Raw genomic sequence first — 144,179 nt, 5'->3', positions numbered from 1 at the left:
TTGCCAGTAGATTTTAAAGCTTTATCTAGTAACTTTCACCACAATGAACCTTTCGCATCTTGTCAACTTCTCTGATTTTCCTGGAACCTCAATCTGTGCTGAGAATCCCACCCCCATATTCCTCTCTTACTCCTTCCCACATTCATGGAATGGCTTAAATATCATCACCCTACCCTGTGTTGGGATTTTACAGTTGCAAAGAAATTAAAAAGTGGCATAATAATGAGAAAACATTCTGGAGTGATGATAATATCCTATATATTGATAAGAGTGTAGGTCATACAAGCATATGTATTTGTCAGCTCTTTGGAATGGTACATTAAACATTTGCAAAAAACCCAAAACACTCTTAAAAATATATTGAACTCTAATAAATGATAGACATGCTGAAGTATTTAGAGATGAAATATATTGATGTCCACAAATGTATCAAAAATATCAGACGGATTGATGGATGCACAAAAGGATAGATAGACAGGACAGAGGTCCCCATCCAGACCCCAAGAGAGGGCTGTGGGATCTTGTGCAAGAAAGAATTCAGAGCGAGTCCACAGTGCAAAGTAAAAGCAAGTTTATTAAAAAAGTAAAATGGTGAAAGGACAGCTACTCCATAGACAGAGTAGGATGTTCCCAAAAGTAAGAGGAGGAACGCACCCACCCTAGGTACAATGCTTGTATATACGGGGAGATGTGATAGAAAATTAATTTTCTCAATTTTCTTAATTACTATATTTTGTAATTAATTTCTTAATTACTATATTTTGCAAGAATCGATATTATTATCTTTAAAGCAAAATTAGGAATGCCTTTATTCTCCAGACTCGGGATATCTGGACACTCCCAAGTCAGGGTCTGTTTTAGTAAACATTATTAATTTGTTCCCTTAACCATAAACATCTAGAGGCTAGGAATGCCTAACTTTCTGGGAATGCAACCCAGCAAGTCCCAGCCTCATTTTCCTAGCCTCACTCAAAATGGAGTCGTTCTGGTTTGACTGCCTCTGACAGATAGATCATTATGTGAGAAGGCAAATACGGTAAATGTTCATTGCAGAATCTAGGTGGTTACATGGATGTTTACTGGATAGTTCTTTTAATTTAATTTTTCTGAAAAATTTTCATAATAAATTTAAATAATTTATAATTTAATAATACATAAAATGCTAGTAAAAATAACTAATTAATAAATACATTGTTTAAGTAGTAACCAATAAGACATTTAAAATTTTTTACAATAAAATGTTCGGTAGGGGAAAGTGGCAGAATGGTTCTTCCTAGGCCAACTCGTCATTTCACAGATGAGGAAACTAATGCTTAGAGAGCGTGTCTGATCCTTCTGATCCTATTATTCCACTGTTTAAGATCTCCAAAGGCTCCCTCATTCCCTTTACAATAAAACCCAAGCTCTTTGGCTTGGCACACAAAGCACTTCATAACCTGTCCCTGACTCTTTCTCTGACCACATCTTCCAGCCTACATGCAGAAGAGCACAGCCATGAGACACATGAGCAATGGAGCAGGATAATAATTTGTCACCCTTTTCATATGATAGCTCTTTTAAAACTAATTTTTACTTATCAAAGCAATGTACGTACATAGCTTAAAATGTCAAGTAGTTCAAAAGGCTTATAACAAAAATCAGCCGTATTTTCACGCAGCTCTATCCCACCCCCAACATTCTATTATCCAGAGACAATCACTTTCAGCTGTATTAGCTGTTTCTATTTGCCTTCAGTTCCTGGATTTGTGATTCTCTCTCTATTCATCAAGTTAGATATTATCTATTGATTTCCTTTTGTTGGTGGTGAGGCTATTAGTGCTTCTACTCTTCCTCTGCCCCTTCTCCCATTCTCCCAACGTAGTTGTATCACATCTCTTGGTAAAATCCATATTCAGTTCAATTAATATGACTGTAGATATTGTTTTCTGATGAATCAAGAAAGGTGTTGAGATTACACTTTTTCTTGCATATCTTTTAATTTATTTTGAAGTTGGCAATTGCTTACGTTTTTTCATTTGCTTAGATTTCATTGAACCAATTGTAAGTGTTCCCGCAATAAACCAACAGCTGTGTAAAATTCTTCTCAACACAAACTTTCACATGACCAACCTCTTAGATAATCTAATAGTAGTTCCATTTTCTTCCTCCTGGCACCATCCTTCTTGGAGCCCCCATCCCACCTAATTCACACAGGTTACTTTCTGGGCTTGCCACCTGGCCTAGTCTTATCTGTTGGTCTTCAGGGACTTCCTTTGGTCATCATTCTGAAGATGCCCTTCACCTGACTCCTGTGTGTAATCCCCTGTTCCTTGGATCTTTCTTGGTTTATTTCATCATTTGGTGGAACAAATCATCCAGTAGTTTCCTGAGAAAGGATATGTGAAAAGAACATCTTTTTGTGATGTTACATTTATAAAAATGTGTATATCCTATCCTCACCCATAATCAAAGGTTTGTTTTGGTGGGTGAGTATAGAATTCTAGGTTAAAAATCATTTTTACTCAGATTTTCAATGGCATTATTCCATTAGCTTCCAGCTCTCAATGTTGTCGAGAAGTCCAGTAGTATTCTTTTACTCCAATCCTTTGGAATGATTTTTTTCTCTTTGAAAGCCTTTTGTCTTCCTCTGAATTTTTGTTTTTATTCTGCTGGCTTCCACCTACGTTATTGGGGGATTTAATCACATCTCCAGTGATTTTTGTGTATCTTTTCTATTCATTTTGTGAAATGAAAATAAATCTCGGGAACCCTGAAATCACTAAGCCAAAGGGAAAGTCAAGCTGGAAACTGCATCAGACAAACCTGCCTCCTATTTTATTACTAAATAAGATAGCTACAAAGAGTTTTTTTTGTTTGTTTGTTTTTTAAGCTACATACCTCCTTCACAATTTGCTCACAAGGAAATTCCTTGTGGACAAAGGATAGACAGAACTCAAAGTCATCCCTCTGTTCACCTGAGACAACCATCTATCTGACTGCTTACTCTGCCCTATTGTTTCACTAAGGCGGACTAAGACATAAGTGTCTATTCCTCTACTCTATTCTCACATGTAAATTGTGTTTTCAGTGAAAGGCTAATCAGAAACTCAATCAAGAATGCAAACTTTTGTCTCTTATCTATCTAAGACCTGGAAGCTCCTTCTTCCCCTTTGAGTTGTTCTGCCTTTCTGGACCAAAACGATGTACACGTTACACATATTCATTGATGTCTCATGTCTTTCTAAAATGTATAAAACCAAGCTGTGCCCTGCCCACCTTGGGCACATGTCATCAGGACCTCCTAAGGCTGTGTCAGGGGCACGTCCTTAACCTTGGCAAAATAAACTTTTGAAATTGATTGAGATCTGTCTCAGATACTTTTGGGTTAACAAATTATATTAAATAAAACAAGGCATTTGAAAGATGTTTGGAAGCTATTTATATGTTGGTGGCCCTGTCTTCTGATGGCCTTTACTAGATTATAAACAGATGGCCAGAAAACTTTTTCATTTGGTAGCTCTACAATTAATGTAAGTATGTCTCTTCTCTGGTGTTATTCGATTTCTCCAGAGAAGGATCACCCCGCCTCTATGGGTGGAGGGGAAAGAGGGAGTGCCGCTAAACGTGGCAGAGAAGGGCATGGAGGCTCTTACTTTCCTCTTTTCAGACTCTAGCACCTCACTGCCAGCTCTCCTCTGTATGGTACCTGATTTCCTAAGACTTTCTAGCTTAGCTTTTCCATAAACCCATCTTCCTATTTTGTAGAGTGGGTGGGAACCTAGACATCTAGAGGCTTCTTACACACTCTTACTCCCTATTTTCACTCCTTCAGCTAGCCTCTGTCTTCCAGGTACCTGATGCCACCAATTCCTGAGTTTTTCTGTTGTTCGGTGGAGTGTACTATCTCCTTCAAATTAGCCTGGCCCTTGGCAGGTACGTTAGTTTGACCTTCCTCCTCTTTAGTTCAGCACTGCCCCTAAATGGACTTCTTCTTGGAGGAGACGGCTAGAAAATATAAAGTTCATTGATTGTATCTATAAGCACCTACTGAATACCACTGGGTACTGGGAATAAAAAGATAAATAAGATCCAGTCCCTGACCTCAAGGAGCTCATAGGCAAACTGTCAAGAGAATCACATAAACAAACAATTGCAGTACAGTGTTATGAGTGTAGCAGTCCAGATGCTTAGAAGACATAGAGAGAAAAGAGGCTGTAATTTCCTCTGCAGGAGCAGTGTTTCAGAGTGGTGACACAAGCTGAGTTTTGAAAAACATAAATATGAGTTTACCAGCCAAATAGGAATAGGGAAAATATTCCAAGAAGAGGGACAAAAATATGTGCAAAGGTTCATTTCTTCATCTGTTTAAACATATTTATTAAGAGCTTGCACTAGGTAGGCATTGGGGATACAATTCTTTTGTTGTTGTTGTAGAGACAGGGTCTCACTCTGTTGTCCAGGCTGGAGTACAGTGGTACAATCACAGCTCACTGCAGCCTCTACCTCCTGGGGTTAAGCAATCCTCTCACCTCAGCTTCCTGAGTAGCTGGGACTACAGGTGCACACTACCACACAAGGCTAATTTTTTCTAATTTTTAAATTTTTTTTGTAGAGACAAGGTCTCACTATGTTGCCCAGGCTGGTCTTAAGTTCCTGGTCTCAAGCAATCCACCTGCCTCGAACTCCCAAAGTGTTTGGATTACAGGCATGAGCCACCATGCCTGGCAGGGATACAATTCTGAACAGAATGAAGTCTCTGTTCTTGAAGTTTGCAGAATGACAAAATCAGACAATCGAATTATCAGACAAATATCTAATTACGAACTGCGATAATTGTCACAGATGGAAAGTAATAAGAATGGTAGGGTTGGGAGGGAGGGGTCCCAGCATGGTGTATTCAAGGAACCATAAGCAATTCTATAAGGCTGGATAGGAGCAGAATGCCCAGCTATCTTGGACGGGGCAACAAGTCCATCGTTCCCATTTTACCCTTGGGCTGATCCATACTTGTAAACAGTTCTTCAACCCCTGGACAGATAATTATGAATTCCAGAGTTCTTTCCTTCTTTCAACAAGTTTAGCTTTTCTGAGAATTTCACTTACTTTTAAAAATTATGAAGACTCAAGTCAGACTTAACCTGTCATATGGCTGCTCACTGCCTCTGTCAACATGTCCGAGTCCATCTGGAGTTTCTCAGAATCTTTCCGTGTTTTTTTTTTTGTTTTTTTTTTTTTAACAGCTCCAAACAATTTAGCAACATCAGCCACCTTCTCCAACTTAGAGTTCACCTTTTCTTGCCGAATGCATTAAGCACACTAACAGTTGGAAACTTTTTTTTTTTTTTTTTTGAGATGGAATCTTGCTCTGTCACCAGGCTGCAGTGCAGTGACATGATCTCGGCTCACTGCAACCTCCGACTCCCTGGTTCAAGTGATTCTCCTGCCTCAGCCTCCCGAGTAGCTGGGATTACAGGCACGCACCACCATGCTCAGCTAATTTTTGTATTTTTAGTAGAGACAGGGTTTCACTACATTGGCCAGTTTGGTCTCAATCTCCTGACATTATGATCCGCCCGCCTTGGCCTCCCAAAGTGCTGGGATTACAGGCGTGAGCCACCGCGCCCAGCCAGAGACATTTTTAAAAGCTGACTATGGATATACTCTCTCTTCTCCTATTAGAAATGACTAGTATGTTTTATTCTTATTTAGCAAACCAAGGCTGCCAAGATTTCTGCTTGTGTGATATTATCAAGTTGTGGTGTCACTGGCACTGGCTTCCAGGTTATACCAGGCTGGATTCCTCATTTGCACACTAACATCTACAGTGTCCAGATCTACATTTATAGAGAATACACACCTAGTGCAGCCTATTAAATGTTTCACCTAGAAATGATGTCCAGGGCACCCCACTCAGACTAACTACCAAAGGCCCTCAGCAAAATGGCCAAGTAGGTATAGTTTGCATTTGGTGCCTACTCATAGCCCCCATCTTTGCCTCATCCCCCTGTCCTTTTTCCCCAGCCACAGTTTTTTTGCTCTCAGCTCTACTGCAAAAAAAATTTAGAGGCGCAAGGGAGGCATTGAGAGAGATGAAGAGAATTGTTTTTTTTTAATGACTCTGACAGTAAATGATTCTTTCTGGGGGCACGCGGATGTTTATGTGTCCACCCCCAAACTGCTCTTATACATCTTCAAAGAGGCCCTCAGAGAAGGAGAAAGGGGTCTGTGGGAACAAGATAAAGGAGGGAAAAAGTTCACAAAGGAGAAGTTCTGATGACAGCCTTGCCCTTGACAGCAGAAGAGAAGCTATCTACATTTCTGGGTAACAGATAAGGATAAAGTTGAACACCATGTCAGGTTTTTTTGGAGACTTTGTACTTCCCCATGTTGTTATTTTTGTTATTACCTTCTGTTTTTCCATGATAATTAGTCCCAGACGAAGCCCTTAAAATGGAAAGGGCCAGTGTATTTATTTTGGTGCACAGCAAGAAGGGAGTATATCCCACCCTACATTCACTCTTGAAGAAAAATGAGAACCAAGAACTTGAAAGTTTAACTGGGAAGTCTGAGAGTTCCCCAACAATCCTTAGAGCAATGCGACCCTCTTCACCCCCAAATGCTCCATGTTTTAACATGACCTTTCCTTTCTTACCCTTAATCCAAACTTCTATGTGGGCAAAACAAGAAGAGAGAGTACCTGGATCACCATGGCAAAATCAGGGAAGGCTTCACAGAAGAGGAAGATACATATGCACGTCTTAATATGGCATCATCTCTAACAAAATACTTGTATAATGCACATACATCAGCCACAGTGCTTGGGTCAGCCTTCATGGTATCTTCAGGGCAAACAACACTTTCCATTTCCCAAAAGGAATAGCTACTTTCTATTTCGTTTTTGGAAAAGGAAGGTAGGGCAGAGCCAGCCCTAAGAGAAATATCCAGTGGAAACACGTTTTAGAGTCTGCTAGAGTCACTTCAGAGCCCATGATTCTTTTGCATGTATTCCTGAAAGTGATTATATTAACCAGACACAAATGGGAAACATTTTACATTAATGACTACAGCTGTGTTCCCTTTATCTTGCCAAAGAAAGCGTCTATATGTTTTCCTTTTATTCTGGTAATTATTCAGCATCAGTGAAAAGTACCCTTGCAACATTTTTTACCAAAACCAGGTTTCCTATGTCACTTTCACACATAATAGGAAATGAAGGCCCTGAATCAGCCCATCAGAAGTAGGAGATCCCTTTCGTCGACCTTCTCATTCCATCTCTATTCCTGAGCATTCTTGTGACCTAACCATATTGAAATTGCCTTTGCAAAATATGACTGAGACAGTGAAAGAGATATAACTTAACCAATTCCATCTTGGTTCTAACCTCCAAGTTGTCCTTGATCATTCCTGGGCGTAGGCTGAACTAACTTTGGGAGAAACTTAGTTTATGGTTTACAACTTAAAACAGAGATGATAACAGCCCTTTCCTAAAGCAGGCCTCCTTCTTGCCCGGGAATTAGATTGTCTCTGTAGGACTAACATTAGCCACAAGATTAGAAATTATGGTTTAGGAGTCATGCAACTGGAGGCTATAAGATTCTGACCCTCCCTAAACTGCTCCTAAGATCAGTGCTTGAGATATTTTGCAGACCCTGCACTTGATGGATCAGCTGGCACCACCCAGATCAATAAACTGGCTCATCTGAGCCTGGGTGGCCCACCCAGGAACTGACTCAGTTCAAGAAGACAGCTTCAACTCCCTGTGATTTCATCCCTAACCAATCAGCACTCCCGACTCTCCCCATCCACGAAGTTGTCCTTAAAAACTGCTCCAGAGTCTCAGGGAGACTGATTTGAGTAACAATAAAACACCAGTCTCCCACACAGCCAGCTCTGTGTCAATTACTCTTTCTCTATTGCAATTCCCGTCTTGAGAAATCAGCTCTGTCTAGGCAGCGGGCAAGGTAAACCCCTTGGGTGATTACAAATTGTTTACCTTCCAGTCTTCTAGGATGACCCACCATACACATCCTCAAGAGCCTCTTGAGTAGCACCCATTTCCTTCTCTAGCTTTCCTTCCCTTTGCTTCTTGGGTTTGGGGCTGGTGGCTGGAAGGAATTAGGAGGCTGTGGCCTGTATGAGGGTAGAGTGCAATAGAGTAGTGGTTATGAGGGTGGCCTCTGTAGTCTTACTGCCTGTATTACAATCCTTGTTTCCTCCGCTTAACAGCAGCGTTGTGTTGAGCAAATATCTAAATTCCCAAAGCCTATAAAATGAGGATCACAAACTCTCAACATAGCCAGGTTGACAGTGGCACGAACCTGACTTCTGCTAAAATAACAACTAATAATCCCAAATTGGGTACCCCACTTACACTTGTCAGTAAAGACAACTGACAGCCCTAATCCTGAGCATTTCACCTAGTGGGAAGACAATACTTCTAACCAGCCCAGCACTTGTATAATACCTAATCAATAAAGCCAGATATTGCCAGCCAATAAGAGGCACTCTAAGACTTGGTTTTTTAATATGGAAGAGAGCTAGTTTGTGGTTTTTAGCTTTAGAAGATGTGGTAGCCAACCCCAAGGTGGCCCCCCCAGTGATCCACACCTCCAGGTATTCATGCCCTTGGGTAGTTCTCTCCTACTTTGTGTCAGAGTTGGTCTATGTGATGGATAGAATATGGCAGACATGATGAAATGTCAATTACAAGGCTAAGTTACAAAAGACATTGTGGCTTCTGCCTTGCTTTCTCTTGTACTGCACTTTCTTGGGGACGCCCATTGCCATGGCTTGAGGCCTAGAGAAGAGGCCCATAAGGCAAGGAATTGAAGTCTTCTTCAGTCTTCCTACATCCAGCAAGGAACTCAGGTCTTTTCAATGAGTGGGGTCAGCTACCACTCTTGCCAAGAGCCATGAGTGTCTGTCATCTTAGAAGCCCATCCTTCATCCCAATCAAGACTTCAGATGACTGCAGCCTTGGCTGACGTCTTGTCTACAACTTCATGAGACACTCTAAGCCAGGAACATTCAGCTAAGTTGCTCCTAGATTTCTTACCCTTGGAAACTGTGAGATAATAAATGTTTGTTGTTTTAAGCTGCTAAACTTGAGATAACTTTTGGGAGTACCCAGCAATACACAACTAACATAAAATACTTTATCTCTCTCTCTCTATATATATATATATATTTTTTGAGACAGTGTCTCGCTCTGTCACCCAGGCTAGAGTGCAGTGGTGTGATCTTAGCTCACTGCAATCTGCACCTCCCGGTTTTTGGGAGGCTGCACCTGCCTCAGCCTCCTAAGTAGCTGGGATTACAGGCATGCGCCACCATGCCTGGTTAATTTTTGTATTTTTAGTAGAGATGGGGTTTCACCATGTTGGCCAGGCTGGTTTTGAACTCCTGACCTCAAGTGATCCACCTAACTTGGCCTCCCAAAGTGCTGGGATTACAGGCTTGAGCCACCACGCCCAGCCCACTTTCTCTATTGAACCCCAGCCCCTAGAGCCAAAACTCCACTGTATGCCTGGTCAACAGTAAAATAAATTTCCACTCAGATCTCACACTGTGGCAATAATATGCCTATTTCATCAGGTTGGGAGGATTAAGCAGATAGTGCATGTAAAGTGTTTAGTATGAGCCCAGTACATGGTAAGCACTCAACTAATGCTATTTACCACTATTATACAGAGACATAGGCCTGTGGGTGGTTGCTCTGGCTCTTGGTGTCCAAGAGGCTTAAGGCACAGCATAATTAATGAGGACTTAGAGCTCAGGGGACAGGGAAGGAAATCCGAATGGACCTTCCCCACTCTTAGTAGCTCAGAGGGAGCAAGCCTCTAGCTGCTACAGCCAGGGCTCCCTTCCATGGGGGCAGAAGGAACAGGTCAGAGAAGAAACATCCCCTTTTCTTGGTCTCTAAATTGACAAAGTAGTATGTAAAATGATAGAAAAAATGTACCAAGTGAGGAAAGGGAAAGAAACAGGAAGTTAAGGTATGAAAGTTATCTTCGTCTGCTTCTTGATTTTGCCCTGGAACTCCCTTGTTTATTTTCAGCTTTCCCTGGGCCAAGCAGAATCTGTGCACAACCACGCATTCTAGAGCTTAGGACAAAACACAAGTCTACTGTCTAGCATCTGCTTGTGGCCTAGGCCATCTCCGGTATGTATGAGCTGTAAGAAAAGTGGTAGGCTCTGGGGGTGCAAGTCAGGAGGTTTATTACTGGGTCATTTATTGTCAGCGGAACCATGCCAGAAGGGAAAGGTAGTTGCTTGGAATACAAAGAACAAAGTGCAGACTCTGATCTGAAAGTCTGTCAATCCATGTGCCAAACTAAAGTAATTAGGCAGGAAATAAACTGAAGAACAATTGAGAGCCAAGAGTGGTCAGAGACAGACTAAAGTAAAATGGGTCACTTGGAGCAATCATAGAATTAATTTGGTGAATGTTTTTTATATGCTGAAGCCATTATTGTTAAATACACTAAATGTAAGCCTCACAATTTTCATCTTTTTGATCACAATTATATTCCTAGTACCTAGATCAGAGCCTGGCCTATAGTAGGTGCTTCATAAATATTTGTTAAGTGAACGAATGAATGAATGAATGAATGCAAATGTGATTCAACACAGCTCGAGAAGTTGGGGTAAATTTAGAAAGACCTATTATTTAAGTATACCCACAGATTTATTTTAATTTATACAGTTATGATTCACACTTTTTTTAGGGACAATCTCCCATATAACTCTGTAGTCAATGTGCATTATGCATTCTGCTTGGAAACTTGGTCAGGTTTCAAGTTCTTCCTGACTAAAAACTTTGAGTTCCACTCACTAGTTAGACAAATTAGAAAGAGTGTTCTAGCTTTGTGGGCTATGGAAATAGAAGGGAGAAACAAGCTGGCTGTTACAAATATGTCACATGAGGAAATTATAGTTTGAATTCACTGGTCAGTACCAACATATTAACAGAATTAATTGTCCTTCAAGGGTTGTAAGCTGCCATATCATTAAGGGGTAGAAATACTCAACTAGCTGTCTAACATATGGGCCCCCAAATGATCTACTCTTAGAGAAACTCATTTGATGAGACCAACTGTTTCTCAGCCTAAGACTCTCCAGGATCACTGCATTTCTGTTGTTCCATTTGTATGACTAAACAAGAAACCTAAGAAATGTCTATATTTTCTCTGCTCTTCCTGGTCTGGAATAGAGATGTGAACTCTACTTGTTTGACAAGAATCCTTTACTCTCTACCTTTAGGACTTTGAATCATTTCAGAAATCTCTTGCTCAGTAAACAAATCTCTCTTCACAAGGAGATAATGCAGCATAAAATTCAGCTCAGAGTCTATGTAGGAAAGACTGCAGTTACCCATCGATTGCCCACAGTCGACTTGGTTTGAGCTTCCCCAGAGCTCAACTTGGGAGCAGTACTGTCATCTAGAGCCATTCTGTGCTGAATGACAGCCATCTGCTTTCCACGTGCCCTTTCTATTTGGACAAATAAAAATAATCACCCCACATGACAATCCATAAATTCATAGTTCTTCAAAGACACATAGCCCCACTTCTGATTAGTAAGACCTCTGACAGCAATTCTTTGTGTATCAAGAATGGATCACCTAGAGCAAACCTGGGAAATACTGAGAATGTGCATTTCTAACAAGAAAAATGCTCTTGATTCCTGTTTTGGAAACTTTTATTTTCCCATCTGTCTGTAATTGGATTACTCAGATGATGCACAGAGAGTGAGTGAACAATTATTTATATGAACCCTGACTTAAGACCTTAAATTCTGACCATACTTATACTAGTTTAATATATTATTTGTTATAATCCTATTATTATTGCTATTCATAACATGTGTCCTTATCTTCAAAGATAATCCACTATTGAAGTATTAGGGATTTGGGAGTTGTGGATAAAAGAAGTGAATTAAATTCATTCATTCAACAGGTATTATTTTACCTACTATCTTGGCCTGATACCCCTGCAGTGGGATGCAGGGGTGATTTTATATTTATTGAGGGCCATCCTTGTGACTTTCCCACTTTCATCTTCATTCAGAAGATACCTGTGTCTTTGTAGCTATCTATTAATTGATTTATAACATTATATGCAGCACTATACCAATGTGCACTATAATTACTTTTTTAAAGCTGGAGTTTTATGACTCCTATATTGTGTGCATCACGAAGTTTGGACAGTTAGCCTGGAACAAATATATTCACTTTTTTAGTTCTCCTTTCTGTCAAAGATTATCTTGTCAAAACAAATATAACAAGGAAAACACATATTTTGAGAATCAGTATTACTGTTGTTACAGTGCTATAAAATTTCCCACTCAACACTACTGATGACCTAAATAACAATAGTTGAGAAGCAGCCAGATTCCCAGGCTTCCCACATACCATTATTGCTTAGACAAATAAAAAGCAGGTGGTGAGAAAATTCCAGCATTAAAAAAGAGAATCAAAAGCAAAGGTTTACAGCTTTGATGCTGCCCTGCCTTTGAGAAATCCCTCCAGAGGACAAAGGGCACTGGGGTGATACTGTTTAAAATAAAAGTCTCCCTAGAACCACTACGAATGCAGGAAAGAGAAACAGACTTTAATACACACACATAGCTGGGCATGGTGGTGCATGCCTGTAGTCCCAGCTACTCAGGAGACTAAGAGTGGGAGGATTGCTTGAGCCCAGGAGTCCAAGGCTGCAGTGAGCTATGATGGTGCTACTACACTTCAGGCTGGACAACAGAGCAAGGCCCCAACTCTAAAATAAATAAATAATAAAAATACACACATACATATGTACATCATATACATATATGCATGTGTATATGTATACACATATACATACATATGCATACATATATATACATACAGATATGTATACACATATATACATACAGATATGTATACACATATATACATACATATAATATATGTATACATATATACATACATATGTATACACATATATACATACATATATGTATACACATATATACATACATATGTGTACACATATACACACACATATGTATACACATATATACGTATATAACTATATTATATAAAGTAGTATATGTCTGAGGGAAAGTAATGGGAAGAAGTAAGGGAACCAAAGGGAAACTGTGTGCGAACTCCTTCCACCTCAGGACTTTGAAAGGTAATACTTGGCTTTTTGAAGCCCCTCTCTGAAGGGGACAGTGATCAGAATGAATTCACACCTGGTGAACCTGTTTTGTTTTGTTAGCATAGCACTAAGCAGCAGAATGTGCTGGAAACTTTCTTTGTACAAAGTGCACCTTAACTTCTGCTACTGCTGTGAAGTTGGTCATTTTAGGATTCATAATTTGGAAAAGAAAATGAAAGTACCCTGGTGTTTTTACTTATTCCAACCACTAAAATGGAAGTTTCATGAGAGCACAGATGTGCTCACAGCTATAACCCTACATCTATAAATTGATGGTCCTTAATAAATATTTGTCAGTTGAAGGCCAGGCGCAGTGGCTCATGCCTGTAATCCCAGCACTTTGGGAGGCTGAGGCGGGCAGATCACTTGAGGTCAGGAGTTTGAGACCAGCCTGGCCAACATGGTGAAACCCCATCTCTACTAAAAATAGAAAAATTAGCTAGGCGTGGTGGCACGCGCCTGTAATCCTAGCTATTCAGGAGGCTGAGGCAGGAGAATCACTTGAACCCAGGAGGTGGAGGTTGCAGTGAGCCAAGATCACACCACTGCATTCCAGCCTGGGCAACAGAGCAAGACTCCGTCTGAAAAAAAAAAAATTGTCAGTTGAATAAATAGATGAAATGAAGGATCAATCAATGAGATCAATAAGTATTGAGTGCTTTCTATATGTAATGGAGAATACAGGAATAGAAGGCCTAATTGCTGCCTACAGGAAACTTTGCAACCAGATAGAGACACAGAGTTAACCATCATAAAGTGATTGGAAAATAATGTTCAATAGTAATAATGACAATAATGAAAGCTGGGTTATGAGCAGTTCCATTTGTAATGCTCTTAAGATACTTGGAAACAGAGAGATGATGCTGAACTAGGCCTTAAAAATTGATAGGATTTAAATAACACTGCATGCTTACTAACCCTACTCCTCCAAGTGGCACCGTGGGGATTCTGGGGCACATCCTCAGATCGTCTGGGTCTGGTTCTAATCATTTAAAAATTTTTAAAATGGGTTAAATTAATCTGTCAGATCTACCTGTAAGAGTGGCACTGCTTTCATTAGAGGAAGAAGGAAAGACAAAGAATGATTTTGTAATATAGCTATGGTGACCATATATTTAGAGCTCCAACTCCAGTCATACAATAGGACATCATATTTGGAATTGAGACTCTGTAGAAAAATCTATGGTCAATAAATACTTTCAAGTTGTCTGATTGATACAGATCCCATGGCCCTCGTCTCACTCATCACAGGTAATGAGTTATTGTGATATAAAGCAGATGCTGTTTCTTTGCCTTAATGATACTTCAGGAAAGTTACCTTTCAGAGAGAGCTTTGCTGAAGACTTAAAGACTGATAACGGTAACAAATTGATCTCCGGGTAGCCCCTTAACATCTTAAAGTCAAAAGATCAATAGATGGAATGAATCAAAGCTGTTTTGTTTGCCTAATCTGAATAGAGTTGAGGATGTAGACCTGAACAGATAGTGAGGGATCCTCTAGCTTCTCAGAAAGATTTTGTGATACCACTATACTAACACTGCCATACCTATACATATACATTCCCAGGAGTTCCACTTAATATTTTTTGCAAGAATATCTTGAATGGCAAGACTTTTTATTTCCTACTTTACTGGCCTCTTTCTTGTTTTCTTCCTACACTGTCCTTAAGTCAGGCTGCAGATAAAATGTGTGTTTGTCTGTTATTCCAGGAATAGTCCTTGTTGAATTTAACGGAGAAATGGGGTCACACTAGGACTTTTGGAAGACATTGACAAGTGTCCTAAAATGAAAGCAATGTGCAGCAAAAGTCTCTTCCAAAGCTCTCTGTGTTTTGTGTTATTCTTAAGGAAAATAAAAACAAAAAGAAGACAAACCTGTTGATTGAGAAACAAAAGACAGGTACAGAAAAATATACACAAAAAATGTACAGTATAGCTTTATGAGTCATTATGGCAAACACCTTTGTAACCACCATCCAAGCCAAAAAACAGAACTCTGCCAACCCAACCCCAGCCCAGAAGCTTCTCCAAATGCTCATTCAAATTATAACCTCCTCTTTCCCCAAAATTAACCACTATCTGGGTACTAAAGCAATTTACTTTCTTTACAGAATTACCACCCAAATGTAATAAAACATCCCATGTGTATCCCTAGACTATTGTTTTGTCTTGTCTGTTAACATTTTTTTTCTTTTAATTCTATTCCAAGTTATAGGTTCCTTTTCCAGTTCTCTTCTTTACACCCTATCTGTTGAGGAACCCAGACCATCTACTCCCCTACACTCTGAATGTTGCTGATTATGCACTTATGAAGCAGTTCAACCAGTTTCTCTGTCCTCTTTATTTCCCACAGATTGGCAGCTAGATCTGGGGATATGATCATACTCAACTTTGATTCCTTTGGGAAGACTAGGCGATGGTGTTTTCTTTCATATGGAGACATGTCTGCCTGTCTCTTTTTGTACCGTCAGCAGCTCTTGGTGCTCACTGCCTATATCCATTAAATCATTGGGGGTTAAAAAGTGGTGACACTTTAATTATATCATTTCTTTTTAATTTACTTGTTGAAATAGTTTTATGTAAAGATGGTTTCCCTCATTAACTATTTAGTAATATAATGGTACTGTTCATATAAGGTAGGACAAATGCTTAATTCTTTTCCATTATTAATTTTCAAGACAATGAATTAGTTGTCTATCATCTTCTAAAGAAGATGATACATACATATATGTGTATAAATATATATTTAATTATAATTGATGGGTTTTAATAAATTATTATCAACTTTGAAGCCCAAATTGTTATCATCCTGTCTTTGGCCAATGGAAATCTCTTTAGGCTGGCTCCTGGGTCTTTGGAAATGACCCTGGTAAGTCCTTGTTCTTTTTTTTTTTTTTTTTTGAGACAGTCTTGCTCTATCTCCCAGGCTGGGGTGCAGTGGCACAATCTTGGTGCACTGCAACCTCTGCCTCCTGAGTTCAAGCAATTCTCGTGCCTCAGCCTCCTGAGTAGCTGGGATTACAGGCACCTGCCACCATGCCCAGCTAATTTTTGTTTTAGTAGAGATGGGGTTTCACCGTGTTGGCCAAGCTGGCCTCCAACTCCTGACCTCAAGTGATCCATCCGTCTCGGCCTCCCAAAGAGCTGGGATTACAGGCATAAGTCACTGCATCCAGCCAGGCCCTGGTAAGTCTTGATAGGTTCCCCACTATCTAGTATGACAAGATAGTTGAGGCTCATCTTGTATATTGACTGCCAGTTATGAGTGTAATTATATTCTCCAAAATTCATATATTAAAATTCAAACCCCAAGTACCTCAAAGTATGACTTCATTGAGAGAATCTTTACAGATGTAATCAAATTGAAGTGAGGTCATTAGAGTGGGCTCTAATCTAGTATGACTGGTATCCTTATGAACAGGGGAAATTGGGGCACAGCAATACACATAGAGGAAAGACAGTGTGAAGAAACAGGGAGAAGATAGCCTGGAGCTGTGAGACAATAAATTTCTGTTGTTTAAGACACTCAGTTTGTGGTACTTTGTTACAACAGCCCTAGAAAACTAATACGTTTCCCAAGATTTGAAATTAGCCATTTCTCCAAGAAGCCCTGATTTCTTTAAATGAGAATGCTATTCAAAAATCACAATCTGGCTTTTATGGGTGCTGATCACTACAGGGTTGAACACTGTTTTTAGGCCTCTTCTGTGGACAGAGATATCAAGGTTAAAAAAGAAAATATCCTTAAACAAAACTGTTTTTAAAACAACACATACAGAAAAGCACCCATTTTAAATATAAAATACCTCTGAGTTAATAGTAACATTTCCAATTCAGATTCAGGACCACAGTCTTTTTGTTTGTTTTTTAATCCTCCTGTATTCACACAAGAAAGCCTGGTTCTCACCAGGCACGGTGGCTCATGCCTGTAATCCCAGCACTTTGGGAGGCCAGGGTGGGTGGATCACTTGAGGTAAACAGTTTGAGGCCAGCCTGGCCAACATGGTGAAATCCCGTCTCTACTAAAAGTACAAAAAATTAGCCAGGTGTGGTGGCAGGCACCTGTAATCCCAGCTACTCAGGAGGCTGAGGCAGGAGAATCGCTTGAACCCAGGAGGCAGAGGTTGCAGTGAGCCAAGATCACACCACTGCACTCTAAAAAAGACAGAGCAAGACCCCCTCTAAAAAAAAAAAAAAAAAAAGAAAAACCTAGTTCTCAAAGGCAGAGAATATCTGATAATTGCTGTTTACTTTATCCTGTATTACCCATATCACAGGCTCAGAAAAATATACATTTACTGAGAACAGCTAAAATTGTTTCCATATATTCTTTCCCCCTTCTCCCCTCAGTTTTAATAGACGTACTGTATTGACATTGTCAGATAGCCATTACGTACTACGCTTTCCCTATTACCACTTGTTTAGTCTTAGTCCTATAAGTAATTATTTGCTAATGCTCATGAGCATTCCTTATGTCAATGTCTCTAATCATTTTGGTGTCTAAAGTTCATTTTCTAGCAGATTCCTCAGGGAAAGAAAGTGAAAGCAATATTCCCTGAGTTTTTGCATGTTGATAAATGTTTGTCTTTTATATTTGAAGGTCGGCTTTGATGGATATAAAATCCTTGGCTTGCGTTTTCTTTGAGTGTCTCAAATATGGTACTCGCTTTTTATCTGGCATGAAGTATTATTTACAAATTTGCTAATCTGTGTTTGTCTCATAAAATCACATGGGTTTGAGGGTTTTTCTGTTTTTGTTTTTGCCTAAATGTCTAAAGATTTTTTTCCCATTTTTTTTTAAGTCCATGAATTTTGCTACATTATGTCTTGGTGTTGGTTATTCTGAATGACTATTCTCAGACTATGGTGTGCTCTTTCAAAATGTAACTTAAAATATTTTTTCTTGCTATATCAGGAAAGTTCTTGAATTATGGTTTTGAGTGTCTGTTCAGTTCTCTCAGTTTGATTTCTCATATGGGAGACTTCCTATTATCTATATGTTGGATCTTCTTTGTCTTCAATTTTTTCACATTCTATTGAATTGTTTCTCTTTTAACTTTTTTTATTTTTAAAATCCTTATTCCTTTCACTCTCTTTTCTCTTACGGCATTATCTGTAGTTTATTCTCTTGTATTTTTTCTAGTGAAGACTTTATTTCTTAAGTGATTTTTGTTTCTAATTCTCCAGGTTCTATCATCTCATTTCTGAGTTTTAAAAATCTGATTAATAGATTTTCCCATGTCTTACATTATTTTCTTAATGCTTTTTAGCTTATTTTGAAACTGAAAGTTACACTCTTGATGTGTTCTGTGGACACATGTCTCCAGTGTGCTTTTGTTGACTGAACTGATGTCATTCTGCTTTTTATTTTTGCATAGTAACTGATTTGTTGCTCATTTTATGTGAAAAAGGTTTTTCTGAACTTTTAGGAGACATAGTTGAAGGTAGTTTTGCTAACTTCGGAAAGTTCCTTGTTTTGTCTTCATAAAGTAATTTTTAAAAGTAACTATTTGCCTCCTGAGATTTTCTAGCTGTGAGTCTTCTTTCCTTTGTCTCTATTGTCTTTATCCTGATCCATTTTGATTCCAGTTTCAGAAGTCTGGGTCATGCTCCATTTTGGAAGGAAGCCCCGTCTGGTCAGTTTTATAAGTTCATTGTGGCCCAACTGTTCTAGCTCATTCCACCCTTAATGTGGGCCTCTTGTATTCATCTGCTTTTGGAGTGGGAGAAAATGCCTCCAAATTTCAGCTACTATTCTCAGATAGATCTGTTGCACTTTGCACTCACTAAATATCTGTTGGCTATTTTTCCTACTCTGTTCTTGGGTTTATCAGGGGCTCTATTGTTTTCCTCTGCTTTCTCCCACACAAATGGCAGATCTTGCAGATATTAATGATTTGTTCTAATCTGCTTGTATAGTAGTCCCCCTTTATTCATGGAGGATATGTTCCAAAACCCGCAGTGGGTGGCTGAAGCTGCCAATAGTTCCAAACCTTATATATACTATGCTTTTATTTTCCCATACATACATACCTATGATAAAGTTTAATTTGTAAATTAGGCACAGTAAGAGATTAACAACAATAAAATAGAGCCATTATAAAAATATACTATAATAAAAGTTATGTGAATGTGGTCTCTCTCTCTCTCTCTCAAAATATCTTATTGTACTGTGCCATGGGAAATCACAGAAAGCAAAACTGTGGGTAAGGGGGGGACTTCTGGTATTTGGGGTTTTCCAGGGATGCTTTATCACCTGATTTTATTGTAAATGTTTTTGGTTTTGCTATCTAGTGGATCCGTTTGTTGTTATGTTAGGATTTTAAGAGATTAAAAAACTGTCATTGCTGTTGTAGTCCCAGAATCTTCTCAATCCTAATACATTTTTTAGATGTATATTTAAAGAACAACAGAATTCTCCTGCACACCGCCCAAAACAACATGACCTCCTGACACAGCAGGTTGCATCATAGATCTTGGAGCTGGAAAAAGCCTCAAGAGATCATCCAGTTCAGCTCCCTATGGTTAGGCAGGAAAAGCACCATCCTAAATTCAGAATAGATAACAGAAGCACTCAGAAATTAAGTAAGAAGTAGAACCTAATATTCTTTAATGGTTTTAAATTTTGGGTTTTTTTATAGTGTTCATACAATTGAAAATCTAAATGTATAAATATATACCACAGAATGTTACTCAAATTAAAATAAACACACAAACAATTCCACAGTATAAACATCAAGTTTATGGTACATTTGGGTATGGATGAGTATTAAAATTTCTGTATTTATTATAGCCATGTATTGGAAATATTAATTTAAAATATATACTTTTCAAAATAAATCTGAAAATCAGCTAAATGCAACATCCAATTCAACTAGTTTGTGAATAGCTTTGTGAGTGAGCCAGAATATTTTAAGGCAAATTCTTGTGAATTAACTAGGGAATGAAATCTGATGATGGTAAAATACTGAACTCAAAAATGACAGCTTTTTTTTTTTTAAAGATGGTACTCCATAATAATGAAAAGAAATAACTGTAATACAAGATGAAAATAACCTAAAAGTAAACAGAACATGTCATTAATAGAGTCCTTCATTATCTAGCGTAGCCTGTAATGGAGGAAACGGCAAGTGTAATTCTCTTATCTTACCATAGGCAGTAAGCACACACTGTAAAATCCATCTCTTCATTTTCTGGTTGAAAAGATCATTGTAGAAAAGGCCTGCCAGGGAGTAGAGGTCATGCTGATTTATTGGCAGTTAAACCTGCAGGACTTCTGCACTGCCTTCAAAACAAAGTATCTGAGGCTATTCAGCCAGGATGATTACATAGTAGGCTATCTACTAAAACCCGGGAGTCTTTCGCTTAGTGCACAACGGATACAATTGACTTGGTTGTATTTAGAAAATTACTGCTATTTTCCGTGCAGACTCTTGTTGTATCTTCCTAAAATCGCCTCAGCCCAAAGAATTACCTTGTTAGTCAATTTAATAAAGCAGAATCTTACCAAGTGATATATGATTCAGCTTGGAGGCATAAGAACTTTGGTAAAAATACTAACAGGCACTCACTTGAAGCAAATGAATGTATTGCTGAATCTATGTAATCTGTCTGTGGTGACTCAGACCTAGCTTTCTGAATGTTGACTAGTTTGAGATGATGTTTTAGAGTTTGATACTCAAAATTAATTAGCTTTTATTCATTTCATGTCTAGACACAAACCAAGTTACTTAGGTTAGCTGTTTAAACCATGGACACTACTTATATACAGACATTTTACGTAGACGCATTTTACATATAGACATTTACACAGAGACAGGCAGGCTCAGGTGCTAGGAATGATGGAATCTCAGCAATACAGGTAAGGTAGGAAAGAGGAAGAAGGTAGAAATAGGATGGGTGAGAATGGAAAAAGTGACCAAATCAGCATTTCTGCCTCTGCCCAACCATATCTACCAGAATGAATGTTTATACCTGAGTTAGTTCTCCTTAGAAACAGGAAGATGGCTACTATACATTGTACCATACAGGACCACCTGCGTCAGGCGCTGGCCTGCCACCACCATTCCTAGCTTCCTCTTCCTTCCTGCCAGCCTGTGTGGCTATGGTCTCATTTATTCATCCATCCATTCATTTATTCAGTAAATATTTTTTGAGATTTTAATATGTGTCAATTACTGTTCTAGGCCCTTGAAATATACCATGTCTCTGTAATGCACTGTTTTTTTCTTTACTTTTTTACTTATAAAACTTTTTTTTTTCTGAGATGGAGTCTCATTCTGTCACCCAGGCTGGAGTGCAGTGGCACAATCACAGCTCACTGCAACCTCCAGCTCCCGGGTTCAAGCAATTCTCCTGCCTCAGCCTCCCAAGTAGCTGGGACTACAGGCGCCCGCCCCCACGCCTGCTAATTTTCATATTTTTAGTACAGATGGGGTTTTATCATATTGGCCAGGCTGGTCTCGAACTCCTGACTTTGTGATGTGCCTGCCTCAACCTCCCAAAGTGCTGGAATTACAGGCGTGAGCCACTGTGCCCGGCCTTTTACTTATAAAATATTAAATAAAAATGATACATTTGTTTTAGAAAATAAAAATGAATATAAAGATGATATTTTAATCCACATATAATCCCAACAAATACTGTTAAACATTTCACTGTATATCTTTCTGATCTTTTTACCTCTTCTGATGTTTTTAAGTTGAAATATCCAGGCATACAAAATATTAAAGATCAATAAAACAAACACTCATGTGTCCATTATACAGTTTAAAAATAAAATACTACACTTTTGAAGACCCCTTCCCAGTTGTATTCAACTGCCTCACTGTCAGGAGCTACCACAATGGTAAAACGTTTTTTTCTATTTTTGACCATATATGTTATGTAGCATATTTTTATTGTATATGTGTGATATATAGGACTGTTTTGCATATTTTTAAAACTTTATGTAAATATTATTCTGAATATATTGTCCTGCAATTTGCTTTTTATCTCTCATCATTTTTTAGATTTATTAACATCAATGTATATAGCTCTACTTTATTGATTTTAACTGTTGTATCACAGATATTCCAGGGATGAATATGCCATGATTCATTTATTCTTTCTCCTATGGATTGGCATGTAAGTTGTTGCCAATATCTTTCTGTTAAAAACATGGCAATGACTGTTCTATTCCTGTCTCCTTGAGCACATGAGGGAGACTGTCTCTAGGGTATATAGCTAGGAATAAAATTGTTGAGAAAAAGGGTGTAAATTACACGGATATTACCAAACGACCCTTTGAAGTGGTTGCATTAATTTACACTACCACAAGTAATGTTCACATAATGTACTTTTTATGTATAAATAAATACATACATGCCCACATTCACACATATGTCATATGTATATGATGTGAATAAGGTATACGTTTCAGAGCTCAGAAGATCCAAGGCCAGATGGTCCTACCAGCATTTCTTTTCTTTTCTTCTTTGTCCTGATCCATGTCCTCTCACCTTCCTGTCCTTCAAGATCCAGCTCCAGTACCTCAGGAGGCCTTGTTTGTCACCAGGGTTCCATACATCTCTCCTTTCCCTGACCTCCTGAGGCTGCCGCTCACATGCACTCACCATCCAGGAGGTGTATTTAGTGTTTCAGGACTTATGCTCCAGCTCTACATCATAAAATCAGCTCCTCAAGGGCAGTAGACTGGCCTCTCCCAGAATCCAGTGCCACATTCATGATGAACCCACCATGTTCTTGATGAGGTTAGTGAATTGTTGATGGAGTGAAGGCAGTTTCATTTCCCTCCCATAGAGAGGTCAGGTCATATTCTTGGAGCAACTTCTTAGGAACAGCTGTCCTCTCCTATATTGGTAATACTTGGAACCACCTAAGATGTTCATCTTCATACCCTTTGTCCCAGCAATTTCATTGCTGTTATATACCCTAGAGAAAACCCCTCACATCTGTTCCTGCCTTTCTCTCACACTCTCCGCTTGGTGAATTCCCAAGGCAGCAACATGTACTTAGGCTAATCTTCTTGAAGCTACTACAAGTGATAAGACTGTTCTTTCAAAACCACAGGCACAAATACAGACTCAGAGTTCATCTTTGTTCAACTTAGAAGAACTCTATTAGTGAGAGCCTTCAGTCTGTTCAGTTACCCAAGTATATTCTATTCTTAGTTCCGGGTCCCTGAGAAGTCTGGATTCTCCTGTTTCTATTTCTAGCTATCTTCTAGTCTTCTGCAATATCCTGAGCAATATACTCTTTCTGGCATGTCTAACCCCAACCTTGTTGTGTTTCCCTCAATAGGATATCAAATATTCAGATGTATTTTCTTATCAGATTTTTCTTTCTTTTGTTTTGACAGCAACATGGTGTAGTGAAAAGAAAGCAGGCTTTGGAATGGATAGAACTGTACTTGAATCTCTGCTCTATCACCTAACCTCCATCATTTGTCAGGTAGGGAAATCTGTCTTATGGTTGCTGAGAGAATTAAATGAGATAACATAGGTTAAGTGTGTTTATCATAGTGTCCTGCATATAGTAGATGCTTGATAATGATTCACGTCATTCATTTCATTTTCCTCCCTCCCTCTGAATTATCAACAGGTATTTCTTCTTGAATAGAGATAGAGTAGGAAGTCATCTTCCTACTTGAATAGAGATGGAGTAGGAAGTCATCTAAGTGACTGGAAAGGACTCCATTACAGCCCACCCAGAATAATCTCTACTCCTATTTGCATCACAAAAATTCTACCAGTACCAATTACCAATTAATTATTTTGTACTCATAATTGACGAGTATTTAAGTACCTTCATTACCTTAGGCAAGTTTATTAGGCACTTTGTCCCAGGACAGAGAAAACCAATGTGAACCTGTTGCCAAGAAATTTAGTGGGGCACTAAAAGGGACACTCATCTAACCAGTTGGGCTGAGAGACCTATTTAGTATTTGGTATCTCCTAAAGACATAAATGTTTCTCTTGGATAATTATGTATCTATCCTTATACTGGCACACATATAGAAACCAATGGTGTCATTACACCAGAGATATCTGCCTCTTTGTGAATGTGTTTTTTATCACAGGCTTTCTAAAAATATTTTTAGAATATTTCAAAATAACATATTACATAAAATATTTAATTACATTTTTATAATAAAAACCTCTATTATCAGTAAGATTGTATCAATAAGATCCAATATTAATTTCCTTCCTCTGTATATCCACAGCAAGGTAAATGCTTTGAACGGTAAAGCAGCTAGAAAAAGAGTTAGTTCTTTCTGAACTACTTACCCGAGAAAGCTATTGGAAGGCCCCAGACACAATTATCAAAGTAGAGCTATCCTAGATCACCGCAGGACTTGGGGAACTTGAGACTAAGAAAAAAGAAATCATTCATTAGGAAGTGTGAGAAATGTCTTAGGGTTGATTTTGTTTAAATGCCAATGTGAACTGATCATTAGCATTTGCGAGAGCTGTGCAAATAACACCACCTAAGGGTCTAAACCAATGCGGAATTGTTACAAAGCAATTAATTCACTTCCAAGCCTTTTGTATTACCTCCACTTTATTTCCCTAGTGTAGATAGACAATTTGTTTTTAAAAAAAAAAAAAAAATCAACCAAAAACTGTGATATTCTGCCAACAAGATTACAGGGGTGAAAGAACAACCCCCTAGTCAAATGCAAATTGTAGTCATATTAGCATGTTAATGAGCTAAGTGATAAACTGTGGGTCAAATTTCCCCTTCTCAGCTTAAATAGCACTCCAGAAGGGCTTATTTTAAAATGTTTGGGAAACCTAGGAACGGCAGCAATTAAGGATTACTATGTGAACATGATCTGTTCAGCAATATGAAAAATTAATAGATGGGACTTAATTAAAATGAGACATAATTCTTCCTAATGATTTACAAGTTATCAAGAAACACAGCTTAAAGGAGATATATTTAACTATTCTAAATTTGGAGTGAAGTCTTTCCAAAATTTCTTATATTGTGGTTTTTAAAATTTAGATCTGTTTTATCTAGTCGAAGGAAATTTAAGGAAGAGCCAAAAAGGAAAATAGAAAACAATGACATGTTTAGGGATATCAATTTCTCTTTCTTGACCACTTATCAAACAAGTCTTTCTTGATTGAACCTACTCCCATCACCTGATTTCACCCTTACAAAGCAGCTTTGTGCTTTCATAGAATTTTTCATATTCACTAGCTTTTACGTGCTCATGTTCATTTTATAAGCAGGTTTCATTGTATTTTACAGTGCCTAACTCAGCTTCTCGCCTGCTGGTCAGGCTCTGGAAAGCTGAGTGAAAACAGAAGGCAGCCAGAAGGTGCAGTGGGGACAACTTGCAATAGTGTCACATAGTCCCTCCTCCCTCTTTCTGTGTGCCCATGTCCACCTCTATCCTTGTTGCCACTTCCAGAAGCTTTGTAACCATGGGCAAGTTACTGAATCTCCCTGGACTTCAACTTTGACATTTGTAAAATAGAGATGATAAAGCTTTAGGTCCAAGGCAGTGGTCTCAACCTTGGCTGCGTAATGGAATCATCTGAAGAACTTTTAAAAATACTGATGACTATGTTGGATACAGTGAATTCTAGATTTCTCTTCAAATAATCAGTATGTCAGTATGTTCAGTTCTTTACCCTCCATTTTAAAGTTTAACTTCCTCGTAGTTTCAGTAAACAACCTTTTCCACCAGTTTTAATCAGTATTTCACATCTGTTCCCCTCGTCACCTGCTCTGTCCTGACTCATCCCAGTCACCTGCTTTGACCTGAGTCACCCCTGGTCACCAGCTCTGACCTAAGTCACCTTTAGTTACCTGTTCCTAACCATCCTTCCTGACAAACTACCCACCCTGCCACTCTGGCTGATACCCCTGCTCTCTTGAAAATAGCCAATCAGAATTAGCTTATACTGTGTGGTCCAACCCTCGCCAAGAAGGGAAGGACACAGCAGTAGGGGGCTACCTGCGTCAGGAATAAGAACCCCTTCCCCTCCCTTGTTCAGGTATGCTCTTGCCATTACTCCATTCGTGACTTGAACCCTTCTATAGAAGTAAAAATTGCATTGCTGAGAAAATCAAATTTATGTTTGAGTGCTATTTCTTTGCGGCTCCAAGGAACAAGCATTTTGTTTCTAACAATCGAGGAACAGGCATTTTGTTTCTAACAACTGGGTGCATCCCAGAGCTTCTAAATTCATCAGCGTGGTTGTTGCCAGGGAATGGGAAGCTTTAAAGCTCCCCAGGAGATTACAATGTCCAACTGAGGTTGAGAACCGATATTCTAAGGACTGTTATGATAATTAAATAAAACAGGGGAAAAAAGCAGCCTATAAGTAGTAGGAGGTAAAAAATAATGTGTTTCTTTCTTTGTCCAGTTAGTTTTACTATTTATGTTGGTAGCTGTATTTGATCCTAGCTAGAAGCTGAGGGACAGAGAAAGAATTTTGTTCAAAGATTTTTTTTAACTTTCTATTTTGAAATAATTTTAAACTTATAAAAAAGTTGCAAGAACAGTGTAAAGAATTCCCATATACCCTTCACCCAGGTTTATCAATTGTTAACAATCTACCACATTTGCTGTATCACTCCTCCATTCTCTGTATGCACATATTTTTTTTTCTGAACTAGTTGAGAGATAGTTATTGAAAATATGTTCCTTTACCCCTAAATAGCATATATTTACTAAAAACAAAGAAATATAACCACAGAGACAATTATTTGGAAAATTTAATATTGGTACAATGTTAATATCTAATCTGCTGTCCATATGTAATTAGTTCTAGTTTTCCTAATAATGTCCTACGGCATCCTCCCATTACCCTTCTCTACCCTCACCCCCTTCAGGATTCAACCCAGGTTCATACATAGTAGTTGGTTGTCATGCCTCTTTAGTTTCTTTTAATCTGGAATAATTCTTCTCCTTTTCACAACACAGAATTTTTTTTTTTTTTTTTTTAAGTACAGGCTAATTGTTTTGTATCCCATGCCATCTTTTTTGGTAAGTGTATAATTAAATGCTTTTTATTAAACTTAGAGGTGTGCAATCATCACTAAAACCCAGTCTTGAACATGTTTATCGCCCTCAAATGTTCCCTTTTCCCCCATTCCCACCCCCAGACCTAAGCCACCACTGATTTGTTTTCTATCTCTGTAGTTTTGCCTTTTTCAGAATGTCACATAAATGGAATCATACAATATATGGTCTTTATGTCTGGCTTCTTTTACTTAGCCTAGTGTGTTTGAGGTTCACCTACTTGTAGCATATCTCTGCAGGTTGTTCCTTTTTTATTGCTGAATAATATTCTAGTATATGGATATGCCACACTTGTGGGCAGCTTCTAAGATAGTCCCCAATGATTCCTAATTCCTAGTACTCATGCCCTTGCATAATTCCCTCCCATTGAGTATGGGCTGGACCTAGTGCCTTACTCCTAATGAACAGGATGTGGCAGAAGTGATGGGATGTCACTTCTGAGACCTGGTTATACAAAGACTATGACTTCCATCTTGGGAGCTCTCATTCTCTCTCACTTTCTCAAGCCCCTTGGACTGAGTAGCCATGTTGTGAGCAGCCCTATAGAGAGGTCCACATAGCAAGCAACTAATTTTTCTGGGCAACCACCAGTGAAAGCTGGAGGCCTGCTAGCACCATGTGAGTTGGCATGGAAGCAGATACCCTTTCTCTATAGTACAGTCTTCAGATGAGACTATAGCTCTGGCCAACACATTGCCTTCAACCTCAGGAGAGACTGAGTCAGAGACACCCAGCTAAGTAAGGTAGATTTCCCGTTGTTTTTAGCCATTACATTTTGGGGTGATTTGTTCACAGCAATAGACAATTAATATATCACATTTTAAAAAAATCTATTCTCTGGTAGATGGACATTTGGATTGTTTCTGGGTTTTGACTCTCATGAATAACTTTGCTATGAACATTTACACACATGTCTCAAAGGATTTTTTTTTTTAAATGGCACCAAGCTCACCTGGCTCGTACTACCCCCTACTGTTCCCAATACAATTTTGTTCTTTTTCAACTTGTTTCCTTGTTTTAAAGCACTCTCTTATTCTGTCAAGTAAAATTGTACAATCTACCACCTATGCACTTCGGTAATATCTGAAATCAGAACACATGCTGGAGAGTAAATTGACCAAATTTTAAAAGCCATTCAAGTCCAATCTATACAGAGCCCCTACTACTTCTTGATAGGGTATTAATGTTTCAGGATATTAAAATATTATTTGGGAATAGTGGTGACAAAACATACATCTCTTAGAAAAAAGACATGTTTAATCTACTACACTTGCACAGTAGTCCTTCATTCCTTTAACTCTTAACAGAGGATACAGTTACCATGACGTGTGTCTTTGTCTATTTTGTGCTGCTATAACAGAATAATACTGACCGGGTAATTTATAAAGAATAGAAATTTATTTCTCTCAGCTCTGGACGCTGGCATCTTGTCTGATAAGGAACTTGTTGCTGCATCCTTCCCGACAGAAGAGCAAGCTAACTGACCATTACGTGAAGCCTCTTTTATAAGGGCCTTAAAATCCCATTAATGAGGGAAGAACCCTCATGGCCTAATTACATCTTAAACACCCTACCTTTTAAGACTAGCACTTTAACAACACCTGAATTTTGGAGGAGACACATTCAAATCAAAGCAACATGCATTTAGGATTTTCTTTGCATAAGCAAGACATGAGCCATTGTATTAGTTTGTTTTCACGCTGCTGATAAAGACATACCCAAGACTGCGGAAAAAAAAAAGAGGTTTAATTGGACTTACAGTTCCACATGACTGGGGAGGCCTTAGAATCATGGTGGAGGTGAAAAGCACTTCCTACATGGTGGCCACAAGAGAAAATGAGGAAGCTGCAAAAGTGGAAACCCCTGATAAAACCCTTCAATGCATTACATTTTATTTAATCCTTACAAGAGTCTTAATCATCACAACTTCATGAGGTAGATCCTCATCACAGGAAGGCCTTTTTGCATAATTCCATGAGGTGCCATTCACATTGTGATCTTTGTGAATGGGATCCCTGAAATTGTGTACTGCTAGGCTGCCTATTGGTATTATCTATTGCAATCTCCACTTTACAAATGAAGAAGCACAGAAAGGTTAAGTATCTTGCCCAGGCTTCCCAAGCTTGTAAGTGGTAGAGCTAAGATTTGCATTTAGGGTATCAGGTGCCTTCCAGGGTGATATGGTTTAGCTGTGTCCCCACCCAAATCTCATCTTGAATTGTAGTTCCCATAATCCCCATGTGTCGTGGGAGGGACCTGGTGGGAGGTAATTGAATCACAAGGGCATTTACCCTTATCCTGTTATCATGATAGTGAATGAGTTTTCATGAGATCTGGTGGCTTTATAAGGGGACTTTCCCCCTTTGCTCAGCACTTCTCTCTCCTGCTGCCATGTGAAGAAAGGTGTGTTTGCTTCTGCTTCCACCATGATTGTAAGTTTCCTGAGGCCTCCCCAACCATGTGGAACTATGAGTCAATTAAACCTCTTTTCTTTATAAATTACCCAGTCTTGGGTATTTCTTCATAGCAGCATGAGAATGATCTAATACACAGTGTAAGAGCTCTTAACCACTTCGCTCTTGCATAGAATCTTACTGTTTGGCTAAAATGAAAAAGGTTATGTTAGATATACTTCTCAGATGATTATTTCTAGGGCATTGTTTCTCAAGCGGTGGTCCCTGGACTGGGAAGATTATCATCATGTGGGAGCTTGACAGAAATTTGAACTATCATGACCCAGCTCCATCCCAGATGTATTGAATCAGAAACTGGGGGTAGGACCCAGCAATCTGTGTTTAACAAGCCCTCTAGCTGATTTCAATGCATGTTAAAGTGTGAGAACTATTGTTTTAGGAAACAACTTAGTTTTTTAAATGAACAAATATTTTTAAAAACATGTTTTCATTTGTTTTAGAGCAATTTTCCTACTCAGATAAGTTTAAGTGTTGAATATACTCTTGATCTGTACTTTAAGAATTCTAAACTCATAGAATTCAAGGAAAAGGCAAGGGTGGGAACAGGGCAATCACCCTCTTGGGCTCCTCTTTAAAAATGATGTAGCTACTCACTCCCTAGGTTTCTGTGTCTCCTCTCTCAAATGTTGAAACAAGGAGAAATTAATTTGTTTAGCTATGCAGTGGGGTGCATCTCCTTGGGGCATCAAATTGTTCATCCATGACTGCCTTACCTAAGTCCAGGGGAGGGGGTAGGGTCACATAGTACTAATGGGCCAGTACAGTCTCTGTTGTGATGGAAACAGAACTCAAAATCTTTTGGAATAGAGGATGGATATAATTAATTCATCTCCAATACACACTTTATGTTTTATATTATATAATATCAAATAGACAAGAATGTATTTTATTCCGTCCCATTTTTCTTACTTAACATATTGCATTTGAGTTTCTAAAGTTGTTTGGGAAAGGAGGAAGACATAGGTGTGGCCAGAGATCAGAAGTCCAATGCAACACAGCAATTGGTGAGGTATTCAATGCATTTTTCTATTAAATGGCAACACAGACACCAAAGAAAGGCCCAGTAAATAAAAGGGATAAATTATTCCATTAGCCAGATTAACTGAATTAAGATTGGTAATTTTTCTTTTAGGGACCTGAAGATATATTTTAAAAGAATGTGAAATGCAGTATTTGCTTATAAGAAAAGAAAGTCGGCCAGTCGCAGTGGCTCACGCCTGTAATCCCAGCACTTTGGGAGGCCTAGGCCGGCGGATCACCTGAGATCGGGAGTTCGAGACCAGCCTGACCAACATGGAGAAACCCCATTTCAACTAAAAATACAAAATTAGCCAGGGGTGGTGGCGCATGCTTGTAATCCCAGCTGCTCAGGGGGCTGAGGCAGGAGAATTGCTTGAACCCCTGAGGCAGAGGTTGTGGTGAGCCGAGATCGTGCCATTGCACTCCAGCCTGGGCAACAAGAGTGAAACTCCATCTCAAAAATAAATAAATAAAAATAAGAAATAAATTCAATGGTAGTTTACACTTTCTCAAGGTGACATCATCAGTGGTGGAATTATATATTGTATCTAGCTATTTCCTGAATAATCTATCACCTTTGAATAAACCCTACCTGGGCCTTTTTGGTCCTGGTTGCCCTGTTTCTACTACACTGCATTCTCACCAGCCACAGTTGATTGGATCAGAGGTGGATACCTGACCAAGGAGAAGCAAGCTATTTCAGCCAATCAGACTCTCTGACTCAATATTTTAGTACCTGAACTGCATTATTGATGCAGCACTGGACTCCTTGTACTGACAGTCCAGAACTGTATTGATTCTTGTCTTTCCTGAGATTGTTCCATTTCCTTTTCCTTGTAGACCATGAGGTGATATTTTTATAATGCTCCTTTTAAAGTAATTTATTATTTAAGGACACATATACAGATGGTAAAATCTATAAAGAATAACGAGAATAATTATCTCAAAGAGCAGCATAATGGTTGCCTCTGAAGGAGAGGGAGGGAGATATTTTCAGACAGGGGCAAATAAGGGCTTTTTTTTTTTTTTTTTTCTGAGACAAGAGTCTCGCTGTGTCGCCCGGGCCGGAGTGCAGTGGTGCGATCTCAGCTCACTGCAAGCTTCGCCTCCCAGGTTCACGCCATTCTCCTGCCTCAGCCTCCCGAGTAGCTGGGACTACAGGCGCCCACCACCACACCAAATAAGGGCCTTTTAAGGTACAGCTCTGCTGTATTCTTTATCTGATGGTGGTTACTCTAGAGTTACTTTTAATATTCGTACATGTATATTTCATATACTCTTGTTCCATAAGACACAATTTCTCAAAGAAGATTTTTAACTTGAGCTAATTTAGTGGGTTTCTATTCCTTTCAAGCAAACATATTTCAAGACCCATTATTATTTCAAGACCTATCATTATTAAAGATAATTTAGTAGTAGTGGTATTCATTCAAATAAATAAAGTGTGTGTGTGTGTGTGTGTCTGTGTGTGTTTAAAGCATGCTATTCAAATCTCACTGAACTCTAGGATTAGAATAAACCTTAGGAATGTTCCAGCTTGTTCAAGGTCTAACAAAAGAAAAGAAAATTGAGAGCCAATTCAGAATCCTGAGATTTTTCTACCAAGCTGCATCACTTTCCTCATACAAGAGACAGCAATCATATCAGCAAGAAATGCATATTTCAAAGATTCAATTATTTTTAATGCTTATTTTATTCTTAGAAAACTTAACTGCTGGCCGGGCGCAGTGGCTCATGCCTATAATCCCAGCACTTTGGGAGGCCGAGGCGGGTGGATCACGAGGTCAAGATATCGAGACCATCCTGGCCAACCTGGTGAAACCCTGTCTCTACTAAAAATACAAAAAATATATATATATACATATATATATATATATGTATATATATTAGCCAGGCATGGTGGCAGGTGCCTGTAATCCCAGCTACTTGGGAGGCTGAGGCAGAAGAATCGCTTGAACCCAGGAGGCAGAGGTTGCAGTGAGCCGAGATCATGCCATTGCACTCCAGCCTGGGCAAAAAGAGTGAAACTCTGTCTCGAAAACACAAAAACAAAAAAAGAAAACTTAACTGTCTTGGTACTGAAAATAAATTATCTTATGTAATATAACATCTATACATAAGCAACATTTTATATCATGATTGCTGGATATCAAGAACATCCAGAAAAGAAATTACTGCAATTTAAAATGGAATTTTACTGACAACTACTAAATTTTCTTTCCTGCTTATTAATGTTAAATCATATAATAAAGTGAATTTAATGACATAGTGAGTCTTATGAGTATGAGAAAAATTGCTTCCCCTTTGCTAAACCCATCACATGTAATTGAAGATTAATAATACTATGTGTTGTAAAAATTGGCTTATTTTCATTAATGGAAGGCATATCACCATTTCTGATGTTATGTCCCGTTACCTAGAAAGAAAAAAGAAGCAGAATGTCTACAGACAGGACCTGCTACATAATTTGCAGGGCCCAGTGAAAAATGAAGATATGGGTGCCTTGTTCAAAAAGCAGAGGTGGGAGTGCCATTAAGGGTACTAAAATATAAAACTTTTCTTTCTTCGGATGTTTCTCTTTCTCTCAACTTGTCATGGTGTTTTTTATTTGCTACTTAATGTTGTGCTCCCTTGCAAGGGGAATGCTTAGAGGGCAAATGGAGACACTCACAGGTGCCCAGGGCCCCATTCCTGGATTTGCTATGTTTTCACTGTCTACCAGCTGCCAGGTTCACCCGCTTATCAGCTGCAGGACCAACGTACTGCACCCTGCAAAGAACAGGAAGTCAACCTCCCCTTCACATGGCCTGCCACTAACCCACAGGAGACAGGCACCCTCCTTCAAGACTATAACCTCCACACCAGGAGATATTCAGTACCCAGATCATGGGTGGGCGAGAGACTTGACCCTGCCAAGACACCCATCAAATGTACCATGGTGCTAACAGCCTACAGCAGGGATGCTACAGTCATGCCCTGGCCCAAGATGCTACTAGGTGCATGTACCCTACTCAGACCTTTCCCAAACATACCATGCTCCCTGCTGGAGGCAGAGGGTGCCAGCAGATCGCAACCCCACCTCCATGACCTGGTTGCTACCCTGGGTAGAAGTGGTCACTTGGCAGGGGCAAAAAGAGGGAGGCTGGGCAGGGTTTTGGCTGCTGGAACATGGTAGAGCTAGCAGCTGAGAACCCCTCCTGGGAGGCAAAGAGATGGCAAGGGGGGGGACATGTGTGAGCCAAGGTTCCGAGCCCCCATCATATGCTCCATTGTCTCATCAAACTTCACTTAAAAACACAAAATCAAAGATAAAGAGTACGAAGATTTTTAAGGAGACTGCAGACATTAAACCCCAAAAGCAGGGCCCTTCTGAGCACCAGGTCCTATGGAACTGTACTGGTTACATCTATGAAACCAGCCCTATCTACCGAACTATATAGTTACTTCCAGGGCATGACAAAAATGAGATCACAGATACCTGTGTATATTTACAGGTATGTATTTATATCTGCTCTGAAATGTCTTTTTAGATGAAAATAGTATTACGGGTAGGATTCAAGTCAAAGTATAGTGCCAACCAGTCAAAATGATGAAGGTAATTCTTTCATAAACATATAGCTTTGATAAAGAAACAGATGGGAAAACACTGTGTACAAAAAAACTTTAAAATTTCTAAGGATTTTTTGCTATTACATGAAATACAGATGATTATGTGTCTAATTTTTGGAGTCTCTCAGTCAGTCCTTCAGTTACAAGGAGTCATCATTTCTTTTTCTCTTCCACATTTCATTTAGTAGTAATCCTCATCAATCCTCAATGCCCAATCAAATTCCACCTTTTGTTTAAGGCCTTCTCCAGCTATCCCAATGTTATCCTTGGTTTGTTTGTCTCTTTTTTACTACTGGTAATTGTTGATTATCTTCCAACAATATGTGTGTTGTGTTTCCAAATGAGACCTTTACATTCTTTGAGGAGAAAATTCGGATTCTCTAGTATTCTCTGTGTTCTTTATTTCTTTATCTCCCTGTTCAGGGTTTAACAGTCTGTCTTGTATTGTGTATACCTAATCACATTCTTTTAAATTAGGGCTCCAAGTTGTCTACATTGTTAAGAACTTGCTTAAATGACAGCAAACTCTACATTGGAAATAAGAGGTCAGCGGGAGATGAGGCTGTATGTGAACATAAAACCTTAGGCCAAAAACCATATTAGGCAAAAATGTGATGCAATCTAAGAGAACATGATCCAGTCTCTCACACAAAGGGCCAGCACCTTCCACTCTGTCCCCTCCCCATGACCCTGAGCACATGCTGTGGTGCCAATGCCTGTTTAACCCTGTTGGCAATGTACTTGACCCCCAAGCACTTCCGAAACTCCACTTTCACCCTAACTATGAATGCTTTCCTTTTGCCTTCTTTTCTCAAGGCTTTGCTCACTGTTTTTTAAGGAAACTAACCTCAATAAGTGAGTTAATGAAAGATGGAATAAACCTTACCCATTTCTCCCTTCTTAGGTGATGTTATACATTTGTAAAAGATGTTTTGGGGAGTCAGATTCTTCACCCAAAAGGAGTACTCTCATTATGTGAATTTTTGTCACTTTTATGGTCCCTCTCCCAACACTTCCCTTGAATACTTGAACAGGTCCTTATTAATTCTGCTAATCCAACACCTAAAATTTTTCTTATGTAACCCTGCCATGGGAAGCCTCCATTTTTGCTCCATGCCAACCTTAAAGTAAAAATCAGAACATGTTCAAATCCCTTCAAAAGAAAACCCACCCTTTGGCCGGGTGCAGTGGCTCACACCTGTAATCCCAGCACTTTGGGAGGCCAAGGTGTGTGGATTGCGACGTCAGGAGTTCGAGACCAGCCTGACCAATATGGTGAAACCCCGTCTACTAAAAATACAAAATTAACTGGGTGTTGTGGCATACATCTGTAGTCCCAGCTACTCGGGAGGCTGAGGCAGGAGAATCGCTTGTACCTGGGAGGCAGAGGTTGCAGTGAGCCAAGATCATGCCACTGCACTCCAGCCTGGGTGATGGAGCAAGACTCCATCTCAAAAAAAAAAAAAAGAAAAGAAAAAGAAAGAAAGAAAAGAAAAGAAAACCCACCCTTCAAATATTTAAAGCAATGGAGATTTTACTGAAGATTTTGTAAAGGAGCCAAGGGAGGGCTTTATAAACCACACTCTATAGCACACAACTTTATTAATGCCCCCTTCATTTTTCTTCTTTCCCCTGTTCCTCCAGTGGGGTGGGGTGGGTAGAGTTTTCGATGTTTTCCCATAGAGGGCCAACTCACAGATCATCCCCTATGTGCTGCTATTCCCCTTCTCTCATTTCTTCACTGCAATAGTCCCTACACAGGCTACTGGCATGAGAATGAATGCCTCTCAGCCAATGTATCAGACTAGGCAGTCCTAAAAATAATGGATATTTGGAAATAAAGTTCTGTTCTGTTCACAAATTGGGGATTGCTAATGACTAGAAAGGGAGTGGAAGTGGTATAAGTACTATCATACAACATGAGGAAGATGAGCTCTTAGGTGAGGAAATGTGCACATCAGTTTAAAGTAAAGTTATATTTAGGACATATGGGAATTTTTATGTTAGTATCAAGAAGAAATTAAAAACAGAAGTAGAGAGAAAATGGAAAACCCCTCAATTCGTGTAATTACTTGCTTTCTTAAATGATTGTCAATTTGGCTTAGTCTTTGCTCAAATAAGACAGTACAACAAACACATGTAAAACTAGTAAACACAAAACTAATTAACTGATTCAACAAATATTTGTTGGGTGTGTCTAACAGTGTTCTAAATGCTTGGAACACACCAGTGAAGTAAACAAACACTGCAGCCCCTGTGAGGCCTATGTTTTAGTAGGGGAGACAGAATTAACCAAAATATAACAAATAAGCTACGTAATGTGTTGAAAGATGATTGCTGTGGGAAAAATAGAGTACAACAAGGAAAGGGGACTGAGATTCCTGGGTTGTGGTTGCAGGTATTAATAATTTGCAGTATTAAATAAGAAGGGCAAGGCAAGCCTCATTGAGTAAGTAAAATTTGAGCAGAGACTTAGAAGAGATAAGAGGGTTAGCTAAGCAAGTATCTGGGGGAAGAACATCCCTGGCAGAGAACACGGCTGATCTGGCAGGTTGTGCCTGGCACTGTCAAGAAACAGCAGGGAGGCCAATGGTGTGGGGAGGGGTAGTCAGATCATGTAAAACTTTATGGGCTATTACAAGGACTTTGGTATTATTATTCTGAGTGAAATGGGAGCCATCGAGGAGTTTTGAGCTGAGGAGTGACATGAAATGACAGCTTTTAAGAGGATCACTCTGACTGCTGTGTTAAGAAAATACTCCTGGGGGCAAAACTAGAAGTAGGGAGTTAAGAGGCTATTCAAGTGAGAGGCTATTCAGGTGAGAGATGACTGTGGCTTTGACAAGGGTGGTGGCAGTAGAGGTAGGAAGAAAGGATCAGGTTCTAGATATAATGTATTTTGAAGGTACAAAAAAAACCAAGATGGCTCCCAGGTTTGAGCCTTATACAACCAAAAAGACAGACTGAAGCAATTGACCGTCATTACTAAGAATGTCTTACTCTAAATAAAATGCAACACCACTGTGGAGCAAAAAGTTGCATTTGTTATAATTTGAAATCTCTTTAATACTCACTGCTTTTTCTGAACATTTAGCCAGGATTCAAACCCTACTCTGTCTAGGTCGAGGGCTTTTAAAAAACTGCACACACTGTCTCTCCATTTGACTGATAATTATGGAGGGACCAGAGAAGAGGTATGGAATTTCAGCATTTTGTTGTCCCTAAGATTTTAAATATATATACTTTAAGTTCTGGGATACATGTGCAGAATGTGCAGGTTTGTTACATAGGTATACATGTGCCATGGTGGTTTGCTGCATCCATCAACCCATCTTCTAGGTTTTAAGTCCCGCATGTATTAGGTATTTGTCCTAATGCTCTCCCTCCCCTTACCCCTCATCCCCCTGACAAGCCCCCGTGTGTGATGTTCCCCTCTCTGTGTCCATGTGTTCTCATTGTCCAACTCCCACTTAACAGTGAGAGCACGCAGTGTTTGGTTTTCTGTTCCTGTGTTAGTTTGCTGAGAATGATGGTTTCCAGTTTCATCCATGTCCCTGCAAAGGACATGAACTCATTCTTCTTTAGGGCTGCATAGTATTCCATGGTGTATATGTGCCACATTTTCTTTATCCATTCTATCATTGATGGGCATTTTGGTTGGTTCCACATCTTTGCTATTGTAAATAGTGCTGCAATAAACATACATGGCCATGTGCCTTTATAATACAATGATTTATAATCATTTGGGTATATACCCAGTAATGAGATTGCTGGGTCAAATGGTATTTCTGGTTCTAGATCCTTGAGGAATCACCACACTGTCTTCCACAATGGTTGAACTAATTTACACTCCCACCAACAGTGTAAAAGCATTCCTATTTCTTCACATCCTCTCCAGCATCTGTTGTTTCCTGACTTTTTAATGATTGCCATTCTAACTGGTGTGAGACAGTACCTCACTGTGGTTTTGATTTGCATGTCTCTAATGACCAGTGATGATGAACTTTTTTTCATATGTTGGTTGGCCACATAAATGTCTTCTTTTGCGAAGTGTCTGTTCATATCCTTTGCCTACTTTTTGATGGGGTTGCTTTTTTCTTGTAAATTTCTTTAAGTTCTTTGTAGATTCTGGATATTGGACCCTTGTCAGATGGATAGATTGAAAAAACTTTCTCCCACTCTGTAGGTTGCCTGTTTATTCTAACGATAGTTTCTTTTGCTATGCAGAAGCTCTTTAGTTTAATTAGATCCCTTTTGTCAATTTTGGCTTTTGTTGCCATTGCTTTTGGTGTTTTAGTCATGAAGTCTTTGCCCATGCCTATGTCCTAAATGGTATTGCCTAGGTTTTCTTCTAGGGTTTTTATGGTTTTGGGTTTTACACTTAATTCTTTAATCCATCTTGAGTTAATTTTTGTATAAGGTGTAAGGAAGGGGTCCAGTTTCAGTTTTCTGCATATGGCTTGCCAGTTTTCCCAGTACCATTTATTAAATAGGGAATCCTTTCCCCATTGCTTGTTTTTGTCAGGTTTGTCAAAGATCAGATGGTTGTAGATGTGTGGCGTTATTTCTGAGGCCTCTGTTCTGTTCCATTGGTCTATATATCTGTTTTGGTACCAGTACCATGCTGTTTTGGTTACTGTAAGCTTGTAGTATAGTTTGAAGTCAGGTAGCATGATGTCTCCAGCTTTGTTGTTTATGCTTAGGATTGTCTTGGCTATGTGGGCTCGTTTTTGGTTCCATATGAAATTTAAAGTAATTTTTTCTAATTCTCTGAAGAAGGTCAATGGTAGCTTGATGGGAATAGCACTGAATCTGTGGATTACTTTGGGCAGTGTGGACTTTTTCATGATATTGATTCTTCCTATCCATAAGCAAGGAATGTTTTTCTATTTGTTTGTGTCCTCTCTTACCTCCTTGAGCAGTGGTTTAGTTTTTGAAGAGGTCCTTCACGTCCGTTGTAAGTTGTATTCCTAGGTATTTTAATCTCTTTGTAGCAATTGTGAATGGGAGTTCACTCATAATTTGGCTCTGTTTGTCTATTATTGGTGTATAGGAATGCTTGTGATTTTTGCACATTGATTTTGTATCCTGAGACTTTGCTGAAGTTGCTTATAAGCTTAAGGAGTTTTGAGGCTGAGACGATGGGGTCATCTAAATATACAATCATGTCATCTGCAAACAGAGACAATTTGACTTCCTCTTTTACTATCTGAATATGCCTTCTTTCTCTTGCCTGATTGCCCTGGCCAGAATTTCCAATACTATGTTAAATAGGAGTGGTGAGAGAGGACATCCTTGTCTCTGCCGGTTTTCAAAGGGAATGCTTCCAGCTTTTGCCCATTCAGTATGACATTGGCTATGGGATTGTCATAAATAGCTGTTATTATTTTGAGATAAATTCCATCAATATCTAGTTTATTTAGAGTTTTTAACATGAAGGGATGTTGAATTTTATCGAAGGCTTTTTCTGCATCTATTGAGATAATCATGTGGTTTTTGTTATTGGTTCTGTTTATGTGATCAGTTACGTTTATTGATTTGCATATGTTGAACCAGCCTTGCATCCCAGGGATGAAGCCAACTTGATCATGGTGGATACGCTTTCTGATGTGCTGCTGGATTCGGTTTGCTAGTATTTTACTGAGGAGTTTTGCATTGATGTTCATCAGGGACATTGACCTGAAATTTTCTTTTTTTGTTGTCTCTCTGCCAGGTTTTGGTATCAGGATGATGCTGGCCTCATAAAATGAGTTAGGAAGGAGTCCCTCTTTTTGTATTGTTTGGAATAGTTTCAGAAGGAATGGTACCAGTTCCTCTTTGTACCTCTGGTGGAATTTGGCTGTGAATCCATCTGGTCCTGAGTTTTTTTCTGGTTGGTAGGCTTTAATTACTGCCTCAATTTCAGGACTTGTTATTGGTTCATTCAGGGATTCGACTTCTTCCTGGTTTAGTCTTGGGAGGGTGTATGTGTCCAGGAATTTATCCATTTCTTCTAGATTTTCTAGTTTATTTGCATAGAGGTGTTTATAGTATTCTCTGATGGTAGTTTGTATTTCTGTGGGGTTAGTGGTGATATCCCCTTTATCATTTTTTATTGTGTCTATTTGATTCTTCTTTATTAGTCTGACTAACAGTCTATTTTGTTAATCTTTTCAAAACACCAGTTCCTGGATTCATTGATTTTATGAAGGGTTTTTCGTATCTCTATCTCCTTCACTTATGCTCTGCTCTTAGTTATTTCTTGTCTTCTGCTAGCTTTTGAATTTGTTTGCTCTTGCTTCTCTAGTTCTTTTTTTTTTTTTTTTTTGAGATGGAGTTTCGCTCTTGTTCCTCAGCTGGAGTGCAGTGGTGCGATCTTGGCTCACTGCAACCTCCGCCTCCCAGGTTCAAGCAATTCTCCTGCCTCAGCCTCCCGAGCAGCTGGGATTGGAGGCATGCACCACCATGCCTGGCTAATTTTGTATTTTTAGTACAGACAGGGTTTCTCCATGTTGGTCAGGTTGGTCTTGAACTCCTGACCTCAGGTGATCCACCTGCCTCAGCCTCCCAAAGTGCTGGGATTATAAGCGTGAGCCACTGCGCCTGGCCTTCTCTAGTTCTTTTCATTGTGATGTAGGGTGTTGATTTTAGATCTTTCCTGCTTTCTGATGTGTGCATTTAGTGCTATAAATTTCCCTCTAAATACTGCTTTAAGCGTGTCCCAGAGATTCTGGTACGTTGTGTCTTTGTTCTCATTGGTTTCAAATAACTTATTTATTTCTGCCTTTATTTTGTTATTTACCCAGTAGTCATTCAGGAGTAGGATCTTCAGTTTCCATGTAGTTGTGTGGTTTTCAATGAGTTCCTTAATCCTGAGTTCCAATTTGATTGCACTGTGGTCTGAGAGACTGTTTGTTATGATTTCCGTTCTTTTGCATTTGCTGAGTGTTTTACTACCAATTATGTGGTCAATTTTAGAATAAGTGCTATGTGCTGCTGAGAAGAATGTATATTCTGTTGATTTGGGGTGGAGGGTTCTGTAGATGTCTCCTAGGTCCACTTGGTCCAGAGCTGAGTTCAAGTTCTGAATACCCTTGTCAATTTTTTGTCTCATTGATCTGCCTAATATTGACAGTGGGTTGTTAAGTCTCCCACTATTATTGTGTGGGAGTCTAAGTCTCTTTGTAGGTCTCTAAGAACTTGTTTTATGAATCTGGGTGCTCCTGTATTGGGTGCATATATATTCAGGATAGTTAGCTCTTCTTGTTGCATTGATCCCTTTACCATTATGTAATGCCCTTCTCTGTCTTTTTTAATCTTTGTTGGTTTTTTTTTTGTCTGTTTTATCAGAGATTAGGATTGCAAACCCTGCTTTTTTTTTTCTTTCCATTTTCTTGGTAAATTTTCCACCATCCCTTTATTTTGAGCCTATGCGTGTCTTTGCACACTGATGGAGTGTGCTGTATATTTTATCCAACTTGCCAGTCTGTGTTTTTTAATTAGGGCATTTAGCCCATTTACGTTTAAAGTTAATATTGTTATGTGTGAATTTGATCCTGTTATCATGATGCTAACTGGTTATTTTGCACATTAGTTGATGCGGTTTCTTCATACTGTCATTGGTCTTTATGTTTTGGTATGTTTTTGCTGTGGCTGGTACCGGTTTTTCTTTTCCATATTTAGTGCTTCCTTCAGGAGCTCTTGTAAGGCAGGCCTCGTGGTAACAAAATCCCTCAGCATTTCCTTGTCAGTAAAGGATTTTATTTTTCTTTCACTTGTGAAGCTTAATTTGGCTGGATATGAAATTCTGGGTTGAAAATTCTTTTCTTTAAGAATGTTGAATATTGGTCCCCACTCTCTTCTGGCTTGTAGGGTTTCTGCAAAGAGATCTGCTGTTAGTCTGATGGGCTTCCCTTTGTAGGTACTTGACCTTTGTCTCTGGCTGCCCTTAACATTTTATACTTCATTTCAGCCTTGGAGAATCTGACAATTATGTGTCTTGGGGTTGCTCTTCTCAAGGAATATCTTTGCGGTATTCTCTGTATTTCCTGAACTTGAATGTTGGCCTGCCCTGCTAGGTTGGGGAAGTTCTCCTGGATAATATTCTAAAGTGTGTTTTCCAACTTGATTCCATTCTCCCCATCACTTTCAGGTACATCAATCAATCGTAGGTTTGGTCTTTTCACATAGTCCCATATTTCTTGGAGGCTTTGTTCATTCCTTTTCATTCTTTTTTCTCTAATCTTGTCTTCATGCTTCATTTCATTAAGTTGATCTTCAATCTCTGATATCCTTTCTTCCGCTTGATCAATTCAGCTATTGATACTTGTATATGCTTCATGAAGTTCTCGTGCTGTGTTTTTCAGCTCCATCAGGTCATTTACATTCTTCTCTAAACTGGTTATTCTATTTAGCAGTTCTTGTAACCTTTTATCAAGGCTTTTAGCTTCCTTGCATTGGCTTAGAACATGCTCCTTTAGCTCAGAGGAGTTTGTTATTACCCACCTTCTGATGCCTACTTCTGTCAGTTCATCAAACTCTTTCTCCGTCCAGTTTTGTGCCTTTGCTGGATAGTAGCTGCAATCATTTGGAGGAGAAAAGGCATTCTGGTTTTTGGAATCTTCAGCATTTTTGTGCTGGTTTTTCCTCATCTTCGTGGATTTATCTACCTTTGATCTTTGATGCTGATGACCTTTGGATGGGGTTTTTTTTGTGGGCATCCTTTTTGTTGATATTGATATTGCTTTCTGTTTGTTAGTTTTCCTTCTAACAGGCAGGCCCCTCTTCTGCAGGTCTGCTGGAGTCTGCTGGAAGTCCACTCCAGACCCTGTTGCCTGGGTATCACCAGCAGAGGCTGTAGAACAGCAAAGATTGCTGCCTGCTCCTTCCTCTGGAAGCTTCATCCAAGAGGGGCACCCACCTGAGGCTAGCTGGAACTCTCTTGTATGAGGTGCCTGTCCACCCCTGCTGGGAAGTGTCTCCCAGTCAGGAGGCATGGGGGTCAGGGACCCACTTGAGGAGGCAGTCTGTCCCTTAGCAGAGCTCGAGCACTATGCTGGGAGATCTGCTGCTCTCTTCAGAGCCAGCAGGCAGGAACGTTTAAGTCTGCTGAAGCTGTGCTCACAGCTGCCCCTTCCCCCAGCTGCTGTGTCACACTGAGATGGGAGTTCTATCTATAAGCCCCTGACTCAGGCTGCTGCCTTTCTTTCAGAGATGCCCTGCCCAGTGAGGAGGAATCTAGAGAGGCAGTCTGGCCACGGCCGTTTTTCTGCGCTGCAGTGAGTTCTGCCTAGTCCAAACTTCTGGGTGGCTTCCTTAACACTGTGAGGGGAAAACCACCTACTCAAGCCTCAGTAATGGCGGATGCCTCTCCTCCCACCAAGCTTGATTGTCCCTGGTTGACTTCAGACTGCTGTTCTGGCAGCAAGAATTTTGAGCCAGAGGTTCTTAGTTTGCTGAGCTCCGTGGGAGTGGGACCCGCTGAGCAAGACCACTTGGCTCCCTGGCTTCAGGCCCCTTTCCAGAGGAGTGAATGGTTCTCTCGCTGGGGTTCCATGCACCACTGGGGTCCAAAAAAAAAAAGAAAAAACTCCTGCAGCTAGCTTGGTGTCTGCCCAAACAGCTGCCCAGTTTTGTGCTTGAAACACAGGGCCCCGGTGGTGCAGGCACACAAGGGAATCTCCTGGTCTGCAGGTTGCAAAAACCGTGGGAAAAGCATAGTATCCCGGCCAGATAGCACAGTCCTTCTTGGCTTTCCTTGGCTAGGGGACGGAGGTTCCAGCCCATGCACTTCTCACATGAGGCAATGCCCTACCCTGCTTCTGCTCACCCTCCATGGGTTGTACCCACTGTCTAACCAGTCCCAGTGAGACGAACAGGGTACTTTAGTTGGAAATGCAGAAATCATCCGCCTTCTGCATTGGTCTCGCTGGGAGCTGCAGACCAGAGCTCTTCCTATTTTGCCATCTTGGCAGGTCCCCGTCCCTAAGATTTATTGAATATTAGGTTTGTTTCTTTTGTTAGCAATTAGTATAGCTTTAAATGTAGCTGTGTTTTAATGAAGTTTCAATGGTCACCTTCTGAGCCCTAGATGCTTTATTTATTTATTTTGAGACGAAGTCTTGCTCTGCTGCCCAGGCTGGAGTGCAGTGTTGCAATCCCAGCTCACTGCAACCTCTGTCTCCCTGGCTAAAACAATTCTCCTGCCTCAGCCTCCCATGTAGCTGGGATTATAGGCATGAGCCACCATGCCCAGATAATTTTTTGTATTTTTAGTAGAGAGGGTGTTTCACCATGTTGGCCAGGCTGGTCTCAAACTCTTGACCTCAAGTGATCTGCCTGTCTTGGCCTCCCAAAGTGCTGGGATTACAGGTGTGAGCCACAGCACCTGGCTGCTTTATTTTTGAGTTGAAAAATGTGATCTATATCAGTGATTCCCAAGTTTTTAAAAATCTGTACTCTTTCAAAACAGGACATGTCTCATCCCTAACATGGATTCATTGTAGTAGTTCTCAATGAGGTGGAGCTGGAAAACAGCCTGGTAGTTTAACAGACCCTGGGCCTGAAGATTCTATTACTTCTGCTCATTCTGTTAGATCAGTGGTTTTCAAACTGTATTCTTGGAGGAACATTGAATAAACATGCCTGGGTTTTCCAGCCCTTCCCTGCCTTCCAGCATCCTCCCATCTTCAATCAGAACAGGTCTACTTTGATCTATTTTATGAATTGGGCTTTATGAAAGATTTCATTCAAAGAAAATGAAACAAAACAACTGTTCTATTTTAAACCATCTGAAAACTACTGTACTAATTCATTGCTTCTCTTACTTTAATGTAATTAGAATTGACAAAAATTCTCTGCTCGACCAAACCTTCCAGCATATTTGTACACTTTCTTGTAAAGTCCATTTTTAGCAAAGAACTCTGCTACGTCAGTTTAGTAAGAACCTCCCCCACCTTTAGTATCTGACTGGATTCTTCATCCTCTGCCATCCTCCAGAGGATGTCTGATTATCCTGGCCTGTCTATAGCAGAAGAAACCTTCTTAGGTTACTGTAGCCAGAATCCTCCTTACTGCTGATGTTTGCTCTTAGTAATTTTTCATCCACTGGCCTCTACCTGCTACTTGGCTATAAATTCCCACTTGTCCTTACTGTATTCTGAGTTGAGCCCAGTCTCTCATCCCCACTGTAAAATCTCATTGCAGTGGTCCCTATACCTATCATGATGGTTCTGAATAAAGTCTGCCTTACCATGCTTTAACAAGTGTCATTGAATAACTTTTTCTTAACAGAATCATCTATGGGATTTTTAAAAATGCAGGTTCTTATTCACTGGATCTAGAATGGGGCCAGGGATTTTGCATTTCTTTTTCTTTTTCTTTTTTTTTTTTTTTTTCCTTTGAGACAGGGTCTCACTCTGTTGCCCAGGCTAGAGTGCAGTGTCATGATCTCGGCTCACTGCAACCTCTGCCTCCCGAGTTCGAGTGATTCTCCTGCCTCAGCCCCTCTAGTAACTGGGATTACAGGAGCGTGCCACTACCATACTCAGATAATTTTTGTATTTTTAGTAGAGACAGGGTTTCATTATGTTGGCCAGGCTGATCTCGAACCCCTGACCTCAGATGATCCACCCGCCTTGGCCTCCCAAAGCATTGGGATTACAGGCATGAGTTACCACACCCAGACGGGATTTGGCATTTCTAATAAATTTCCTGGTGATGCCAATACTGCTGAGTGTGCTCGGGCCACACTTGGAGTAGTAAGGATCTGAAGCTTAGGGGTTTGTTTTGTTTTGTTTGAGACAGAGTATTGCTCTGTCACCCAGGCTGAAGTGCAGTGGTGCAGTCTGGGCTCACTGCAACCTCTGCCTCTCGGGTTCAAGCGATTCTCTTGCCTCAGCCTTCTGAGTAGCTGGGACTACAGGTGTTTGCCACCACACCTGGCTAATTTTTTGTATTTTTAGTAGAGACGGGGTTTCACCATGTTGGCCAGGCTGGTCTCGAACTCCTGCCCTCACGTGACCCACCTGCCTCGGCCTCCCAAAGTGTTGGGATTACAGGCATGAGCCACCGTGCCTGGCCATGAATCTTCGGGTTTTTAAAAATCTAATATTTTTTCTACTCACCCAGAAAAAGTGTTTCTTATCAAAGATTTCCCCACAATGATCTTAAATTTACCAAAATAGTAAATTCTAGATTTTATTGTCTCCTCCCTGACCAAGTCTCAGTCTATCTGCCTCTTTCTATTTATCCGTCTCTTTCTCTCAGTACCTTCTCTCTCTCTCTTTCTCTCTGGAAGGTAAACAATATTTAACCTTCTGGACATGCATTTAAAAATCTTTGTACATTCAGCAAATATTATGCCTCAGCCAGTTCATCTCAGCAAGAGCTATGCTTGGAGGGTCTGGGAAATTTGCCACAAGTGAGTTATTTAAAGGCAGTTACAGGTGACACGCGCTCCTAAATTTAGCATCTTAATGAATTTCTCCAGAGTAAGAAGTTACGGTCTTTTACCCTTTCACCCTTTGTGAAAAACATTTAGCATACACTTGAGACTGATTATTTTATTTCCTGTGTTAGTTTACAACCCGTTCCTTTCTCAAAATACTTCCACAGCCACTGTTTCTTTCCCCACCATTATCCTTTTTATTGAAGAGACACAAAGGGGTTATCCACTTTCAGAGCTTCCATTACGAGAGCTGACTCCCTGTAAATCTTTATACAGCTCTATACCTCCACATGACCTGTTTACTGCAAAGTCAGCCATTTTTTTTTTTTTTTTTTTTTTTTTGAGACCGAGTCTCACTCTTGCCCAGGCTGGATGGAGTGCAGCGTCACCATCTCGGCTCACTGCAATCTCTGCCTCCTGGGTTCAAGTGATTCTCCTGCCTCAGCCTCCCAAGTAGCTGGGATTTACAGGTTCACACCACCACGCCTGGGTAGTTCTTGTATTTTTAGTAGAGACGGGGTTTCACCATGTTGGCCATGCTGGTCTTGAACTGCTGACCTCAGGTGATCCACTCACCTAGGCCTCCCAAAGTACTGGGATTACAGGCGTGAGCCACCGTGCCTGGACAGCAAACTTTTTCTGTAAAGGTCGCCATAGTAAATGTTTTCAGCCTTACGGTCCATTGGTTTTCTGTCTCAGTTGCACAGCTCTGTCTTTGTAGTGCCAAAGCAGCCATAGATAGTATGTTCATGAATGTGTGTGGCTATGTTCCATTAAAACTTTATTTACAAAAGTGGAAGGCAGGCTAGATTTGGCCCCCAGGGCCATAGTTTGCTGACCCCTGATCTACAAGCATGTAGAAGCTGCATCACTCTGATTACAGCTCCTGGGAATTTGGAAGTGGGACCCTGAGGCTGTGTTAGGTAATAACTGTGGGTTGCTAAGCAGGAAAGTTAGACAAAGTGGGTTGGTGGCAGAGGTGGAGAGCCAAGGCCCATATCTGGGACAGCCATAATGGGCCACATGTAAGCATATAAGTGAGCAGAGAGTGAAAGACACACAAAGCCAAGACTAGATGGTGAGAGAGAGAAAGGGGAGAGTTCTTGTAATGTTGGCTGTGCTTCCCACAGTTGTGTCTCACATAATCCCTGCCTATTTTTATATTCATTTCTCCTACTTTAGCCAGCTGGCATGAGTTTCTGTTTCTTGCAACCAGATAATCCCTAACTTGAGCAACCTTTTATATTCCAGACATTCCAAATGACTGGCAGTTCTCTGACTTGAATAATCATGCTCTTTCCCCACTAGGCTTTGCTAGATATGGTTCCACCCCTCCTTCTACCACTCCCATTCCTACCTCTACTCTATATTCTTCTCTCTTCAATCTTTGTTCAGACATCTCCCAGGGCTGAGTTAGGACTTGATTCCCATTACTACTTATGTAAAGCTCTATCTCTGCACTTGTATACCACAATTACATTTTCTGATTTGCTTGTCTGTAGTTTTAACTACTGTTTTCATCTCTGTACTAAGTGCAGGGCCTGGAACATAGTCAGTAGTTAATATGTTTACTTAATGAATGAGGTAAAGGTACACAATCTATCTGTAAAATAGGGATAGATTCTAAGCAGCCTGAAGGCTCAGGATCCTCTGATATCCTTACCAGCTTCATGAGCCAAAGCAGAAATAACATAAACTAATGAATTTCTTTATGTGTAAAGGACTGTAGAAAAGTATTCCATATGTCCTTATACTTAACTTTGCTAATAGCGTTGTTCAGACCCATAGTCACTGAATTTTTTGTCTGCCTGTTTTATCAGTAACTGAATATGTTAACATCTCCTCCTAAAATTCTGGATTTTTTATTCCTCATAGTTCTGTAATTTTTGCTTTATATACTTTGAGGTTATGTTATTGGAGGAACATAAATTTAGAATATTTTTGTTTTCCTGGCAAATTAAGTCTTCATTATTATGAAGAGTCTCCCTTTCACTCCAGCAGTACTTTTCGTCTTTTTTTTTTTTTTTTTTTTGAGACGGAGTCTCACTCTGTTGCCCAGGCTGGAGTACAGTGGCCTGATCTCGGCTCACTGCAAGCTCCACCTCCTGGGTTCATGCCATTCTCCTGCCTCAGCCTCCCTAGCAGCTGGGATTACAGGCGCCCGCCACCACACCCGGCTAATTTTTTTGTATTTTTTAGTAGAGATGGGGTTTCACCGTGTTAGCCAGGATGGTCTCAATCTCCTGACCTCGCGATCCGCCATTCTCGGCCTCCCAAAGGGATTACAGGCTGGGATTACAGGCATGAGCCAACGCGCCCGGCCCCAGTACTTTTTGTCTTACTATCTACTTAATTTAGCTATTCCAGCTTCCTTTTGGTAATTTTCCATGGTTTACATTTTTTCTATTTTTTACTTTCAAACTTTCTGTATTTTTATGTTCTAGATTATGCCCCTTGTAAACAGCGTGTGGTTGGGTTTTTATTTTTGCCCAGTGACAATCTGTGGTAGTTGGTTACATCAATTGGTGGTCCCAGGTTCATCCTACTTCCTAGTATTTACACCCTTATGCAGTTTCCTCCTCTTGACTCTAGGCCTGTTATTTCCTTTATCTGATAGAATGTAACAGAAGTGACAGTGTGTTAGTTCTAAACCTAATCTTCTTGGGAACTCTGAGCTTGCATGTAAGAAGTCGGCTATCTTTCTGGAGAGGCTACATGGATTGGCCATGTGGAAAAGAAGTCCTAGAACTACTTGTAGAAAAACCAAAGAACCCAATCAATTGTGAGAACCAAGGCCCCACACATATGATATCAGTCAAGCTGTTCTAACCCCTGGCCATTGGAGCCATCCTAGCTAGGTGCCAGACATGTGAGAGAAGAAGCTATCTAGAACATTTCAGCCCCAGCGGACATCACCCAGAGAAGAGAGAGCCTTCTCCATTATGCCCTGTTGAAATTTCTGACCCATAGAATCTGAAAAATAATAAAATGGTTTTGATTTTAAGCTACTAAATTTTTTTTTTTTTGAAGACAGGGTCTTGGTATATTGCCCAGGCTGGAGTACAGTGGCACCATCTCGGCTCACTGCAACCTCCACCTCCTGGTTCAAGTGATTCTTGTGCTTCATCCCCCTGAGTAGCTGGGACTACAGGTGGGTACAACCACGTTTGGCTAATTTTTTTGCATTTTTATCAGAGATGGGGTTTCGCCATGTTAGCTAGGCTGGTCTCAAACTCCTGGCCTCAAGTGATCCACTTGCCTCAGCTTCCCAAAGTGCTGGGATTACAGGTGTGAGGCACCGTGCTGGGCCTAAACTACTAAATTTTGGGGTAGTTTGTTATATAACAATAGGCAACAAAAACAATCTTTGTCATTAAATTAGGATCTGTTTTCATTTAGTGTAATTAGTGATATATTTGGGTTTATGTCTACCATCTTATAACAACTTTCTATTTGCTCTATCATATGTTCTTATTTCTCTTCTATCTTGCATTCAGATTATTTTTTATTTCCTCACATGCTCAAATTAGATTGGAAATTGCATAGTGTCCTGGTTTATTTTATGAATCAACTTGCCAGTGCCACTGGTGTCCAAATGTTTGGTCAAACACTATTCTAAATGTTTCTGTGAAGGTGTCTTTTGGATGAGATTAACATTTAAATCTGTAGACTTTAATAAAGCAGATTACCTTCCATAAGGTGGGTAGATCTTATCCAATGCCTTAATAGAACAAAGATTTATCTCCCATGGGCAAGAAGGAATTCTGCTAGCTGACTGCTTTTGGACTCAAACTGCAACTCTTCTTTGAGTCTCTAGCCCATTGTTCTACCTTACAGCTTTCAGGCTACTAAGACTCCACTTCTGTTTCTCTGAAGAATCCTGACTAATACACAGTTTCTTACTATTTTCTCAATGATTATTCTAAAGCTCATAAGATGCATTCGTGACTTACCAGAGTCTAATATTAACTATCACTTTTTCCACACTTCTAGAAAATGCACTGATTTTAGAACACTTGATTCCATTTACCTTCTCCTGACATATACCATTATTTCGTGTGTGTGTGTGTGTGTGTGTGCGGGTGTGCGTGTGTGTGTGTGTGTCTTAAGAGGGTCTCTTTTGCTCAGGCTAGAGTGCAGTGCAGTGGTGCAATGATGGCTTACGGGGCTCAAGCAATCTTCCCACCTCAGCTTCCCAAGAAGCTTTCCACTACAGGAATGTGCCATCGTGCCTGGCTAATTTTTTAATTTTATGTACAGATGGGGTCTCACTATGTTGCCCAGGCTTGTCTCTAACTCCTGGGCTCAAGTCCTCCTGCCTCAGCCTCCCAAAGTGCTGGGATTACAGCCGTGAACCACCGCACCTAGCCTACTGTATATTTTTAAATACAGAAGACAAGACTATTATAGTCTTATATAGTCAGTATCAATATTCATTTAGCTTTACCTATGTATTTATCATTTTTCTTGATCTTTATTTCCTACCATATCTATGATACAACTGGGATCATTTACTTCCTGCCCATGGAATGCCACTGTGAATACTGTTTTGTTCCTTTGGAAATTCCTTAATTTTACTTTCATTCTTAAAAAATATTTGTTTCAGCCCTTTAAAGTTGTCATTCCATCATTTTCTGGCTTCAGCTATTTCTGTTAAAAAGTCAACTGCAAGTCTAATTTTCTTTCTTTTAAGTCCTCTCTTTTCTCTGGCTGCTCTTAAAGATTTTTCTTCTTGTCTTCAGATTTTAGCAATTTTTTCATGATGTGTCTATATATCAGCTGTGTGGATTAAAAAAAATCCTGATGGAGATTCATTGGTTCAAATATTATTTAGGCTGAATACCTTTTCCTTTCCTTTTGGAATGTCATTTATGTTCATATTAAACTTCCTTACTCGATTTTCTATGTGTTCTATATTTTCCATCTTTTTTCCTTTTTGTGCTTCATTCTGAATAGTTTCTTCTGACTTACCTTCTAGTTCACTAATTCTATCTTTATCTGTGCCTAATATGCTCTTATACCCATCATTGAGTCTTTATTTTCAGTTAGTAAATTTTTTTGTTCCAAAATTTTCATCTGGCTCTTTTTTCAAGTTTCTAGTTGTCTGCCCACATATTTAATCTCGTGTTTGATTTATTTGAACATAGTAGGCATTGTTATTTTTAAATCTGTACCTGATAATTTCATTACCTGACCCCTGTTGGGTCTGTTTTTGTTTTCTGTTGTTTCTGCTATATTTTTCTTATTTCCTTAGGTAACTGATTTTTAAAAATTGTGTATGAGGCATTGTGATTTCAAAATTATCTGTAGAAATTATTTGAGGCCTAGAATGATATTATTTTACTCCAGAAAGGATTTTAGTTTGCTTCTGCCAAGTGCTTGCGGGCATGAGCTCAAAGGAATTATCCTAATCCAGTTTCAAGGTTGAGATGATCTGAAACTGAGCTACAGATCTTTTACTTTTATGATGGAGCCCTTTGAATTCCTAGTCCAAAGCAAGGGGCCTTCAACAGAGTTCACCTCTTTCTCGCTTAGTGTGCCCTGAACTCAAATCTCTGTCCCCCATTCCTGCTCATTCTCTCAGCAGCCCTCTATGCAATTGACCTCCATCATTCCCCAGATCATGGCCTGGTAATGCCTCATTAACTTTTTAGCTTTCTCATGCCTTCAAGCTGATATCTTTTATATTTTGTTGAAGATTGATCCAAATTACTGTTAATACCAAGGCTTACAAAAATGTAGATATCATTAAATATAGGTATTTGCTTTTAAAAAATGCATTGAAAATGATCCTTCAGGAAAAAAAAATTAGACTTTTATTCATAATTCTAACCTTTTAGCCCAAGTGGCAGACCAGTATTTAGGAATATTATATACTAGTCCTAGTATCGAAAATTTGAGATTAGTTACTTATTTTATTGACAAACATTATTGAACATCACCACTGTACCTGAAGCTCTTCTTAGAAATTAGATTATAGAAAAACATGGTTCTTGACCTCAAGGGGCTTGAAGTCTAGACTCCTTATTGACAAACTGGTTATTTTTAGAATCATCAATTCATGATCAAAAAGTCTTTTGTTAAATTTATGTAGCATTATACAATGATAAATACATTTAAAACATAAACAAATATTTGAGCTTCCATCACTTTTTAGCCTAAGCATGGGAGCATTTTAAACAATATATTTTCTAATGCATTTGTCTTCCAGTAAAGTTTATCACTGAATATGTTTCTTTTGAAATATTTTGGAGACAGAAGAATAGTAAGCTTCACAAGAGATCTTAAAGCCAGGATCATCTTTTTCCTAGAGTTCACTTCTTGTTTCCTAGCCTTTTTACTGTTGCAAACTCCTGGGAAAAGCTATTCACTCTGAATCATCATTATCTTTAATCAGGGCTTTTCCTTGGCAGATGTTCAAAGTCCTCTAACACAACCTGTAGGTATACAAGCATCCCTGGACTGTAAACTAAGGGTATAACAGATTTGCTGAGACCTCAGCCTTACTCACAAAGATTATTTAAATATGCCCAGACTTTCTGGGTTGAATCAGTCGGTAAGAGGATTAGGAGAGGCAATTTAGAGAATGAGGGTGCAGTAGATTCATCATTTGATCTTGGACAAATTACATAACTTTTCTGGATTTGTTTTCTCATGATAGATTGAGTTCCTGGATGATACATCTCTGAAGTATCGTCCAGCTCTCAAATTCTGTGATCCTTCTACAGTTAAAGAGGACTGCTTAGCCACTTGATTTTAAAATAGATAGATGGCACGGCGCGGTGGTTCACGCCTGTAATCCCAGCACTTTGGGAGGCTGAGACAGGGAGATCACCTGAGCTCAGGAGTTTGAGACCAGCCTGGCCAACACAGTGAAATCCTATCTCTACTAAAATTACAAAAATTAGCTGGGCATGTTGGCACACGCTGTAATCCCAGCTACTCCAAAGGCTGGAGCATGAGAATCACTTGAACTCGGGTGGCGGAGGTTGCAGTGAGCCGAGATTGGGCCACTGCACTCCAGCCTGGGCGACAGAGCGAGACTCTGTCTCAAAAAAATAAAAAATAAAAATAATACATAAATACATAGATGGAGTAAGAGCAATGAGGAGAAAGATAATTAAAGTTCAATATATCAAGTAAGATATTAGTAAAATAATTTGTAAGAAGATTAACATATGTTAGTAGCCACCACAACAATGGCTGGCAGAGATAAAACAAGACTGAGGTGTGAGGAGGCTGTGGCTCCTTTGTGGCTTCATCTTCTTTCAATCTTCCCTTCGTTCTTTCCCCTGCTCCCTCTCTACTACACCCTCCTTCCAAGAATTTCCTTCAGTATGTCCATATGAGTGGGCAACAGTGATTGCTCCGAAGGGAGAAGTCCCAGCAACTCCTGTTCCAATTGAAGCACAATGCACATTTGCCTTGCGGCCTCCGAATGCAGCTGTGAGGCCCTCCAGGACGGTGCAAGAAAGACAAATGGAACTGGTAGATGACTAAACAAGTTATATAAATGCAGCGTTCCATCTGTGGAATGACGGGATCAAATGTTTATATTTTTAAAATATATTCTGATGCCCATAATTCTTCTGTAGCTATCAGCCCCACAGCCTGACTTGTTTTATTGTCAGCAGGTAGCTTGTTTCATACACAGCTCACCTTCTACTCAGAACCCGGACACACAGTGAATGAACATGCTCACTCAGTATCCGGGCTTCGTATACCTTTTCTTTTAGTCTACTCAACACCTTTGTGAGATAGGTATCACTACTCTAGTTTTTGAAGATATTGATAGAGAAACTCAGAGATTTAATTATCAGGATCATATTCGTAGCAAACTAGAGCCTTAGTGCTGCCACTTCTCATACCTTTGACGGGTCATTTTTCTAAGTCTCAGTTTCCATATCTGTAAAATTTCCACTTCTAAGCCTCAGTTTCCGTATCTGTAAAGTTTCCATGAGTTATATAGGGTTCTCAGATTTAGTAAAACGAACCAAAACAAACAGGAAGTATATCCCAAACGGGATATTCTTATACTAAAAAAAAAAAATCTCCATTTATCTGAAATTCAGGTTTAAATGAGCACTCCTGTATTTCATGTGGCAAAGCTATGTTATTATTATGTATATGACAATGCATGTGAAGTCCTTAGCTTCTGTAAATGCTATGCACACTAAATTTTGGATTTGATCCCTAAGTCTTTTTTTCCCTACTGCAAACACAGTGACTTGTTTCCACAGAACATTTCAGTCAAGCCAGAGTAACACTACTTTAAGTTACAGCAATGCTTTACCGTTTCTAAAGCGCTTTCAAAGCCCGGGCAATGGCGGAAGGCCTTGAGGAAACCCACATAACTTGGGCTGTCGAGGAAGGTCTCCGCAGCCCGGACACAGGCACCGAGGGCCGTCCAGCCCTGCGGCAGCCTATCCCCGCCCCCGCACCTCCTCGGCCACTCAGCGGCCGCGCCGCGCCACCGCCGCACTCCTATAGGTCCTTCCTCGGACAGGCGAGGCCTTTCCATTTTCCCGCTTTCCCCTGCCCTGCTCAGCCCGAAACCCGCACCGGCCTACAGCGCCTCCGCCCTGCTTTCCGTGTGAGCCCCGCCCTTCCGGACCCTGCATTTCACCCCCACCCCAGCCGCCGTGCCGGGCAGCCAGCCGGATCCCAGGCCCGTCCCTTCGGTAGGAGTGGGCGGGAACCGGGAGGGGCCGGCCGAGCCCCCTTCCTCGGGGTCGCGGGAGGCGGGACGGGAGGGAGGGGTGGGGCTAATCTCCTTGGCGCCGCGTTGCCATGGCAGCGGGGAAGGGGAGGGAGGGGGAGGAAGCGAGCGGGAGGGGGATGTGGTGCTGCCGGGGCCGCCACTGCAGCTGCTGCTGCCTGCTGGTTGCCGCGTCTTCCCGGAGGCGACTGCTGGAAGCTGCAGGGAACAGCTGCGGTGCTCTGCCATATTGTGTCTTCCCCGGCCGGTCCCTCGCCTCCCGGCCGGTCGGCCGAGCTGACGGTGAGTCCCGGGTGGAGCGGTGCGCTCCGGGGTCGGCGCTCCCCGCCCCAACCCGCGGCGCAGCTCCCGGGCGCGGAGGCAGCGCGAGCGACCCGCGCCAGGCGTGGGGCGCGGAGGCGGCTGTCCCGTGACGCGCCTGGACATTTTTGTCCCGTGAGGAATATGCGCCGGCGCGGGGGTGTCCCCGGCGCGCGGGTGTCCCCGGCGCGCGTATCGGGTGGTGTGTGGGCTCCGGGGGATGTCGAACTGAGGGGAGTGTGGCTTGTGAGGAGTTAGGAGTTTTTCCTGAGAGGTAATGACCGCCCGGGAGGGGCTGTCGCGCGGCGGAAACCGCGGCGAGGGGTGTCGTCTCTCCGGGAAGGCGTGGAGGGGGCCCCGAGGATCCTCATGGCTCGGCTCGGGGCTGGAATCTGCTGTTAGGGAAGTACCCCAAGCACCTCGGAGCGTTTGCAACGCCACCTCCTCTGGCTTGAAGTGGAGCGAGACATGCCGGGCTCGGAGTCCTCGTCCGGCCCCAGTTGGGACTGGCTGGGCCCCGCCAAGTAGTGCCCGGGGAGGTGCCAGGGGCGGCCGGGCGTTGTGGTGGGCAGAGGCGGGTCCCGGGTGTGCGTGGGGGCGACCCCGGCACCCTCTTGCCCCTCCACCGCCTCGAGGGGGCCTCCGAGGGTGGCTGTCTTGGGAGCTAATGTTTCAGAGCTGCATATGGACACTTCCTGTTCGCCGTCTCCTTTGGGGCCGTGGTTACCTTTGCCTTTCAGTCCTCTTTCCTGGCAAGGTGAGAGGTCTGCGGTGGAAGAGGCCTTCAGCCTTTCGAGTTTGCCCCACTGCAGCAGCAGCGTGTGTGAAACCCGGCAGGACGGTGGTAGTTAGGGGAAAGCAGCCCATGTGCTCTGTGCTCCATCCTCCACTCTACTTAACTCCACCCCCTTTTGCACCTTTGCAAAATGCCTCTTTCCACCGCAGCTCTCGGGAGCTGGGGTGTCTGCTTCGCTGAGGAGCCACACTCTCGCAGTGTTCTTGCACTGGATTTCTGCTTTAAAGTCTTTTTACAGCAGTCTCTGAACTTCATTTTCTCCCTACTGGGAAGAAAGAGTTGTAGCGTGCAAAGAAATGACCACAGACTTTCTTCTACCCCAACTCCAAGGTGAGGGGAGGAGGGCGGTTAAGTATTTACAGGTTAGTTGAAGTTGTTTCTCCTATCTTTTTTCTGATTGTGACAGCCACGTGGCCGGCTGAGTGTAATAGAGTGCGCTAGCGGCACTAGGGGCTGAGGTTTCTCTGGTAGCCAGGAGCTTTGTAACTGTGCTGTCGCTTCGCATGTACATTTATCTTGGTGGGAGAGGCTGAACCATTCATGCCTGTACCTGTTCCATCCGAATCTTAAGACTTACCTCTGTTACCTTGCAGTTCTCCTAAGGTGTATACCGACGTTTTTTGCCGTTCTCTGCTGTTTTGTTGATCCATCTTTAAAACCTCAGCATTATTAGGTACCATCATAGAGTGATGGGGAATAGTAGAATAGTGCATTATGGAGTTTGCCAACTTTGGGAAAAAATATTACTTGAATTTCAAAACCATTAATGAGCGATTCTAATGTAATCACAAATAATTGCATTATCTGGATTTCTTTTTGATAGTTTTAGAAAAATCTGTTTTTTTCTTTTTACGTAAAAATTGTGATCTAAACATACGTAAATAAAATTACCAGTGAAAATACTTTTTTAGAGATGAAGTAGTGATTTGATTTGTGTATATGTGTGCTTTTTAAAGCTTTTTTTGAAAAATGTGAAGTTAATGTGAATGTTAACATGAACAGATTTTAAGAGAATGAAATATAATTTTTAGGATATATAAAAGTAGAAGGTCAAAGAGTTGAAGATAAAAAATAAACTTTTGGAGAGTTTGGAAAATTTTTGAATTTAAGGACAATCCTTGTTTACTAATGCATCGTTTCATTTTGTGAATGCTTTGGTAGATTTGAATTATTTCTGTAATGTATGTTTTTATTTGAATCAATTTTACTTGAAGAATGTTAAACCACAGGAACCATTTAAAATCTGCACAAGAACTGTATAGAGAGGTTATAGCAACACCATTTTATTGGAATTTTAATTACCCCATAACAATGGTGCTCAATCAGAAAAGTTAATAGATAAAGATATTGAAGTGGTATCCAGGCCTCAGGGCAGAAAAGACAATACAATTGAGAAATGAGTATATATGCTAATCACTGAGAGCAATTTTTAGTTGAGAAAGAAAAGTAAATGAGGTCATAAAATACTTATATAAGGCTAAGGCAGGAGGCTCTCCTGAGATCAGGAGTTCAAGTCCAGCCTGGGCAATGTAGCCAGACTCCCATCCCTTGAAAAAAGGATTGCTCAACTCGTGCCTGTAATCCCAGCACTTTGGGAGGCTGAGGTGGGAGGATCACCTGAGGTTAGGAGTTTGAGACCAGCCTGGCCAACATGGCAAAACCCCATCTCTACCAAAAATACAAAAATTAGCTGGGCCTCGTGGGGCATGCCTGTAGTTCCAGCTACTTGGGAGGCTGAGGCAGGAGAATCGCTTGAACCTAGGAGGTGGAGGTTGTAGTGAGCTGAGATCATGCCACTGCACTCCAGCCTGGGCAATGGGGCAAAACTCCGTCTCAAAAAAAAAAAAAAAAGAATTTTTGAAGGGTTGAGAACAAAGATTGCTTTGGGAAACTAACATTTAAGGAGCCTTTGGTTTGGTCATATGTGACTTCAAAATTAATACTACAGATGTGTACAATGCCTATAGCCTATAGTATTGCTTTTTTTTTTTTTTTTTTTTTTTTGATGGAGTCCGGCAGCCTTTCTCCCAGGCTGGAGTGCAGTGGCGCTATCTTGGCTCACTGCAACCTCCACCTCCCGGGTTCAAGTGATTCTCCTGTCTCAGCCTCTGGAGTAGCTGGGGTTACAGGCACCTGCCACCAAGCCTGGCTAATTTTTGTATTTTTAGTAGAGACGGAGTTTTACCGTGTTGGCCAGGCTGGTCTCGAACTCCTGACCTCAGGTATCCGCCTGCCTCAGCCTCCCAAAGTGCTGGGATTACAGGCGGGAACCACCGCGCCCGGCTTATAGTATTGTTTTATTAATAATCTTATTTCCTCTAAATGAGAAGGCTATCCCTGTCCTGCCACTAAATATAAAGGAATCAAAAGAATGTTTATTATTATTTGCTTCTAAGGGATTTTGATCCATATATCCTTTATTTCCCTTACCCTAACTTTTCTATTTAAATAAACTTTTTATTTTAGAATAGTTTTATAGTTACAGAAAAGTTGCAAGGTAGTGTACAGAGTATACCTCACCCAGTTTCTCCTGTTCAATTTCCTACATTACAATGGTACATTTGTCACAATTAAGGAAACAAAATTGTTACAGTACTATTAACTAAACTACATACTTTATTCCTATTTCGCTAATTTTTCCCTGATGTCTTTTTTTGTTCCAGAATTTCACTTTCTATGACTTCTCTTTGTTTTGATGACTATGACAGTTTTAAGAAGTACTTGTCAAACATTTTATAGAATATCCCTCAATTGAGATTTATCTGGTATTTTTCTGATGATTAGACTGGGATTATGAGTTTTAGGGAGGAAGATAACAGAGATGAAGTGCCAGTCTCATCACATCGTATCAAGGATACAAACTAACAACATGATAAAACTGATGATGCTTACCTTGATCATGTAGTTGAGGTCTTTGTGGTGTTTCGCCCACTTTCCTGCCTCCTTCCGATCTCTACTCTTTTGAAAGCAAGTCACTAAGTACATACCATACTCAAAAACCTTAACCTAATTTTGATTCATGTATTTTTAATTTCCCTCAACCTAATTTTCCTTTCTATAAACGAATACTTAAACTTGGACAGATATTTATTTAGTATCTATTGTATGTAGGTGCTAAGAATGCAGTGGTGAGCAAGAGAGACATTTCTTCTGGAGTCTGCCTGATTTAAATATCACATAGGATGTATCTCCTCACCTTAGGTCCTGATTGCGTTAACAGTTTATAAACATAAAATTACTGAAGCCCTGAAAGGCTAAATAATAAATAAAAGCTCTTGAGTAAACATTTAGAATATATGCTATTAGCATGAAGTTTAAATATATGTACCATAAAAATAGCCATCTCTTTGCTCCCAACACAGATAATGGAAAATTACTTTGATTCTTCCCGAGTAGATATATTACTGTTAAATCACTGGGATAGTTTAATTACTGTTAACTATCTTCCTATCTTAAAAATGTTTACAGGTGTTAGAAGAAAATTCTTGCCTTCTTGCTAGTGTTTTTACAGGTATTGGTGCTTCTGCCACTCAAAAGCCTTTTTTTTTTTCCTGAGAAGTGCTTTGAAACATGTGTTGGAGAAAACACGTGGGGAAAATAACAGGGACCCTGGTCTCTCTATGAGAAGCCATGCTTATTTATTTATGGAAAAAAAAATGAGACTGAGGAAATAAAAAACATTAATCAAAGTTTTCAAAGTGATAATAAACGTTTTTGGAGGGAATATACTGTATATTTAATAGAAGAGTAGAAGAGTGCTGCCATCCTAACATTGGGAATGTTACTGGGAATGTTTTTAACCAAATAATACCAATTTTATTGGAGAATAAAATTTTATTAAAGACTTATTGAGTAAAGATTTCAGTTAATATTTTTCTGGTAAACTGGGTTAACTACAAAACACTCTTAATTTGAACTTGTAGCTGAAATTCTTTCTAAAATATGTCATTAATACACTTTAAATTGTATAGCCCACTGAACAGAATTTTTATATATTTAAATTCTTTTTTTTTTTTTTTTTTTTTTTTGAGATAGGGTCACACTCAACCCTGCTGGAGTGCAGTGGTAACAATCACAGTGCACAGCAACCTCCACCTCTTAGGCTCAAGTGATCCTCCTGCCTCAACCTACCAAGTAGCTGGGACCACCCCTGGCTAATTTTTTAATTTTTTTTTTTTTTTTTTTTTTGAGAGGGGAGGTCTGACTATGTTGCCCAAGCTCGTCTCAAACTCCTGGGCTCAAGGGATCCTCCTACCTCAGCCTCCCAAAGCGCTGGGATTTTAGGCATGAGCCACCTCACCTGGCCAATATTTAAATTAAATTTTGCATTATACATGGTTAGTGTGGTTATTCTGGGTTTTATATGTAACCTTGGAGATAGAGAATTGAGGAAATTGACACATTTATATCCTTGTAGTTTGTTTCTTTTTCTTAAAAGAGGAAATACAGAAAAAAAGGGGAAGAGGTTTCTTATAATTAAGATGTTACTGGTCCTTTTGACTGCACCATGCCTTTGTCCAACCCTTCCAACCTTAAAAATTCAGTTTATGTACTACCTCTTTCTATGCTGATTGAACAATTATTAGTAATCATAGCAACAACTGCAGTCTTTATTGTGTCTACTATGTATTGGCATAGTTACATTAGACACATGTGTGTATAATTTAATTTTTTTTTTTTTTTTTGAGATGGAGTTGTGCTCTGTCGCCCATGTTGGAGTGCAGTGGCTCCATCTCGGCTTACTGCAACCTCTGCCTCCCGGGTTCAAGCAATTCTCCAGCCTTAGCCTCCCGAATAGCTAGGACTACAGGCACACACCACCGCACCTGGCTAATTTTTGTATCTTTAGTAGAGACGAGGTTTCACCATGTTGGCCAGGCTGGTCTTGAACCCTGACCTCAAGTGATCTGCCCACCTCGGCCTCCCAAAGTGCTGGAATTACAGGTGTGAGCCACTGTACCTGGCCATAATTTAATTTTCAATAATGCTGTAAGGAGTGTCATATTCTCATAAACAGATAATGAGAAATTGTGTAAATGTAATACTGGGTATTTACCCAAATCTCTCAGACTTGAAAAAAATCATTAATCTTTGTACTACAATCTAAAGTCTTTAAAAAAATGAGTATTTGTTAGGATGAGATGCTTTCATCTTGATCTGTTCCTAAGAAGGAGTAGGGAAGAATACAAGGTACGGAGAGAAACTCATATTTATAGAATGCTTACTCTGTGGCAGGAATGTTGCTACTTTATTGTTATAGCAAGTTAAGTAAGTGGTATTATTTCCTGGGACTCAAGGAGGTTCAGTCATTTGTCAGAGATTGCATAAGTATATTGGGGCTGGTGGGTCAGTTTGACTTGAGAGCCTTACTCTTTCACTTTTCTCTCCTTTGTTTTTTTTTTTTAACTTGCCCCAAAGCAATGAAGATACTGTTTCAGTTTTCTAGTACAGCATCTACTGTATTTATTCATTCATTTAAACATTTAAAAGTTCACTACATGTTATGGTCTGTACTAGAGCATAAAAATGAATGTATTGAGTTTTACGAACAAGGATTTATATTCTAGTGTAGTATTTCTTAAATGGGTGACTGAATTGGGGTGGGAAATTTTGACCAGCTTTTATTAAAAAACAATCTAGGCTGGGCGCAGTGGCTCACGCCTGTAATCCCAGCACTTTGGGAGGCCGATGTGGGCGGATCACGAGGTCAGGAGATCGAGACCATCTGGCTAATACGGTGAAACCCCGTCTCTACTGAAAATACAAAAAAAATTAGGCGGGCGTGTTGGCGGGTGCCTGTAGTCCCAGCTACTCGGGAGGCTGAGGCAGGAGAATGGCGTGAACCCGGGAGGCGGAGCTTGCAGTGAGCCGAGATTGCCCCACTGCACTCCAGCCTGGATGACAGAGCAACACTCCATCTCAAAAAAAAAAAAAAAAACTACAAAAATTTTAGTACATTTTATGTGGTAAGGATAAAAGTATTATTTCATGAAATTGTGACCACCTTTTATTAAAAAACAATCTAAAAAAATTTTAGTACATTATATGTGGTAAGGGTAAAAGTGTTATTTCATGATATTTTTGTTTTAGTTATATATGTATGTATATTGTGGGTCTCTGAAAAAAATACATTTCTTATTGTGGGATAACATTGAAAGTTTGAGAACTACAGGTCTGGTGGCTGAGATAGAACTGTAAGCAAATAATTATACATAATTAGAATAGCAAGTAAGTTCCTTTTTTATTTTGAGATGGAGTCTTGCTTTGTTGCCCAGCCTGGAGCTCAGTGGCGTGATCTCGGCTCATTGCAATCTCTGCCTCCGGGGTTCGAGCAATTCTGCCTCAGCCCCGGGAGTAGCTGGGACTACAGGAATGTGCCACCACGCCTAGCTGATTTTTTTGTATTTTTAGTAGAGATGGGGTTTCACCGTGTTGGCCAGGCTGGTCTCGAACTCCTGACCTCAGGTGATCTGCCTGCCTCGGTCTCCCAAAGTGCTGGTATTACAGGCGTGAACCACTGTGCCTGGGCTAGAGGTAGATTTAAATTAATAGCAGCAGCAGTTTATTTTCCTAAATTCTTTTTTTTTTTAATTGTAAAGTGAAACAAATGCAGAAAACCACACAAAACCAATGTGTAACTTAGTGAATTATAAGGCTAGCACCTGTGTAACCCTGTCCTTTAAAAAGTAACCACTGTCCTGGGTTTTCTGGAAATGAATTAAGTTTTTGGTTTTATTACTCAAGTATGTGTCCCTAGATGCTATAGTTAAGCCTGCTTTCTTGCTCATGCTCACGCTCACGCAGATTCTTGCACTCCCCCCTTTTCTTCTTTTTCATTAAGCTTGCTTTCTTTACACCTTCTGTTTCTCTAAGATTTTATCCAATGCATTCTTTTCTCATAATCCTTTAAGTCTTCATTTCTGAAATGATTTTTTCCCTTTTATTTTAAATTCTTTCTTGAGCTCTGTCACCTCATTTCTGAGCTTTTCTAATTCTGATATATTTGATATATGTATAATACTATATATATATCTGATATAGGTATTTCTCATAATTTTTTTTAAGTTTACTTTGAAATAGGAGTTCATTTTTATCTCTTTGAGCATCTCTTTCAGACTTGCTTTTATTGTTTATAGGGATGTTACTTTATTCTGTTTCTTTTTTTTTTTTTAAGTTGTAACTTTGTGTGGGATTCAATCTCTTGAAAGTATGAATGCTTTCATTTATACTGTGCTAGGAATAAGATGCATGTAAGTAAATAATTGCATTATGAGACATATTCTTCTAAACATACATTCAAGGGTATTATGAGAACACAGAGTAGGAGCTTACTTTCCCCAAAGTGTAGGGATTGGATGAGGTGGACTTTAGTCATAATGGAGGTTTTTTATTGGTGTATCAATATTTTTAAATATTCTGGTTTTTTCTTTTTTATAATTGATAAATTTTTGAGGGTACATGTGATATTTTGGTACATGTTTACAACGTGTAATGATCAAATTAAGATAATTAGAATATCTGTCACCTGAAACGTCATGGTAGTTCTGATTTTAGTTTTTGAGGAAACTCTATATGGTTTTTCATAATGGCTGTATTACTTTACATTTCCACCAACAGTGTATGCGCATTCCCCCTTTCTCCACATCCTTGCCAGCATTGTTATTTTTTGTCTTTTTGATAAATAGCTCTTCTGACTGGTGTAAGATGGTATCTCATTGTAGTTTTAATTTGCATTTCTCTGATGATTAGTGATGTTGAGCATTTTTTTCATGTTGGTTGGCTGCTTTATGTCTTGAAAAGTTACTGATCATGCTCTTTGCCCGCTTTTTGATAGAGTTGTGTTTTTCTTGTTGAGTTGTTTGAGTGCCTTGTAGGTTCTGGATATTAGTCCTTTGTCACATGTATAGTTTGCAAATATTTTCTCCCATTCTGTGGGTTGTCTCTTTATTGATTATTTCTTTTACTGTGCAGAAGCTTTGTCTGTTTTTGGTTTTGTTGCAGTTGCTTTTGAGTTCTTAGTCATAAATTCTTGTTCAGGCCAATGTTCAGAAGAGTTTTTCCGAGGTTTTCTTCTAGAATTTTTATAGTATAGTTTCAGGTCTTACATTTAAATCTTTGCTGTAGCTAATTTTTGTATATGGTGAGAGATGGGTCCAGTTTCATTCTTCTGCATATGGCTATCCAATTTAATAGTGCTTTTTATACAAATGAATTTACTGTTGGCTTCCTTCAATTACTACTTTGAAATACTGTTCAGATGGAATTAAAATAATATTTTAAAAGTTTTCTTTTGCTGTACTATTGTCATATATCATCAACTGTCTCTTAAGTAGAGACCTGAAATTTAGAAAGTGAAAAGGTCACAAAGTAGAATGGAAAACACAGTATAACGCATAGTATTCTGTATGTGAATGACAAATTGCTCAGTAATTTTGTGTGTGTGTGTGTGTGTGTGTGTGTGTGTGTGTGTGTGTGATGGAGTTTCTCTCTGTCTCCCAGGCTGGAGTACAGAGGCACGATCTTGCTCACTGCAACCTCCTCCTCCTGGGTTCAAGTGAGTCTCCTGCCCCAGCCTCCCAAGTAGCTGGGATTACGGGCACCTACCACCTTGCCTGGCTAATTTTTGTATTTTTAGTAGAGACTGGTTTTGCCATTTTGGCCAGGCAGGTCTTGAACTCCTGACCTCAAGTGATTTGCCTGCCTTGGCCTCCCAAAGTGCTTGGACGAGTAAATATTTTAAGGAATATCATATTTCATCCTTCAGTTTTTTTTTTTTGTTTCATGTAGTTTGATTAAAATGGCTTCTTTGTTTAGTTAAAACAAAACTTAATGATGTGGTATGGTTTGGGTATAATTTTCCCTTTGTATTTCTATTCAAATTGGCAGCAAGTTAGAGCCAGGTTGTGCTTGCTTTTGAAGTACTCTGCTTAGGGATATTGAGTCCATTGTTTTCTATTTTCTTTCTTTGGTTAACGATACTTTTGACTTGGTGTGTATTAAGTATCTTATAAAATAACTTTAGTGTTTATGAAGTGATCTCATGTCTATTGTTTCTTTTGGTCTCTTAACATAAATAACTACAGTAAAAAGAGGAAATGTAAATGCAGTTGGAACACGGAGAGATTGAAAGACTCTAACAGAAAAAAGCTGGGGTGGGAATTATGTGGAGGAGTTGTCGTTAAATTAGGCCTTAAATATTAGGGTTTGACTGAATGATGAGAGGGAAGGTAGACAATCCAGTTGTTAGAATATCAAAAGCAAGCATATAGAGAAATGTATTTGAACAGGATTAGTATAGTTTGGACTGACTTCTAATATAGAAGCATTAGCTTGAGGATGTAGATTCCAAATCAGTTATTGATTTTTGTTTGTTTGTTTGTTTTTGGTCTTTTGTACTTAAAAAGCAATCTAGGCAGAATGTCAGGCTAGTGTAGCAGTGAATAGTGTGAACTCTGGAGCCAATACTTGCAGTTTGGAGCACACCGTTTAATCCTTCTCTGTATGTGTTTCTGCATATAAAATAGACACTAATAATGGCAACTACTTGATAGGGTGGTTATGGATAAGGTTAAAAGAGTTAATACTAGTAAAGTATTTACAACAATACCTGTTACCAATAAGCATTCAATGAGTTTTTTTAATTTATGAAAGTACTAGCTCTTTCATTCTGTGTGTGTGTGTATTTGTAATGTAAACATACATGTGTGAGTATATATGGAATATAATGTGAGTGTATGTGGAATAAATACAGAGAGGAAATGTAGATCTCACATATATGTATCTATAGGAAAGGTAGTAGTATTTGAATTTCAGTTTTGATTAGAGTTTAGATTATTATAATAAAGTCTAACATCTCATTTTACAGATGGCAAAATTATGTACTAGCAGAACTAGAACCAAGATTTGCCAGACAACAAATATTTGAGCAGTAAACAAAACAGACAACTAGCTCTGCCCTTATGAAGCTTTCAGTTAGTCAGGAAAGATATGTATTAAACCATCTCAGGTGTGACAAATGTTATCAAAAGGTTAGAGTACTATGGGAGAGTAGAACTGGGGCCCCTCCATAGTCTGGGATTTTAGAGATTCTTCCCTCAAGATTTCTTTTTTTTTTTTTTTTTTTTGAGACGAGGTTTTCCTCTGTCGCCCAGGCTGGAGTGCAGTGGCGCGATTTTGGCTCACTGCAAACTGTGTCTCCCAGGTTCAGATGAGTCTCCTGCCTCAGCCTCCCAACTAGCTAGGATTAAAGGCACATGCCACCATGCCCAGCTAATATTTGTATTTTTAGTATAGATGGGGTTTTTGCCATATTGGCCAGGCCAGTCTCAAACTTCTGGCCTCAAATGATCTGCCTGCCTTGGCCTACCAGATGGCTGGGATTACATGAGCCACCGTGCCCGGCCTTCTCCCAAGATTTCCAAGCTGAGGTGTGAATAATAAATAGCAGTTAGCCAGGGTTAGGTGGAATGAAGAGTGTTCCAGGCAGAGGGAGTAGGATTTGTATAGGCTCTGAGAGAGGAGAAAGCATGGTCTATTCAGATATCCGAAATGGAGAGAACAAGGGAAAGAGTGGCAAAAAATGTGACCTGAAAGGTTAGAGCATGACTAAAATACGCAGGGTCTTGTATACAAGGTTAAGGATTTTGACCTAAGCGTCCCCTTGATGGATTAAGCAGGAAAGGGACATTGCTAGGTTTACATTCTGCAGTATTATATTAGTGTATTACAGAGAACAAATTAAGAGAGAGTCTGGCATAAGTTTAGGGAGATTAATTTAGGAAGATACTGTAAGAGCTACTGTGTGTGGTTGTGCAGAACACACCATAGGGGTTTCCATTCATGTGTACTGGTTGAGCATCACTAATGCAAAAATCCAAAATCTGAAATGCTTCAAAATCTGAAGTTTTCTGAGTGCCAACATGATGCCACAAGTGGAAGATTCCACACTTGACCTAATGTGATGGTTTGTAGTCAAAATGCAGGTGCACAACACATAGTTTATTCAGCATCTCCAAGGGAAAAATAAAATTACCTTCAGGCTATTTGTATAAGATATATATGAAACATAAATGAATATTATGTTTAGACTTGGGTCCCATCCCTAAAGTATCTCATCATGTATATACAAGTAAATATTGCAAAGTCCCAAAAAATCCCACATCCAAAGCATTCTGGTCTCAAGAATTTTGGGTAAGAAGTGAGTATTCAACCTATACTACCTTTGGAGTGGTCTGGATGAAAGATAATGTTGACCTAGGCTATAGTAGTGACAGTGAAAATGGAGAAAAGTGGACAGATTTCAGAGATATTTCTGATTTAATGACTCCAAAATTTATCTCCAGACCAGACCTCTTTCCTGAACTTTAGGTCATGTGTATCCCAAATGCCTGTCCTACTTGGATATCTCACAAATGTCTCAAATTCAACAGCTTTTTAAAACAAAACACTGCAAACATTAATCTGTCTCCAAAAAGAAAAAAATTAGTCATTTTCTCTTCCAGTATTTATAGTAGCAAATAGAACTAACATCCACTCACTTGCTAACCATGTCTGCTAGTAGTGACCACTAGACTACTTAGCTATATGTAGCTGCAGTTGATATGGCTTTTTAGAATTTAGGTTATATTCCATGTAAGTTTATTTAGAAACATTTATTTTAGAAAGTATTACTTTCTAAAATGATCTGGAGATAGTCTTTTTTTTTTTTTTTATTTGAGATGGAATTTCACTCTTGTTGCCCAGGCTGGAGTGCAATGGCACGATCTTGGCTCACCGCAAACTCCGCCTCCTGGGTTCAAGCGATTCTCCCGCCTCAGCCTCACAAGTAGCTGGGATTACAGGCATGCGGCACCACGCCCAGCTAATTTTGTATTTTTACTAGAGACGGGGTTTCTCCATGTTGGTCAGGCTGGTCTCGAACTCCCTACCTCAGGTGATCCACCTGCCTTGGCCTCCCAGAGTGCTGGGATTACAGGTGTGAGCCAACGTGTCCAGCTGGAGATAGTCTTTAATAACATTAATGTCTTTAATAATTTTTTAGCATAAATATATTTTTAAGTCAGAGTACATATGAGGTTAATGTAGCCCTATTTAAAATCGACTTAATTCTGTTAATTGTATTTTTGTTTTGTTTTTAGAATTACATATAAAATCAATATATTAAACAAATCAGTATAGAGGCCTAAGTTTTACTCTTGCTTTCCAAATTTGACATTGGGGCTATTAGTAAGGTATCATTGTCTGCATTTATTAGATTTATTTCTGATCATGAATATACTTTTAAAAGATGCTTCTTTTCAGTGGAGCAATTTATTTGGCTATAGGTGATTTACTGCATGACTATGACTTATATTCAAGGCATTGAAATATTGTTATACATAAACAAATTTTGATGACAAGACCACATGTTTATATTCATATGCCAACCAGATTTGTCCTTTGGGACATTAGCTTTGTTGACTTTTTAGGTTTCTATAACTTTGTTCCTTTCAGTGTTGTTTTTCAAGTGCAATATAGTCATCCCTTGATATCATGGGGGATTGATTCTGGGACCTCCTGAAAATACCAAAATCCACAGATGCTCAAGTTTCTTGTATTACATGGTGTAGTATTTGCATATAACCTACCCACTTCCTTCCATATACTGTACTTTAAGTCTCTAGATTACTTATAATAACCTAATACAATGTAAATACTATATAAATAGTTGTTATACTGTATTGTTTAGGGAATAATGACAAGAAAAAAAAGTCTATATCTGTTCGTTACAGACACAACCAACCTTTTTTTCCCCCCAAATATTTCTGATGTGCAGTTGGTTGAATCCATGGATAACAGAACCCACAGATGCAGAGGGCTGACTGTACAAGTCTGTCAAAAAACCAGACTGCTGGTTGGCTAATAATTGGTCGCTGTATGACTTATAGTACAGGTGATATTACTTCTGATTCTAGATGGTAAGTATATTTTTCTCCTTTAATTATTATTTTTGTTCTTTGATTTCTGTGCTGTTAGTTTTTTTCTGCTTTTAACATAGTTTTGTTTAGATGTAGCATTGATAGCAATCCTAAAATTTAAGTAGATGGGTTTTCTAAGTCAGATTTACTCTAAGAGCTAGTAGTGGTTCTTTTCTATTGTATTTAGTAACATGTAGGGTATATAAGTGCTATGTTTGAGATAATAGAACTTTATAAATTATTTAGTCACCAGTTTTTTTTAACATTTATTCAAAATAGCCATTTTTCGTAAAACAGTTTTTACTCAATTTAGATCTTTTGTGGTACTGCTTTTTGAAATCCGTGTTTCTGTGAAAGGAAGGAGGATTGTGTGCTAGGGACTCAATGTATTTGGTCTTTATGCAGAAAATATCAGGTTTGTAAGTTATTGCTTCATTTTAACTTCCCCAAGAAAGGGACGAATGACTACACTTTTCTTTTTGAGACAAATGCTGCAACATTGTGTAGAGGAAGTCTATACACTGTGTACAATTGACAGAAAATTATTAATATTTAAATAGAAGTGGCATCTAAACACATGGTTTACAAATTGAATCTGGGCAAGTTAGTATAGTAGAAAAGTAAATTCAGTGGAAGGTTGCCACACATATTTTTTTTCTTTTTTTCAGTTTTAATGGTATCTGCTTTTAGTATGAGTTGGAGAAAGGTTTTCCCCCCACTCACTTTTATTTCATTTTTTACTCCCATTTGAGAAGCAATTTCTCCATGAGACAGATCTTTGACCCTTTTGTATTCTGCACTCCCATCCCCCTTGACTAGAAAATGCAGCTGCACACATTTTTTGTTTAGAGACAATGGATCACATGCTGTGTCACCTAAATCTATGACCAAGAGGCAGTTTTATCCCTAAGAGACCATAATGCTTCAGTTCTCCTGGATACATGACATCATGTAGCATTATAATCAAATATACATCTTTTTGCAGTACATTTGGGATTTGATTTTACCCTCTAATCTCAGTATTGGATTTTATGGGGATAGACATTATTTATAGTGGAGAATCTTAATCAAAACAAAGAATGTATTGTTAAATCAATAGGAAAGGTTGTGAGTTCCTTCCTTTTATATGCCTTTTTTTTTCTTACATGAGGTTTACCAATGTTTTTAGATATTCTGAGATTATAGAATATCTTTAAAGCTGTAGTGGCTGTTAGGTTTATTACACAGTGCATTGCAAATAATGTGTGTTCAGTAAATGCGAGACTATTTTTGCTACTGACTAGACAAATTAACAGGAAGAAAATGGTTTTCCTTTTTTGAGTGAGAACCAACCTTAATTGCCAAGAAAAAAAATAAAAATAAATAAAAAATTGTTTTCCTTTTTAAAAATGAGGAAGTCTTCAGATTTAGAAAATATTGGTATCTATAAACTGCTAAAATATATTATGTCAAGTTTAATAAGCTGATTATACTTTTGAATAAATCTGGGAAATACAATGCTGTGGCTTCCAGTCTTGAGAAATGGTACCTTATTATAATTAATAAATATGGTTCATTCCTAAGAATATTGGAGGTGAGGAAAATTGAATGGAAATTTCTTTTATTATGTATTAAATCTTAGTGGCAAAGCTTAAATAAATTGCAGTGAATAATTGAACTAATTGCTATGCAGTTTCCATAAAATTCACAAACATTTGGATTTCTGGGCTTTGCCATAGCTCTGTAGTAGACATTTCTTTTTCTATGAAAAACATTGTTTAGTGATCTGAATTCAGTGAATGACTACCTCTTTCCCTTTACCAGGGTTATCTTAGCCTCAATTTGTTTTTTTAATATTGGTTACTTGAGAGTGATTGGATAGGAAAGCCACAAATCTGAGATGATGCCTACTTTCTGGTTGCTCTTTTGACATTTGTGAAATTGCTTGATTTGCTGATGACATGCAGTTCTTGGTGGGAGGTAAAATAGCAAGTCAATAAAATAAAGTTTCCAAATATCTTAAGACCACCTAAAAAGAATTAGAGATTGTAAACTTAAATTAAGTGTAACCCAAAAATCCTATTATATGCTTCAGGATTCACATGTTTAAGTATTTAATGAGACCGATTTTAAGTAGGAAGCTGGAGTAGTAGGGTCAAAATGGTGAGAAACAATTTTATCTGTAGGCTGGATGCTGCCATATAGTTTGAGGTTAATTATTCCTTGCTTAAAGCATGGGACTGGCTACAGTCTTCCTCAGGCCCCTTGGTACAGTTATTCAAGTGTTGGTTTCAACTTCTTTGCAGTTCTAGTAGAAATAACAGATGGCATGGTTTTTTTTCACTCCATGTAGTAAAGCTTATTAGAAACAGCACAATTGATGTTCTTCATTACCCAAAGAGGTAATAAGGAAAGATGTTCAGTGACTGGCTCAAGGGTACAAGGAAAAAATAAATTTGCCTAAGTTTACTTTGGGCTATCAAGAATTGACTATTGTATTTTGTTTTGATCTGAGTCTTTTCTCAGTGCTATATTTTATTTCCTAGTAAGAATTCTTAGACAATATAATGGATGAAATATAAATTTTAAAAAAGTAAATAATTATTTAGAAACAACATAGATTTAGGACTCTGAGAACTATAGTATAGGTAAGATAGAAACAATTAAAATTGAAAATGTAGCATGAAGAGATTCAATAATAAAACTTTAAAAGCACTTTTTAAAGGTATTGAACTCATAATTAATCGAACCAAGTTAATTGCAGCTATTCCTTGTTTGCTGTGGACCTATGTGAGTTATTAAATATTACACTAAAAATCATTTATGTTGGCCAGGCACACTGTTTCACACCTGTAATCCTTACAATTAGGGAGGGGCCAAGGCAAGAAGATCACTTGAGCCCAGGAGTTTGAGACCAACCTGAGCAACATAGGGAGACCCTGCCTCTACAGAAATAAGAAAATTAGCTGAGTGTGGTGACACACGCCTGTTGTCCCAGCTACTCAGGGAGCTGAGGTGGGAGGATCACTTGAGCCCAAGAGCTTGAGGTTGCAGTGAGCTATGATCATGCCACTGCACTCCGGCCTGGGTGACAGAACCAGAAAAAAAAAAAAAAAAAAAAGAAAGAAAAAAACCAGAACCTTTATGTTCATGAAAATTTCTGAACTGAGCTGGATTTTTTTTGGTCATTAAATAAATTTTATATTCATATACACATATTTTTAATGTACTGTAGCTGCTAGGCTGAAATTAACCATGTTATTTATATATTTTTCTTAGATCTACCACATTTGTTAAAAGTAGTATCTCAAAAATGGATAGAAAATTATTATTTTGAGTATTTTAACCTAAGAATTCTGAAACAGAATAGTACATTCTAAATTAGTTGGATACAATGAATGTAACTAGGAGATATTTATATTCCTGTCCTGTTTTCATGATGCCATTACATTGCTGTGTCTTTTTGTTTTTGAGAATGGCATTAATAGTGAAAACTCATGATTATTTCAGAGGTAGTATAGTTATTTTTATTGTTCATAAATTCTTTTTTGTGTGTGTGAGAATGTTGGCATCAGACAAAGCTGTTAATAAAGTAATTTAGACTTTTCTTGGCCATTAATAACAAAATATTAAAAGTTTATATGTTTTAAGTTCTTTTGGATTAAACTACAAGGATTAGAAGAAGGGTTCTATCATGTTGCATGATTGGCAAAATATCTGCAAAGTGCATGGAGACAAATATAATAAGGAAGTGAAAGTCGAATCATAAAGAAAATGATGAAACACGTATTGTGGCACTCTTCCAAGAAGTCCTGATCTCATTTGGCCACCTCGTCAGTGGATGTCATTGGTCGTGAGGGAGATCTATCCTTAACACTAGACAAATATGTTTTTAATTTCAAAACTTCAAAATATAAAGCATTGTTACTGATTTTGTACCCTAATTTTTATATTTGGAGGTTATAATATTTATATATCTACTTTAGGAAGAAAGCTAATAATTTTTAAAATTTATAATAGTAATAACCATCATTACCATCTCTGCAGCGAGTATTCATTGTATACTTACTCTGTACCTCTAAGTGCTTTATTTTTGTTGTTTAATTTGTACTAAGAATCTTATGAAAGTAGATAGTATTATAATTCTAAATTGATAGGTCTCATAGCTTAGTGAAAGGCAGGGCTGGGATTTGAAGCCAAGCAATATTTCTTCACAGCTCATGCTGATAATCCTTTGGTTCTCTGTCTCCAGATGTGATTAATATCAAGGTAAATGATTTAGATTTTCCTTTTTCAATTTTTAAATTAATGAAGTTCTTTATCCTTCATAATTTCAACTTCAAATATATTGCCTCCTCAAGTTTCTGCCCAATATCTCCTAGTATTATGTATGTTAATCCTTTCTAAAGGAAGAAGGCTTTCATTTTATAATTATATAATATTTACCATAGACTCTAAGCATGACAACAGAGCCATGCATGTAGTAGAAGCAAGAAGTTTCTGATTTGAAGCCTCTTAGAAAAGAACCAGCAGAGGTTCTTCTGAATAGTATATCTCTTATACATCTCTTTCTCTACCTTTTATCTACATTACTAGATGCAGAGATACTATAATCATAGTCCAATATAGCTAATACTTTAGCTTTAGCATTTAAAATTCCTATATACATTTTATATAGATTTAAAATTCTATATTTAAAATTCCTGTATACATTTAGGTACTTCTGACATTATAGTAATTCATAATACATTTCCTTATCAGGAGGTTACTTACTCTGTATCCTCAACTGTTAAACCACAGATAGACAAAAAAGAGACTTACAAGTATTTGTTGGGGAGGAATCACAAAGTTTATACATTAAATTCATGTCCCTTAAGGTGAGCTCTTTACCCTTATTAAGATTTTATTCAGATCTGTGATATTATATGAAATTCTAATGAAATTTACCTGGCTTTCCATTCTGTAACAGATAATAAATCTATAAGTCCATTTCCATGATTTAATGCTCCAGAAGCCAAAAGTTTTCTTAACCCTATAGTGGCAAAACATGATCTGAGTGGATGTAAGGGTATTGGTGGTCTCTATTTACAACCCCTCTTACTGTGAATATACATTTTGCCACAGAAATATTAACATATTTATTTTGGGGTATTGCCTCAGACTTCACTAGGATGTGAGATATATATGTGTGTGTGTGTGTGTGTATATGTCATATTACCTTTCTGAAATCCAAAATATTCTGAATTTTGAAATATATTTGGCCCTAAGTTTTTTAGATAAGGGATTGCAGACCTGTATAATCAGGTACATTGACTACATACAGTACCATTGAGGACTAAGATATGGAAGTAAGATTTATTTGGTAACTTAAATATAGCAATTTGAGACTTTTCAGTATGGAGCAGTGCCTCTCTCAAATAATATGGATCTCTTTCAAAGAAAAAAAAATCTCATGTTGAGAATCTCCAACTTTAGTTCTTAAGGCAGTTTTCTTTAAAAATGTCTCTCACTTTTCTCTTTGAAAATGGTAAAATACATTTTTTATTATTGAAATGAAAGCACAAAATGAAAATTTGCAACACTTGTGTGTACTGTAGAATGTATCCATTAATCTTTTACCTCCAGGGATACTTCCAATTGAGATTTATTATCATAATGACAACTCTTGTTAGAAGTATGTCAGACTTCTCAAGTGTGCTGAGGCAGAAAGGAAAACATAAGAAATTATGTGCTAAAATAAAGGATAATGTACTTTAGTGACATTGTCATCAGAAACTAATGTAAACATCTGCTTCCAGCAGCATGGTGAACCACGTACCTGGATCAAGGTACCAAGTACCTTCAGCTTTCTGCTGAAAACAACCTAAAATGCTGGATAAAATAAAATCTTAAATGCATCAGTGCTCTGGTGCAAAGGGGAGAGTACTTAGGCCAGGCTGAGTTCTGAACCTGGCTATTGCCTTGAGGATATTTGCCAAATCAGGTGAGCTTCTCTGTTTGTGTCTTTGTGGGGCTCAGGGATCAGGAAGCAAAGCCTAGACCCAGTCAAGGTGGAGCATTTAGCAGGAAATAGTCTTCCTCATTAATTTGGAGCCCCATTGTACTGTACCTTTATAAGAGTGATATAGAAATTATTTCCGTTTATGCCCCCAGGGTTTCTACAGAGAAATTTTCTTCTAGAATATTGCTGCAAATCGAAAAAATGTCCCTGAAAATGTGCTACCGCAAACCACCTCTCACACTAGTTTGCAGCATGAATTCACACTAAACGTTAAGAATTTAAAATGATCCTGGGCTATTACTACTCCCAAGGGCCTGATAAAACCTAACATATAATCATCATTATCAAAGAATTCCCATTGGTAAAGTTCTAATGAAAATAAGTGGCTTATAATAAAAATTACAGACCATCCAAGGAAAAAAGCATAATATAAGAATCATTTGAGTCAGATCTGCAAATAGTTCACGTTTTGGAATTATCAGATGTAAAATAGAAAATAAATACATTTAATATGTTCAGTAACAGGCTTAAAAATGAAAAGAGCAAACATGTTGAAAAGGAACCAGAAGTTCTAGAAATGAAAATAGTAATTGAAATTAAAATTAAATGGATAGGTATAAAAGCAAATATACTGTTGAAAAGTTAGCATAATGAAAAGTAAATCTTAAGAAATTTAGACCACAAGATAGACAAGAAATTGGAAAATATAAAAGAGGTTAATAAAGGGAACATTTTTAAGAGAAAAGACAGATTACCTCCAAAGGAATATCAGGTTTCGATAACAGTAATGGAAATAGTAGTGGACTATGAAATGATACGCAAGACAAAATAACAGCGTAGAATTCTATAGCAAAAACATCTTTAAAGATCATGGGCAAAAACATGTTCATACAAATAAAATGTGAAAGTTCAGTGACAGACTATTTTTTAAGCAGAAGTAAATGATCAGAGGTAGAAAATCTGAGATTTAAGAAGAAATGATCAAAGACAGTGACAATTATATAGGTGAATAAAAGTGGACTCTATAAATAATAATAGCATCTTATGAAGTTAAGAAAAAGCTATATTGGCTGGGCGCGGTGGCTCACGCCTGTAATCCCAGCACTTTGGGAGGCCGAGGCAGGCGGATCATGAGGTCAGGAAATAGAGACCATCCTGGCGAATACGGTGAAACCTCATCTCTACTAAGAATATTAAAAAATTAGCCAGACGTGGTGGCAGGCGCCTATAGTCCCAGCTCCTCGGGAGGCTGAGGCAGGCATGAACCTGGAGGGCAGAACTTGCAGTGAACGAACATCGCACCACTGCACTCCAGCCTGGGCGACAGAGCGAGACTCTGTCTCAAAAAAAAAAAAAAAAAAGAAAAAGCTGTATTATAAACCAGGAGAAGGTGACTGGAGCTAGCATTTAAAGGACTTTTTATTGTTGCTGGGCACGGCGGCTCACGCCTGTGATCCCAGCACTTTGGGAGGCCGAGGTGGGCAGATCACTTGAGGTCAGGAGTTCGAGACCAGCCTGGCCAACATGGTGAAAATAAAAAATATTTTTTAAAAAAAGCTGGGTGTAGTGGTGCACGCTTGTAGTCTCAGCTACTCAGGAGGCCGAGGCAGGAGAATCGCTTGAACCTGGGAGGCGGAGGTTGCTTTGAGCTGAGATTGTGCCACTGCACTCCAGCCTGGGTGACAGAGCAAGACTCTGTTTCCAAAAAAAAATGTGTGTGTGTGTTTGAAGGTAACATTTCAGTGATAGAAATATGTATATAATTTCCACACTAGTAGAGGATTTAAAAAAATGGAATGAGAAAAAAGAATCATTCCAAAGAAGGCAAAAAAAAAAAAAGAAAGAGAAAAATTAACATGGAAAGAGCAGGGTACCAAAAAGGATGGTAGAAGTAAATCCAAATACATGCATGTCTTAAAAACAATATTCATTTATATGGGGTTTAGGATAGAGACTACAAGGAAACAAAGGAAAATGTTGAAAGTAAAATGATGGAAAAACATACACCTGGCAATTTTTTTTTTTTTAATTTTAGTGTGTACATAGTAGGTGTATATATTTATGGGGTACGTGAGATGTTTTGATACAGGTACGCAATGTGAAATAAGCACATCCTGGAAAATGGGGTATCCATCATTTCAAGCATTCATCCTTTGAGTTACAGATAATCTAATTACATTCTTTAAGTTATTTAAAAATATACAAATAAGTTATTGACTATAGTCACCCTATTGTGCTATCAAATAGTAGGTCTTATTCATTCTTTTTTCTTTTTTTTTTTTTTTTTTACTCATTAACCACCCCACCTCCCTCCCACTAATCCTCTACTACCTTTCCCAGCCTCTAGTAACTATCCTTCTACTCTTACGTTCATGATTTCAATTCATTTGATTTTTAGATCCTACAAATAAGTGAGAACATGCGACGTTTGTCTTTCTGTGTCTGGCTTATTTCACTTAACATGATCTCCAGTTCCATCCATGTTGTTGCATATGATTGGATTTCTCTCTCTCTCTCTTTTTTTTATTTATTTATTTATTTTTTTTTTTTAGTGAGACGGAGTCGTCTCCCTTTGTTGCTTAGGCTGGTGTGCAGTGGTATGATCTCAGCTCGCTGTAACCTCCACTTCCCGGGTTCAAGCAATTCTCCTGCCTCATCCTCCCAAAGTAGCTGGGACCACAGGTGCACACCACCATGCCCCACTAATTTTTGTGGGGTTTTTTTGGGTACAGATGGGGTTTCACCATGTTGGCCAGGCTGGTTTTGAACTCCTGACCTCAAATGACCCGCCCACCTCTGCCTCCCAAAGTGCTGGGATTACAGGTGTGAGCCACCACGCCTGGCCTGATCTCATTCTTTTTCATGTGTATATGCATCACATCCATTTCTTTCGTTGATGGACACTTAGGCTGCTGCCTCATATTAATGGAAAGAAAGCTAGTATATAATTTCAAATAGACTTAAAGACGAAAAGAATTGATACATAATGGGAAATGGCTAATTTGGCAGGAATATATATGTTTTAAAGTTACGTGCAATTAATAACCATAGCCACAAAATAAAGCAAAAAATTAACAGATGTACAAGGAAAAAATTGAAAAATTTTTCCAGCATAGCAGGAGATTGTAATTTATCTGCCTTAGTATTTGATATAGAAAGCAGACCCCGAAAAAAGATTAGTAGGAATATAGAAAATTTAAACAGTGCGATTAACAAGCTTCATCCAATGGACATATATTTCATCCACGCACCATAGAAACATCAAATGAATCATTATGAAAATTAATCATGTACTGGGCCATGAAACAAGTTTCAACAAATTTTAGAGAATTGATACCCTATACACATTATAATACCAACTCAGTTAAGCTAGAAATAGGTAATACAAAAAAACTTTCTTTACCACATGGAAACTAAAAAAAGTTTTCTCAATATCTTATCGATCAGAGAAGAAATGTTGGAAGTTGGCCTGTTCTTTAGCAGGAGATGTTAAATCATACCTCAGGTTTGCTTGCAGCAAACAAAAAACTGAGAAATGGCCCAGATAAAAGGCCTTGCACTCTTAACAGGTGAGAGTGTGCAGGAACGCTAAGGACTGATGGTAGATAGGTTCTCCTAACAGGAAGGATGAATTTTTTTTTTTTTTTTGAGACGGAATCTCGGAATCTTGCTCTGTCGCCCAGGCTGGAGTGCAGTGGTGCGATCTAAGCTCACTGCAAACTCCGCCTCGGGTTCACGCCATTCTCCTGCCTCAGCCTCCCCAGCAGCTGGGACCACAGGCGCTCGCCACCAGGCCCAGCTAATTTTTTGTATTTTTAGTAGAGGGAGTTTCACCGTGCTAGCCAGGATGGTCTCAATCTCCTGACCTCGTGATCCACCTGCCTCTGCCTCCCAAAGTGCTGAGATTACAGGCATGAGCCACCGCGCCTGGCCTGAAATTTTTAATAAATGGTGCTGGAACAATTTTATGTTTATATGTGAAAGATGAAATTGGATAAAAAATACATGTATACATTTTTGGTGAGTTGAAGATTTAAATGTAAAAGGCAAAAATTAAAAAAACTGCAGACCATAAAGAAAAGAGTTAATAAATTCCACCATATGAAAGTAAAGAAATTTCTTATTAAAAGCAACTAATAAAGAGATTGAAAAGACAAGTCATCTACTGGGGAAAGATATTTGCATCACATATAAGTATTAGTATCCAAACATTACAAATCGTTAAGAAAACCCATAAAAAAAATGGGCACAAGGCTTCAATAGATACTTTATGGAAGAATAAATCCAAATGGTATATGTATAGATATATATTCATAGCTATATGTTCATATATATCTATATATTCATATTCTATATATCCATATACAGATATATAGGAATGAATAAAAAGATGTTCCGCCCTATTACTAGTCTGGGAAATGCAAATTAAAACTACAAGGAGATATAGTTTCAGAGTTGATATGGTCTAGCTCTGAGTCCCCCACCCAGATCTCATCTTTAATTGTAATCCGAATTGTAATCCCCACGTGTTGAGAAGGGACCTTGTGGGAGGTGATTAGATCATGGGGGTGGTCCCTTCAAGCTGTTCTTGTGATAGTGAGTTCTCACAGGATCTGGTGGTTTTACAAGGGGCTTTTCCCCAGTTTGCTCAGCACTTCTCTCTCCTGCCACCATGTGAAGAAGGACATTTTTGCTTCCCCTTCTGCCATGATTGTAAGTTTCCTGAGGCCTCCCCAGCCATGCAAAACTATGAGCCAATTAAACCTCTTTCCATTATAAATTACCCAGTCTCGGATATGTCCCTCTAGCAGCGTAGAAACGGACTAATGCAGTAGTCATCAGATTGGCAAAAAACAATTTTGACAAGTACATGAAGCATTTGGTATATACATTACTGGTTAGTGGTAACTGATTCAGCATTTTTTGGTAAGCAGTTTGTCATCAATTAAAGTTGAAGACTATTCTGTGACCAAATAATTCTACTTCTTGGCATATGTTCAACTTTTAGATGTATACTCAAGAGAAATTTTTGGCACTTGTATTCCAGGTGATATGAACTAAGACTTCTATAACATTAGTACTTGTAATAGCCCCAAACATAAACAATTAAGTGTTCCTTAAGAGTATAAGAAATTATTGAATATTCATAAAATGGAATACTAGTCTCTATAAAAATGAATTACTGCTACAATAATGTTAATGAATTCGATAGGGGAAAAAACAAGTCTCAGAATGTCTTCCATATAATTTTATATGATGTTTAAATGTGGAAAGCTAAGTAATGTTTAAGGATTCTAACATCTGGGAAAAGTATAAAGAAAAAACCTTTTGTTAACTCGGTCTTTAATCAGTTAAAAGTGTGGAAAAGTAAGTTAAAATTCTGATTGGTTAAACCAACATTTTGTGTTTAGTAGGTTTCTTAGTTATTTTGGGCAAAAAAGGCTATCACTGTGACACATCTAATTCTCTGTAATGCAGCATATTATGTTTTAGGTAATGCTGAACATTCTGTGGCTTTGTTTCCCTTTTCTTATGTAGTCTCTGAAGCATTTCTCTCTTACCAATGTTAATACCAACCTAAGCAAAAATGCTCTCCTATGACCTTTTGGGAAATGATCAGAGAATTCCAATAGGTAATTTTATATTTCTTATCCTAGAGTAGGATATCACTATAACATTGAACGTAATATGCGGATGTGCAAATCTCTGTTAGACACCTTAGGAGATGCATGAGCTGCACAACTGTGAAAAAAAAAATAGTACATTTAAATCCCAAACCTTCTTCTCAAGATACCGCCATGGCAGGCACACAGTCAAGCTCTATATGGGTTCCAGAGTGATTGTACTGGGTTGGTTTGAACTCTCCACTTTTATTTTTATTTATTTTTCTTATTTTATTTATTTATTTATTTATGTCTCCATAGAGACTGTCAAAAATTGCCAGTGCTGACTGTGTTGCAAGTAATTGCAGTGGGGTATTGGGAAAAGTTTCCACTTAGCAATAATTGCACTCAGATAAACCTCATTGGCTACGATACTGCTACTGCACAAAGCTTGGACTCTCTCCACTTTTAAAATTCTCCTTGTGAATAATTTTTTTTCTTTTTTAGAATGTAGAAGATGGGAGCCTTAACACAAATGTGTACTTTGCTAAAGTGTATAGTACATTTATCTACTTTTTTGGATAGCAGTGTCTTGGCTTAGAAATTTGTTTGTTAGTGGTTGTATTAATTACTTGGATTAAGCTAGTTATACTCCTAAAAATTAGAATATATTTTTTAAATCCCACATCATACTATTTTGGCCTTTTTTTGAGTAATATTTGTTATGTATCACAATCTTATGTAGTTCATTGAAATACTGTTCTTAAAGGAGTAATAAAAAGAAATGTTACATCACAGGCCCAGGTTTCCTTTTATTTATGCATTTGGCTTTATGAAGCAAACTGACCATGCATATTATTAATGCTCTGCTAGTGAATGTTTTCATTTCATTTTAAGATGCAGTTTCTCATAAGACTATAATTTTTAAAATAAATAAAATGGAAAGTTTTCTTGATTTTATTGTGAAATATACAGATCTTTTTGTAGTAATATTGCATATTTATATATTCCTGAAAACACTAAAATTGTGCACAGCTGATGGGCCAACTCACTCAAAAGTGAAAAATACGCAGCTTTGTAACCAGAATGCTAACAAAAATAAATCTTAATGAGAATACTAGAATATATTAAAACATATATGAAATTTGTCACAAACAAGTAATATGGTCAGTTTAGGATTTTAGAAAAAAGATGAACACTGTGCAAGGAAGGGTTGAAGCTACAGGATGATGGACGCCAGGGTAAAATGCATAAAGATTTGGAAAGAAGAGCTCATTAAACACTTCCAAGAAAGAGCATGTGGCCAAGCTGTGCCAAGAGGAAGAACATGGGTTGAATGAGAATTGTGTACCATACTGTCTTTTCAGCAGCTTGCTGCTTTCCACTGTGTTAGCCTATTTTGGGTTCAGCTGTTGTTATTTGGTAGTACAAAAACATAGGCTGAGAAGAATCATGTACAAACCAATATGACTTACATTATACTAAAATCATTCCCTTATTTACCAGCGGGCTAATTCGTGTTATGGAAAAGGTTTGTAACAGAACAGGCTGTACTAAGAATACAAGAGGTGGCTTCTGTTTTTGACTTGAGCTCTCTGATAAGTCCATGACCTTTTTTAAGATTTGATTTTTGTGTGTGAAATGGAAATACTACATCTAAAAATAATGTAGTACAGCCTTTTCTCCCTTGAGCTTATTGTTTTAATTTTAAACTATAAAAATAATAAGCACATTAAAGAAAAATGGGAAAATAGAACAACAAAGACAAAAATTAGTAATATAAACACTGTTTTCTTTTTTGTATGTGTTTTTTACTTTTTCACTGGTTTTTATAAGCTTTTTAATTTATTCACATTCTTCAAGTCAGTAATTTTTAATGGCTACTAAATATTAGATTGAATAGATGGGCTTTAGTTTACCGTTTCTCTATTATAGAAAATGTAAGTTGTTTATAGTTTTCCGTTATCTTTAATAATTCTTGGATGAATATCTGTGTGTCCCTCCACACATCGTGGGCTGGGAAGGGAATGTCTTTTTCCCTACATAAGATTATTTCACAAAAGTGACACATTTGGAATTGTTGGGTCAAAGAATGAAATTTTTAATAATTCTTGATACACATTTCCAGTTAGCTTTCCAAAATGGCCCTAGGTCCTTGCCCAAAATTGTTTATTTTATATTTTTTAGAATAAGTTTTTTATATAATTTTTTAATTTATGTATTTGTTTGCTATCTGTATTTAATATGTGAGAAAATATCATTTGCCTGTTTATCCATTGTGGTGGACTTGGTGTTCCAAATGGATAGTGCTCTGTCTACGGTCATAGCACCCTGAACATGCCTGATCTCATCTAAGTGGATAGTGCTCTAAAGTGTTCTATAAGGATAGTTTAGAAACAGCTTTTTTTCCTTCTTGAAAACACAATGACAGTTCAAACCTTACTAAGATAATGTCAGTACTTGGTTTTTAATAATGTCAATACTTGGTTTTTAAACTTTGCTTGGATTAACACTCTGTAACTCTTTGGCATATTTGCTGCCATACTATTTCTTTACATCTTAAAGTAATGAAATTTTATTGTAAACTTGTAATTCAGAGGAATAACATACTTGCAACCATTTAAATTACTTATGAGAAAATTTAGTCAATAGTTATCAAGAGACTGATTTTTGAGTATGTTACATTAATAAAACTCACTATTTCTGTTTTAAGTAGTATTGATAAAAATACAAGTTTCTTGAGCGATTGAGAGTGACTCTAATGGCCAGAAATTTGAATATTGAACTTAGCCTCGTTTATAATTTTGGCTCTGCTTTTTATTAGCTTTAGAACCTTAGGGAAATGGCTTACTTCATTTCCATTTCCTTATTCTTAACAATGAATTTCAGTTTTTTTAATTGTTACCATTTAGGATGTTTCCTACCATTAAGGATTCATTTCCAAAATAAATTAACTCTTCAAGGCAGTTAGTGTACCTTTTTGTAGAATAGACAAATAATTTGTATTATGAGTTCATTTCAGTCTGAAATAATTATGATTTGGGTGTCTACTCATACTCAACATTTTGAAAAGATTCATTAGGAATGCAAAAGTAAAAGACTCTTATCCCAGCTAGGCATGATGGCTTATACCTGTAATCCCAACACTTTGGGAAGCTGAGGCAGGAGGATTGCTTGAGGCCAATTGTTTGAGACCAGCCTGGGCAACCATAGCAAGACTCTGTTTCTATAAAAAATTTAAAAATTAGCTGGGCATGGTGGTGTGCACCTGTAGTCCCAGCTACTTGGGAGGCTGGGGCAGGAGGATCGCTTGAACCCAGGAGGTGGAGGTTACAGTGAGCCATGATATCGCCACTGTACTACAGCCTGGGTGACGGAGTGAGACCCTGTCTATTTAAAAAAAAAAAAAAGACTTGCTCCACATGGAATTCACAGTCGGAAAGGAAGGACATATATTGAACTAAGGAGTAGTTCAGAGTAAGTAGAGATGATGCATTTTAAAGCCTATGACATAGAATCTGTAATGTAGTAAAATCTCAGCAAATGTTAGCCACTGCTGTTTGGTACTTTCTAATTTCTAGATGTAATGGAAGATAAATGGAGATTTAAGTGACAAGGCAGAAGTGAGACATTAGAAATTAATCACTCCCTTCTTTAACTGAACACTGGGTACACTAAAGAGTGGTTTTTTGTTTGTTTTTTAAGGAAGCAAGACATTATTCAACCAATTCTCATTCGTCATGTTTTTAAGTCTCTATGAATAGAGAGACTTTGGTGATAAAATGAATAATTTGGTCACTTATATAGTACAGGATATCAGTTCTGAAATACATTGTGTGCTCATATATGTGAATGTTTATGTATGTGTGGTTTTCATAAGAGATTGAAACAGAAACCAAATCCGTTATCGTTTAATCTTTTCCTTTTTACAGTGTTTTGATGTTTCAAGTTATGGGTGCACAGGAGAGAGATAAGAACTGGATATGGAAAGAATGCTGTTAAGATTTAAAATGAATAGGATTTGAGTCATTGGTGCTCATGGGTGTTGTGTACATACTGTTGCCAGCACATATTGTGGTTAGAGTTTTGTTTCTGGAATCAGTCTGCCTGGATTTAAATTCTGACAGTTCCACTTATGCTTAACCTCTCTGATTAATTTTCCTCATCAATAAAGTTGAATTAATAATAGTGCCTACCTTACAGGGTTTAATTGACAGTTAATTGAGATATCATATGTAAATTGTTTAGCACAATGCCTGGGCACCTAAAGTATTATCTAAGGCTGTTGCTAATGGAGTGCTCTGAGGCTAACTACTTCTGGTGGTAGCTCCCAGAATCCAGATAAACTGTTCTACATCTAAAATTAACCAGTTTTCTCTTTTACATAACTGACATAAAAAATAGAAATAAAATTAGCCGGTCTTCAGAATTCTTGAAGTAACCTGCCATCTATGTCTTAAGCAAAATAAAACTCTGGAGGTACCCCCCACCAATTATTTCAGTTACACAAGCATAAGTGGGTTGAATAGGATAATAGTTGGTTTTTCACTGAATTTAGAAATGAGTTATCTTTATGAGCCATTGAAAATTAATTAAATAGCACATTAGCCTATTGCTTTCTTCTCTGGTCTGTTATTGTCTCATGATAAAGTTTTTGAATAGAAGGGTGTTTAAAATGCAAAACAAAAATAATTTGAGAAAATAGAAATGAAAAAAGAATAGTAACAGCTATTTTTCGCTCTCCTTGAAAGTACAGGGACAGTTCATACCTTACTAAGAGAATGCCAGCCTTGAAATGTCAGTACTTGAGATGATATAGAATGCAGAGTTTAAAAGTACTGGAATTTTAAAAAGAAATGATAACTTATAGTGAATTTAATTTAGCTAATAATAAATTTAGTGAATAAGAAGTGTTATCTTGTTAGACTTACAGAAGTATAGAGTAGAATGGTTGGTAACCAGATATGGGTGGTGGGGGTAGGAGGAGGGTGTAGGGAAGGGGGAGATGTTAGTCAAAGAGTACAAAGTTCTGGTTACACAAGAGGAGTAAGTTCTAGTGACCTATTGCATAGCATGATGACTGTAGTTAATAATAATGTATATTTCAAAATTCCTAAAAGAACATTTAAAATGTTCTCACCACAAAGAGAAATAGGTATGTGAGGTGATGGATATATTAATTAGCCTGAACTAATCATTTCACAATATATACATGTATCATAATATCATATTGTACCCCATAAATATATATAATCATTGTCGATTCAAAATAAATAATGAATTAAAAATGTTACCTCTTTTTAGTATGATGTGCTGTAAAAATAGTATACATAGTTTCTTTTTATAGTAAATATTTGAGATTTGAGGAAAGGGTTTATTTTAAAATATTGCTTAAATAATCATTTAATCATTAATTTAATCATTTGGTCATAATTAATATTAATAATTTAATCATTTGAATCATTTGTCGATTCAAAATAAATAATGAAATAAAAATGTTACCTCTTTTTAATATGATGTGCTGTAAAAATAGTATACATAGTTTCTTTTTATAGTAAATATTTGAGATTTGAGGAAAGGGTTTATTTTAAAATATTGCTTAAATAATATTTCAAATTTATTATTTTCAAGATTCAACTATTTGTATATAGTAAAATCATAGATTCTTAAGATACATATAAAGTCTTACAATTCAAAGAAATAGCCTGTCCATTTTAAGTAATAATAGCCACTTCCTATTAGGTGATTAGTGTGGGCTAGGTACTTTACTAAGTATTTAAAATACATTGTTTAATTGTGTTAATATCACCCATATACCTGGTCCTATAAAGCTGCACTTTATTTACAGCCATTTCAACTAATATAAGTTATTTTCCTTGTATTATAACCATTAGTATCTTCATTATACAAATGTGGTGCTTAAATATTATGTGGGATAATTGATTGCAAAATTTCTCTGATTTGGGGATATTTACATATGTATTTTCTTTTTCCCAGAGTTTAAGAATCTAAAGTATTACATTGACAATTGTTTCCTTTGTTGCAGAACTATAAGAGTAAATGGGTCCAGTAATTGGAATGACTCCAGATAAGAGAGCTGAAACCCCAGGAGCTGAAAAGATTGCAGGATTAAGCCAGATTTACAAAATGGGAAGCTTGCCTGAAGCTGTTGATGCTGCCAGGCCGAAGGCCACTCTAGTGGACAGTGAGTCAGCAGATGATGAACTCACAAACTTGAACTGGCTTCATGAAAGCACTAATCTTCTAACAAACTTCAGCCTCGGAAGTGAGGGTCTTCCAATTGTTAGTCCATTGTATGACATAGAGGGAGATGATGTGCCATCCTTTGGACCAGCTTGCTACCAGAACCCAGAAAAAAAATCAGCAACTTCAAAGCCCCCATACTCCTTTAGTCTTCTCATTTATATGGCCATTGAGCACTCTCCAAATAAATGTTTGCCTGTCAAAGAAATTTATAGCTGGATTCTGGACCATTTTCCATATTTTGCTACTGCACCAACAGGCTGGAAGAATTCTGTTCGACATAATCTGTCCCTGAATAAATGTTTTCGGAAAGTGGAAAGAAGCCATGGCAAGGTCAGTGTTTATGAACATTGCTATATTTGGTGAGGTGGGGGGACTAATTAACATGGAGCCCTTAAAATATCTGGAAATCGGGGAGACAATAAGTAGTCAAGTCAAATTACTTCAGCTGAACTGAATTATATTCATTTGTTTTCACTTGAGATGTTTTAAAATTTCTTAAATATTGATATAAATTTAGCAGAATTATGTTTTGTCTACTATAGGTACCTAGATTAGTCTTTTTATTATTTTAGTTCTTTGTTTCTAGTTTCTGTAGTGTTCCTATAACTATCAGCATTTGATTCTTTATTCAATATGATAATCTCTGCCTTATAATCAAAGTATAGACCATTTAAATTAATGAAATTAATATGGTTGGGTTTAAATCTATCACCTTGCTATTTATTTGATTTTCTTTTCCACTTTTCCTGCCTTTTGTGGGATGAGGTGTTCTTCACTTTTGGTTTTGGTTTTTTGGTGTGTTTTGTTTTGTTTTGTTTTGTTTTGTTTTTGAGACAGTCTCGATATGTCACCCAGCCTGGAGTACAGTGGCGTGATCTCCGCTCACTGCAACCTCCACCTCCTGGGTTCCAGCGATTCTTAATGCCTCAGCATCCAGAATAGCTGGTGCCACCACGCCCAGCTAATTTTCGTATTTTTAATAGAGATGGGGTTTTGCCATGTTGTCCAGACTGGTCTTGGAAATCCTGACCTCAAGCACCACCCACCTTGACCTCCCAAAGTGTTGGGATTACAAGTGTGAGCCACTGTGCCCCACCGAGGTGTTTTGTGTGTGTGTGTGTTTTTGTTTTTTTTTATGCTTCAATTTTATTTCTACTATTGGCTTATTATTTATGTATTTTAGTGGTTGCTATATGGTTTTCAGTAAACATCTTTAATTTATCATTGGTCCACCTTCAAATAATATTACACCATTTCACTTAACTGGCTCTTTACAGAAAAAGTTGCTTGGCACCTGATGCCCTATTGGATTAATTCCTTTTGCCTGGAGAAGTTTATTTAAAATTTCTCATTATTCAGTTTTGCTGGCAATGGTTATTTTAAACTTTTTTGTGGGGTGCGGGTTTAGAATTCTAGGTTAACATTTTTTTCTTCTATGTATTTTAAAGATGATTTATTGTCTTCTGGCTCCCATGGTTTCTGGTGAGAAGTCTGCTGTCGTTATTCCTCTTTATGTAATGTCTCTTTTTTTAATTGCTGTCTTCAGTATTTTTTCTTTTTCTCTTTATCACTGCTTTTCAGCAGTTTGACTATAACGGGCCTAGTTGTGTTATTCTTTATTTTTATCTTGCTTTGGTTTCTCAGTGGTTCTTAAATATATAGTTTATTGTCTTTCATTAAATTTAGGAAATTTTTGCTCATTATCTCTTCAAATATTTCTTCTGCCTCACTCCTGCTTTTAGGAGTCCAAGTAAAAATATGTTAGACCATTTGCTATTTGTCTTACCTCTTGATTGCTTTGCCTTTCCCCCACTCTTTCTCTCTTAGTTTGGAAAATTTTTATTGATTTTTCTGTAGGTTCACCATTTTTCTTTGTTGTGTTCATTCTGCTGGTAAGCCCCAATGAAGGACTTCTTCATATTTTTAATTTCTAATGTTTTTATTTTCCTTTTAAAAAAGTTTCTCTGCTAAAATTCCCCACTAGATCCATAAACATATTAATTATAGTTATTATATAACGTCTGTCAGTTTCAATATCTGGTCCATCTCTGGATCTGGTTTTGCTGACTGTTTTAATCTCTTGTTTTTGTATGTATTTTATAATTTTGGATTGAATATCAGACATTGTAAAAGAATGGCAGGGACGGAAGTACGTAATATTTCTACCCAGAAATAGCTATGCCTCTACTTCTGTTAGGCTGTTAGTGTGAACAGGTATTGGTCAGTCTAGTTAGTAATTGAGAAGAGTTTGGAGTGTTTGTGGTTGCAGTAATTACTGTCAGTACACCACACTCTTCAGACTCCTACAGAGATGGACTGCCAATACTTTGTGTTTAAAGTGAGGCCTGGAGCAACAGATGATTTTTTTGTCTCAGCATTACTGCTACAACTTCATCTTCCAGCTTGTGCCACATTTGAGGGTGGGAGAGAGGTAAGATAGCTCTCTCTGTTGCCCTTCCTACAGCACTAGATTGCTATTGCTTGTTACTTGGAGCAAGGCTTTTGGATGGCGCAGATTAGGATCCTTGGTTCTTCTCCAGCATTAGTCTTAAACAGGCTCTGCATGCCTGTGCTTCAGGTGTGAGTCTTTCTGTGCCTCCCCCAGGAGCAGACAGTCTCTCCATCTACTCAGTATAGAGTCTAGAGCTGCATTTTTCAGTAGCAAAACGTACTCTTTCATGCCAGGAACCATCTCACCACTGCACTCCAGCCTGGGCAATAGAGGGAGACTCTGTCTCACAAAACAAAACGAAAAACATTGGATTCAACTTTGGCCAAGTGCAGTGGGTCATACCTGTAATCCCAGCACTTTGGAAGGCTGAGACAGGTGGATCACTTGAGCCCAGGAGTTAGAGACCAGCCTGGGCAATATGGCAAAACCCTGTCTCTACTAAAATTAGAAAAAATTAGCTGGGCGTGGTGGTACACATAGTCCCAGCTACTCAGGAAATGGAGGTAGGAGGATTGCTTGAACCGTCGGAGGTTGCAGTGGGCCGAGATTGTGCCACCGTACTCCAGCCTGGATGACAAAGTAAGACCCTGTCTCAAAATAAGAAAATAAGCTGGACGTGGTGGTTCACACCTGTAATCCCAGCACTTTGGGAAGTTGAGGTGGGCAGATCACCTGAGGTTGGGAGTTCAAGACCAGCCTGACCAACATGGAGAAACCCTGTCTCTACGAAAAATACAACAAATTAGCCAGGCATGGTGGCACATGCCTGTAATCCCAGCTACTCGGGAGACTGAAGCAGGAGAGTTGCCTGAACCTGGGAGGCAGAGGTTGTGGTTAGCCTACATCGTGCCATTGCACTCCAGCCTGGGCAACAAGAGTGAAACTCCATCTCAAAAAAAAATAAATAAAATGTGACAGGGTCCATCCTGTGAAGTGAGATGTAACGTATGAACTCTTACCTTTGACAGAGCACAGAAATGGCAGTCGTAAAAGAATGTAAGAAAAAGAAGCCACCCAAATTTTAAATCAAATTATTAAAGACCAAATGTGAGCTAGCATGACAGCTTAGAATCCCTGACATTCCCAGAAGAAGAAGAGTCTGCATCCACTAGCTAGGTCTTTTTCCACTGGCCTCCATCTGGTGCTCCAGAGGAAGACTGCAGGCAGGCCAGGAAGCCTAAGAGAGAAACCTTTATGAATGAAGACAGATGTACAGAATCTGCCAAGGTTTAGGCAAAGATAGAGCCTAGAGCTTCATTCTTCAGTAGCCATTTATCCACATGTGGCTAGTGGTTGGCATATTGAACAGCTATAGGATATTTATGTCATCATAAACAGTCCTTTTAGACAGTGCTGTTTTAGAGTTCAAGCCAGTTTTCTGCTCATTCCCATTATGGTGGAGAAACTCAGTCTAGTATTAGTGGGAGGTCTTGGACAAAAGTGAGTGACCACTCCCTTTCCCAATGGCAGCAGTTCTCTGTATCATCAGCAGATTTGAGCATGAGCAGATTTTCTGCCTTTCTTCTAGTGGCACATGGCACATTGCCTTGTTAAATATGGGGATAGCTAGGTTTTATACTTCTCTTTTAGCAACAGCCATCCTTTGCCTGAGACTAGAGTGGGCGAAGTATTTTCCCTCTTCCTCAGTGGCAGACAGCTTTTGCTTTGTATTAGAGAAGAGTCCGGGATATAGGCAGGTTTGTGTCTATCCTACACCACCACCTGATCTTCACCCTGTGCTTGTTCAGGGTCTAGAACATGGATGATCTTTGCCTAAACCTTGGCAGATTCTGTACATCTGTCTTCATTCATAAGGGTTTCTCTCTTAGGCTTCCTGGCCTGCTTGCAGTCTTCCTCTGGAGCACCAGATGGAGGCCAGTGGAAAAAGACGTATCCTGGTGGAGGCAGACTCTTCTTCTTCTAGGAATGTCAGGGATTCTAAGCTGTCATGCTAGCTCACATTTGGTCTTTAATAAATTTGTTTTTAAAATTTGGGTGGTGTTTTTTTTCTTACATTCTTTTACGACTGCCATCTCTGTGCTCTGCCAAAAGTAAGAGTTCATATGTTACATCTCACCTCACCGGATGGACCCTGTTACAATTTATTTTATTTTTTTATTTTGAGATAGGGTCTCACTTTGTCATCCAGGCTGGAGTACAGTGGCACAATCTCGGCCCACTGCAACCTCCGACGGTTCAAGCAATCCTGTTACCTCCGTTTCCTAAGTAGCTGGGACTGTAGGCGTGTACCACCACACCCAGCTAATTTTTTCTAATTTTAGTAGAGACAGGGTTTTGCCATGTTGCCCAGGCTGGTCTTTAACTCCTGGGCTCAAGTGATCCACCTGTCTCAGCCTCCCAAAGTGCTGGGATTACAGGTGTGACCCACTGCACTCAGCCAAAGTTGAATCCAATGTTTTTTGTTTTGTTTTGTGAGACAGAGTCTCCCTCTATTGCCCAGGCTGGAGTGCAGTGGTGAGATGGTTCCTGGCGTGAAGTTTAAGTTTTAAAAAGTAAGAAGGCAAACAGTTAATCATAATACAATATAGAAAGAAATATAATAATAGCAACATGAACAGAGTCGGAGTGAAGTTGATTAATTATTACCTAGCACAGTGGTCCCCAAAATTTTTGGCACTAGGGACTGGTTTTGTGGAAGACAGTTTTTCTGCAGCCTGAGGTGGGGACATGGGATACGGTTTTGGGATGAAACTGTTCCACCTCAGATCATCAGGCATTAGATTCTCATAAGGAGCACACAACCTAGATCCCCTCACATGCGCAGTTCACAATAGGGTTTGAGCTCCTGTGAGAATCTAATGCATGGGCTGATCGGATAGGAGGCAGAGCTCAGGTGGTAATGCTTCTCAACTTCCACTCTCCTCCTGCTCTGCGACCTGTTTCCTAAGAGGCCATGGACCTGTACCGGTCTCCAGCTTGGGGGTTGGGGACCCCTAAACTAAAAGATTTGGGAAATTTTTATGGAAAAGTTTGCCATTGAAGTGTGCTTTGAAAAAGAAGAACAGGTTTTAGAAGGGTAACATATGCCAAAGGGCAATAGTATATTCTGCTGGGAGTTTGGGGCAGTAGGCATATTCTCTGTTGGTGAGGAATGTATGAGAGCAGGGTGGAAAAGCAGAGTGATCCGGAATAGAAGTGTGATGAATATCATGCTAAGTTGTTTGGACTTCAGTTTCGAGAGCAAACCATTGAGAGTTTTTAAGCCAGGAGCATGATGGAATTTCTCTGTATTTGACTTGTGACAGTGTGAATGATAGGGCAATATATTATCTTAAACAATATCTGAATTCATTTGCCAAAGGAATGTTACAGTTAGTAGTACCATGCAAACAGATAGTTTCAGTGAAGATGTGGGATTTGAACACTTTGTAATCATTGCCCTCCTTATGTCTAAATCCACTGACTTATTTTCTGTCTTATTCAACCTAAAACTGCATTATATGACATGATTAGCTCCGGGAATTCATCTTTTCTTTGATTTGTGTAACACTGTGCTTAATTCTCTGTTTACCTGTGTGGACTCTCCATCTTTTTCTTTTACCACTTGCCATTTAAACTTTAGTGTTCACTATTTTGTCTTTTTTGTTGATTTAGTGTTTTCTTACTCTCATTAATTCCCATGGCTTAATATGTCATCTGTGATCTAATGACTTCTAGATCTTTCTCCTAAAGCCCAGACCTAAATTTGCAACTAATTATTAGATCTGGAGGTATCTCAAATTCAGTGTGTCCAAAATTGGACTTTATTCCTCTCTCTTCTCCAAGGATCTATTTGGGTCTCAGCTAGAAATCTGAGTCATCTTGGGTACCTGCTCTTTGCAATGCCTAAGTTATTTGAATGTCAAATTTGAAAGGAATGTAGACATTACCCTGATGAACTTCCTTATTTTATAACCAAAAAAGTGAGATATGTGGTATTAATTGATCCTGGTCTAGAAAGCCTGTCAAAGCCAGGGGTTAGATTCTAGAAAAAACAGTATCTAGTAGCACCTATAAATACCTACAAGTTGCTTTTTGATTCTGGCCATTTCTTTTAGTTTCTACCATAACATTGGCCTTAGTTCAGGTCTTCCCCTCATTTCTCATCAAATTGAACTATTATATAAGTTGAGGAGTCAGCATGAAGGATTGGATTCAGTTATGTTCCTAGATCCAGATAGATGTGTGACTTGGTAAAGTTAGACTCTCTGAGCCTCCTTTTTACTTCAGTTTTTGTAACTAGTAACCTTTAGTAAATATGACTTACTAAATAAAAGCCAAACTTGTTAATATGGTTTTCAAGACCCTCCCCAGTTTGGCCTCTGCCTGTCTTTGCAGTTTTTTTTCTTCACTACTCCATGATCTACCCCCACAAGACTACTTGCTATTCCAGTATACTATAAATAGTCCTTCTCTATCTACACTGCATTTTCGTAATTCACTGTCAGTGGAGATACCATTTCCTCAAAGCCCAGCTCAGAAGTCACCTCTCAAGCATTTCCTGCTTTTTTGTACTCATTTTGTGTTTTTATAGCATTCTGTTACCTTTATAACATACATATCCCAGTTATGTATAGATGTGCTTCTCCCACTAGGGAAGATATGAGAGCTCTCTGAGGTCAAGGCCTTAGTAGAATAGTCACTTAAGAGAGAGAGAGAGTGTGTGTGTGTGTGTGTGTGTGTGAAAGAGAAAGGGACGAGTGATATTATTCAATAACCTTTTAAAAGCTCAGCATCTTTTTTCATCTTAATGCATAATTCTCTTTAATTGTGATGTGGATGAACATTTAGGTTTCTAATTTTTTATTATAAACACTGCTACAGTGAAAATCATCTCCCTATCCTTCCTTCTCTTTGCCTTCTTTGAAATTGATCTCCCTTTATTCTTTTTCCTCTGTTATGTTGGTATTGTTATCTCTGTCTTTTTTTTAAACACTATACATATTTCATAATTATTTTATATAGTCTCCATTTAAATTTACCCCTATAGTTAACAGTGTCATTGTTTGCTACTGTTTATGCATTTAGAATTTCCTTAGTGATTTTATTCTTGAATTGTGTCACTTAATTCTTTTATACTTTTAAAACTATTGTGTTTATACTTATGATGGTACATAAAAGGTAACCATCTACTAGGTACTTAGAAATATAGGCAGGAATAGAGGTGATGTGGTGAGATTACAGGTCTTAAGTTTGGAATTTATCAGCATTCCTTCTGAGTGGAATAATCTAGGAAAAGTATGCTGTAATGAAGCCAAGGAAGCTAAGCTTAAGTATGAATGGCCAACAGTGTCAAATGTTGCAGAACACTTGAAAATGATTGGCTAAGAAGAAGTTGTTGAGAAAGTAGCAGCCAAAAGATTAGGATTCAAAATATATAATAAGTGCTGTGCTGGCTGGGCGTGGTGGCTTACACCTGTAATCCCAGCACTTTTGGAGGCCGAGGTGGGCGGATCACGAGGTCAAGTCCAGCCTGGCCAACATGGTGAAACCCCATCTCTACTAAAAATACAAAAATTAGCTGGGTGTGGTGGTGCATGCCTGTAATCCCAGCTACTTGGGAGGCTGAGGCAGGAGAATCACTTGAACCCAGGAGGCAGAGGTTGCAGTGAGCTGAGACCGCGCCAGTGCACTCCAGCCTGGCAGCAGAGCGAGACTCCGTCTCAAAAAAAAAAAAGTACTGTGCTGATAAATGTTTAACAACTGGCTAGGGACGGGCTGTTTAATTTTTGCAGATTTCCATGGTATAATATTTCCATCATGGCCAATTTCAAGCTACCAACATCATGTCATTAAATGTGGAGTTGAGAAGCGATGTTTACTATCAACAGTATATACCATTATAGAATAAACTCATATAATTCAATAAGAAAATGAAAATCTAATAGAAAAATGGGCAAGTATATGAATAGGCAGTTCACAGAGGAGGAAACACAAATAGGCAATAAACATAAAGATGTTTATCTTACTAGTAATGTGTATAAGGGACATTCAAATTAAAAGAACAAAAAATGCTTTTTTATCTATTAGAATTCAAAAATTTTAAATATTTGATAATATCAAATGAGATGAGGACATGAGTAAATATTGATACTTTCACACCATTGATAGGAGTATATTAATATGACCATTCTTGAGGGCACCCTGGCAGTAGTTACTAGAATTAGAAATGGGCTCTCCTTTGATCTAGTGGATCATATTCTGATTTCTCCCGTAGAGTAACATTCATACTTGCACACAAGAAGATGTATGTGAAAATATTCACAGTGGTATTATTTTTAGTAAAAGTTACAAAACCATATGTCCAATAGTATGATTTGTGGTAGTACTCAAAAGGGAGTTGGTCACGTCTATAATTTTTAAATGTATACATTTTTAATGTAATTAACCTGAGTGTTTTGAGTGTTCAGAGAAAGGAAGAAATTAAGGAAGTGAGAGCTAGAGAATGGGAAAGGATGCAGTCCAGAGTATAGGTAGAATTTGATAACGAAAAGGAGAGAAATCTTACAATTTAAAAAAGGGATAAATATAGAAATGGTAATATATTGGCATAAAAATTAGCAAGCTATCACCACAAGTCAGGGTGGGAGGGAAGGAACTTGTAAATCGTCTTCATAAAAATCAGTTAACTATTTTGCCTAAATGTCTGAGATTTAGACAGAGATACATTCAAGCAGATTTGGGAATGCATGTGGATTTTTTTTTTTTTTTAAATTTATGAAACGTTTCTTGGGTCAGTGACAGAATGACAGTATTTTTCTTCCAATCTGTGAAAGCCAAATATACTTAGTTGCACTAAATGTTAGAGTTGGATTTGGCAACCTTGACAACACTTTTCTGATGAATGGCTGTTATCTAGAGATGATAATCCCAATAGAAGGCAGAATGGCAAGGTCTAGATCAAACTATGAAGTGGTAATGATAGCCAGCTGATACAGCTGCTGATTAGATTTTTTTCTCCCTATCATCATACCATTTTTACTACTCTGAAAAGACAGGTCTAACAATCCTGGTTTGGTATTTATTTGTCTCAGGATTTTAAATTTGTTAAAATTACATATGGTTGTCTTTTGTTTTGATTCAGCTTGCTTTGGTTTTGGGCTTTATGTTTTAAATGTTAACATCTGGCTGGGCACAGTGGCGCGTACACCTGTAATTCCAGCACTCTGGGAGGTTGAGACACGAGAATCACTTGAACCCGGAGGCAGAGGTTGCAGTGAGCCAAGATCGTGCCACTGCATTCCAGCCTGGATGACAGAGCAAGACTCTGTCTCAAATTTAAAAAATAAATAAAAATAAAAATAAAAATTGGCCAGGCGTGGTGGCTCATGCCTGTAATCCCAACACTTTGGGAGCCGAGGCAGGTGGATCACCTGAGGTCAGGAGTTCGAGATCAGGCTGGCTAACATGGTGGAACCCCGTCTCTACTAAAAATACAAAAATTAGCCGGGCATGGTGGTGCGCACCTGTAATCCCAGCTACTTGGGAGGCTGAGGCAAGGGAATTGCCTGAACCTGGGAGGGGGAGGTTGCAGTGAGCCGAGATCGCGCCACTGCACTCCAGCCTGAGTGACACAGCGAGACTGTCTCAAAAAAAAAAAAAAAAAAAAAAAGTTAATATCCAAGTCTTGTATGTACTTTTCTAAATTTTTATAAGGCCCATCTTAAACATTATTACTGTGAGATTTTAGCTGGAAAACATGGAATTAAATTTTTTCCTAGTGTGGTAAAATTTTAATCAGTTAATTATTTTTAATTCAGAGGTTCTAAAAGCCACTGAAAATCATTACCACTTTATAGTTTTATCTAGGCCTTGCCATTTTGCCTTCTTTTGGTAGTAGACAAGAGGAGCAACTCTATTAAAATATACAGGACAAGTTCATAAAAACATTTTAGGAATAATGAATGTTGCCTCTTCTCCCAATCTAGTCTTTACCACTTCTGTTAAGACGAGTCTTTTTAAAGTTCACCTTTTAGTATATTCACAATTTCTTCAAAACCTTTAGCAGTTCTCTACCAAGTTCAGAAGCCGTAGAGTTCTAAAACGCAAAATAATAAAATGAGAGAATGCTCATTTCCTGTTTCCATTGCACAGAAGACTATTTTGTTATAGGCAAATTTAGTTTTAAAAAGTTATTATTTGTATTCTCTCATCTAAGCCCAATAATACAGGAGCAAAGGTTTTAAGTGGAAAATTAGTTAAAAATAAGTTTCTTTTTGCTGTAGACTCTAAAATGTAGATTAGCAAATACAGAGTTTTATCTCTTGTTCATGATAGTTCATGAACAGACCCAGTGAAAGGAAGTGCTGCCATGGTAACATAAACCAGACTGTTACTTGAGACCATACTCAAGATACTTAACTGCCCTGAAACTGCACGTTTTCAATACCAGTTTTTCCAATTTGCTATTTCAAGGAAATAGCAACTCTACTGTGATCAAAACAATTTGCAGTCCCCTCACAATAGAATTTGGAAAGTAGACTTGAACTAAACAATTGCTAGGAGCGTAATCTCAGGAATTCCAAGGTAGAGCATGGCTAGCATTATTAAAATAATTGTCTTGATCTGTGTATGAAAAGTAATGCTGCATATCTTTTCTATATGAAACTGAATTGGCTTTGGGGCAAAAGATGTTGTAGGTACTAACATTTTAATTCTTCCTTTTTTTTTTTTTTTGAGACAGCGTTTCAGTCTGTCACCCAGGCTGGCCTCAGCCTCCTGAATAGCTGAGACTATAGGTGCATACCACCACACCAGGCTAATTTTTTTCTATTTTTTTAGAGACAGAGTTTTGCTGTGTTGCTTACGCTGGTCTTGAACTCCTGAGCACAAGCAATCACCTGCGCTGGCTTCCCAAAGTGCTAGGATTACAGACGTGAGCCACCGCACCTGGCCTGGTGCTAATATTTTTTTCCCTGTCGTCAAAACACATTTATCATTTGGTCCAGGTGACTGAACATATAGCTAAGTTAAGAAGTTTCATTTAATCCAAAAATACATTTGTAAAACTTGTCTTTTCTTGAAAAAAAAAAAAAAGAAAATGTCAGATACTTTTTTAGTATAGTTAATGTGATATCTTGCTGCTAAACACCAGGAAAATGTTTCTCCTGATAATCCAGTGCATTTCTTTCTTTATGACAGTGTGATATGGCAACCATGGTTTTTCTATTTATGTAAATTGCCAGCATAGTAAAAAACTGCCTTACACTCAATTGCTACACCTTTTCACAGGCAAAAGGTTTTATTCTCGCCTAAGTTTATTTTATCCCCTTTTTTTTACCACCTAACTTTTGCCTTTTATTCAGAACTAATTTATTTTTTTCTTATTGTTGATTTTTTTTCAAAATTCCCTCGTCTGTGGAAAGTAAAGGAGTAGGAACGTACTATTATTCAACCAACATGCAGCAAACCCTTATGTATGTCAGTTTCAGAATGGCCCCTTAATATTCACCTATTTTGCAGCTATGTCTCTTGCATATAAATCCTCTTATTTGAATCTCATTACAATTCAGTGAAGTGGCCTGCATTGTTGTTTTACTTTACGGGTAAAATGTAAATGAGAAGTCTGACTCTCAAAAATTAAATGATTTGCCCAATATCACATAGCCAGTCAATAAGTAGTGATCGGGACCTTGGTTTTTGAACCTATAGAACAGTGTTCTTTCATTTTGCCATTCTGCTATAAAAATTATGAAACGATATTCAGAGATAAAAGAGCCTCAGTAATAGACTAGGGTTACCTTGAAAAAGAGTGTGGGAAATGGAAGGACTCTGGAGATCATCACATTAAATCTTAATAGCAATCATAATAGCTTATATCATAGAAGATTTGATACACGCAAAAAGGAGTATGAGAATGGGAAACAAGTAAATTTTGTTGTTATCTAAATAATTGTTAATGTAGTTGTAAAGGTAATTCAAATTTTAAGAAAGAGTTTTTGAAGTAGAAAAGGCATAATATAAAACCAGAAGCTAATAACATTTGAACCTCACTAATCTTGTGAATTAGAGGAAGTCTTTTACATTATAGGATGACTTTTAGTCACTACAGTGCACACATAGCAAGCTCACTTCAACCTTAGTTTCATACTCAAAAGGTGCTAGAGATTATTTCCCCCTGCACATTTATTTAAAACATTTAGACGCTGACTGTTTATGTATAAAAGTTCCTAGTTAGTTATTCTTGTGCATTTTATTCTAGGTTAATGGAAAAGGTTCCTTGTGGTGTGTTGATCCGGAATATAAACCCAATCTTATCCAGGCACTGAAGAAGCAACCTTTTTCTTCAGCATCTTCACAAAAGTAAGGATCTTCCATGTAACTGTCAGTGGTGATTTATAGGATTTCAGTGTGTGAGATGGAGAAACTTAAAGGTCCAGGGTATTTTGTTTCTGTTTGTTTATTATATAAAGAAGTATTTATATTTTATTTAGTTTTTAGTTTTTAGTTTTTGTTTTTGTTTTGTTTTGTTTTGTGAGACAGAGTCTTACTCTGTCACCTAGGCTGGAGTGCAGTAGCGAGATCTCAGCTCACTGCAACCTCCCTCTCCTGGGTTCAGGTGATCCTCCCACCTCGGCCTCCCTAGTAGCTAGGACTACAGGCACGCACCACCACTCCCAGCTAATCTTTGTCTTTTTAGTAGAGTCGCGGTTTCACCATGTTGTCCTGGGTGGTCTCTAACTCCTGACTTCAAGTGATCCTCCCACCTCTGCCTCCCAAAGTGCTGGGATTACAGGCGTGAGCCACAATCCTCGGCCCATTTTTTCTTTTCTTTTTTTTAAAGAAGTATTTATGGATAAGACATTAGCCTAAGTTAGTTTTCCTTATGGTCTAATTTGTGTTTCTAGAAAACAGGAAATTGGTTACTTGAGAACTGTATATGTTCTCAAGTAACGAATTTCCTGTTTTCTAGAAACACAAATATAGTCAGTATTGAAATATAGTCAGTACTGAGTATAAGTAAACCCTAAAGAAAGTTGTAATATAATTTCAGTTACAAACAGGTCAGATCATTTTAATGGTCTGCAATACTAATGCTAACCTAAAAGTGAGGGAAATTAAAAATATATTTAAAATTTTTAAATAAGATTATTTTGTCATTATAACATTTTATATACATATGTAGGTTTCTTTTTCTGTTTTAGGTTTTTTTTCGTAGTACTTAATATTTGAAAAGTATGTTCAAGTCTAAAATTTTTAAATGTTTGGCAAATAATGCTTTGAACTTTGTTTTTATTTTTTCTGGTAAATATAATTGTGCTGTATTTGCTTATAATTTTCCTTGTCTTTGTTTTCAATCCCAGTAACCCCTATAGATCTTCTAGCTTCCTCAAGTTAAATCAGAAAATAATATGACCTTCTTAAATCTGATTTTTGTTTCCTTTTTCTAAAGAAGACTTTAGAGTCTTCTACAATTTATTATATACCTTCATTTGAATTGAAAATCCCAGATTTGGTTAAAATACTTTTAAGGGTAGTTTATAATGGCTAACTTGTTTTTTGAAAAATTTAAAAAGATTTTTAATAAAGTAATAAATGGAAATTTTTAAACATGGAAAAAAGTAGAGAGAAAGTTATAATGAACTCCCAGCTGCAGCAATCATCAACGTTTCATATAGTGGTTAATTTGAATTCTTAAAGTATTGTTAGATAACTTGTAGAGGAGTGATTGTAGCTGGAATACAGTAAATAGCTGGGAAGGCTAAAGTTGAAATATCAGTAATATATTCACTCACTGAGATTTTAAGCTTCTTTACCATATTTGTAGATTAGATGGATCATTATAAAAAGAATAACTGAGTGGTTTATCTTCATGAAATGAAACCTAGAAAAGAAGTTACCAGATTTCATATTCTTACTTGGAAATTGATATCTTTATTAATTTTGGTTATTATGAGGCATTTTAAATAATAATTTAGAAACTAATGGTGAGTTCTATTGATGTTCACCTATGTGTTTTACTTAGCTGTGTTGGGTTTTTTTTTTTGGCTGAAGATTAAGCCTGGACAACATGGCGAAACCCTGTCTTTACCAAAAATACAAAAATTAGCTGGGCGTGGGTAGTGCATGCCTGTGGTGCCAGCTACTCAGGAGGGTGAGGTGGGAGGATCGTTTGAGCCTGGGAGGCAGAGGTTGCAATGAGCCAAGATGGTGCTAGTGCACTCCAGCCTGGGTGACAGACTGAGACCCCATCTCAAAAAAAAAAAGATTATATGAAAGAATTGGCACCATTTTTTCTAAACCATCACAAATATATTTTGCTGTCTTTGATATATTGTATTTTCATGTTTCTATCTTTTAGCCTTAATCATAAGTTTAAATGATCTTGTGGCTTTAAAAGAAGATAAAAACTATGGTCGGGTGAGGTGGCTCAAGCTTGTAATCCCAGCACTTTGGTAGGCCGAGGCCAGTGGATCACCTGAGGTCGGGAGTTTGAGACTAGCCTGGCCAACATGTTGAAACCTGTCTCTACCAAAAATACAAAAGTCATCTGGGTGTGGTGGCACGCGCCTGTAACCCCAGCTACTCAGGAGGCTGAGGCAGGAGAATCATCTTGAACCCAGGAGGCAGAGGTTGCAGTGAGCCGAGATTGCGCCACTGCTCTCCAGCCTGGGCGACAGAGCGAGACTGTGTCTCAGAAAAAAAAAAAAAAAGATTAAACTACAACATAAGGGTTATATATAACCTTTTGACTTTAAACCCTTAATATAAAATGAAACATTTTCCCCTTTGTGTTGTTTGGCAAAATAACAGTTCCATGTGACATGCTTTTGTGTAGCCCTTGCATATAAGAATTTGTAAGTCTGAGGAAAAGAGTGAGATACAGTATATGTAAAATTATGAATAGGAAATAAACTTTTAAGTTAGTTAACAGATTTTTTTTTCATGCTATCATGAATTCCAAAGAAGAGAAGTAGTTTTTCCCAAAAATATTTTAGTTCCTGGATTAAAAAAGAACTGTTGATGTCTTTCCATGAATATAGAAAGTTTAATTTTATGTTTATTAATAAAATCAGGAACATACCTGTTTGCTATCACTACCAAGTGTTCCTTAACCATGAATTTTGGTAAATGCTTTTATTTCTGTGGTAATACCTATATTAGTATTATATCAAACTTAAGAATCCAATGCAAAACCAAACAGTAACTATCATGTATTATCTATAGTTCCAGGCATTTTAAATGCCTTATTCTTATTTAATTATCACAACAGCCTATGTGGGAGATTTAATTATTCCTATTTTACAGATGAAGAAACTAAGAGATTAATTATTTTGCCTAAGAACATCCAAACAGTTGTGATTTAATTTTGGCTCCTATGCTCTTTCTGCTTTGGCAGACTTTCTAAATTGAGTAGTATTAGCAAAGAAAACAAGGTAAAAATAGTTTGTTTTTGGTGGTACAAATTAGCTGTATTTGTGACTAAGTTCTACAAAAAGTGAAATAGTTGGGTGCGAGTGGCTCACGCCTGTAATTCCAGCACTGTAGGAGGCCAAGGCAGGTAGACTGCTTGAGCCCCGGAGTTTGAGACCAGCTTGCACAACATGGTAAAACCCTTTCTCTACCAAAAAAAAAAAAAAATTAGCCACACATGGTGGTCCATGCTTGTGGTCCCAGCCACTCAGGCAGCTAAGGTGGGAGGATCACCTGAGCCCAGAAAGGCAAGGCTGCAGTGAGCTGAAATCACGCCACTGCACTCCAGCCTGGGTGGCCGGCAGAGTGAGAGAGAACCTGTCAAAAATTAGGGGGAAAAAAGTGAAGTAAAAATTTTTATAAGCACATTTGCTTTTCTGTTTGTTTTTCAGTGGTTCTTTATCACCTCACTATTTAAGCTCTGTAATCAAGCAGAACCAGGTGCGAAACCTCAAAGGTATGTGTGAATATCAGTACAGTCATGCACCACACAACAATCTTTTGGTCAACAACGGGTGGTGCATAACAATGGTGGTCCCCTAAGATTATAATGGAGCTGAAAAATTTCTATTGCCTGGTGCCCTGGTAGCTTGTTGTAACATTGTGGCACAACGCATTTACTGAAGTTTGTGGTGATGCTGGTGCAAGCAGACTCACTGCACTGCTAGTCCTGTAAAAATATAGCACGTAGTTATGTACATATGTTAATACTTGATAATGGTAATAAACTGTGTCACTAGTTTACGTATTTACTATACTTTTTACTGTTATTTTTGAGTATACCCCTTCCACCAATTAAAAAAAGTTAACTGTAAAAGAGCCTCACGCAGGTCCTTTAGGAGGTATTCTAGAAGGCATTGTTACAGGAAGATGACAGCTCCCTGTGTTTATTGTCCCTAAAGACCTTCCCAGTGGGACAAAAATGTAGAGGCAGAAGACAGTGATGTTGATGATCTTGACCCTGTGTATGCTCAGGTTAATGTGTGTATTTGTATCTTTGTTTTTAACTAAAAAGTTAAAAAAAGTTAATTTAAAAATAGAAAAAAGCTTATAGGTTATAAATAAAATATTTTTATACAGCTGTATTATGTATTTTATGCTGTTATTACAAAAGAGTAAAAATGTTTAAAAAATTAAAAAGTTTATAAAGTAAAAGGTTACAGTAAACTAAGGTTAATATATTATTGAAGAAAGAAAAAGTTAAAAAATCAACTTAGTGCAGCCTAAGTGTACACTGTTTATAAAGTCTACAATAGTGTACAGTAATATCCTAGGCCTCTACATTCACTCACCACTCACACTCTCTGACTCACCCAGAGCAATTCCGGTCCTTCAAGCTTCATTCATGGTAAGTACCCTATACAGGTGTACCATTTTAAATATTTATATAGTGTTTTTATTGTACCCCCTTTTTTGTCCCCTGGCAGAAACTAATAGACCATTTACTGTACCTTTTCTATGTTTAGATACACAAATACCATTTGTGATACAATTGCCTATAGTATTCATTACAGTAACATGGTGTACAGATTTGTAGTTCAGGAGCAATCCTAGGTGTGTAGTAGGCTATACCATTTAGGTTTAAGCACACTCTATGATGTTCACACAGTGACAAAATCACCTAACAGTACATTTCTCAGAACATATTCCCATCATTAAACAAAGCATGACTGCATTTTTATTTTATTTATTTGTTTTATTTTTAAGAGATGGCGTCTTGCCATGTTGCCCACACTGGTCTTGAATGCCTGGGCTCAAGTGATCTCTTACCTCAGCTTCCCAAGTAGGTGGGACTACAGGCGCACATGACTGTATTTTAAATCATAAAAAATTCAGATAAAAATTTGGGATATTTTGTTGTTGCTGTTTAACATTTTTCTATTTTAAAAAGTATTATATATTTATTACAGGAAATTTGGGCAATAAAAACATTTATCAAAGAGAAAGTAAAGTCATTTATCCCATTGTTAATATTTTGTTTATTTTTATTTATTTATTTATTTATTTATTTATTTGAGACAGCTTCTCACTCTGTCACCCAGGCCAGAGGGCAATGGCACAGTCATGACTCACCACAGCCTCACAATCTTGGGCTCAAGCCCTCTTCCCACCTTAGCCTCCCAAGTAGCTAGGACTACAGGTGCCATCACACCTGGCTAATTTTATTGTTAACATTTTGATATAATTCTTTTGGGGTTTTTTTAATGCCACATATATGAATAGATACACTTGCATGCATGTATGTACAGGGACACATACATAAACACACACATACTTTTTCTCCAGATAGTAGATTCACACTTTGTATACAGTTTTATATCCCTTTTCCATTTATTTTTATGGTTATTTTTCATGGAAAATAGGATTGAATTTTTTAGTAATATCAGTAGAGTTATTACCTTTTCAGGTCTATCTTAGACTAGAATAGGGGTTGGGAAACTATGGCCCATGGCCATATCTGGCCTGACATCTGTTTTTGGGTGTCCCATGAGCTAAGGATGGTTTTACATTTGTAAAATGGTTGGAGAAAACAAAATCAAATAACAATAACTTTTCAAGACTGTGAAAATTCATTGCAACAGCAGAGTTAAGTAGTTGCAACAGAGACCTACATATTATATCCTGGATTTTGCCTCTTAGCATGCAAAGCCTAAAATATTTACCTTCTGACCCTTTACTGAAGAAGTTTGTCATCCCTTGAATTAGAATATGCTTGAAGATATTTCTCCTGTAGGTTATTTAATCTGAAGAACTTTAATTTTAAAAGGTAATAAGTTGACTTTTTGAAAGTATATCAAAATTCTGAATAGTGGGTTTTTTTCTTGTAGATTAGTAGTATATTAAAATCAGTTTTTCTAGTGTTGCTTTGGAGCCTAGAGACATTTTCATAACCTTTAAAAATAGAAAATTTCGGATGAAAACCTTTCTGTGTATCAGAAATATTTTGGCTCTTTGGAACTATACTAAACTGAGCCTCAGAAGCAGTGTGCTGATATCTTTAAAAATAAAGGAGGAAAAGAATATGAAAAAGTTCTAGAGAACCCTGCAAAGAAGTTAAATGGATAGGGGATCTGTTTCAAATAATGTTCTGTCTTAACATAAGACAAATATCCGTGTTCCTGTTACCTACATCAGTAAATGTGGTTTCTCTTTACATTTAGGTATTGCCAAAATGCCTTTATCTTTGTATTGCCTCAATAAAGTCTGACACTTATTCTCTAAAGCTCAGTTCGTATACATATTTTGACAACATTTTCTTTGTGAATTCTGGAGTTTACTTAAAATCTTTTCTTGCTCTTGTTCTGTTCTATCCAAATTCTTTCTTTCTTTGGGGAACAAGACATTTCCACAAGTTTTTGCTGCTAGTTTCAGCTGCATGTTTTTCATTTAGTAGGGCACAGATACTTCTTCTTCATCTAATGGCTTACACGTATTATGCATCATCTGTCTAGTGCTACCAGCACCTTACCTCCATTCCTATATGCATGAGTCTTAGGCCTGTTCCTCTAGTAATAATTAACTTGGTGGGGAGGCCATTGGCATTCTAGGTTAAAACAAATGCACATCTGTCCTGGAATATAATACAAAATTCTCCATGAATTTTAAGGGAAGAAAACGTAAAACCTCACAAAAATTTAGGAAATTTTATTTTTGAACTTGGTTATTTTGGGGTATATTTCTGAGGAAATTTTCTCTTGCCTCTTTATATTATTTCTAGAGAGAAGTTTAAAAAACATCAAGTGGATTAGACATTCATTACAACTAATACTGTTGAGCTAGACTCCTTGTGCCAGACACTGTTGGAGGTTCCTTGGGATATGCATAGATGAGAGACCCAGGCCCTGCTCTTAGAAAATATATACTTTGGCTGGGCATGGTGGCTCACGCCTATAATCCCAGCACTTTGGGAGGCTGAGGTAGGTGGATCATATGAGATCAAGAGTTCGAGACCAGCCTGGCCAACATGGTGAAACCCTATCTCTACTAAAAATACAAAGATCAGCTGGGTATGTGGTGGCACATGCCTGTAATCCCCGCTACTCGGGAGGCTGAGGCAGGAGAATCACTTGAACTCGGGAGGTGGAGATTGCAGTGAGCTGAGATCGCGCCACTGCACTCCAGCCTAGGTGACAGAGTGAGACTCCAAAAAAAAAAAAAAAAAAAAAGGTGGAGAACACCTGATTATCAACGATTTGTCCAAGGTACAACCTCAAATTTTGTGGAACAAAAGTTCTCCTTGGCAGAGAGAATCATAACAATAGAGAAAGTTGTCTGGCAGTTGCTAGGAATCTGTCTGGCATGTTGATATAGACCAGGTAGATGTGGTCATTTGCGTGGGCAAGGCAAATGTAGCAGAAGTTTAAGAGCTTATTTAGCATAATAAGGACTTTGAACATCCTCCTCTGCCTAGAACAATTAATAAGCCTTAAGTTGCTTACTTGATACTTTGCATGCATTATCTAATTTAATCCTTAAAACAACCCTCTGAGGTATTGCTGCCCCTCTTTTACAGATAAGCAAACTGAAGTTTGGGGAGATTAACTTCTCAAGGTCACACAGCTAGTAAGTGGCAAAGAAGGATTCAGATTGAATAATTCTAATTTCAAAGCCTGACTCCTACTAGATAAGTGGCACTGGGAGACCTGCTGAAGAACTTTAAATAGTGAAGTGACATTGTCAGTTTTATGTTTTATAAAGATCACTTAGGTATTATCGTTGGCCTCCAATATTAAAACTTACATATTCATCTAACACTTCATAGAATCATCTTTACTGATCATTACATTAGATCTACCTTTAGACATGGAAAACTGAGGGGAGAGATTAGGCTTAGAACTCCAGAAACTGTTATCAGCCTAAACAGGTGCAGCAGTGTGTTTGTTGTCTCTTGATCAACTTACAATGACTAATTTTATGTGACAATATCAGTGTTATGGCATTGTATAATAGATAGCAGGAGACACAGGATTCTCTTACTGAGATAGCAGAACAAAATATTTTTTGGCCAATAGTTTGGTTTGGTGTGTATTTAGAGTAAATTCACCTGTTTAAAAATATTACTGAGCTGTTCTAGACACCAAGGTACATCAGTGAACAAAGCAGACAAAAATGGAACTCACATTCCAGTTAGTGAATTTTAGTAGTTATACTAACTGCTAAAAGCACCTGGTATACTACAAAGAGATACAAAATTAAGGTAGTTGATGGTGATGTTAGGGCTACATGTAAATCTAAGATTTGTGTCTTATTGAAATGAAACTAAACCAGTGGTCCAGACAGCTTAAAGTGTTGGTAATTTATTGAAACTATTCTTTTACTTCAGAGAATTACAAGAGACAGCTTCTCCATCTGGATGCTCTGCAAATGTATATATTAGTTTTGATAGAGACAATAAATCCTTTTGTAGTTACTACAAAGCTTATACCATTTGAATTATTTCTATAGTTCTCATATCATTCCTTACACAAATGGACTGAGAATCAAACAACAGAAATATGCTCGACTTATAACCTTACTCTCGTATGGCTAAAACTAGAGTCTTTGAATTGTTTTTAATTATTTTTAATAATTTCCCAACATCAAGGTTAAGGAAATAAAAACCAACAGGCACAAATAAACAGGTTTTTTAAATTGTTGTTTATTTTTGGTTTTTTGAAATGGTGTCTCGCTCTGTCACCCAGGCTGCAAGTGCAGTGGCATGATCTCTGCTCACTGTAACCTCCACCTCCTGGGTTCAAGCAATTCTCCTGCCTCAGCGTCCCAAGTAGCTGGGATTATAGACGCTTACGACCTCACCCGGCTAATTTTTGTATTTTTAGTAGAGACGGGGTTTCACCATATTGGCCAGGCTGGTCTCGAGCTCCTGACCTCAAGTGATCCACCCACCTCGGCCTCCCAAAGTGCTGGGATTACAGGCATGAGCCACCACGCTTAGCCAAATTCACGGTTTTGACACGGTTTTGTTTGAACCAGTTATGAAATCAGTAGCATGTTTGAAACTATCAAATTTTGGTTCCTTATGAACTGGATATGTTAGATAATTTAGCTAATAGTGTTACTGTTTTTAAAAACAGAGCCACCTTTAAAATATCATAAAGTACTTTATCAATGAAAAAATACCATTATGAAGTGTTTTCAAATGTGACAATAAACAAATGAGTCTTCAGTTTAAATTTAGTAGCAAAATTGGCTGAACACGGTGGTTCATGCTCATAATCCCAGCACTTTGGGAGGCCGAGACGGATCCCTCAGGAGTTCAAGACCAGCCTGGGCAACATGTTGAAACCCCATCTCTACCAAAAATACAAAAATTAGCCGGGTGTGGTGGTGCACACCTGTGGTTCCAGCTACACGAGAGGCTGAGGTGGGCAGATCACTTGAACCTGGGAGGTGAAGGTTGCAGTGAGCCATGATTGCACCATTGCACTCCAGCCTGGACAACAGAGTGAGACCCTGTTGATAAATAACGAACCAATCAACAAAAATAGATTGGGTACTATAATTAAAAATTGTAAGTTCTACCCAGAGAATTTTTATGGCTTTTGTTCCACGAAGTTCAAGATTGTACCTTGGACAAATCATTGATAATCAGGTGTTCTCAATTATGATGGTGTTTTGGGTCATTCATTGCTTATTTTTAATGTTGAAGTTAAACTTTTTTTCACAGTTAATTGGCAAGGCATTGCAGGAAGCATACTTATAAATGTTTTAAACAAATAAGATACAGGCAAAATCCTTTTGCAAAGAAGTATTTGGTTTCACAAAGTTAATTTCATGTTGGAGATTTCAAGTTAATTTGGCTATAGTAAGTTATCTATAATAAATAAATCTATTTAAGGAGTATTTTTCCTACCGTTCTGCTGTTATAGAAACAGTACTTAATTTTGTTATCACTTTACAATATTCAGAAATGGTGTTCATGTAACTTTCTTATGTTATCAGGATAAGCCTCTTACCAGTTTTAGGTGTTATGTTTCAAAATAATGTTCCTTGAATCATAATGGATGTTTGTTAAAAGAAGTCAAGTTAGGCCAGGCGGGGGGCTCACCCTGTAATCCCAGCACTTTGGGAGGCCAAGCCAAGGCGGGTGGATCATCTGAGGTCAGGAGTTTGAGACCAGCCTGACCAACATGATGAAACCCCATCTCTACTAAAAATACAAAAATTAGCTGGGTGTGGTGGCAAGTGCCTGTAATCCCAGCTACTCAGGAGGCTGAGGCAGTAGAATCACTTGAACCCAGGAGGCGGAGGTTGCAGTAAGCCGAGATGGCGCCATTGCACTCCAGCCTGGACGACAAGAGTGAAACTCCATCTCAAAAAAAAGAAGTCAAGTTAGAGATATACTAATTTTTTAGTAAGTAGATTTTATAGGTGCTTCATTTATAGGACAAAGTTTCTGTAATCGGTTTCTCATTATAATGCATTTCCTCGTTAGATTATTTTGCCATCACCTTCCTCTTTTATAAAATTGGAAACAAGGTAGATCCTTTTTATTAAAAAGAAAAATTAGGCTGGGCACAGTGGCTCACACCTGTAATCCCAGCACTTTGGGAACCTGAGGCGGGAGGATCACTTGAGCTCAGGCAACACAGTAAAACCGTATCTCTACAAAAAATAAAAATAAAAATTAGCCAGGTGCAGTGGTACATGCCTGTCGTCCCAGCTACTTGGGAAGCTAAGGTAGAGGGATCATTTGAGCCTGGGAGGTTGAGGCTACAGTGAGCCATAATTGTGTCACTGCACTCCAGCCTGGGTGACAGAGGGAGACCTTGTATCTCAAAAAAAAGAAAAGAAAAAAGAAAAATTAGTTAATGGAGAAGTAATCTCTCTGTTGGGGCTTTTGCATAATGCCATGCAAGTTGTGCCCTCTGCAAGTCCACTTGGCTTAAGGCAGTGAGTGGGGCCTGAAATTCAGCCCACATTCCATTCTTCTAGCTGTGTGCCTTGAATAGGGAACCATTCACCTGGAGGAAGATTTGCCTTTTTTCCAACTCAAACAGAGACACAATATGGGCTAGCGCCTGCATCTTTTCTTCTTCAGACGTGTTAGAATACTGAGCTCAAAAAGAATTGTCTCAGCCTTCATCCTAAAAGACAGGAATTGGAGAGGTCATTGTTTTTGCTAGCCTCTTGGATGTGGCATGTGGGCATCATTGATTCAAATCCTTTGTACTTGCTCTTCTTTCTGCCCAATACTCTTTTCCCTCAGATATCATTCTTTCCCTCCCTGAGGTCTTTGCCCAACTGTAGCCTGCCTTCTCCTTCAGGATTTCTCTGACCTCTATATTTAAAATTGTAACCACTTTCCCCAACACTCTATTTCCCTTTCCTCTTAATTTTTTTTAAATTTCTTGGCCATTTGTATGTCTTCTTTTGAGCAATGTCTGTTCTGATCATTTGCCCATTTTTAAATTAGAGGATTTTGGTTTGTTTGTTTTCCTGTTGAGATGCTTGAGTTCCATTTATATTGTAGATGTTAATCCCCTGTCAGATGAGTAGTTTGCATGTATTTTATTCATTCTGTAGGTTGTCATTTCACTGTTGATTGTTTCTTTGCTGTGCAGAAGCTTTTTAGTTTGATATAATTCCGTTTATTTTTGCTTTGGTTACCTATGTTTTTGAGGTCTCATTCATAAAATCTTTTCCCAGACCAATGTCCTGAAGTGTTCATCTTTGTTTTCTCCTGGTAGTTTTATTGTTTCAGTTCTTACATTTAGGTCTTTGATCCATTTTGAGCTGATTTTTGTATAGGGTGACAATGGGAGTCTCGTTTCATTCTTCTGCGTGTAGATATATATCCGATTTCCTTTGTATCATTTATTGAAGAAACTGTCTTTCCCCCAGTTAGTGTTCTTGGCACCTTTGTCAAAAGTCAGTCCACTGGGGTGGGCGTGGTGGCTCATGCCTGTAATCCCAGGACTTTGGGAGGCCGAGGCAGGCAGATCACTTGAGGCCAGGAGTTTGAGACCAGCCTGGCCAACATGGTGAAATTCCATCTCTACTAAAAACTCAAAAATTAGCCGAGTGTGGTGGCACGCCTCTGTAATCCTAGCTGTTCAGGAGGCTGAGCACAAGAATCGCTTGAACCTGGGAGATGGAGGTTACAGTGACCTGAGAACACTCCTCTGCCCTCCAGCCTGGGTGACAGAGCAAGACTCTGTCTCCAAAATAAATAAATAAATAAATAAAAATTAAAAAAAAATTAGTTGGCTGTAAATATGTGAATTAATGTCCAGGTTCTCTATTCTGTTCCATTGGTCTATGTATCTTATTTTTATGCCAGTACCTTGCTTTTTTTGGTTACTACAACTTTGTAGTATATTTTGAGGTCTGTTCGTATTTTGCCTCCAGTTTTGTTCTTTTTGCTCAAGATTGTTCTGCCTATTTGGGGTCTTTTGTAGTTCCATACAGCTTTCAGGATTATTTTATATTTCTGTGAAGGATATCACTGGTATTTTGATAGAATTTATAGATTGCTTTGGGGGTAGTATTGTCATTTTAACAATACTAATTTTCCCTATCCATGAATATGGGATGTCTATTTGTATTGTCTTCAACTTTTTTGTAGGCATTTTAATTTTATTTTTTGTAGCTATTGTGAATGAGATTGCCATCTTGATTTCTTTTTCAGCTAGTTTGTTGTTTTGTGTATAGAAATATTACTGACTTTTGTGTATTAATTTTGTATCTTGCGACTTTACTGACTTTATCAGTTCTAAGAGTTTTTTGGTAGAATCTTTAGTTTTTTCTATATATAAGAGCCCATTGTCTGCAAACAGGGACATTTGACTTCCTCTCTTCCAACATAGATGCCTTTTATTTCTTTCTCTTACCTAATTGCTCTGGCTAGGGCTTCCAGTACTATGTTGACTAAGAGTGGTGAGAGTGAGCATCCTTTGCTTGTTTCAGTTCTTACAGGAAACGCTTTCAGCTTTTCCCCATTCAGTAAGATATTAGCTGTGGATCATGAGGTCACATTTTACTTGGGGGAAAAGAGGTATAGTATTATGTGCTGTCTCATAGTGGCCAGCATCTGATTTACTTAAGTCTGTTAGTGTTATCAATAACAATAGCATTTCCTACCTTAAGAGAGTTTATGGTCTAGTTGGAGAGAAAACAAGTCAGTATCTTCATGGCTTTATTATCTACAATGACTTTTAAATTAGACATTGAAAGTAAATAGGAAATCTTTATGGTAATAAAAATTTCCACCTTTGAGATATAGATTAGAAATTTCATATCTGAGTCTTATTTTAAATGTCTTTTTGTAAGCTAAAATTTATAAACATTTTCTAACTTTTCTAATTATTAATGGTGTAATTTAGATTATACCATTTTACTTTTCTTTAGTTATTCAGACTAATATATCACCAAGATGAAGAACTTACAGCAGTAAATATAAGTAGATATGAGAGCATAACTTTATCTGTTGTAGAACCTGCTGATTTTGCCAGTCTTTTAAAGCCCATTTATAATGGAGTATCCATTTGACTTCATGAATATTATATAAATTTGTTGTACTTGTAGGCTTGTGTATAATCATGACTAAAAACAATACTAATTATTTTTGTTTCTGCATAATTATTCACTTAGCATTTATAGGTTTACATGACCTAGACTGACAAATTACATATTTTTATCTCCTGCAACTGGCATGTAATTAACATAGTGCTTCATAACTGCAGATATGCATAGGTAATGATAGTATTCAAGTAAAAATGCAAAAAAAAAAAAAGGAGTAACGATGTACATTCTTAGCTAATTTAGTCTGTTTAAGGGGAAACCTTACTGAAATACAGTTTAAGTTTTCGTTTTCATTGTGAATAATTGAAGAGAACTTGCATTATTTCTGGTATCTTTCCATCTCTTTTACACAGTATTGTTCACAAAACTGTTTCGTGATTTTAAGTGAACAAAATCAGACTTCAGAATAATATATAATATCTGATTTTTGTTTGATGTATGTTTATGCTTTCTTCGAATATACACCAAAATTGTAACACTGGTTATCTTCGGGGGCATGCAAATACTTACAATAGCCTCTCCTTTATAAAGAACATTAATATTATTACTTTTTCCCTTTTCAGAATCTGATATTGATGCTGCTGCTGCAATGATGCTTTTAAATACTTCTATAGAACAAGGAATTTTAGAATGTAAGTAATCATGCCTTTTTAAAAAAAAAAAAATTTAGTGCCTTTTCAAATTTAACCTAGACTATAAAATAACTATTACAGACAAAATTACTTCTTTCCAACCAAATTGTATTTTGATCTGAGTAACTCAGTTTCTGTTTTATTATACTGTCATTAATTTATGTGAGCAATTGAGAGATTGAAGTTAATGCTGTGATTTTTCTTACATTGACCAAGAAATGAAGAAAAATATATTTAGAAAATGAGCTCGAAGAGCTAAAAGTAAAAATGAAAACTATAAACAAGAAAATATAGTAAGTATAAAGTATATTTATGAACTTGGACTAGGAAAAGCTTTCTTTAAGATACAAAATGCAGAATCCCTGAAGGAAAAAAATGGGTAAATTTAATAAAACATCAAGATTTTAGCATTCTGGTCAGTCATGGTGGCTCACGTCTGTAATCCTAGCACTTTTGGGAGGACAAGGCAGGTGGATCACTTGAGACCAGGAGTTCCAGACCAGCCTGGGCAACATGGCAAAACTCCATCTCTACAAGAAATACAAAAATTAGCCAGATGTGGTGGTACATGCCTGTAGTCCCAGCTACTCAAGAGGCTGAGGTGGGAGAATTGCTTGAACCTGGGAGGTGGAGGTTGCAGTGAGCCATGAGCATGCCACTGCACTCCAGCCTGAGTGACAGAGTGAGACTTTGTCTCCAAAAAAAAAAAAAGCATTCTGACAACAAAATATATCTAAGAAAAGTGACATAAAATGCTGGAGATATATGTTTTTTCTGTGTATAACAAAAGATTAGTATCAAGTACATACATAAAAAGGATTCTACAAGTAAGAAATAAGAAAACAGTTCAACCGAAAAGTCAGCAAAATATATGACTAGGTGGATCTTAGAAGAGGAAATATATGTGGGCAATACACATGTGAAAAGATGTGTAACTTCTTTAGAAATTCGGGAAACACAAAATGAAATAATATTGAGGTAACTTTTTTGTCCATAAAATTATAAAAAATTTAAGTAATTGAGAATGGTGTTAAGTAGGGAATACGTTTTGTCATACACTGTTGGGAGTAAATTGGTACAACCATTTTGGAGGGCAATTTGAGAATACCAATGATAATTTTAAATGTATGTATCCCTTAGCAATTTTTTCATATCTCTTTTTAAAAATTACTTGCATATATTCAAGAAAAGGCATCCAGAAGGATTTGTATTGCAGCATGATTTATACTAATGAAAAATTGGAAACAGCCTAAATATTAACACCGAAGTGATTAGCTAAACAGTGGTACATTCATATTGAGGCATTCTTTGTAAGCAATTCAAAATAATTATATATTCTATAGAAAAGTCAAGACATTGTTAAATGGTTTTTAAATGTTTCAAATTAATGCTTGCAAAATGATGTGATGTGGGTAAAAAAAATAAAAAATCTACAAAGCATCATGAATCTAAAACATTTGTTGCTCAAGAGTAATGTAGTAGTTTAAAATTGGTCTGTTTTTGCCACCAAACACATTTGACCTATTGATGGAACTTTTATTTTCCACAGGTGAGAAGCCTCTTCCTCTTAAAACAGCATTGCAAAAAAAGAGGAGTTACGGCAATGCATTTCATCATCCCAGTGCTGTACGATTGCAAGAGAGTGATTCTTTAGCCACCAGCATTGATCCAAAAGAAGATCACAATTACAGTGCAAGTAGCATGGCAGCACAACGTTGTGCATCCAGGTCTAGCGTGTCTTCCCTGTCTTCTGTGGATGAGGTATATGAATTTATCCCAAAGAATAGTCACGTGGGAAGTGATGGCAGTGAAGGATTTCACAGTGAAGAAGATACAGACGTTGATTATGAAGATGATCCTCTTGGAGACAGTGGCTATGCATCACAGCCTTGTGCAAAAATCTCTGAAAAAGGGCAGTCAGGCAAAAAGATGCGAAAACAAACATGTCAAGAAATTGATGAGGAGCTCAAAGAGGCAGCTGGATCTCTGCTCCACCTTGCTGGAATTCGTACATGTTTAGGTTCCCTAATAAGTACTGCAAAGACACAAAATCAAAAGCAACGGAAAAAATAGAAATACTTAAAGTGTGGCAATACTCTTTCACTTAATTCTTTACAAGGGATATCAAAGCCATAATGGACTTCATTAGTTTTAGGGTAGGGAAGGGATACTAATTACTTATTTCTTTCAAAACATTTTTGGTTTTTGGTTTTTTAAATTTTTATTAAACAATTGCTGTTAGGATCATGCCTGATCAGAAATACATGATGTGAAGTCCTAAAAGCATAATTTTTGTGATAAATGTGTCCAAGATTTGAAAATTTTTATATAAGAAAATCCCCAGCCTCTGTCTTAAACTTGTGGGACAAAAATCCTTTCTTCTGTTAATATGTCAGAATGTAAGATTTGGCAACTCTGTAAATTTTTTTCATTTTCTTTTCCAATCTGTAACTATAGTTACTGAACCAGCTAAAAATTTTGCTGATGTATTTTTCATATACTTCTCTCCTGACACACAATCCGGTAACATAAGATTGAAATTTTTTTACTTTGTCTTAATTTGTTTTTAATTTTGTTTTGTTGTCGTGTGAGCAAAGACAAACATAAATTGAAAAACATCCTGATGTTTAGAAAGTTTCTTTTGGTTACATAGGTAGAGAATACAACAAAGAGTTCTAAGACTTAGAAAAGACAATTTTGTGATGTCATTTCATCGAAGAACACTCCCAATTCCTATTAGAATGGTAGCTTTGAAGTGTTTTTACTTTACAGATACTGCATAGCATTTATTGGGGCCTTTTATTCTTTCCCAAAGTGCTTTGCAAACATTAAGTTATAGCCACTAGCTGCCTTTGTTGAGTATAAGTTATCCAGTGAGAGGATATAGCCAGTTAAGTGTGTTATGGAGTACACCCATTTTGACACACTTGTAATAAGAGAATCTTTCATTTGCCTGCCACATGTACTGTATTCTGTACTCCAGAGTACTGAATGGAGTGAAATGAAACATTTTGAGTACTGATTGCATGTTATCATAAATAAAGTAGGTCATTTAGGAAAAAACTTCTGTCCAAGCTTTGTATGAATTAAATTCATAACTATACCACATTAAATCTTAACAGATTTAATGCAATTTTACAGACACAATACCTTCATGAATTTCAAAATTTATATTAAATTTGATCTTATGCAATACACCCTTTTGAGGAGGCAGTGTAATAACCTATAGTGCCATTGATCCATGAGAAAAAGATTTTCTGGTACTACTCCAAAAGTGCTTTGACTAAGTATCTTAACTATTTGAACAGTCTGCTTATATGAGACAGTTTTTCATAGTATCATTTGTATAATTTGATTAGATTATTCAGAAACAACAGGATGCTAAACTAAACTTATTCATTGTATCTTTTTTTTACAATGGTGGAAGCAACTTTCTGAAAGTTCAGTCTTATGCTACATCCTAAGTCATAGACAATGACCTTGTTTTCATTATTCTGATAGATTGTATACATATGTACACATACATACACACACATGCACAGTCAAGGTCATGATGCTGATTTGCTGCTTTCAGCTGTTTCTATGATTATACAGCATTTTTTAAGAGACAATTTAACTTTTAATTTTTATTTTGGCAACTGTCAAATGAGAAAAATGATTTTAAAAACTTTTTTTTCAATTGACAAGACTTTTAGTCAGGGATAACAGTATTAATGTTCTCTGTTCTGTTTCCATGTTAAATTTAATTTAACCTGGATAGCCACATTAATGAATTGTTGCTGTCAAAATACAGTAATTTTTAAATTTGTTAATAATGAAAACCCTTAAGCATGCAGGATGAGGTATTTGGGTTTTTTTCTTTGGATCGATCAGATCTACAGAAAATGGCTAAATTAAGTTAACTTTTATTATAGACAGTGAATAAAACACCAAAAACCCAAAAATGCTTTAACCACAGTATAAATAATAAAAAGGTTATATACATCATTTTAATAACTATTTTTAAGTTATTTACCATAGCCTCTGGATAGACCTTAGGAACAGTGTTTCAGTGATCTGGCACCAATTTATTTTGTTCTGCTGAAATTCTGTATCACAAATGTGCTATCTGGTTTCTGTCCATTAGATAATTACTCTTTGTAAGAAAAGGAAAGAGAAGCAGAGTTAGTTCTAGCTCTAATAGGGATCTTGAAAGTTATTTTGTCTTGATGTATGTAACAGTAATTCTTTACATCTTTTGATTTTTCTCTTCCTTTTTATTCACCCTTCCCACGAATTTAAATGTTTAAGTAATATTCATCACTAGCAAGGATGATAAACACTTGTGCACTGAAAGCTAACAGGGAGAGGTTACACAATATTTTACAGTTTCTTAAACATAATTTAATGCATCACCTTCCACTTGCTAGTATACCAAGTCAGTTATTTTCAAGGGAAGAACCTTTTAAATTATGGTCCTCCAATTACTACTTCCATTGAGAGTATGCTCTCATTCCTCAGGTGTTTTGAGAAACATGACTAATAACCACACAATTAAGTAGAGTCATTCCAAGTCCTATGGCCTGGAAATTGTGTTCCCTATAATATACAAATTTTCCTGTAATAAAGTCAACTTAGAAACTCCAAGGAGGTTACATGTTTTCCAACATATCCTAAAACTGTGATATAAGCTAACATATAATTTGCCTTACGTCAAAAGAATATGTTTTGTTGCAGCTGATTCCAGTTTATAATAGATCCCTAGTAAAAAGCTTTGATTCAACACAATTGTTCATCTTCACATCCCAAACAGAATCAGTGTTTCTTGAATATATATTTTTGAAGTTTTTTTGTGCAATATATTACTAAATCAGTTATTATTTTACTTTTCAAATTCAGAGAAAGAAAACAGATTACCTGAATTCATGGAAAAGGTGGATCACCTCCCTTTTTCCACCTTCAAGCCTTTCCTGTCCTCATAGCCAGCATGACTTCTTTTAACTTGGATTCCTTTGTATATAGTAAAGTTTAGTATATGTATATTTTTTTTTTGCTACTTTCTGAGGCATTATGTAAAGGGCTCATACTAGATGTTCAGTTAAATATACTTTAGCACAAAGTCAAACTAGAGAATGTGTTAAGGAGGGAATGTATGTGTCTTGGTAGACCAGGAGGCCTTTCCCAGCAGTTTAAGCAACAGATGTGAATACTTCACAAAGCTGTAAAGACCATTGTCTTAAATACTACAACAACTTAACACCCTTTTGTGAAGATCATAGCATTTATCTAAGAAACTTTGAGGCTTTCTGGTTTACATATATCTTACAGGTGTTTTCTTGTATTTTTTTTTTTTAGTTTGAAATGTGTAAGCTTTGATTTAAACCAAGTTTACTTGAGTATGTTAATGATGTAGTAAAAATATTTATTGAAAGGCGAATTCGAGTATTTTAATGTTATACCTGCCATTTTTTTTTCTTAAAACGTATTCTTTGCATCTAACTGCCAGTGCCATTGTCAAAACTTATTTTTTAAATCGTTGTACATTTCTTCTTAAACTAAGTGCTTAATTTTAAAGTATTATGTTGCCATCATATAGTGTATAAAAATGTATAATTGCCAATTGATTGTAACTATTATTTATTTTTAAATGAAAGTGTAAGAATGCTTTCTGATTCAACAAATTTGTTATCAAACTGTTTCCTTATCCTCTTTTCTGATGTAGCATAAAAATTGTCCCGGTTTGAGTTATAACTGCCAATAGATGACCAGTCACAAGTGAACCACTTCTCAGTTGCCAGTCTTTGCTCATATTAAAAACAACTTACAAATACTTAGTTTTTGTATCTAATCTCTGATTATTAAAATGTTTATAAAGTTTATTTTTACCAAAGAGATGCAATTCATTATGAGAAAGTATTGCATAATAAATTTTGTTTTATAACATTTTTTGTGCTTTCTCTGATCTTTTGTAGGATAGGGTGGGACAGGAGAAGGGTGGTAGGGCAGATGTGATGGCTATACTTCTACACACACTTTCCATTCAAATTGGAGTCAAGGAAATGAAAAATACAGTTTAATTTCAAAATTTTTTTAAAGTTTTTTTATGGTTTTTAGATGTTAATTATTGAAAGCTAAAACGACATTAATTAAATTACTATCTTCCTAAAGTTAAACTTCTTTTCCTATTAATTTACATATATCTGAGATATTTTGAAATATAACTGGGAAAAATGGAGTAGAATATGAAACGAGCCTGGCCAACATAATGAAACCCCATCTCTACTAAAAATACGAAAATTAGCCAGGTATAGTGGTGAACGCCTGTAATCCCATCTACCCAGGAGGCTGAGGCATGAGAAATGCTTGAACCCAGGAGGTGGAGGTTGCAGTGACCTGAGATCTCACCACTGCACTCCAGCCTACACAACAGAGTGAGACTGCATCTCAAAAAAAAAAAAAAGTCATCAAGAGCTTTATGCCAATAAGTTCAACAACTTCGGTGAATTAAAATGCAACAATAAGAAAACCCAATCTAAAAATGGGTTAAATACCTGAACGGACACCTCACCAGAAAAGATAAACAGATCACAGTCATTGATATTTACCCAAATGAATTGAAAACATGTCTAAACAAAAACCTGCACACAATTGTTATAGCAGCATTGTTCATAATTGCCAAAACTTGGAAGCAAATAAGATGTCTGTCAGTAGGCAAATGTATAAACTGGTACATCCAGACAGCAGACTATTATACAGCAATTTTTTTAAAAAGCTATCGACATCCCAAAGAAGATACACAAATGGCCAAAAAGAACATGAAAATATCCTCAACATCACTAATTACTAGGGAAATGCAAATAAAAATCACAATGAGATACCACCTCATATCCATTAGAATGGCTACTATTAAAAGGTTAAAAACACCACCAAAACTAAGTGACGAGTGTTGGCAAGGATTGGAACACTTGTGTAGCCACTATGGAAAGCAGTATGGAATTCAAAATAGTGCAGTCACTGAAAAGCAGTATGGAAGTTCCTCAAGAAATTAAAAATAGACCAGCAATTTTACTTCTGGGCACATACCCAAAAGAATTGAAAGCAGGTTCTCAAAGAGATATTTGTCTACCCATGTTTAGAGCAGCATTATTCACAATAGCCAAAAGGTGGAAGGTTCACAAATGTTGATCGATCGATGAATGAGTAAAATATGGCACATACAGACAATGGATTATTATTTCACTTCAAAAGGGAAGGGAATTTTGACGCAAGCTACAACATGGATGAAACTTGAGGACATTATTCTAAGTGAAATAAGCCAGTCAGAAAAAGAATACTGTATGGTACCTACAGTAGTCAAACTGATAGAGACAAAATAGAAATGTTTGCCAGGGGCTGGAAGAACAGGGGAATAGGAAGTTGTTTAATAGGGCATGGAATTTGTGTTTTGCAAAATGAAAGAGTTCTAGAGATTGTTTTCACAACAGTGTGAATGTACTTAACACTATTGAACTGTACGCACGAAAATAGTAAATGTTATATATATGTTACCACAAATAAAAAACAAAAACAAAAGAGATTTCAAGCTATGATGGAAATTTAAACACATATTACTAAGTGAAAGAAGCCAATCTTTGACTTAGTTGAAAGGTTCACTTACTGAGCCTTAGAAGGCTCATTTCTGTGATTCCAACTACAATCTTGTATCGCTTAGCAACAGGAATACCTTCTGAGAAAAGTATCAGGCAGTTTTCTTATTGTGGGAACATCATAGGGTGTACTTAAAGAAACTTAGATGGTATGGCCTACTACACAACTAGACTATATAGTAGATAGCCTATAGCTCAGGCTACAAATCTATGCAACATCTTACTGTCCCAAATACTGTAGACAGTGGTAATGCAATGGTATTTGTGTATCTTAACCATATCTAAACATAGAAAAGCTACAGTAAAAACAGCATAAAAGATAAAAAATAGTACACCTGTATAGGGCACTTACCATGAATGGAGCTTGCAGGACTGGAAGTTGCTCTGGGTGAGTCAGTGAGTGTGAGTGGTGAGTGAATGTGAAGACTTAGGACATTACTGTACACTACTGTAGACTTTTTAAACACTGTACTCTTAGGCTATACTAAATTCATTTTAAAGTTTTTTCTTCAACAATAAATTAACATTAGCTTACAGTAACTTTATAAACTTTAAATTTTTTTTAACTTTTTGACTTTTATAGTAACACAGCTTAAAACACAAACACATTGTACAGCTGTACCAAAATATTTTTTCTTCATATCCTATAAGCTTTGTTCTATTCAAATTTTTCTTTTTACTTTTTAAACATTTTTCTTAAAAACTAAGACACAAACACACACATTTTCCTAGGCCCACACAGGGTCAAGATCATCAGTATTACTGTCTTCCACCTCCACATCTTGTCCCACTGGAAGGTCTTCAGGGGCAATAATATGTATGGCGCTATTATCTCCAATGATAGCAATGCCTTTTTCTGGAATATCTCCTGAAGGACCTGAGTTTGTTTTACAGTTAGCTTTTCTTTTTGTTTAATAGGAGTATACTGTAAAATAATGGTAAAAAGTATAGTAAATACATAAACCAATAGCATAGTCATTTATTTTCAAGTATCCTGTACTGTACCTTATTGTACGTGCTATATTTTATATGACTGGTAGTGCAGTAGGTTTGTTTATACCAGCATCACCATAAACACAGAATATATTATGATAATATGAGGGCTAAGGAATCACTAGGTGATAGGAATTTTTCATCTTCATTATGATCTTATGGGACCGCTGTCGTCTATGTGGTCTGTCCTGGCCTTTGACCGAAACATCATTATGCAGCTCATGGCTGTATATGACATTCTAGAAAAAACAAAACTATGGAGACAGTAAAAAGATCGGTAGTTACCAGGGGTTGTGAGGGAGTATGGGCTTTTCAGGGCGGTAAAACTATCCTTCATGATACTGTAATGGTGTATATATATCATCATACATTTGTCAAAACCCACAGAAATTAAAACCAGACAGAGTGAACCCTAATGTAAACTATGGATTTTAGTTACTAGTGATGTATTAATATTGGCTCGTCCATTGTAATAAGTGTACCACACTAATGCAAGACATTAATAATAGGAGAAACTGGGGCTGTGGTAGGGGGCACAAAGGAGGGTATAAGAGACCTCTTGGTACTTTCCACCCAATTTTTCTGTACACCTAAAACTCCTCTAAAAAAATAAAGTCTATTAATTAAAAAGCAAAACCTAAAACAACTGGGACTTGAAAGTACTTCCAATGGCCAAAGCTAGAACAATATGAGCACCAAAATAAAAATGTAGTCTTGGCCAGGTGCGGTGGCTCACACCTGTAATCCCAGCACTTTGGGAGGCTGAGGAGGGCAGATCACGAGGTCAGGAGTTCAAGACCATCCTGGCCAACATGGTGAAACCCCGTCTCTGCTAAAAACACAAAAATTAGCTGGGCATGGTGGCGCGCGCCTGTAATCCCTGCTACTCAGGAGGCTGAGGCAAGAGAATTGCTTGAACCAGGGGTTGCAGTGAGCCGAGATCACGCCACTGCACTCCAGCCTGGGCTACAGAGCAAGATTCCATCTCAAAAACAAAAAACAAAACAATTGTACTCTTAATATCTTAATGTATAAAATAAACATCTATGAGTCCATACTGATATAAATAAATGATTGATTATGTTAATACATGAGGGAAAAGAGACAAATCTCCCATGCAGAAGAATTCCACATAAATTATGCAGCTACTCCACCCTAAAGGAGGAAGCATAACTTCCCATTTCTTAAATGTGGGCTTGCATAAGGGCTTCCTTCCAGAGTTTAGTGTGGAAGGGACAGTGATGCGGGTAGTACCTTCACGGTGGAGAAACCTGACAGACACTACTTCAGTCAGGCATCCTAGGTCAACATCAGCAGTCATGACTGACGTTGATAGCATGTGTTCGTGATATTATATAGAAATGGACTTTCCCTCTGTGATCTGCCTCCCAAAACTCATAGCCTAATTTTTAAAAAGAAATCAGACAAATTCTAGTAGTTTGGCATCCTACAACAAGCCTGACCAGTATTCCTCAAATCTGTCAAGATCATTGAAAACAATCAAAGTCTGAGAAACTTTCATAACCAAAAGGACCCTAAAGAGACACAGCAACTAAATGGGATGCATCCTGAATGGGGTCCTGGAATAGAAAAATGGTATTAGGTTAAAAACTAAGAATATCTAAATAAAGTATAAACTTGTGTTAATAATAATGTATCAATAGCAGTTCATTAATTGTAACAAATGTACCATACTAGTGTAAGAGGTTAGCAGCAGGGAAAACTGTGCAGGGCAGAGGGTATGTGGAAAGTATCTGTATTATTTGCTCAATTTTTTTAACTCTAAAATGACTCTTTAAAAAGTCTAGTAAAAAAAAAACTGAAAGCAAACTCCAAGTCCACATGGCTTCACATGAATTATATTTATTATTTAAGGAAGAAATAATACCATTATACCCAAACTCCTTAAAAGCAATAAAAAAAAGAAGACAAGAAAATATTTCATAACTTGCTTTATGAGGCTATAGGTTTAGCATTAACCTAATACTAAAACTGAGTAAAGACATTACCTGCTGGGTGCAGTGGCTCATGCCTGTAATCCCAGCACTTTGGGAGGTCAAGGCGGGTGGATTACTTGAGGTCAGGAGTTCAAGACTAGCCTGACTAATGTGGTGAAACCCCATCCCTACTAAAAATACAAAAATTAGCCAAGTGTGGTGGCACGTGCCTGTAATTCTAGGTACTTGGGAGGCTGAGGCAGGAGAATCATTTGAACCTGGGAGGCAGAGGCTGTAGTGAGCCGAGAACGCGCCACTGCACTCTAGCCTGGGCGATAGAGTGAGACTCAGTCTCACAGGGAAAAAAAAAAAAAAGACATTACCAAAAAATACAGACCAATATTCGTCATGAATATAGACACAAAAATTCTTAACAAAATATAATCAAATAAAATTCAGTAATATAAAAAAGAGACAATAACCAATGGGGCTGGCCCTAGGAGTGGTTCAATACTAAAAATCATCATTGTAATTCACCATATCAACAGAGGCAAGAAGAAGAATGTTGGGAACAGGCCCCCAAATCTGGCCATAAACAAAATCTCTGCAGCACTGTGACATGTTCGTGATGGCCATGACGCCCACACTGAAGGTTGTGGGTTTACTGGAATGAGGGCAAGGAACACCTGGCCCATCCAGGGCAGAAAACCACTTAAAGGCGTTCCTGAACCGCAAAGAATAGAATGAGCGATCTGTGCCTTAAGGACATGTTCCTGCTGCAGATAACTAGACAGACCCATCCCTTTGTTTTAGCCCATCCCTTTATTTCCCCTAAGAAATGCTTTTAGTTAATCTATAGAAACAATACTTATCACTGGCTTGCTGTCAATAAATATGCGGGTAAATCTCTGTTGGGGCTCTCAGCTCTGAAGGCTGTGAGACCCCTTATTTCCCACTCCACATGCTATATTTCCATGTGTGTGTCTTTAATTCCTCTAGTGCTGCTGGGTTAGGGTCTCCCTGACTGAGCTGGTCTCGGCAAGTGGCGTCCATACGTGGGGCTCGAACCCAGGTTGAAGGGTCGCTGGAGCAACAGTTGGAGAACGTGGAACTAAGCTGGAGGACACTCGAGTACTCTTAAAGCAATCCCCTTGGTGAGTAAGAAGGGGAGCTCGGAAGCATCAAGGGGAGCTCGGAAGCATCAAGGTAACAATGGGACAAGTGTGGGCTCTGGTTCGTTCCACCTTGGAACATTTTCACACTGATGATGAGGAGGAAGGAGAGTATAACGAAGTAACAGAGCAGGTTTGTTTGCCAGCTAAAGGTAAAGCGGCAAAGGAGGGAGAGGTTCATCCCTACTCTTCTGCACCCCCTCCTTATTTTGAAGAAAAAGAGTGGCCTGACCCTCCAGATCTTTCTTTTCCAGAGGACACTGGGCGAAAAGTAGTTGCTCCAGTGACTGTTGGAGCAGCACCTCGAGCAACCACTCTCAGTTCTATTCAGGCAGGAATCTAGCAAGCTAGAAGAAGGGGTGATTTAAAGGTTTGGCAGTTCCCTGTTAGAATACACCCCCCAAATCAACAGGGAAATATTATAGCTACATTTGAGCTTTTTCCTTTTAAATTAGCTTGGTTACAGGAGTCTCTCAAAAAGGTGATTGCAGGCAGCATGTGGGCTCAGTGGCTCACACCCATAATCCCAGCACTTTGGGAGGCCAAGATGGGCAGATCACAAGGTCAGAAGATCAAGACCATCCTGGCTAACATGGTGAAAGCCCATCTCTACTAAAAATACAAAAAAAAATTAGCTGGGCGTGGTGGCGGGCGCCTGTAGTCCCAGCTACTGGGGAGGCTGAGGCAGGAGAATGGCATGAAACCAGGAGGCGGAGCTTGCAGTGAGCCGGGATCATGCCACGGCACTCCAGCCTGGGCAACAGAGTGAGACTCTGTCTCAAAAAAATAAAATAAAATAAAAGTGATTGTAGATTTGGCTGCTCAGGATATAGTGTTGCGGTTATTAGCTTTCGACAATGCTAATCCTGATTGCCAGGCTGCTGTGCAACCTATTAGAGGGAAAGCACATTTAGTTGATTATATCAAGGCCTGTGATGGTATCAGAGATAATCTGCATAAGGCCACTCTGCTAGCCCAGGCAATGGCAGGACTGAGAGTAGACGAAGGAAATACTCCGTTTCCTGGAACTTGTTTTAACTGTGAGAAGCATGGTCATGCTAAAAAAGAATGTAGAAAAAATCAGCGAGTCAGGCCACCAGATAGGGGAAAAAAGAAAACTGCTGAGCCTGAAATATGTCCACAATGTAAAAAAGGAAACATTGGGCTAGTCAGTGTCATTCTAAGTTTGATAAAGAAGGGAACCTGATTTCGGGAAATGCCATGAGAGGCCCATCCCATGCCTCGTTCCAAACCGGGGCATTTCCGGCTCAGGCCATTCCCTCACCCCTGTACAATGTCTGTCCCCTGACACAGCTGGTAGTGCTGCAGTAGATTTATGCTACACAAAAGCTGTGAGCCTTCTGCCTGGGGAAACCCCGCAAAAGGTCCCAACAGGAGTCTGTGGACCCTTGCCACTGGGGACGGTAGGATTACTTCTAGGAAGGTCTAGTTTAAATTTAAAAGGAGTACAAATACTTACAGGAGTCATTTATTCAGATTACAATGGGGAAATTCAAATTGTTATATCTACTTCTGTTCCCTGGAAAGCAGAGCCAGGATAGCGCATAGCACAGCTCCTGATTGTGCCGTATGTGGAAATGGGGAAAAGTGAAATTAAATGAACAGGAGGATTTGGAAGCACAAATAAACGAGGCAAAGCAGCTTACTGGGTAAATCAAATTACTGATAAACGTCCTACCTATGAAATAACTATTCAGGGAAAGAAATTTAAAGGTTTGGTAGATACAGGAGCAGACATTTCAATCATTTCTCTACAGCACTGGCCATCCACGTGGCCAATTCAACCCGCTCAATTTAACATGGTTGGAGTTGGTAAAGCCCTTGAAGTATATGAAAGTAGTTATATTTTGCGTTGTGAAAGGCCCGATAGACAATCTGGGACTATTCAACCAATGATAACTTCTGTACCTATAAATTAATGGGGGAGAGATTTATTACAACAATGGGGAGCACAAGTTCTAATTCCAGAACAATTATATAGCCCTCAAAGTCAACATTTGATGCATGAAATGGGGTATGTCCCTGGTATGGGACTAGGAAAAAATTTGCAAGGTTTGAAGGAACTGCTTCAAGCAGAAAGACAAAGTTCTCACTAAGGTTTATGTTATTTTTAATGGTGGCCATTTTTAAGCCTCCAGAACCTATACCTTGAAAATGGTTAGCAGATAAGCCAATTTGGATAGAAAATGGCCACTAAGTAAAGGGAAACTGGAGGCTTTAGAAGGCTTAATTACTGAACAATTAGGAAAAGGACACATAGCTACAACATTTTCCTCTTGGAATTTTCCAGTTTTCGTAATTAAGAAAAAATCAGGTAAATGGAGAATGTTGACAGATCTTAGAGCCATTAACTCAGTTACACAAGCTATGGGGACATTACAGCCAGGATTGCCTTCTCCTGCTATGATTCCAAAAAATTGGCCTTTAATCATCATAGATTTAAAAGACTGTTTCTTTACTATCCCCTTAGCTGAGCAAGACTGTCAATGGTTTGCATTTACAATTCCTGCAGTAAACGACCTGCAGCCTGCTAAGTGTTTCCATTGGAAAGTGTTTCCACAAGGCATGTTAAACAGTCCAACAATTTGCCAGACTTATATAGGACAAGCAATTGAACCTACTCGTAAAAAATTTTCACAGTGTTACATTATTCATTATAAGGACAATATACTTTGTGCTGCCCCCACTCTAGAAATGTTACTCCAATGTTATGATCACTTGCAAAATTCGATTTCTTGCACTGATTTAATTGTAGCTCCTGACAAAATTCAGACTACTACTCCTTACTCGTACTTGGGGACCTTAGTAAATGACACTACCATTGTGCCACAGAAAGTAACCATACATAGGGATCAATTGAAAACATTAAATGACTTCCAAAAATTACCAGGGGACATTAATTGGATACAACCTGCTGTAGGCATTCCTGCCTATGCCATGAGTAATCTATTTTCTATCCTTAGAGGAGATACTAGTCTCACTAGCCCTTGGCAATTAACAAAAGAAGCTAAGGCAGAGTTACAGCTGATTTAAAAGCAAGTCCATAAGGCTCAAATAAATAGAATAGATCCAAAGAAGACTCTAGATTTGATAATTTTTCCAACTCACCACTCATCTACTGGTGTTATTGTCCAAGAGCAGGACTTAGGACTTAGTAGAATGGCTTTTTCTTCCACATACTAATTCACAGACTCTAACTCCTTATTTGCATCAAATTACTACTATGATAGGTAATGGGAGAACTCAGATTGTTAAATGACGTGGATATGATCCTGGAAAAATTATTGTTCCTCTCACAAAGGCACAAATACAGTAAGCTTTTATAAACAGTCTTACTTGGCAAACCCATATAGCTGACTTTGTGGGTATTCTTGATAATCATTTTCCTAAAACGAAACTGTTTCAATTTTTCAAATTAACTGATTGGATCCTCCCTAGAATAACTAAATTTAAACCAATTGAAGGTGCTGAGAATGTTTTTACAGATGGGTCTAGTAATGGTAAAGAATAGTAAACACATTACTGGCATCCCATATAATTCTCAAGGACAAGCCACTGTAGAACAAATGAATCTCTCCCTGAAACAGCAGTTGCAAAAACAGAAAGGGGGAAATAGGGATTACGGGACAGCCCATACATACACAATTGAATCTAGCATTATTAACTTTAAATTTTTTTAGCCTGCCTAAAGGCCAGATGTTATCAGCAGCTGAACAACATCTACAGAAACCAGCTGCAAGGACCGAAGCAGAACAACTGGTTTGGTGGAGAGATCCAATAACAAAAAGTTGGGAAATAGGTAAAATAATAACTTGGAATGGAGGTTATGCTTGTTTTTCTCCAGGACCGAATCAACAGCTGATTTGGATACCATCAAGACACCTGAAACCTTATCATGAGCCAGATGCCGAGGAAGAGATTCCAGGAGGATCCTGAGGACCCCCCGGTTGGTTGCAGCCATGTCAAGACTGATGCTGAGGAGGACCCCAACTGTCACAAGCAACACCCATTGAACACAGCCACCTACTTGGGGACAGATCAAGAAGCTGTCACAGATGGTGGAAGAAAACCTGAGGAAAGCGGGACAACCAGTCACAATGAGTAATTTAATGATAGCTATGATAGCGATGATCACCATTGCTGTGAGTATTCCTTCTGCAAAGGCTGACCACAGAGAAGAATTATACTTATTGGGCATATTTATCAATCTTGGCTGGCAATAATGCCTGGATATAATCACTGTATGACACATTTACACATGCTTTCTGATCTCAGTATTTACCATAATAAATCTCCTCCTATAATTGAGGCATTCCGCTCTCAAAAACCTATTTGTAAACAGAAATGGACCTGGCCAGAAAAAATGAACATACTTGTTTAGGAAGATTGCATTGCAGAACAGGCAGAGTTTCTGCTCAACAAGTCCTATGGAATCATTTTTGATTGGTCCTGTAAGGGGATGTTTAGCTTAAATTGCACCACTCAGTCTGCATGTCATGGCCACACTATGTTCAGCTGGTCTGAACAAAACGGTCAGATGGTAGAAATGGTAAGAAGTATGGCAAGAGTTCTTATTTTCTGGAAACATAGCGGTATAGTGGTACCTCAACCTCAAATGATATGGCCTGCTGTAGGAGCTAAACATAAGGATTTGTGGAAACTCTTAATGGCTCTTAATAAGATCAAAATTTGGGAAAGAATAAAAAAGCATCTAGAAGGACACTCTACAAACTTGTCTTTGGATATTGCAAAATTTAAAAAAACTAATATTTAAAGCATCCCAGGCACACCTGACCTTAATGCCAGGAACTGGAGTGCTTAAAGGAAATGGATAAAAACACTTGGAAGGTCTGTGATTCCAATGATGACTGTGCTTTTAATCTGTGTTGTTTGTCTTTGTATAGTCTGCAGATGTGGATCCTGACTCCTGTGAGAAGCAGCTCACCTTGACAAAGCTGCCTTTGCTTTTATCGCTTTGCAAAACAAAAAAGGGAGACATGTTGGGAACAGGCCCCCAAATCTGGCCATAAACTGGCCCCAAAACTGGCCATAAACAAAATCTCTGCAGCACTGTGACGTGTTTGTGATGGCCATGATGCCCACACTGAAGGTTGTGGGTTTACTGGAATGAGGGCAAGGAACACCTGGCCCACCCAGGGCGGAAAACCACTTAAAGGTGTTCCTGAACCACAAAGAATAGAATGAGTGATCTGTGCCTTAAGGACATGTTCCTGCTGCAGATAACTAGCCAGACCCATCCCTTTGTTTCGGCCCATCCCTTTATTTCCCCTAAGAAATGCTTTTAGTTAATCTGTAATCTATAGAAACAATGCTTATCACTGGCTTGCTGTCAATAAATATGTGGGCAAATCTCTGTTTGGGACTCTCAGTTCTGAAGGCTGTGAGACCCCTGATTTCCCACTCCACATGCTGTATTTCTGTGTGTGTGTCTTTAATTCCTCTAGCACCACTGGGTTAGGGGCTCCACAACTGAGCTGGTCTCGGCAGAAGGAAAAATATGACCATTTCAATAGATAGAAAAGCTTTTAACAAAATTCAGTGTCATTCATAATAAAAATTCTAACCAAACCGGAAATTAAAGGAAATGCTTTTATTGGAAGACAATTTTCTATGGATGTATTTTTTTTTGCAATTTTTTAATTCTAGCAAAATATGTAACATAAAATTTTAATCATCTTGAAGTGTACACTTCAGTAACATTAAGTACATTCACGATGTGATGCAACCATCACCAATACCCATTTCCAGAACATTTTCATCATCCCAAACAGAAACTGTATTCATTAAACAATAACTCTCCATTCCCTTCCCCACCCCCGTAACCTCTTTTTACTGTTTGTCTCCATGAGTTTGCCTATTCTAGGTACCTCATTATACATGCAATCAATCATACAATAACTTCCCTTTTGTGTCTGGCTCATTTTCACTTGGCATAAAGTTTTCAGGTTTCATCCATGTGGTAGCATGTGTCAAAATTTTATTTCTTTTCAGGGCTAAATAAAACACCATTGTTTGTATACAATATATTTTGTTCATCCATTCTTCTGTTGATGAACATTTGGGTTGTTTTTACCTTTTGTCTCTTGTGAATAATGCTGCTATTAACATTGATGTATAAGTGACTGTTGGAGTCCCTGCTTTCAATTTGTTGGGGGTACCTAGAAGTAGAATTGCTGGATCATATGGGAATTCTGTGTCTAACTTTCTGAGGACCCACCAAACCGCTTTCCACAGCAGTTAAGATGCTTTATATTCCCACCAGCAATGCACAAGTGTTCTACTTTCTCTGTATCCTCTCTAACACTTAATTTCTGTTTTTATGTGTTTTATTTTCATAATAATCATCCTAATGAGTGCAAAGGAGAGTGTCATACATTTTTGCATGTCTTGCAAACAGAGGCACTGACAGTGTTTTTTTCCAGACTATCTTTTCAAGGATGTTTGTATAGTGAGCAGCCATGAAAAGTAGATATAGTATCTCTCTCCAGAGAAGAGGACAAGTTTTTTTGCTGTCCAGTATCATAAAGATAATGGCTTACTCTGGGGCAAAGGTTGGACAAATTTGCATGTACCCTTTATAAAATATTTAGATTTCCTAAGCAGCATCCACCTGGGCTACTCAGCATAACCCCAAAGGAGTGATGAGAACCAATGTGATCATGAAGCTGATGTTGCTTGCTGAGCTATAATAAATTATTTGGTTTTTGACCCAGAAGTCTGATGTCTCTTGCCAGCATCCATGAAACTATTGCAGGCTAGCCTGTTAGCTTGAAAGTAATATAAAAGCTCACACTCTTCACAGTTCTGGACATTCTTCTGTCTGATAAAAGCCATCTATTGAAAATCTACAGTAAACATTACACTGAATGGTGAGAGACTGACTCCTCCTTCTCCCAGTAATGAACAAGCCAAGTATGTCCACACTCACCCTTTATATTCAATATTGTACTGAGGATCTTTGTCACTGCAATAAGGTCAAAAACTAAAAAAGAAGGAGAAGAGGAGGAAAAAGAGGAGCAGGGGGAAAAATAAAAGGCATACAGCATGGAAAGGAAGAAATAGAACCATCTTTATTTACAGACACCATGATTATGTATGTAAAAATTCCTAAGGAATCTATAAAAGGCTATTAGAACTAATAAGTACATTTAGCAATGCCACAAGATACTAGGTCAGTATTTTAAAAATCAATTGTATTTATGTTAGCAACAAACTTTTGGAAAATTAAATTTTAAAAAGCAATACCATTAGCAGTAGCATACAAAAAATGAAATACAAAGGGATAAATTTAACAAAATATGCGCAACACATGTACAATAAATGAAAACCAGAAAACATTGCTGACAAAACTTTAAAAGATCTAAATAAATGGACAGATAAACACTGTGTCCATGGATTCAAAGACTTAAATATTGGCAAGATGTCAATTCTTTCCAAATTGATCTATGCATTTAATTCAATCTCAGTCAAAATCCTAGCTGGCTTTTTTTTTTTTTTTAAAGAAATTGGCAAGCTGATTTTAAAATTTGTATAGAAATGCAAATGACTTAGAATAGCCAAAAGATTTTTGAAAAAAAGAAAAACAAAATTGGATGACTTATACTACCTGACTTTAAAATTTGCTATAAAGCTACAATAACTAAACAGTATGGTATTGGCATAAATCTATATATACAGATCAATGGAACAGAATAGTTCAGAAAATAAAAACTCACATATATATAAGCAACTGTTTTTTGACAAGTACCAAGTTAACTCAAAGGATTAAAGATAATTTTTTTCAACGAATGGTGCTAGAGCAATTAGATACATATCAACAATGAGCCTCGACCCCTACCTCTCACCACACATAAACGTTTATTTGAAATCAACCACAGACGTAAATGTAAAAAAAGGCTAACAGTGTAACACTTTTAGAAGAAAACATAAGAGAAAATCCTTCTGATTTTGAGGCAGGCAAAGATTTATTAGACAGCACACACACAAAAAAATTAAAAATTAAAAAGTAGCCAGACATGGTGGTTGTGTACCTGTAGTCCCAGCTACTCAGGAGGCAAAGGATGTAGTGAGCCGTGATCACTCCACTGCACTCCAGCCTGGGCAACAGACTGAGACCCTATCTCAAAACAAAACAAAATAAAAATTAGAAAATAAAAACAGGTGAATAAACACATTATGCTGAATTCCTACAATGGAGCAAAAAACTTAATTTTTTTCAGAAATAAAAAGAAACAAACTGCTGATACAATGTATATGAAACCAATCTCAAAAGAATACACATATGTGATTCCATTAACATGAAATTTTTAAAAAGACAAATCTAATCCTCTCTATAGTGACAGAAAGCAGATCAGTGATTGCCTAGGACACGGGCTTGGGTGGGGAGCATTAAGAATCATGCATATATAGCAGAAGGGAGAAGAGCTTCTTGGTATTCTAATTCAGTGTTCGCAAAACAAAAATAATTTGTCCTGCTTGACCTGCAGAGTAAGAGAAATAATACAAATTTGTTATTAACATGAAAAATTGAAATAAATTGGACAATTTATATTACTTTCAGAGCTGATGGCTGAATAAAAAAACCTTCAACTCGTACTAATGACTCCCACGTAGATGGATTAGAGAGAAGTATTAAAAGGTGGCTGGGTGCGGTGGCTCATACCTGTAATCCCGGCACTTTGGGAGGCCGAGGCAGGTGGATCTCCTGAGGTCAGGAGTTGAAGACCAGCCTGGCCAACATGGTGATACTCTGTCTCTACAAAAAATACAAAAATTAGCTGGGTGGGGTGGTGTGCACCTGTAATCCCAGCTACTTGGGAGGCTGAGGCAGGAGAATTGCTTGAACCTGGGAAGCAGAGGTTGTGGTGAGCCAAGATCGTGCCACTGCACTCCAGCCTGGGTGACAGAGTGAGACTCCGTCTCAATAAATAAATAAATAAATAAGAAAAAGAAAGAAATATTAAAAGGTTTCTGAGGAGGGTTGGATGGATGTGGGGAATCAGTCACTAGAAGTTCAATGGCCTTTTTAAAAAAAAACTTCATTAAGAATATTAATGGAATGTAGGCTGGGTGCAGTGGCTCACGCTTGTAATTCCAGCACTTTGAAAGGTCGAGGCAGAAAGATCACCTGAAGTCAGAAGTTCGAAACCAGCCCTGCCAACATGGTGAAACCCCATCTCTACCAAAAGTACAAAAATTAGCCAGGCATGGTGGTGGGCACCTGTAATCCCAGCTACTCGGGAGGCTGAGGCAGGAGAATTGCTTGAACCTGAGAGATGGAGGTCGCAGTGAGCCTAGATCATGCCACAGCACTCCAACCTGGGTGATAGACACCATCTCCAAAAAAAAAAAAAAAAAAAAGAGAGAGAATACATGGAATGGAATGGAATAACTACTACTTATTGAGTATTTACTATTTGCCAAGCATGGCAATCACCAAGCCAGGCATTTATATATTGTTTGTGATTTCATTTCATCCTCACATCGACACTATGAAGTTAATGAGGTAAATGTTACCATTTATAGACGAAGAAACGCAGAGTTGAGGAGTTTAAATTGCCCATGGTTGCACTAGTTAGTAAATGATTAAAAAAACCAAGTCTGATTCCAGAATTTGTGCCTTAATTACCAGGCTTTACTGCCTCTAGATTATAGGAATATACAAGCACAAGAACATGTTTGGCCATTGATTCATTTGCTAAACAAATCTGCATGAAGCACTTTTTTTTTGAGACGGGATCTCCAGGCTGGAGTGCAGTGGTGCAATGTTGGCTCACTGCAACCTCCACCTCCCATATTCAAGCAGTTCTCATGTCTCAGCCTCCCAAGTAGCTGAGACTACAGTCACATACCACCATGCCTGGCTATTTTTTTTTTTTTTTTGTATTTTTAGTATAGACAGGGTTTCTCCATGTTGGCCAGGCTGGTCTCAAACTCCTGGCCTCAAGTGATCCAGCTGCCTCAGCCTCCCAAAGCGCTGGGATTATAGGCATGAGCTACCGCACCCGGCCAGAACACGAAGCACTTTTTTTTTTTTTTTTTTTGAGATGGAGTTTTCACTCTTGTTGCCCAAGCTGGAGTGCGATGGCGCAATCTCGGCTCACCACAACCTCCTGCCTCCCGGGTTCAAGCGATTCTCCAGCCTCTGCCTCCTGAGTAGCTGGGATTACAGACATGTGCCACCACGCCCGGCTAGTTTTCTTGTATTTTTAGTAGAGACGGGGTTTCTCCATGTTGGTCAGACTGGTCTCGAATTCCTGACCTCAGGTGATCCACCTGCCTTGGCTCCCAAAGTGCTGGGATTACAGGCGTGAGCCACCGCGCCCAGCACATGAAGCACTTATTAAAGCCCCACCACTGTATTGGGCCTTGGCAGTCGGTAGTGAACAAAACAAGTCTCTGCCCTCATGGAGCTTGTATTCTAGTGGGAGGAGAATAGATAAAATAAGAAATTGAAATAAAATATCAGAAGTCATAAATGTAATGAAGAAAAATAAGGTGAGGAAGAGGAAGTAGAATCAGGGTGACAGTTGCTATTTTAGATAAGTTGGGCATCTGAGCAGAGCAGGGAATGGAATGATGTGCAGGAGACCGCAAGTATCTAGAGGAGGAGCCTCTAGGCAGGAACCAGGGAAGGTAAAGGAAGTGCAGACCTTTGATGCGTTTACGGGAACGGCAAGAGTAAGAGCTAGTGTACCCGGAGGAAACTGCGATGGAAAGACTCGTAGGAGATGACAACTGAGAAACATTCAGGTTCCAGAGACCATGTCATGTGTGGAGCTCTGCCGGTGCTGTGGTAAGAACTTAGAACCTAAGATCAGGGGAGCAGGGAACCAAATGTACATTTTAAAGAGTCACTATTGTGTCGTGAGATTTGAAGATTCTCATAGCAAATCTTAAATACAAATTCTTAGTCAAATACCTTCTGACAAAACAGTATATCCTATGTACTATAATCTGTTATAGTTACCCTTCAAGCCAAAATAACTCCTGAATCATGAAACATATAATCCAGGAAGTTAAGAAAGAAGGAGTTGTTTCTCTAAACTGGTATCCATATTACTGCACCTTATGTAATTATTTACTTATTTTTTTTTAGAGACGGGGTCTTGCCCTGTCACCCAGGTTGCAGTTCAGGGGCACGATCATAGCTCACTGTAACCTCACACTCCTGAGCTCATGCAATCTTCCCACCTCAGTCTCTTGAGTAGTTAGGCCTACAGGCATGCATCGCCATGCCCTGCTAATTTCTTTTTTATTTTATTTTTTATTTTGTAGTGATGGGATCTCACTGTGTTGTGCAGGCTGGTCTTGAACTCCTAGCCTCAAGCAGTTCTCCTGCCCTGCCCTCCCAAAGATTACTTTACTTTATTAACAAATGGTTTTATATGGTAAAATCTTACCTATTCTCATTTGTTTAAAGGTCAGCCTACATTATTGAAAAGTATATTAAAATATATACTTACTGCTTTTAAATGTAATTGGAACTAAACCATCCAAGTTTTTTAGGACATTAAGGGAATAGAGAAGAGTAACTTTACAATTAGCCTATCTGATAGATTTCATTAAGTAATTCAAGCATTCTCAAGTAAGCCCTTAAGAGAATGCTTACAGTATTGCATCTCTTAATAAGTAGAGTAAAAGTAAGAAGCTGAATCTTGATCAAATTATAGTCCTATCAATTCTACAACAACATAATTTGGCTGAAACACTTACTAATCTTTCAAGTAACTGCCAGCCAGCACACACTTTAAGAACTCAGATGTTTTGGTATCTTTCTAGTCAAATGAACAAGAAGCATGTCAGCAGGAAAACTTCACCTCACATCATATTGATTTAATTTAAAGGACTCCCACCCACTTTCTGCCTACACTTGCACACCAATCTGAATTTTTAAAGGAAATTATATATAAATTGTTTTTTCTTGAATGAAAGTATATGATGATAATTCTGTTTCCTTGTAATTTGATTCTGTGTAAATACTATCTTTCCCTTCTTTTAAATGAATTTTCTCCAGGAAATGTATAGTCAGCTTTATTTCACTTTAAGAACAATCATTGATTATTCAAATGAGAAATTACAATGTTTAAATACTTTCAGCCAGCTGTTGGAAGAGGCAATGGTGTACTGACACATTTCAGCTGACATACTACAGTCTCTTTATCAGTGGAGGTAAAAGCATGGCCATATATAATTCATTAGTATTCTCTCTCTCTCTAATTGCTTTCTAGTAGAATTGCAGAAAGGAATTCTCACTCTCTTCTGTTTCCATTGGGGGTGTGCCTTTGTTATGACTCAACTATAAGCTCTATATGGAGTTGCAGCTTTTGAAATAGAGCATTAATTGGAAGTAATTATTCAATTACAGCAGCTGTGCCTATGCTGTATCCTGAATATTTATCAAGAAAATAAAGCATTTAACAGATGATTTAATATAGCAGCTTGGCAATAATGAACCTGCAAGCAACACTGCAATTGCATAACTAATATCTTCAATGGCTGAAATATTCAAGAGTACATGGTATAAATTTAAAAATAAAAAGACTATCAGGCTTGATTTTCGAAGCACTGCAAAATGTGTGAAGTCAATTCAAAAGTAATCAAAGAACTTATGTTTGTTTGTTATCTAAACATGTGTGAGATTTCTCCAACTGCTTGATTTTAAAAGTAGATAATGTTTTCAACTTTAATCGATTTTTGTTTCTTTTACTCTTTTGATGCCTCATGTATGTACTCTGAAGTCTAATTATAAGGCTGTCCTTGAAATTGATGCTTTGGAACCACTTTAGGTACTTCTCAGATAAGCACCAAGAGGAACCTGCCCTGTGTGAAATTCCACTCTGTAACCAATGGTGTGATAATGAACTGCCTGCTAGTCATTTTCTGCCTATAATCTATTCAGCTTCTCGAGTGCTGACCAAGTGCTTGGCAGAGAATGGCTTTGGCTGCGCTAGGATTGATTAAATGGATGAGAAGACAATCCATACGCTGTCAAAAAATATTCTTATGAGCAAAAGTCCACTATTAATACCTGTAATATTGGTTCCGAAAGAAATGGAGAAAATGTTTCATCAAATTTATTAGCTCTATGTTAAAGAAATGAAACAAAGGAACCGAAACACTTTGCTACCAACTCTTGAGTCATCTTATTGGTGCTGTCTTGACAAAGAGATGCCATTCTTTTATTTGCTGTGATGTCACCTTTGTCCAATCATAACCTTCCTTATGAGAGTAGGATAACTCCGGAGACAAGGTGAGTGACAGCAGCAAGCAATGCAGCAGTCACTAGGCAACAAGATCCAGACTTCAGTGGAAGAGAATCTTAAAACATTTAACCCTCACACTGTCTGGGTGTCTCATTGCTGAAATGGCAGCAATCTCTGGACAAAAGCCTAATGTGAATAGGCAGCTTGTTTCTAAAGCCGTGTTTTTTCAGGCACTGTGAGGAAACTTCCTTCTTAGACTAAGAACATTACTCAGTTTGAAAAGATTGGTAGAGTTAGAAATCTTTAAAACTGCTTTTTCACAGGGTCACAGTTTAAGCCACATGAGGATCCCCCAGTGTATTTAGAACTGTTATTCAATTGCTCCCCATAAGCCAGGCTGCTGCACAGGTCTTGTAGTTTGTGCTCTGCACAAAGCCACGCTACAGAAGGGGGTGAGTGGGACTGAAATCAGCCTGTGCCCCCTTGCCAAGATATAGCCCTGTTAGGGCAGTCTGGAGAAGGGTATCTTTATCTAATTGGTTGCCCTGATGGGGCGCCATTTTGTAATTTGTCTGCCTGGAGGAGGCGCTTTTTCCTAATTAGCACAAAATTGCTCTGTGAGCTCTTAGGTAGGGGGCACTGCAAGTACATCTTGTGGCCCCCACTAGCCAAAAGCTCTGCAAGATTGTCTCTCCTCTTTCACTTGACTCTTGCTGTAGAATTTAGCACAGGCTGGACAGACCCAGGTGTGAACTGGTGGTGTTGTTTCCAAACTGGATTTCCAGAATCGCCTCATTCAGATTGTTTTGGTTTGTTTCCAGAAAAAATGTCATTTTAAATTTTTCTCATGAAGCAAATATTTTGTCAGTTTGTGAGAGCTAATTGTTTCATATTATTTTCTGCTCCCAAACAGTTACACAGTATAATGATTTTCTTAAGATAAACCCTACTGTTTTTTAGTCAGATCAAAAAGTGATTGACAGGCATTTATTAAGTGGGCTCTTTGAGAACAGTGGGTACCATGTTTCTCTAACAGTGTCTGGCACAGAGTAAGTGCACATATCTCTTTGCATGAGTGCATTAATCAATTGATTAATTAATTAACAGTATTCACTTAGGGGAATCCAATAGGAGAGTTATATAATACATTGGAATTGTCAGAAAACCTACAGGGATTTTTGTCTTTTGGTTTTGAGAAAGGATCTCATTCTGTTACCTAGGCTGGAGTTCAGTGGCATGATCATAGCCCACTGCAGCCTTAAACTCCTGGGCTCGAGCAATCCTTGCCTTTAGCCTCCAAAGCATCTAGGACTACAGGCATGTGCCACCATGCCCAGCTAATTTTTGTAGAGATGGGGTCATACTATATTGCCCAGGCTAGTCTCAAACTCTTCACCTCAAGCCATCCTCTTGCCTCAACCTCCCAAAATGTTAAGATTACAGACATGAGCCACTGTACCTGGCCAAGAAACCTCACAGGTTATCCAGTACAACAGTTGTTAAGCAGTTGAGGAAACTGAGACCCAAATAACTAACCAATTCGTACATCTAGTTAAAAGCATAGCCAAATGTCCCTATAATTAGCACTATATGGAGACTAATTTAGATTGTAATCATGTAGAGAGCAAAGATCATTTCCATTGACCTTGTTATATGACTTACCTATAGTATCATTAAACCTGTATTCAATGTTGGTGCCAATATAGTTGATGACTGTAATGAGTTTACGAAAATAAAAACTGGATCCTGTTCAGAAATAACCAGGCTGTGGTTGGCTCATTGTGACCACTTTTCTTCTGGAATATAAAAATCTCATATTATAGTGATTATTGCTTTGCAACCTGTATTTTCTTCTGTCATTGAAAGTTTTTACAATCTAATTAAGGAGACAGGACTAACACAAGATAAATTAGAGAAAATACAGCCAAAGATTTACTAAGCCAGGCATTTTACATCTTATCTAATCCTCACAAAGGGCAGATCCAGGATACCAAGCCAGTTTTCTTATTCTGAAAACGTTTTTTTACTGAAACCAGTATTTCCCAAACTTGTCCTTCATATTTTTCATACTGTCACCTGTGTTATTTCTTTAACATTTTTCTTTAGATTGACCCACTTTTATTTTATTCTGTCATAATACTCCTTAATGTGTATAACAAATACATATTTGTCCTAATGTACATGAATATATCTAAAAATGTTTATTTGTGCCTTCAGCAGTACAGGGTCACTCCTTGAGAAACAGCAGACTACACTGTGCTTTTAAATATGCAATGACATTAAACATTACTGAGTGCCAAACAATGTCATAAATTTTCCAAAAAGGGGGAAAGCCAGTACTGACTTATAACTGATTTAATTTCACCCTAACAAGATCTTCATGAAATTATGTTAGATATCACAGTCTTATGTTCAAATTTAGCTGCTAGTGCAAGCTTTGCCGTTAAATGGCATGATCTGGTATCCTTCTGTTTCCTCATAAGTCAAACAGAAGATTGGATTAGACAAATTCTGAAGGCCAACATTCTAGGAGCTCAAATCACCTGCATTACTTATTTGTCTCTCCAGTTAGACAAATGATCCCTGCATGCTGGGAGATCCCCACGCAGGAACTTAAAATGTGATGGAAACACTGGCCATAGTAAATGTGAATATGCTAAAGTTCCTGCTAACGCCTTTCAAATGATTTCTTTAAAGAACAAAATTAGGTATGTTGTTAACAAGACATATTTAAACAAAACTAAAAACACTAAAAATAAAAAAAAAAGGACTAGACAAACATAGCAAACAAGCTTCCCCCTGCAAAAAATAAAGGTGGTAAAATTAATATCAGACAAGACAGCATTTAAGGCAAAAAGTTAGAATAAGAAGGGGTATTTCTTTTTTTTTTTTCCTTTCTTTTTTTTTTTTTTTTTTTTTTTGAGACTGTGTCTCACTCTGTCTCCAAGGCTGGATCTTGGCACACTGCAACCTCTGCTTCCCAGGTTCAAGCGATTCTGGTGCCTTAGCTTCCTGAGTAGCTGGGACTACAGGTGCACACCCACCATGCCGGCTAATTTTTTGCATTTTTAGTAGAGACAGGGTTTCACCATGTTGGCCAGGCTGCTCTTGAACTCCTGACCTCAGGTGATTCGCCCACCTCGGCCTCCCAAAGTGCTGGGATTACAGGCATGAGCCACTGCACCTGGCCAGGAAGGATATTTCATTTTGACAAAAGTATAGTCCATGAAGAAGATGTTATAATAGTTGTGAATATTTATAGATAAAACAATTAAAGTAAAAATTGTTAGAAATACAATTGTAGAAAATTTGACAAAATCGCAATTAGAATGGAAATTTTAATAAATCTTCCTCTGGATTTACAGAATACATAGAGCAAAATAACTAAGATAAAAAGAGTGAATTATGTATATACTTAGTAAGCTTGAAAATATATATTCTTGTCAAACAGATATTTGAAAAGGTAAAAATTACACCTTTTTTACTGTCACATTCTCTGACTGCAGTGAAATAAAACAGGAAATCAATAAGAAAAGGCAACTTTCCCTCCCACCCAATTACATTACTTGGCAATATTCATACAAATTTAAGTCAAAGAGGAAATCAAAACTGAAATTATAGATAATTTAGACATTAACAAATGAAAATATAAAGTAAAAGATATTAACATATTCAAGGGAAAATCCATAAAGTTAAATGCATTTATTAATGAACATGAAATGTTTAAATACTTGAAAGAAAGTATAAAGAACAACAAAATAATATGAAGGAGAAATTAAGAATTAATGAAAGGATAAAAGCGGAATCTAATTTATTAGAAAAAGAAAAATAGGCTTCATATATAAAACCAGGAATTGTTAGTTTGAAGAACAATGAAATAGAGAAACTTCTTACAAGTCTGATTATGGGAAACCACAAATACACAATGATAGAAGTGGAAAGGGAGTGTAATGATAGGCACAACAGAAGTTTTGTTATAAGAATGTTTATGGCCAGGCGCGGTGGCTCATGCCTGTAATCCCAGCACTTTGGGAGGCTGAGGCAGGCGGATCACAAGGTCAGGAGATCGAGACCATCCTGGCTAACAAGGCGAAACCTCGTCTCTACTAAAAATATGAAAAAATTAGCCGGGAGTGGTGGCGGGCACCTGTAGTCCCCGCTACTCACTCGGGAGGCAGAGGCAGGAGAATGGCGTTAACCTGGGAGGTGGAGCTTGCAGTGAGCTGAGATCGTGCCACTGCACTCCAACTCCAGTCTGGGTGACAGAGCGAGACTCTCTCAAAAAAAAAAAAAAAAAGCTCTCCCTCTCCCCCTCCCCCTCCCTCTCTTCGGTCTCTCTCTCCTTTCTTCGGTCTCCCTCTGTTGCCGAAGCTGGACTGTACTGCCGTGATCTCAGCTCGCTGCAACCTCCCTGCCTCGGGCTCCTGTGATTCTCCTGCCCCGGCCTGCGGAGTGCCCAGGATTGCAGGCGCGCGCCGCCATGCTGGACTGGTTTTTGTATTTTTGGTTGAGACGCGGTGTCGCCGTGTTCACGGGGGCTGGTCTCCAGCTCCTGGCCCCGAGTTGATCGGCCCGCCTGGGCCTCCAGAGGTGCTGGGATTGCAGACGGAGTCTCGCTCACTCAATGCTCAATGTTGCCCGGGCTGGAGTGCAGTGGCGTGATCTCGGCTCGCTAAAACCTCCACCTCCCAGCCGCCTGCCTTGGCCTCCCAAAGTGCTAAGATTACAGCCTCCGCCCCGCCGCCACCCCTTCTAGGAAGTGAGGAGCGTCTCTGCCTGGCCGCCCATCGTCTGGGATGTGAGGAGCCCCTCTG

The 144,179-nt window shown here is 38.1% G+C and overlaps 1 protein-coding gene and 1 non-coding gene across 11 annotated transcripts; one reads left to right on the top strand and one right to left on the bottom strand.

The window, feature by feature from the left end:
• The first annotated feature begins 55,226 nt into the window (after positions 1–55,226).
• FOXN2 (forkhead box N2) lies at positions 55,227–120,313 on the top strand. Of its 10 annotated transcripts, none has more exons than XM_063713676.1 (8): positions 55,630–55,750; positions 69,379–69,520; positions 75,298–75,482; positions 87,150–87,700; positions 100,024–100,124; positions 103,628–103,692; positions 114,323–114,391; positions 115,941–120,313. In XM_063713676.1, the coding sequence occupies exons 4-8, from the start codon at positions 87,164–87,166 to the stop codon at positions 116,462–116,464; spliced, it is 1,296 nt and encodes a 431-aa protein (XP_063569746.1). In that variant the 5' UTR covers positions 55,630–55,750; positions 69,379–69,520; positions 75,298–75,482; positions 87,150–87,163; the 3' UTR covers positions 116,465–120,313. The 10 variants fall into 10 exon arrangements, with proteins under 10 accessions (XP_054404180.1, XP_024098539.1, XP_063569746.1 ...); XM_054548204.2 differs by lacking the exon at positions 55,630–55,750 and adding an exon at positions 55,969–56,042; XM_024242773.3 differs by lacking the exon at positions 75,298–75,482.
• LOC112132235 (U4 spliceosomal RNA) lies at positions 81,416–81,555 on the bottom strand. Its single transcript, XR_002914030.1, has one exon. It is a non-coding gene; the product is annotated as a U4 spliceosomal RNA (small nuclear RNA).
• Positions 120,314–144,179: the final 23,866 nt, after the last annotated feature.

The sequence above is a fragment of the Pongo abelii genome, chromosome 12 (assembly GCF_028885655.2).
Source record: "Pongo abelii isolate AG06213 chromosome 12, NHGRI_mPonAbe1-v2.0_pri, whole genome shotgun sequence".
Taxonomy (NCBI): Eukaryota; Metazoa; Chordata; class Mammalia; order Primates; family Hominidae; genus Pongo; species Pongo abelii.
Note: the sequence above shows the minus strand (reverse complement) of the source record. Positions and strands in the feature narration are given on the sequence as shown.

What these genes read in the sequence shown, in the direction of transcription:
- FOXN2 (XM_054548205.1), top strand. Translation starts at nt 87,164, where the DNA reads ATGGGTCCAGTAATTGGAATGACTCCAGATAAGAGAGCTGAAACCCCA. An exon ending in TCTTCAGCATCTTCACAAAA is followed by an intron (nt 100,125 to 103,627) that starts GTAAGGATCTTC and finishes TTTGTTTTTCAG; the next exon opens with TGGTTCTTTATCACCTCACT. An exon ending in CCAGGTGCGAAACCTCAAAG is followed by an intron (nt 103,693 to 114,322) that starts GTATGTGTGAAT and finishes TTCCCTTTTCAG; the next exon opens with AATCTGATATTGATGCTGCT.